General features: G+C 45.3%; 1 protein-coding gene across 3 annotated transcripts; it reads left to right on the top strand.

The window, feature by feature from the left end:
- The first annotated feature begins 29989 nt into the window (after window positions 1–29989).
- LOC120995749 (interferon-induced very large GTPase 1-like) lies at window positions 29990–116395 on the top strand. Of its 3 annotated transcripts, none has more exons than XM_040425148.1 (8): window positions 29990–30080; window positions 67437–69662; window positions 69705–70423; window positions 71387–71649; window positions 94836–94910; window positions 96724–96798; window positions 108801–108875; window positions 111358–116395. In XM_040425148.1, exons 2-8 carry the CDS (start codon window positions 67512–67514, stop codon window positions 115998–116000), a joined length of 8001 nt encoding a protein of 2666 aa, XP_040281082.1. In that variant the 5' UTR covers window positions 29990–30080; window positions 67437–67511; the 3' UTR covers window positions 116001–116395. The 3 variants fall into 3 exon arrangements, with proteins under 3 accessions (XP_040281082.1, XP_040281081.1, XP_040281083.1); XM_040425147.1 differs by lacking the exon at window positions 29990–30080 and adding an exon at window positions 49882–49996; XM_040425149.1 differs by lacking the exons at window positions 29990–30080; window positions 96724–96798 and adding an exon at window positions 49882–49996.
- The last annotated feature ends 21904 nt before the right edge of the window (window positions 116396–138299 follow it).

Genomic DNA, 138299 nt, shown 5'->3' with positions numbered 1-138299 from the left:
GTAGAGCGCCAATTGAATTAAATATACAGACACCTTCTTATACCAGCGTCTGGTTCTGCGGGAAACTAAATACGGAGACAACATCTGGTCATTGAAGTCCACCCCTCCCATGAGCGCATTATAGTCGTGGACACAGAGGGGCTTTTCAATGACACGGGTTGCTCGCTCAATTTGGATTGTCGTGTCTGTGTGAATGGAGGAGAGCATGTAAACGTCACGCTTGTCTCTCCATTTCACCGCGAGCAGTTCTTCGTTACACAAGGCAGCCCTCTGCCCCCTTGCAAGACGGGTGGTTACAAGCCGTTGGGGGAAGCCCACGCGACTAGTTCGCGCGGTGCCACAGGCGCAAATCCGTTCTAGAAACAAATGCCTAAAGAGGGCCACACTTGTGTAGAAATTGTCCACATAAAGATGGTACCCCTTGCCGAATAAGGGTGACACCAAGTCCCAGACTGTCTTCCCACTGCTCCCCAGGTAGTCAGGGCAACCGACCGGCTCCAGGGTCTGATCTTTTCCCTCATAGATCCGAAATTTGTGGGTATAGCCTGTGGCCCTTTCACAGAGCTTATACAATTTGACCCCATACCGGGCACGCTTGCTTGGGATGTATTGTTTGAAGCCAAGGCGCCCGGTAAAATGTATTAGGGACTCATCTACGCAGATGTTTTGCTCAGGGGTATACAAATCTGCAAATTTCAGGTTGAAATGGTCTATGAGGGGCTGAATTTTGTGGAGCCGGTCAAAAGCAGGGTGGCCTCTGGGACGGGAGGTGGTGTTGTCGCTAAAATGCAGAAAACGGAGGATGGTCTCAAATCGTGTCCTGGACATAGCAGCAGAGAACATGGGCATGTGATGAATTGGGTGCGTTGACCAATATGACCGCAATTCATGCTTTTTTGTCAGACCCATGTTGAGGAGAAGGCCCAAAAAAAATTTAAGTTCGGAAACTTGGACTGGTTTCCACCGGAAAGGCTGGGCATAATAGCTTCCCGGGTTAGCGGTTATAAATTGTGTGGCATACTGGTTGGTCTCTGCCACGACTAAGTCCAAGAGCTCCGCAGTCAAGAACAGCTCAAAAAATCCCAGGGCCGAACCGATTTGAGCCGTCTCAACCCGAACTCCAGACTGGGCGGTGAAAGGGGGAACTACTGGTGCGGCTGAAGTTGGTGACTGCCAATCAGGATTTGCCAGCCCCTCAGGGACTCTAGGGGCTCTACGGGCCTGTCTGTGCGGTGGCTGCGACGGGGTAACTATTGCACGTGCCACCGTACCAGCTTCAACTGCCCTTCTGGTGCTCGCTACTTCACCAGGTTGTACGGCAGTGCTGGTACTAGGTCCAGGAAGGGCTGCGCTGCTGGTGTATGCCTCACCACGTGATCCGGCAGCGACAGCCCCACTCTGCTGCTCTTGAAGCGGATCCTGCGTAACCTGTGGTCTAGCGACATGGGGCCGGGTACGCCTGGTGCTGCCAGGGACCTCCACCTCCTCGTCCGAACTTTGGGTCAGAGAGCCACTGCTTTCCACAGGTTCATATTCTGACCCGCTAGATTCGTCAGATGAGGGTTCCCACTCCTCATCCGACTGGGTCAGAATCCTGTAGGCCTCTTCAGAAGAATACCCCCTGTTTGACATTTTGGACTACTAAATTTAGGGGTATTCCCTGAGACTACCCAAGAAAAAAAGCAAACCTGTCTTACAAAGGGGAGGCTAGCGAAGTACCGGAGGCCGCTGCGGTTGATAAAAAATATCAAAACTGATTTTTTTATCGCCGCAGTGCGTGTAAAATGAATGTGCAGTGATCAAAAAATATATATTTTTTGTCACTGCGGTGGGGCGGGCGTGGGTGAACGCACGTGTGGGCGACCGATCAGGCCTGATCGGGCAAACACTGCGTTTTGGGTGGAGGGCGAACTAAAGTGACACTAAAACTATTATAGATCTGACCGTGATCAGTTTTGATCACTTACAGATACTATAAAAGTACAAATGCTGATTAGCGATACGCTAAACAGCGAATAAAAGTGACTGCGGTGCGGTGGGGTGGGCGCTAACTGACGCTAACTACCTAACCAAGGGGCCTAAACTATCCCTAAAACCTAACAGCCAATACCAGTGAAAAAAAAAAAGTGACAGTTTACACTGATCACTTTTTTTCCTTTCACTAGTGATTGACAGGGGCGATCAAAGGGGTGATCAAAGGGTTAATTGGGGTGCAGGTGGGTGATCTGGGGCTAAGGTGTAGTGTTGGTGCTACTCACAGTTCAGTCTGCTCCTGTGCTGGATCCAACCGACGAAAAGGACCAGCACAGGAGCAGACAAGCCATATAACAGATCATATTTACTAATATGATCTGTTATATGACTTTTGATTGGATTTTTTGAAAATCGCCAGCCTGCCAGCCAATGATCGTTGCTGGCAGGCTGGTGACGAACTTGTTCTTTGAATTTTGCCGGCCCGCGATGCGCATGCGCAGGCCGGCTTTGAGCGAAATCTCGCGTCTCGCGAGATGACGCGTATATGCGTGACTCTGCGCAGCGCTGCCACCTCCGGAACGCAATCCTGCGTTAGGCGGTCCGGAGGTGGTTAAAGCAATTCGCCACGAATATATTCAGGTCGAACCAAATTTTTCTTATTAGTATAATAGCCCCCTCTTTATTATTAGTATAATGGCCCCCTCTTTGTTATGAATATAATTGCCCCCTTTTTGTTATTAATGGCCCCCTCTTTGTTATTAGTATAATGGCCCCCTCTTCGCTATTATTAATATAATGGCTCCCTCTTTGTTATTAGTATAGTGGCCACTCTTATTAGTATAATGTCCTCATTCCCCCCCCCCCCCCCCACCCCCATAGTGCCCCCAGTTCCTCCGCAATTAGGGTAGGGTACATACATTAAAAAAAAAAAAAAAAATTACTTACCTCTCTCCTTTGCAGGAGTCATGCATCGCTCTACTGCCTCATAGTCTTCAGGCCTAGTGGCCTAGTGGCCTGGTGGCCTGAAGCCTACGATGCACCACTGCGACATACCTTCTCTCTACAGTATATACTGTCTCTGTATCTAACTTTTCTATAAGTATCTTCTCTCTACATACCTTTTTTTTTTCTTGATGTACTTTCTCTCTAGATGCCTTTTCTCTGTGTACCATGAGAGAGAAAATAATTACAAAAATAATAATTCCAGCAATATATCTGCTGTATGTCAAAATAGAGAACATAAATGTTTTATTTTTTTTTGCAAAGTTATTATTATTTTTTGTATTAAAACACAAGGAAAAACGACACATGTGGTAATGTAATCTTACTGACCTGGAGAATGAAGAACACGCGTTTTAGAACACTGATTTATCACTACTGACCTACTGAACTGGTAGCATTAAAATTTTAATGTTAGGTACCGATTATTCTATATTTCTTATAGATAGTTTTATATATATGCCTGTCTTGTTACTTGAAGACTCAAAAAAATCTACAGAGCCAAACAAAAAAATAAAAAAAACTTAATTGTCACAAACAATTTACGTTTTTGAAATGGTCTTATGGGGCAGATCCATTAATACTCAGGGGATTAACTATAAAAGGCTGGACCCTATAGCAAATTTTTTAATGCCCCCTGATCGAATTCCTGCAACTCCCCTGCCTCCCACAACCAGCCAAGCTTTGCATACAGATCTCCACCAACTCTTAGTGCCCACACACAGTAGTTATGCCCCCTTAGAATTTTAATAAACAGCAAACTATGCTGCAAAAACCAGTGTCAGGCAGCTGCTGCCAAGGCCAAAAAGATAATGGGTTGCATCAAAAGGGGCATAGATGCCCGTGATAAGAACATAGTCCTACCACTTTACAAATCGCTAGTCAGACCACACATGGAGTACTTTGTACAGTTCTGGGTTCCTGTGAACAAGGCAGACATAGCAGAGCTGGAGAGGGTCCAGAGGAATTAAAGTAATAACTGGAATGGGGCAACTACAGTACCCTGAAAGATTATCAAAATTAGGGTTATTCACTTTAGAAAAATGACGACCGAGGGGAGATCTAATTACTATGTATAAATATATCAGGGGTCAGTACAGAGATCTATCCCATCATCTATTTATCCCCAGGACTGTGACTGTGACGAGGGGACATCCTCTGCATTTGGAGGAAAGAAGGTTTGTACACAAACATAGAAAAGGGTTCTTTACGGTAAGAGCAGTGAGACTATGGAACTCTCTGCCTGAGGAGGTGGTGATGGTGAGTACAATAAAGGAATTCAAGAGGGGCCTGGATGTATTTCTGGAGTGTAATAATATTATAGGCTATAGCTACTAGAGAGGGGTCGTTGATCCAGGGAGTTATTCTGATTGCCTGATTGGAGTCAGGAAGGAATTTTTTATTCCCCTAAAGTGGGGGAAATTGGCTTCTACCTCAGTTTTTTTTTTTTTTTTGCCTTCCTCTGGATCAACTTGCAGGATGACAGGCCGAACTGGATGGACAAATGTGTTTTTTTTCGGCCTTATGTACTATGTTACTAGTGCCCCCACACAGTAGTTATGCTCCCTTAGTTCCCCCCTCACTGTCGCTCTCCCCCTTTAAAGGGGTTGTCTGGGTTTAGAGCTGAACCCAGACATATCCACTTTTATATGAGCATTGGAGCATTTTATCCATACTAACACTAGCCCATGTGTGCCACTGGAAGTCCACTCCGGCCCCATTCACTATAATGGGGATGGGCCAGAGGTCCGGCCGCAGCACGGCAAAGAGGCGGTCGGACAAGAACTGCAGCATGCTGTAATTTTTGTCCAGCCGCCTCTCTGCATATTTGCCATTATAGTAAATGGGGCCGGAGTGGACTGCCGGTGGCACATATGGGCTGGTGTACGGATCTGACAGGCTGTTCCCCTGCCAGAACAGCCTGCCAGACCCTGATAGCTCAAGTGTGAAAGTAGCCGAACAGTGTGCTGATTTATTAAGGTGGCTGATGCTGGATGATGAATCTGGTACACCTTTATATTTTCAGATTGGTTTGAAGCCAGTTTTTTTGCAACAAATTTAACGTCACATGCCATTTGTTACATTTCTCACACAATACAAATTTTTATAGCCGGTCTAAACATATGTATTCCCAATTTGTACTTCCCCAGGGGACTGGAGTAACTGATTTGCAACTTTAAAAAAAATAAAAAATGCAATGATAAATCTGGCTAAAAATGTAGCTCCAAGCGCAAAACATCTGGCTGCCCCTTATTAAATGCAAACTGCCACTCACAAATGACTACTTTAAAGGGATTAGCCACTTTCTGGCTACTGTTGACCAATAGGTATGTAACATGGTTATATTGCACTTACTAATATAGACTTTGTCGAAATTCTGCACAGTTTTCTATATTTCGTTAGATATGCCCCCTTGTTTGCCAAGTGTTTAGTGCTGTCTACACCGAGGTCCATAAAATGGCTGCCGATAGAGAGTCATGTGAGCAGGCAAATCGCCTCCATGTTTTGTCTCCTATTCAAACTCACTGTACCTGCCACCTGCACTTGTTCTGTTGGTGCAGTGTATTTGAATGGAGGAGACATCACATGGAGCTGATTTGCCTGGTCACATGACCCTCTATCGGCAGCCATGTTATGGACAGGACCTCTGTGTGGACAGCATAAAAGACTTGGCAAACAAGGGAGAATGCCTTATGAAATGTAGAAAATGGCACCTGATTTCAGCAAAGGCTATAATAGTAAGTGCCTTAGTCATCTTACAAACACATTGGTCAACTGTAACCAGAAAGTGGCCAACCCCTTAACTTTTTTTCACATTTTATGTTGTAGCCAAGTTTTCTCTTCATCATTCTGCACTCAATACCCCATAATGCCAAAATGAAAACAGAATATTCAAAATTTATTGAAAAGGAAAAACTGGGGGCGTGGCCTGGCAGGCATGGCGTGAAGACTCCCGGTGCAATCTTGTTTATCTCCATATTGGAGCACCCTGTAAACAGTTTCATTAGCCAGACAAAAGCACCTCTGGACAACCTCCCTCACATAGGTTGAGTTTTGGTGGCCATTACAGAAGGGACTTACTGCTGCACCTGGGGCTGGCATGGTATGGTCATAGCTGGAGCTAGAGGAGCATAGGAGTGAGGCCTCATGCATACAAATGTATTTTCTGTCCGTGCTTTTTTTGCGGACCGTATACGGAACCATTCATTTTAAATGCGTCCGCAAAAAAAAACTGAAGTTACTCAGTGTGCATTCCGTATGTCCAAATTTTCGTTCCAGAAAAAAAAAAGAATATGTCCTATTATTGTCTGTATTAAGGACAAGGATAGTACTGTTCTATAGGGAATGCACATGGACGTCATCCGTATTTTTTGCATACGGTCGTGTGCATGAGGTTTGAGCACGGTGTTCGCGGGCATCCTGGGGGCTGGCGTAAAACCCACAGACAAAGCAAGGAGATCGAGAGGTGCCTGGGTGAAACCCTCTCCACATCACGTTTTGCCGCTTGACGAAGGTAGAGGGAGGGACCAGAATGAGGCAGAAGAGGTGCGAGTGAGCCAGCGGCCATTTTCCCACCAGCGCCACAAGGCTTTTCTGGCAGCGCATGGGGCAGGGGAAACAAGAGAAAATGACCAACTCCTCTGGCCCGCTGTATTATAAGCTCAGGAGGCGCAATATTGAGCTCTTAACCGCCTCCAGGCCGCCTAACGCAGGATCGCGTTCCGGAGGCGGCAGCTCCAGGCAGAGTCACGCATATACGCGTCATCTCGCGAGACGCGAGATTTCCTGTGAACGCGCGCACAGAGGCGCGCGCGTTCACAGGATCGGAAGGTAAGCGAGTGGATCTCCAGCCTGCCAGCGGCGATCGTTCGCTGGCAGGCTGGAGATGCGATTTTTTTAACCCCTAACAGGTATATTAGACGCTGTTTTGATAACAGCGTCTAATATACCTGCTACCTGGTCCTCTGGTGGTCCCCTTTGCTTGGATCGACCACCAGAGGACACAGGCAGCTCAGTAATAAGTAGCACCAAACACCACTACACTACACCCCCCCTGTCACTTATTAACCCCTTATTAACCCCTGATCACCCCATATAGACTCCCTGATCACCCCCTGTCACTGATCACCCCCCTGTCAGGCTCCATTCAGACGTCCGTATGTGTTTTACGGATCCACGGATACATGGATCAGATCCGCAAAACACATACGGACGTCTGAATGGAGCCTTACAGGGGGGTGATCACCCCATATAGACTCCCTGATCACCCCCCCTGTCATTGATCACCCCCTGTAAGGCTCCATTCAGACGTCCGTATGTGTTTTGCGGATCCGTGGATCCGCAAAACACTGACACTGCGGATCCGCAAAACACATACGGACGTCTGAATGGAGCCTTACAGGGGGGTGATCAATGACGGGGGGGTGATAACCCCATATACACTCCCTGATCATCATCATTTTTCTTTTCTCATATTCCACTATCTTGTGTCAAAAAATAAAATCTCACATGAATTCACCATATCCCTCACGGAATCCAAATGTGTAAAAATTTTTAGACATTTATATTCCAGACTTCTTCTCACGCTTTAGGGCCCCTAAAATGCCAGGGCAGTATAAATACCCCACATGTGACCCCATTTCGGAAAGAAGACACCCCAAGGTATTCTGTGAGGGGCATATTGAGTCCATGAAAGATTGAAATTTTTGTCCCAAGTTAGCGGAAAGGGAGACTTTGTGAGAAAAAACAAAAAATCAATTTCCTTTAACTTGTGCCGAAAAAAATTAATTTCTATGAACTCGCCATGCCCCTCATTGAATACCTTGGGGTGTCTTCTTTCCAAAATGGGGTCACATGTGGGGTATTTATACTGCCCTGGCATTTTAGGGGCCCTAAAGCGTGAGAAGAAGTCTGGGATCCAAATGTCTAAAAATACCCTCCTAAAAGGAATTTGGGCCCCTTTGCGCATCTAGGCTGCAAAAAAGTGTCACACATCTGGTATCGCCGTACTCAGGAGAAGTTGGGCAATGTGTTTTGGGGTGTCATTTTACATATACCCATGCTGGGTGAGATAAATAATGACACCCCAAAACACATTGCCCAACTTCTCCTGAGTACGGCGATACCAGGTGTGACACTTTTTTGCAGCCTAGGTGGGCAAAGGGGCCCACATTCCAAAGAGCACCTTTAGGATTTCACAGGACATTTTTTACACATTTTGATTTCAAACTACTTACCACACATTAGGGCCCCTAGAATGCCAGGGCAGTATAACTACCCCACAATTGACCCCATTTTGGAAAGAAGACACCCCAAGATATTTCGTGATGGGCATAGTGAGTTCATGGAAGTTTTTATTTTTTGTCACAAGTTAGTGGAATATGAGACTTTGTAAGGAAAAAAAATAAAATAAATAAAATCATCATTTTCCGCTAACTTGTGACAAAAAATAAAAACTTCTATGAACTCACTATGCCCATCAGCGAATACCTTAGGGTGTCTACTTTCCGAAATGGGGTCATTTGTGGGGTGTTTGTACTGTCTGGCCATTGTAGAACCTCAGGAAACATGACCGGTGCTCAGAAAGTCAGAGCTGCTTCAAAAAGCGGAAATTCACATTTTTGTACCATAGTTTGTAAACGCTATAACTTTTACCCAAACCATTTTTTTTTTTATCAAAGACATGTAGAACAATAAATTTAGAGAAAAATTTATATCTGGATGTCGTTTTTTTTATTTTTTTATTTTACAACTGAAAGTGAAAAATGTCATTTTTTTGCAAAAATTTCGTTAAATTTCGATTAATAACAAAAAAAGTAAAAATGTCAGCAGCAATGAAATACCACCAAATGAAAGCTCTATTAGTGAGAAGAAAAGGAGGTAAAATTCATTTGGGTGGTAAGTTGCATGACCGAGCAATAAACGGTGAAAGTAGTGTAGTGCAGAATTGTAAAAAGTGGCCTGGTCATTAAGGGTGTTTAAGCTAGGGGGGCTGAGGTGGTTAAAGATACTTGAGGACTGTGGTATGTTTATCAAAGGTCCTGTGTTCTTTTGGGGGAGCCATTATGCCACATATACTACTGCAAGCATCCTTTCTTTTGCCTTTTCTCAATTTCCTGTTTAGTATCGGGCACCGATCGGGTGGGCAAAAGAGTTGTCCTCCCCTTATCAACGGCAGGGGCCCAGCTGCTATTGACAGCCAGGCGCCTGCTGTATCAGCTAGCATTGGTGACAACACCGATGCCGACGGATTAGCCCCTAAATGCTGTGGTCAATCTAAGGCCAGGCACACAAATTAGTTGAATGTGATAAACTCGCAGCGTGTGTCACTGTGAGGTCCTGTTTTGGCCTCGCTCCTCTGACAGGATCGCACAGCATTATAATGATTTATAATACTGTGTAACCTTTAGGCCCCATTCAAATTACTGTATGGCAGCCATGCCAGTGTTGCAGAACGCAAACAATGAGTCCGCAAAACACTGCCATCGGCTGTGAGAACTCTGCATCACGGTGTGGGCCCATTGACTTGAATGAGTCCGCAGTCTGCAACATATGGCAAACGATAGGACATGTCTTATCTTTTGCAGAGTGTTGGAACATGCACAGAAACCCACAAAAGCGCTTCCGTGCCTGTGCCTCCACTCCGCAAAAGATAAGACCTGTCATCTGTTGCCATATGTTGCGGACCCATTCAAGTCAATGGGTCTGTACCTGTAAAGCGGAGTTCACATGGTCGGTGCCAGTGTTTTCAGGACCCGCTGACATGGACAGTCCAGCTGTATGGTCATGTTAATGGGGCCCTAGAGTCCTGAACGCTACTGAATTAGGGTCCATTCACACATCCGTAATTTGGGTCCGCATTCGTTCTGCAATTTTCGGACCTATTCACTTTCAATAGGGCTGGAACGGATGCGAATCTGCATTTTCGGTATCCGCATCTGTTTTTTTTGGATCTGTTTTTTCGGGATCCGCAAATCCGTTCCTGAAAAAATAGAACATGTCCTATTATTGTCCGCAATTGCGGACCAGAAAGGGCATTTTCTATTATAGTGTCTGTGATGTGCGGTCTGCAAATTGCGGATCGCACATTGCAGGTGTCTGTGTTTTGCGGATCCGCAATTTGGCTCCCCGCGATGCAATCTGTGGATGGCAATCTATGGAAGCCTATGAGGCCCAGGCTGAGACTGATAGGTGAACTTCTCTTTCGGTGACATCATCGGCGCAGGAGCACTGAGGGAGTGCTGAGGAGGCGAGCCTCCTTATCTCAGAGCGCCTGCGCCGAATCAACACAGGCGCGCGATTTTTGAAATGCTGACAGGGCTGGCCGGAGGAGGAGATCGCGGCTGGCCCTGTCAATCAACAGAAGGAGGGGGCGGTTTTCTGCGGCTGCTACCAGCAAGTAGCCGCCCTACTTGCTGGTAGACAGGTAATTAGCATATCATAAAAGTATGTTTTTTTGCTAAATCTACTGAACGAAAATTATTAATAACATAATGTATGGCAATATGGCAGGATAGGGATTATAAGTACACAAAAAAAAGAGTTTAGTGGGGTGACCGAAGCCCTTTAAGTAAAAACAAAAAAAAACAAACACCTCTTTTCCCTCATCAAGCCATTTACAAAAAAAATAAAAAAAATCTATATATTAGCAATTGCCACATTCGTAACAATCGGCTCTAGAAAAATATCACATTACTCCATCAGGTGAATGCTTTAAAAAAAATAAAAAAATAAAATCTGTGCCAGAGCAGCCATTTTTTTGGTCATGTCGCCTCAAAAAAAGCGTAATATTGATCAAAAAGTACCATGAGGAAGATGTATCAGAACTTGTGTAAAGGAAAACTAGTTTAGTTGCACATAGCAATCCATCAAATCCCACCTTTCATCTTCCAAAGAAGCTCTGAAAAATGAAAGGTGAAATTTGATTGGTTACTATGGGCAACTAAGCCAGTTTTCCTTTACACTAGTTTTAATAAATCTCCCCCCATGTATCCCAAAACGGTACCAATGAAACAGTCACCTCATCCTGCAAAAAACAAGCCCCCGCATATACATTATTAAAAATTTGGCATTCAGAAATGGCAATTCAAAACTGAACAACAGAATAAGGGCTCTTTTACACGGAAATCACGCTCCGTGAGAGAGAGAAAACGTGCGGTCTGGACTACAGAAGCGCACAGAATTATCATGAATTATAATGCTGTGTGCCTCTGTGTGACCTTTCTGTAACTGAATCATAGTGACCTAAAGCTGTCAGTATGATTCTGTTACGGTAAGGTCACATAGAGGCACACAGCATTATAATTCATCATAATGCTGTGCGCTTCTGTAGTCCAGAACGCACAATCTCTCTGTCACATGGAATGTGATTTCTGCAAGGGACACGATCGTGTGAAAGAGGCCTTAAGGTATCTACCACCATTATAAGTTTAAGTTTAGATGGGGTAAATAAGTCAAGTCACTGTAGAAAAAAAAATAACTCCAGTTAAAAATTAACTTTTAATAGAGACCAGTAAAAACCACAATATAAACCAATATACAGTACAGACCAAAAGTTTGGACACACCTTCTTATTCAAAGAGTTTTCTTTATTTTCATGACTATGAAGGCATCAAAACTATGAATTAACACATGTGGAATTATATAAATAACAAACAAGTGTGAAACAACTGAAAATATGTCATATTCTAGGTTCTTCAAAGTAGCCACCTTTTGCTTTGATTACTGCTTTGCACACTCTTGGCATTCTCTTGATGAGCTTCAAGAGGTAGTCCGCTGAAATGGTCTTCCAACAGTCTTGAAGGAGTTCCCAGAGATGCTTAGCACTTGTTGGCCCTTTTGCCTTCACTCTGCGGTCCAGCTCACCCCAAACAATCTTGATTGAGTTCAGGTCCGGTGACTGTGGAGGCCAGGTCATCTGGCGCAGCACCCCATCACTCTCCTTCATGGTCAAATAGCCCTTACTTTCAAAGTTTTCCCAATTTTTCGGCTGACTGACCTGACCTTTATTTCTTAAAGTAATGATGGCCACTCGTTTTTCTTTACTTAGAATTTGTATTATGGCAAGAAAAAAACAGCTAACAGTCTATTCAGTAGGACTATCAGCTGTGTATCCACCTGACTTCTCCTCAACGCAACTGATGGTCCCAACCCCATTTATAAGGCAAGAAATCCCACTTATTAAACCTGACAGGGCACACCTGTGAAGTGAAAACCATTTCAGGGGACTACCTCTTGAAGCTCATCAAGAGAATGCCAAGAGTGTGCAAAGCAGTAATCAAAGCAAAAGGTGGCTACTTTGAAGAACCTAGAATATGACATATTTTCAGTTGTTTCACACTTGTTTGTTATGTATATAATTCCACATGTGTTAATTCATAGTTTTGATGCCTTCAGTGTGAATCTACAATTTTCATAGTCATGAAAATAAAGAAAACTCTTTGAATGAGAAGGTGTGTCCAAACTTTTGGTCTGTACTGTATATACAAAGCAATAATACTAAAACAATTGTTTGCTCCAAAAATAGTCGCCTCATATGACACAGGTTGGATACTGTAGGGATAACAAGCGTATGCCCAATGGCATCAGAGTACAATTATTATACCGATCCTTCTTAGTCACTGTTTGTTCCCCAAGTGGGGTTCAGCGATGACCATGTTCAGTTGTAATTCTTGATTAGGTGGGGTCGCATTATAATTGCAATGCATTCCAGGTGCCCACTGTGAGGCGGAGGTCAGGGCTGGTGTCGGGAACAACTACCCCTGCCCCTATAATTCCCCTGTACTACCCCTGCCCATGGGCAGAGCAACCGCCCCGAAAGGAGCGACCCCACCTCTTGGTGGCTAAACCCTTACTCACCTCTACAGTAACCCTCCAAATCTTATTTCTCGGTGTCCCAACGTGTTTCCTCGACTTTCACAGGCCGGTTCATTGGGGACCACAGTAACAAAAATAGCAGCAATGTTACAAAGTGTATAAACATTTAAAATGAAGGAGCAAAGCTCAATGGTATCAACTCCTGATAATTCACTAGAAGATGGAAACACCGCACAATGGCTTTCCAGATAACTATGCTAGCATCAGATGTAAGAGCGCGCACCTAACACGTGTGTCAAACTGCACATCCTCAGTGACTAAAGGCTGCCCCTTTTTGAGAGGGAGTCTCCCCCTTATTACAGCGCTGTATTCCACTGTGGAACCCATCGCGGGGCACGCCTCTTGAGTACAGCATGCACTCAATATAGATGGCACTGGCCATCGCTAGGCTGACCAAAATAGAGCACACCTAATTTCGATGTGTTCCACAGTGGAACGTACTTCACATCCACAGATCTCTACAATGACTAAGGGCCGCCCCCTTAAGGAGAGTGAGTCTCCCACTGATTACAGCAATGCGTTCCAAGTGGAATGTGGGGCATGCTTCCTGCCAGTACAGCGGTGTGCTTGGTGCGGAAAGCTCTGCCCATCACTAGACTGACCACAATAGGTATAACCTCTTCTAACCCAGCCATGCGTTCCAAGGAGTAACGCACAGCTGCAGAATAGACAAATTTATAATTCAGGTGAGATACACACCTCATCTAATTGACATAGGAAGTATAAAGGCTGTATTAGGCTGATTTGAGCAAGTTCAATGTGTGTCTGCGAGAGCTCCCGTCCTGACCTACGCAGCACTGATGGGATCGCATAGCATTATAGTGATTTATGATGCTATGTAACCCTTAGAGTTCTGTAATGTATTGTATAACACTGACCTAATGCTGTCAGGCTCTGATTCTGGGATTCCGTGCTCTATTTAAACCCCTTCCTGGCCTTAAACCAGTGCCATTGATAGTCTCCGACTCACAAGCTGTGTTCCTGGTTGCGTATTTTGGATTACAAGTGTTTTCACCTCGGCTTGTCCTTTTGACCACTCTTTGTCTAAGGTATTGGTACTGAGTTTCCCATCTGGTCTTGGCTATTTGACTACTCTGTCTCTCGATTTGGTAAATTGTTGTCCTCCTGGTTCTGACTCATTTCAGTACTACTCTGTCTCTGTGTCCTGTTTTTGTCCCTTGGTGGTTGTCTCACACCTTTTAGTAGGGAACATCGACTAGTTGCAGACTTGCTACTTAGAGCTTGCACTGCAAGGAGGCAGGGATAGCGGGCGGGCTTCTAGTTGGGGCTCACTGTCCGTGTCCATCCCTACCTACTGACATTACAGTTTTACAATGGTATTGCTGGCTTTGTCCACTTGTGTTGTCCCTCCCTACGTGTGTTGCCCGTGCAGCGTGCCAGGGCTCCCTAAGGATTATTTCGGGCATGAGCATACTAGTGAATGGGGTGCCGAGGATAGTAGTACTCACGGTTTAGTTGTCCCTTGGGGCCGGCAGTGCAGTGGATGAGAAGACAGCACAAAATCTTCTGGGGCACTCTCTGTTGCAGGGAACACCAGCCAGATGGAAGTTGAGGTGTCCTTGATGGTGGTGATGTTTAGGGTGCTTGCGGCGGCTGGGCCCCTGTGTCCGTGACGCCAGCACCATTAGATGCAAATGTTGAGAGTAGTGGTAGTAAGAATGAGGAGTCGGTAGTTGTGAACCAGTTGAGCATTTACTGACAATTAATAGTCTCTGGACAGTTGGCACACTCCATCAATGGAAAGCCTTTTGTATAGCATAAGTAACATAGTAACATAGTACATTAGGCCGAAAAAAATACATTTGTCCATCCAGTTCGGCCTGTTATCCTGCAAGTTGATCCAGAGGAAGGCAAAAAAAAAAACCTGTGTGGTAGAAGCCAATAAAAAATTCCTTCCCGACTCCAAGCAGGCAATCAGACTAACTCCCTGGATCAATGACCCCTCTCTAGTAGCTATAGCCTGTAATATTATTACGCTGCAGAAATACATCCAGACCCCTCTTGAATTCCTTTATTGTACTCGCCATCACCACCTCCTCAGGCAGAGAGTTCCATAGTCTCACTGCTCTTACCGTAAAGAATCCTTTTCTATGTTTGTGTACAAACCTTCTTTCCTCCAGACGCAGAGGATGTCCCCTCGTCACAGTCACAGACCTGGGAATAAATAGATGATCGGATAGATCTCTGTACTGACCCCTGATTTATTTATACATATTAATTAGATGTCCCCTCAATCGTCTTTTTTCTAAAGTGAACAACCCTAATTTTGATAATCTTTCAGGATACTGTAGTTGCCCGATTCCAGTTATTACTTTAGTTGCCCTCCTCTGGACCCTCTCCAGCTCTGCTATGTCTGCCTTGTTTACAGGAGCCCAGAACTGTACACAGTACTCCATGTGTGGTCTGACTAGCGATTTGTAAAGTGGTAGGACTATGTTCTTATCACCGGCATCTATGCCCCTTTTGATGCAACCCATTATCTTATTGGCCTTGGCAGCAGCTGCCTGATACTGGTTTTGGCAGCTTAGTTTGCTGTTTATTAGAATTCCTAGATTCTTTTCCATGTCAGTGTTACCGAGTGTTTTACCATTTAGTATGTACGGGTGACTTGCATTATTCCTTCCCATGTGCATAACTTTACATTTGTCAGTGTTAAACCTCATCTGCCACTTATCTGCCCAAGCCTCCAGTCTATCCAGATCGCTCTGTAGTAGTATACTGTCCTCTTCAGTGTTAATTACTTTACACAGAGAATAGGGCCCAATACTGACCCCTGAGGTACCCCACTAGTGACAGTGACCCAATCTGAGTGTGTACCGTTAATAACCACCCTCTGTTTTCTATCATTGAGCCAGTTACTTACCCACATACAGACGTTTTCTCCCAGTCCGAGCGTTCTCATTTTATATACTAACCTTTTATGTGGTACAGTGTCAAATGCTTTGGAGAAGTCCGGATATACGACATCCATTGATTCGCCGCTGTCAAGTCTAGAACTTACCTCCTCATAGAAACTGATTAAATTATTTTGGCATGACCAATCCCTCACTAAGCCATGCTGATATTTGCTTATTTCCGTTGAGACGCTCTAAGATAACATCTCTCAGAAAACCTTCAAACAGTTTACCCACAACAGATGTTAAACTTACCGGCCTATAGTTTCCAGGCTCTGTTTTTGGACCCTTTTTGAATATTTGCACCACATTTGCCATGCACCAATCCTGTGGGACATTACCTGTCAGTATAGAGTCCGCAAATATCAGAAATAAGGGTCTGGCTGTGACATTACTTAATTCCCTTAGGATACGGGGGTGTATGCCATCCGGTCCTGGCGATTTTGTCTATTTTAATCTTTTTAAGTCGCTGATGTACTTCTTCCTGGGTCAGAGGGGACACTTTTAATGGGTAATTTATTTTTACATTCTGCATGTCATCTGACAGTTTATTTTCCTCAGTGAATACATTGGAGAAAAAAATATTTAACAGCTTTGCTTTCTCCTCGTCGCTCTCTGCGACTCCCCCCTCATTACTCTTTAATGGGCCGACACCTTCAGATTTATACTTTTTAACATTTATAGAACTGAAAAACATTTTAGGGTTAGTTTAACTCTCTTTGGCAATTAATCTTTCGGTCTCTAGTTTGGCCGCTTTTATTTTTTACATGTTCTATTTTTTTCCTTATAGTTTTTCAGTGCTTCCGTGCTACCCTCCTGTTTTAGTGATTTATATGCTTTCTTTTTGTCATTTATTGCTTTCTTTACAGTTCTATTTATCCACATTGTTTTTTTTGTTCCTTAACCTTTTATTCCCATATGGTATGTACCTCTCACAATGAGATTTTAGGATGCTTTTAAAGATATCCCATTTTGTGGCTGTATTTTTATTTTTGAGGACTTTGTCCCGGTTAGTTAGGCCTATGGCCTCTCTTAGTTGGCAAAATGTAGCTTTTTTTAAGTTTGGTATTTTTGTTCCTCCGTGTAGAAACGCTCTTTTGAAGGTTATTACTTTATGGTCACTATTTCCCAGGTGTCCCCCAACCTGCACGTCTGTTGTTCTGTCAGGCCTATTGGTTAATACTAAGTCCAGTATGGCCGTCCCTCTAGTCGGGTCCTGAACCAGTTGAGGTAATTGTCTTTGGTTATTGCCAAGAACCTGTTTCCTTTATGAGATATACGAGTTTCAGTTTTCCAGTCTATATCTGGGTAGTTGAAATCCCCCATAATAACCACCTCATTATTATTTGCCGCCTCGTCTATCTCGTTTAGTAGTAGATTTTCTGTGGACTCTGTGGTATATTAGGTGGTTTATAGTAAACACCTATTAGTAATTTATTGTTGTTTTTAGCTCCATGTATCTCTACCCACAGTGACTCCACATGTTTATGTCCCTCACTTATATATTCCCGGAGTGTGGGCTTTAGACAAGACTTTACATAAAGGCAAACCCCTCCCCCTCTCTGGTTTTGACAATCCTTTCTAAATAGACTGTAACCTTGTACATTAACTGCCCAATCATAGCTATCATCCAGCCATGTCTCAGTTATTCCCACTATGTCATAGTTCTCCTCACACATCACTAATTCCAGCTCCCCAGTTTTATTAGTCAGGCTTCTGGCATTAGTATACATACATTTGAGAGGTTTATGTATATTTTTTTACCCTACACCATTCCTTCTGAACTGTTCTAGTCCCTCCTTCCATTCCTCCCCCAGTCCCACTACCTTGCCCCCGGTCTCTATCTGCCCTATCTTCCACTCCTATAATGTAATTTCCATCCCCCCCAGTCCCTAGTTTAAACACTCCTCCAACCTTCTAGCCATCTTTCTCCCCAGCATAGCTGCCCCTTCCTCATTGAGGTGCAGCCCATCTCTACGATAGAGCCGATAGAGAAGTTGGCCAAGTTCTCCAGGAACCCAAACCCCCTCCCTCCTACACCAGTTCTTGAGCCACTTGTTAATCTCCCTAATCTCCCGCTGCCTTTATTGTGTGGCCCGTGGTACAGGCAGTATTTCGGAAAATACTACCTTTTGAGGTCCTTGCCCTAAGCTTTTGACTCTCCACCTACCTCTAACTTTGTCATTGATTCCGATATGGACCAGCTCCTCCCAGTAATCTGTCAACCCGATCCGCGATGTGTCGAACTCTAGCGCCAGGAAGACAGCACACTGTTCGGCGATCACGGTCTTTGTGACAGATTGCCCGATCTGTTCCCCTAATAATGGAGTCTCCCACTACCAGCACCTGTCTGGCCTGCCCTGCTCTCCTGCCTACTGGAGCTGACATTCCCCTGACTGGCAGAGGAAGTGTCCGGCTGCAGCAGTGCTGTCCCTGGACTGACATCCCCCTCATCTGCCAAACGTGCAAACTTGTTGGGGTGTGTCAGATCAGGGCTAGCCTCCCGGGCACTCTTCCCTCTACCCCGCTTTCTAACTGTTACCCAGCTAGCTATATCACTTTCCTCAGCCTCCTCTCTGTCCCCCCCCCCCCCTCATCTACTCCAAAGAGTGCTTGCTCGGTGAGAAGTAATACGTTCACTTGTAATCCTATTATTAGGCAGTGGCAGTTGTCAATGAAGGAGTTGCCCCCTTTTAACCACCTCAGCCCCCAGTGCTTAAACACCCTGAAAGACCAGGCCACTTTTTACACTTCTGCACTACACTACTTTCACGGTTTATTGCTCGGTCATGCAACTTACCACCCAAATTAATTTTACCTCCTTTTCTTCTCACTAATAGAGCTTTCATTTGGTGGTATTTCATTGCTGCTGACATTTTTACTTTTTTTGTTATTAATCGAAATTTACCGAAATTTTTGCAAAGAAATGACATTTTTCACTTTCAGTTGTAAATTTTTTTTTTTTAAAAAACTACATTTCTATATAAAAAAAAATCTAAATTTATTGTTCTACATGTCTTTGAATGCAATAAGTGTATATTTATTGGTTTGGGTAAAAGTTATAGTGTTTACAAACTATGGTACAAAAATGTGAATTTCCGCATTTTGAAGCAGCTCTGACTTTCTGAGCACCTGTCATGTTTCCTGAGGTTCTACAATGCCCAGACAGTAGAAAAAACCCACAAATGACCCCATTTCGGAAAGTAGACACCCTAAGGTATTCGCTGATGGGCATAGTGAGTTCATAGAAGTTTTTATTTTTTTTCACAAGTTAGTAGAAAATGATTTTTTATTTATTTTTTTCTTACAAAGTCTCATATTCCACTAACTTGTGACAAAAAATAAAAATGTCCATAAACTCACTATGCCCATCACGAAATACCTTGGGGTGTCTTCTTTCCAAAATGGGGTCACTTGTGGGGTAGTTATACTGCCCTGGCATTTTAGGGGCCCTAATGCGTGAGAAGTAGTTTGAAATTCAAATGTGTAAAAAAATGTCCTGTGAAATCCGAAAGGTGATCTTTAGAATGTGGGCCCCTTTGCCCACCTAGGCTGCAAAAAAGTGTCACACATGTGGTATCGCCGTACTCAGGAGAAGTTGGGCAATGTGTTTTGGGGTGTCATTTTACATATACCCATGCTGGGTGAGATAAATATCTTGGTCAAATGCCAACTTTGTATAAAAAAATGGGAAAAGTTGTCTTTTGCCAAGATATTTCTCTCACCCAGCATGGGTATATGTAAAATGACACCCCAAAACACATTCCCCAACTTCTCCTGAGTACGGCGATACCAGATGTGTGACACTTTTTTGCAGCCTAAATGCGCAAAGGGGCCCACATTCCTTTTATGAGGGCATTTTTAGACATTTGGATCCCAGACTTCTTCTCACGCTTTAGGGCCCCTAGAATGCCAGGGCAGTATCAATACCCCACATGTGACCCCATTTTGGAAAGAAGACACCCCAAGGTATTCAATGAGGGGCATGGCGAGTTCATAGAAATTTTTTTTTTTTTGGCACAAGTTAGCGGAAATTGATTTTATTTTATTTTTTCTCACAAAGTCTCCCTTTCCGCTAACTTGGGAAAAAAATTTCAATTATTCATGGACTCAATATGCCCCTCACGGAATACCTGGGGGTGTCTTCTTTCCGAAATGGGGTCACATGTGGGGTATTTATACTGCCCTGGCATTCTAGGGGCCCTAAAGCGTGAGAAGAAGTCTGGAATATAAATGTCTAAAAAATTTTACGCATTTGGATTCCGTGAGGGGTATGGTGAGTTCATGTGAGATTTAATTTTTTGACACAAGTTAGTGGAATATGAGACTTTGTAAGAAAAAAAAATAAATTTCCGCTAACTTGGGCCAAAAAAATGTCTGAATGGAGCCTTACAGAGGAGTGATCAATGACAGGGGGGGTGATCAATGACAGGGGGGGTGATCAATGACAGGGGGGTGATCAGGGAGTCTATATGGGGTGATCACCACAGTCATTGATCACGCCCCTGTAAGGCTCCATTCAGACGTCCGTGTGCGTTTTGCGGATCCGATCCATCTATCAGTGGATCCGTAAAAATCATGCGGACATCTGAATGGAGCTTTACCCCCCTGTCATTGATCACCCCCCTGTAAAGCTCCATTCAGATGTCCGCATGATTTTTATGGATCCACTGATAGATGGATCGGATCCGCAAAACGCACATGGACGTCTGAATGGAGCCTTACAGGGGCGTGATCAATGACTGTGGTGATCACCCCATATAGACTCCCTGATCACCCCCCTGTCATTGATCACCCCCCTGTAATCAATGACAGGGGGGTGATCAGGGAGTCTATATGGGGTGATCACCACAGTCATTGATCATGCCCCTGTAAGGCTCCATTCAGACGTCCGTGTGCGTTTTGCGGATCCGATCCATCTATCAGTGGATCCGTAAAAATCATGCGGACATCTGAATGGAGCTTTACAGGGGGGTGATCAATGACAGGGGGGTAATCAATGACAGGGGGGTGATCAGGGAGTCTATATGGGGTGATCACCACAGTCATTGATCATGCCCCTGTAAGGCTCCATTCAGACGTCCGTGTGCGTTTTGCGGATCCGATCCATCTATCAGTGGATCCGTAAAAATCATGCGGACATCTGAATGGAGCTTTACAGGGGGGTGATCAATGACAGGGGGGTAATCAATGACAGGGGGGTGATCAGGGAGTCTATATGGGGTGATCACCACAGTCATTGATCATGCCCCTGTAAGGCTCCATTCAGACGTCCGTGTGCGTTTTGCGGATCCGATCCATCTATCAGTGGATCCGTAAAAATCATGCGGACGTCTGAATGGAGCTTGACAGGGGGGTAATCAATGACAGGGGGGTGATCAGGGAGTCTATATGGGTTGATCAGGGGTGATCAAGGGTGAATAAGGGGTTAATAAGTGACGGGGGGGGGGTGTAGTGTAGTGTGGTGCTTGGTGCAACATATTACTGAGCTACCTGTGTCCTCTGGTGGTCGATCCAAACAAAGGGGATCACCAGAGGACCAGGTAGCAGGTATATTAGAAGCTGTTATCATAACAGCGTCTAATATACCTGTTAGGGGTTAAAAAAATCACATCTCCAGCCTGCCAGCGAACGATCGCCGCTGGCAGGCTGGAGATCCACTTTCTTACCTTCCGTTCCTGTGAGCGCGCGCGCCTGTGTGCGCGCGTTCACAAGAAATCTCGGCCATCGCGAGAGGACGCGCCAGCGCGTCCACTCGGAATAAATCAACCACCTCCAGGACGCGTCTGTGCGTACAGCGGTCCGGAGGTGGTTAAAATGTCAGGTTTCTGTGCTGTAAAAAAAAAAAATGAGACAAAGATAAATAATTTCAGAACTTTTTCAACATTTAATGTAACCTATAAACTGTACAACTCAATTGAAAAACAAACTAAAATCTTTTAGGTAGAGGGAAGAAAAATATAAAAATAAAATAATATGGTTGCATAAGCGTGCACACCCTTAAACTAATACTTTGTTGAAGCACCTTTTGATTTTATTACAGCACTCGGTCTTGGGTATGAGTTTATCAGCATGGCACATTTTGACTCTTCTTTGCAAAAACACTCCAAATCTGTCAGATTGCAAGGGCATTTCCTGTGCACAGCCCTCTTCAGATCACCCAACAGATTTTCAATCGGATTCAGGTCTGGGCTCTGGCTGGGCCATTCCAAAACTTTAATCTTCTTCTGGTGAAGCCATTTCTTTGTTGATTTTGGATGTATGCTTTGGGTCGTTGTAATGCTGAAAGATGAAGTAACTCTTCATGTTCAACTTTCTAGCAGAAGCCTGAAGGTTTCGTTCCAATATTGACTGGTATTTGGAACTGTTCATAATTCCCTCTAGGTTAACTAAGGCCCCAGTTCCAGCGCAAGAAAAACAGCCCCAAAGCATGATGCTGCCACCACCATGCTTCACTGTGGGTGTGGTGTTCTTTTGGTGATGTGCAGTGTTGTTTTTGCGCCAAATATATCTTTTGGAATTATGGCCAAAAAGTTCAACCTTGGTTTCATCAGACCATAACACCTTTTCCCACATGCTTTTGGGAGACTTCAGATGTGTTTTTGAAAAATGTAGCCTGGCTTGGATGTTTTTCTTTGTAAGAAAAGGCTTTAGTCTTGCCACTCTACCCCATAGCCCAGACATACACTGCTCAAAAAAATAAAGGGAACACAAAAATAACACATCCTAGATCTGAATTAATTAAATATTCTTCTGAAATACTTTGTTCTTTGCATAGTTGAATGTGCTGACAACAAAATCACACAAAAATAAAAAAATGGAAATTAAATTTTTCAACCCATGGAGGTCTGGATTTGGAGTCACACTCAAAATTAAAGTGGAAAAACACACTACAGGCTGATCCAACTTTGATGTAATGTCCTTAAAACAAGTCAAAATGAGGTTCAGTAGTGTGTGTGGCCTCCACGTGCCTGTATGACCTCCCTACAACGCCTGTGCATGCTCCTGATGAGGTGGCAGACGGTCTCCTGAGGGATCTCCTCCCAGACCTGGACTAAAGCATCTGCCAACTCCTGGACAGTCTGTGGTGCAACGTGACGTTGGTGGATAGAGCGAGACATGATGTCCCAGATGTGCTCAATTGGATTCAGATCTGGGGAACGGGCGGGCCAGTCCATAGCATCAATGCCTTCGTCTTGCAGGAACTGCTGACACACTCCAGCCACATGAGGTCTAGCATTGTCTTGCATTAGGAGGAACCCAGGGCCAACCGCACCAGCATATGGTCTCACAAGGGGTCTGAGGATCTCATCTCGGTACCTAATGGCAGTCAGGCTACCTCTGGCGAGCACATGGAGGGCTGTGCGGCCCTCCAAAGAAATGCCACCCCACACCATTACTGACCTAATGCCAAACCGGTCATGCTGGAGGATGTTGCAGGCAGCAGAACGTCTCAAGACTCTGTCACGTCTGTCACATGTGCTCAGTGTGAACCTGCTTTCATCTGTGAAGAGCACATGGCGCCAGTGGCGAATTTGCCCTCATATCACCCTCATGGAGTCTGTTTCTGACCGTTTGAGCAGACACATGCACATTTGTGGCCTGCTGAAGGTCATTTTGCAGGGCTCTGGCAGTGCTCCTCCTGTTCCTCCTTGCACAAAGGCGGATGTAGTGGTCCTGCTGCTGGGTTGTTGCCCTCCTACGGCCTCCTCCACGTCTCCTGATGTACTGGCCTGTCTCCTGGTAGCGCCTCCATGCTCTGGACACTACGCTGACAGACACAGCAAACCTTCTTGCCACAGCTCGCATTGATGTGCCATCCTAGATAAGCTGCACTACCTGAGCCACTTGTGTGGGTTGTAGACTCCGTCTCATGCTACCACTAGAGTGAAAGCACCGCCAGCATTCAAAAGTGACCAAAACATCAGCCAGGAAGCATAGGAACTGAGAAATGGTCTGTGGTCACCACCTGCAGAACAACTCCTTTATTGGGGGTGTCTTGCTAATTGCCTATAATTTCCACCTGTTGTCTATCCCATTTGCACAACAGCATGTGAAATTGAATGTCACTCAGTGTTGCTTCCTAAGTGGACAGTTTGATTTCACAGAAGTGTGATTGACTTGAAGTTACATTGTGTTGTTTAAGTGTTCCCTTTATTTTTTTGAGCAGTGTATGAAGAATACGGGAGATTGTTGTCACATGTACCACACAGCCAGTACTTGCCAGATATTCCTGCAGCTCCTTTAATGTTGCTGTAGGCCTCTTGGTAGCCTCCCAGATCAGTTTTCTTCTCGTCTTTTTATCAATTTTGGAGGGACGTCCAGTTCTTGGTAATGTCACTGTTGTGCCATATTTTCTCCACTTGATGATGACTGTCTTCTTCCATGGTATATCTAATGCCTTGGAAATTATTTTGTACCCTTCTCCTGACTGATACCTTTTAACAATGAGATCCCTCTGATGCTTTGGAAGCTCTCTGTGGACCATGGCTTTTGTTGTGGGATGCGACTAAGAAAATTTCAGGAAAGACCAACTAGAGCAGCTGAACTTTATTTGGGGTTAATCAGATGCTCTTTAACCCCTTAGGGACCGGGCTCATTTTCACCTTAAGGACCAGGCCATTTTTTGCAAATCTGACCAGTGTCCCTTTATGTGGTGATAACCTTAAAATGCTTGGACTCATCCAGGCCATTCTGAGATTGTTTTTTCGTCACATATTGTACTTCATGACACTGGTAAAATGGAGTAAAAAAAAAAAATTTTTTATTTATAATTTTTTTTTGTAAATTTCCAAGTTTCAATTTCTCTACTTCTATAATACATAGTAATACCCACAAAAATAGTTATTACTTTACATTTCCCATATGTCTACTTCATGTTAGGGAACTTCATTTTGGGAATGACATTTTATTTTTGAGGGTCGTTACAAGGCTTAGAAGTTTAGAAGCAAATCTTGAAATTTCTCAGAAATTTTCAAAAAAACAACTTTTTAAGGACCAGTTCAGGTCTGAAGTCACTTTGTGAGGCTTACATAATAATAACCACCCAAAAATGACCCCATTCTAGAAACTAAACCCCTCAAGGTATTCAAAACTGATTTTACAAACTTTGTTAACCCTTTAGGTGTTCCACAAGAATTAATGGAAAATAGAGATACAATTTCAAAATTTCACTTTTTTAGCAGATTTTCCATGTAATTTTTTTTTTCCAGTTACAAAGCAAGGGTTAACAGCCAAACAAAACTCAATATTTATGGCCCTGAATCTGTAGTTTATAGAAACACCCCATATGTGGTCGTAAACTGCTGTACGGGTACACGGCAGGGCGCAGAAGGAAAGCAATGCCATACGGTTTTGGAAGGCAGATTTTGCTGGACTGTTTTTTTGACACCATGTCCCATTTGAGGCCCCCCTGATGCACTCCTAGAGTAGAAACTCCAAAAAACTGACCCCATTTTAGAAACTATGGGATAGGGTGCAGTTTTGTTGGTACTAGTTTAGGGTACATATGATTTTTGGTTGCTCTATACTACACTTTGTGAGGCAAGGTAGCAAGAAATAGCTGTTTTGGCACCTTTTTTTTATTTTTTGTTATTTACAACATTCATCTGGCAGGTTAGATTATGTAGTATTTTTATAGACCAGGTTGTCACAGATGCGGCAATACCTAATATGTATACTTTTTTTTAATTTATGTACGTTTTACACAATGATTTCATTTTTAAACAAAAAAAAATCATGTTTTAGTGTTTCCATAGTCTGAGAGCCATAGTTTTTTCAGTTTTTGGGCGATTATCTTAGGTAGGGGCTCATTTTTTGAGGGATGAGGTGACTATTAGATTGGTACTATTTTGGTGGGCATACGCCTTTTTGATCGCTTGCTGTTGTACTTTTTGTGATGTAAGGTAACAAAAAAAATGGTTTATTTAGCACAGTTTTTATTTTTTACGGTGTTCATTTGAGGGGTTAGGTCATGTGATATGTTTATAGAGCCTGTCTATACGGATGCGGCGATGCATAATATGTTTTTTTTTTCCTCATTTTTACCAATTTTTTTTTTAACTTTAATTGGGGGAAAATGACGTTTTTGTTTGTTTTACCTTGAAACTTTTAAATTTTTTTTGGGGGGGGGGAACTTTTTTTCACTTTATTTTTTGCCCCACTTTGGGACTTCAACTTTTGTGGGTCTAATCCCCTTTACAATGCATTCCAATACTTCTGTATTGGAATGCATTAGCTGTATGAGTAATACAGTTTGTATTACCCATACAGGCTCGTCACAGGAAGGCAGCGCCGATGCCTAAGGAAGGCATCGCGCTGCCTTCCATGCCATCGGGTCCCCCCTTCAGCCGCACGGGGACCCGATGGCACCGCCCCCCGCCGCAACCTCTAAAAGCCGCCGCAACCTCTGAATTGACCTGCGGTTTGCGGCGATCGCCGACACGGGGGGGGGGGGGGGGGGGTGGGTACGGGGGGGCCACAGGATGCACATTGTCCCCGGGTGCCTGCTCAATGATTTGAGCAGGCACCTTGTTCCGATCACTGATCGGAACTACACAGGCTATGAGCCGTGCGCTACGATTGGCCAGCGTTGCAGCAAGGGGCAACCCTAATACAAAAACTCCGCCCAGTACAACAGAGGGAGCTGCAGACACCGGAGCCTATACCGGGCGAACGGAGCGGCGCCCAGACATACTAGTAAGTGCAGGGGGACCCCTGGGCGCCGCTCTGCCCACTGATATAGTTAGTTTTTAGTTTTTAAACTAGTGAAAAGTCTTCTTTAAATAGCGGAGATGCAGTTTGTTGGCAGATTCTAATACAGACAGAATAAATCCCCGTTCCGTTTTTTGCGCAAAACGGACAAGAATAGGACATGTTATATTTTTTTTTTGCGGGACCACGGAACGGAGCAACGGATGCGGACAGCACACTGAGTGCTGTCCGCATCTTTTGCGGCCCCATTGAAGTGAATGGGTCTGCATCCGAGCGGCAAAAATGGCGGCTCGGATGCGGACCCAAACAACGGTCGTGTGCATGAGGCCTTAAGATACCGTGTATATATAACAGGATGGCTGAAGTGTAAGATACCTAATGCCAATCCCAGTCACATAGAGAATATATGTACAGTATATAATCACTCTACACTCTGAACACAGAAGAGGAGAATGCAGTGACACAAAAACATTGACTACTGCAAATTATACCACCATAACTTTAATTGAAGAAATTAAATAAATACATTAATCATGTACACAGCTTAGATACACTGAACAAAAATATAAACTCAACACTTTCGGTTTTGCTCCCATTCTGCATGAGCTGAACTCAAAGATCTGAAATATTTTCTACATACACAAAAGACCCATTACTGTCAAATATTGTTCACAAATCTGTCTTAATCTGTGTTAGTGAGCACTTCTCCATTGCCGAGATAATCCATCCCACCTCACAGGTGTGGCATATCAAGGTGCTGATTAGACAGCATGAATATTGCACAGGTGTTAGACTGCCCACAATAAAAGGCCACTCTGAAATGTGCAGTTTGATTAGACAGCACAATGCCACAGATGTCACAACGTTTGAGGGTGCGTGCAATTGGCATGCTGACTGCAGGAATGTCTACCAGAGCTGTTGCCCGTGCAATAAATGTTCATTTCTCTACCATAAGCTGTCTCCAAAGGCGTTTCAGAGAATTTGGTAGTACAGTCAACCGGCCTCACAACCGCAGACCACGTGTAACCACACAAGCCCAGGACCTCCACATCCAGCATGTTCACCTCCATGATCGTCCTCGGACAGCTGCAGCAACAATCGGTTTGCATAACCAAAGAATTTCTGCACAAACTGTCAGAAACCGTCTCAGGGAAGCTCATCTGCTTGCTCGTCATCCTCATCGGGGTCTGGACCTGACTGCAATTCGTCATCGTAACTGACTTGAGTGGGAAAAGGCTCACATTTCATGGCGTCTGGACTGTTGGAGAGTTATTCTGTTCACGGATGAGTCCCTGTTTTCACTGTTCAGAGCAGATGGCAGACAGCATGTGTGGTGTCGTGTGGGTGAGCGGTTTGCTGACATCAACGTTGTGGATCGAGTGGCCCATGGTGGTGGTGGGGTTATGGTATGGGCAGGCGTATGTTATGGACAACGAACACAGGTGCATTTTATTGATGGCATTTTGAATGCACAGAGGTACCGTGACGAGATCCTGAGGCCCATTGTTGTGCCATTCATCCACGACCATCACCTCATGTTGCAGCATGATAATGCACTGCCCCATATTGCAAGGCTCTGTACACAATTCCTGGAAACTGAAAACATCCCAGTTCTTGCATGGCCAGCATACTCACCGGACATGTCACCCATTGAGCATGTTTGGGATGCTCTGGATCGGCGTATACGACAGCGTGTTCCAGTTCCTGCCAATATTCTGCAACTTCGCACAGCTATTGAAGAGGAGTGGACCAACATTCCACAGGCCACAATCAATAACCTGATCAACTCTATGTGACGGAGATGTGTTGCACTGGGTGAGGAAAATGGTGGTCACACCAGATACTGACTGGTGTGGCCACCCCACCCCAGTAAGGCAAAACTGTACACATTTCAGAGTGGGCTTTTATTGTGGGCAGTCTAAGGCACACCTGTGCAATATTCATGCTGTCTAATCAGCACCTTGATATGCCACACCTGTGAGGGGGGATGGATTATCTCGGCAAAGGAGAAGTGCTCACAGATTTAGACGATTTGTGAACAATATTTGAGATTAATGGGTCTTTTGTGTATGTAGAAAATGTTTCAGATCTTTGAGTTCAGCTCATGCAAAATGGTAGCAAAACCGAAAGTATTGCGTTTATATTTTTGGTTCTGTGTATATAGCTACAGATATGGTGTACTATATACACAAAAAGAGCACTAGATGGCGCTCTGATGTCACATTAAATAACAGGAGACTATTATTATATAAAAGAAATATATGCAAAATAGCTCTGGTGCCAAATTAAGAAAACTACCTTTAGGGCAAGCTTACAGGGTAGCTACCCATAGGATGTGCCTAAAGAGAAGGTTTTCTTCTTTCTAGAGGGGATTTACTTTGCATATTTTCTTCCCATGGAGCATTTTCCATAAGTCTTCATACCAGATGGATCTCAGCAAGAAGACTGTGTACCTTCCAAGAGCATATAAATGTCACTAAAGAACCTTTTCAAAGCAAAAAACAAAGTAAGACTAGCACCTCCAAAAATGTAAAATAAAGTACAGGTGCATGCTACCATGGCAGACATGCAAAAGCAAACACTGTATGTAGCAGCAAAAACACATGCAAACACCGGAAACATGGATTATTCCAAATTGCATTAGCACTATACTTACTATGCATGGAAATTAGAAGCTTCTCTGCATATTTTTGACCAAAATTGTGTGGGACCCATCTACCAATGACAAAGCGGCTTCTGCAGATGGGATCTACACTAATAGACTTGCCTATTCTGGGTCTAGGCCTCCAAAAAAAGAGTCTGTATTAACATAAGAGCCCCCAAGGATAATGTACAGTATATGGGTGCAGCGAGAATCGCCCGCTCCTGTGGCTGGAATTAGTTTGCAATGATGTATGAGAGGAGGGGGTATTTGATTCGCTCTCCTCTAGTCTACAATTCGGCAACTGTGATATCTGATAAAACAAAACAAGACAAAGAAGGCTACTTTCACACTTGAGTTTTTGCCTGATCCGGCAGGGATCAGCAAAAGCTCTTCAGTTACTGATAATACAGCCGTCTAGCCAAGACGGATCCATCATGAACACCATTGAAAGTCAATGGGGGACTTGTGTCTGAGGAAACTGATCCGTTTTGCTCCGCATCCCATGACGGAAAGAAAACCGCAGCATGCTGTGGTTTGCTCTCCGGTATGGGAAGGCAACCAAACAGAACGAAATGCATTTTGGTGCACCCCGTTCTGTTCAGTTCAGTTTTGTCCCCATTGACAATGAATGGGGACAAAACAGAAGCGATTTATCCGGTATTGAGATCCTATGATGGATCGTAATACTGAAAAATGTAAACGCAAGTGTGAAAGTAGCCTTCGGAGATTGTTACATTTTGTTGGTTTTTCCTTTTTTTTTTTTGTAGGGGGGGGGGGGGGGGGGGGAGAGAGAAAGATTCTGTTTAGTGTTTCTTTAGGGAGCGGTTTCCTGTAAATGAAAAGAGAAAGTGAAAGTCTCACTAGTTGGAAAACAACCTTGATACTTGTACGGCAAGTAGATAACGTCCTCGTCATATTACAATCATATCTGGAAGCTCAGAGATCTGTGTCTATATCAGGTGGGGTAGGTGTATGAAAGCGAACGACATTATAGATCTTGGGAAGAAGGTAACACTTTACATTCCACCTTGTCTTCTTTTATTTTATTTTCTCTCTGTTTCTCCTCTCCTTTCTTCCCTTTCATGCACTCCCCCTCCTACTTTCTCTTCCACTCTCTCTCTAACTCTCTTTATTTTTCTTCCCTCACTGTCTCTGTAAACCTCTTTATGTCCCCTTCTTTCCTTTTATTCCTCTTATTTATTTGTCCTCTTTTTCTCTCGCCCACATCTCTTTTTCTGTTTCTTTCCCTCTCCCTGTTTCTGACTCCCTACACTCCCCCATCTCTCTCTGCCTAACTCTGTCTACCCCCTATGTGCAACAGACTCCTTTTTGTTTTCGATATATTAATTCATTATAACTTATAAGCATAGCCTATAAATGACTTTTAAACTGCCAACACAGTCCCATCACCATATAACTGGGAATGTTACTAATCATAAAGGGCATCTGTCAGCAGATTTGTACCTATGTAACTGGCTGACCTGTTGAATGTGCGCTTGGCAGCTAAAGGCATCTGTGTTAGTCTCATGTTCATATCTGCCATGGCATGGGGTATTGAGGCGGGCCGTCCACTTCTGTTCTCCCAGAGGTGTGTGTGTCCCCCCCCCCCCCCCCCCGCTCCCGCTCCCGGGCACTGCATCTGCTGCATTTTACACTGGCCAATCAGCATTTAGCAGCGCAAAGATGCTGCTGCTGATTGGCCAGTGTATCGCTGGCAGGCAGCAGGCTCAAGCACACACAGAGCACCCCTCTCAAGTCATCAGCGACAGCCAGTGAGTCCAGCGCAGACCCCGCCCCCCCCCCCCATCCCTCAGACCCATCCCTCGGACCGCTCCGGATCCGGGTCACTGACTTTACACAGAGAACACAGAACCCAGCCAGAATAAACACACTCGGGTAGTGTGCCATGCCACAGTAAGAGCGCCACTTTTAATAAAAAGTAAATATATGGTTCTGGTTGGATGGAAATTGGTATTTTTGATGGGGGGAGGGCAGCAGCAAGCATTTTTATTTTTTTTGGGGGGGGCCTGTAGGCTCATAGAGGACTCAGAAGGACTGTCCTTCTGAGTCCTCTATTAGCCTACAGAGCCCCACCCCCCCCCCCCCCCAAAAAAAAAACAAAAAAAACACTGCTTGCTGCTGCTCTCCCCCCATCAAAAATACCCATATCATATGGGTATTTTTGATAGGGGGAGGGCGGAAGCAAGCAGTGGGTTTTTTTGGGGGGAGGGGGCTTGTAGGCTCATAGAGGACTCATAAGGACAGTGTGCTTTCCTCCTACTCCCCCAAAGCACACTGTACTCCTGAGTCCTCTATGAGCCTACAGCCACCCAGCACATCAGTCACCTGGGGGGGGGAGAATATGATTGGTGACTATGTGCACACTCCGCATCAGCAGCAAAGAGTTAATGCCCCCCAAAATGCCAGGGCACCTTACTTACCTCATACCCCGGCACTCCGCATTGCTCCTGATGCCCGCACAGCCCCCACTGCCTCTCTCCCATCACGCAGATGAAAACATCCGGCGACATGGGGGGCAGTCAGTAGCAGGCCACTATGGGAACGAGCCTCCCAAGCATCGCGGGTGACGCTACGGAGGCTCATTTCTGACGCGGCCTGCTATTGGCTGCACCTCACCACTGGGCATAAGTATTATCTGTATGTGGTGCCTGGGCATTTTGGGGGGCATAATAGGGGTTAGATAGCCCCTTTAACCCTTCTGTATCTTTCTTGACCATAACTTTTTATTTTTCCGTTCACATAGAAGTATGAGGGCTTATTTTTTGCGGGAGAAGTTGTACTTTAATATGGCATACAATGTAGTGGGAAGCGGGCCAAAAAATTCCAAATGGGGTGGTGTTTAAAAAAAACCTGCAATTTCTCCACCGTTTTATGGGTTTTGTTCCTACGGCATTCCCTTTGCGGCAAAACTGACCTGTGCCATTCATTCTCTGGGTCAGTAGCAATACAACGGGGGTGTGGCAGGGTAGGAGCCATGGCAGGTAGTGGGATGGGTAGTGGGCAGAGTTAGGGGGCCCAAATCAGATTCTTGCTATGGGGCCCAATGATTTCTATGTATGCCCCTGGCTACTAGGATTAGGTCTTCCCCTGTCACATCCTTAAAGGAGTTGTCTCATCATAGACAATGGGGGCATATCACTAGGATATGCTCCCATTGTCTTAGAGGTGCAGGTCCCACCGCTGGGACCCAAACCTATATCGAGAACAGAGCCCCGCAAGGTGGTGGCTAGAGGACTCCGGTCCGGCCACCACCAAGCCAGCTCCCCATAGAAGTGAATAGGAGTGCACCGCGCATGACCGGCCACTGCTCCCATTCACTTCTATGGGCTCGATGGAAATAGCCGAGCCAGTGCTCGGTTATTTTCGCCGGCCCCATAGAAAATGAATGGAGGGCGGCTGCGCATGCGCAGTGCACCCTCCTTCACTTTCGGGGCTCCGTTCTCTATATAGGTGCGGGTCCCAGCGGTTGGACCCGCACCTATAAGACAATGGGGGCATATCCTAGCGATATGCCCCCATTGTCTGTCATGAGACAACCCCTTTAAGGCTTATAAAAGAGCTGGATCTTGACATAGAGGCCACTTAATATGGTGGATCTGGTGGTCTCTATAATGGGGACACCCCTTTGCTTTCACTGTGTTGAAGACCCATAACTGGGGCTTCATGGTAATTTTGCAAGCTTACCTGGAGGCTCAGAGATCAATAAATGCTTCTTGGTGTAAATATACAGTACGGCAGTTCTAGAAAAGCAAAAATTAAAATGGAAACTGGAAGGAAAGTAACTAGTGTGCTCAATTAAAAGACACCGCAGTATTTACAGCTCACACTACCCCACTTAGTCTGTATATGCCCCCATTAAAATGGCTGTCCAACCCTTAGCTGTGAAAATGAAAAATTTACTTTTCTTTTGTTTACAAAAGCACCTCAGACCGTACCCATTTTCTCCAGAATCTAGCAACACCCCATGTATGGTCATAAAGTGCTGTATGGGCACACAGCTGGTCTAAGAAGGGAATAAGCACCATGTGCATTTAAAGCCCGGTTTGGTGATTTATACAGCACTGGCCGAAAACTGCAGAGGCTTTGAGGTAAAATAAAAATAAATCCCCCAAAATGACCTCATTTTATAAACCATACCCCTCATAAAATTTACCAATGAGCATTTTGACCCCACAGCTGTTTTGCAAAAATTTACAGCAGATTGTGCAAGGTGAAAACTACAATTTTTACAAAGATATATGCCATTTCAATGCCCAATATGCTGTGTCTAGCATATAACAGTGTGAAAAATCAGCCCTCTTATTATGCTGCACTTCTTGGTTTTATAACTACCATACATGTGGCCCTAATCTTTTGCCTGGACATACAACAGGGATCAGGAATAAAAGAGCACCATGTGCATTTAAGGCCCAATGTGACCTCAGCCGTGTTAGCCACCCCAAATCAAAATTTTTGAACAAAACATATGCAGTTGGTTAGATCTTTGTTAGATCAGGTTAGATCAATTGTTGTTTGCGTTAGATCTCATACAGAAGTAGAGCTATTAACAGTTATTTGCAGGGGGGGCTAACCCGTCATCAGCCCCCCCTTATCAAAAAATTGACCAAACAATTAGCTATTTTGGAAGATATTTGTTAGATCAGGTATGATCAACTAGTTGTTTTGTTAGATCTCACATAATTACGGACTTATTAAGTGATTAATGAGGGGGGGCTAGCCCCCCCACATGCAATTTTCAGGTAAAATGTGATGCAGAGTAATAGGCCTTCGTTAGATCCGGTAAGATCAAGTGGTTTCAACGTTAGATCTCATTTAATTACGGAGATATTATGGATATTTGGTATTACGTCAGGGGGGGCTAGCCCCCCCACATGCAATTTTCAGGTAAAATGTGATGCAGAGTAATAGGCCTTCGTTAGATACGGGAAGATCAAGTGGTTTCAACGTTAGATCTCATTTAATTACGGAGATATTATGGATATTTGGTATTACGTCAGGGGGGGCTAGCCCCCCCACATGCAATTTTCAGGTAAAATGTGATGCAGAGTAATAGGCCTTCGTTAGATCCGGTAAGATCAAGTGGTTTCAACGTTAGATCTCATTTAATTACGGAGATATTATGGATATTTGGTATTACGTCAGGGGGGGCTAGCCCCCCCACATGCAATTTTCTGGTAAAATTTGATGCAGACTAATAGGCCTTCGTTAGATTCGGTAAGATCAAATGGTTTCAACGTTAGATCTCATTTAATTACAGAGATATTTCACATAAAAACACAGATATTAGGTAGTATTAAATAGGGGGGGGCTAGCCCCCCCACATGCAATTTACTGGTAAAATTTGATGCAGACTAATAGGCCTTCGTTAGATCCGGTAAGATCAAGTGGTTTCAACGTTAGATCTCATATAATTACAGAGATATTATGGATATTTGGTATTACGTCAGGGGGGGGCTAGCCCCCCCACATGCAATTTTCAGGTAAAATTTGATGCAGACTAATAGGCCTTCGTTAGATCCGGTAAGATCGAGTGGTTTCAATGTTAGATCTCATATAATTACAGAGATATTTCACATAAAAACACAGATATTAGGTAGTATTATTAAATAGGAGGGCTATCCCCCCCACATGCAATTTTCGGGTAAAATTTGATTAAGACTAATAGGCCTTCGTTAGATCCGGTAAGATCAAGTGGTTTCAACGTTAGATCTCATATAATTACAGAGATATTATAGATATTTGGTATTACATCAGGGGGGCTAGAGCCCCCACATGCAATTTTCTGGTAAAATTTGATTCAGACTAATAGATCTGCATTAGATCCGCTAAGATCAAGTGGTTTCAATGTTAGATCTCATATAATTACAGAGATATTATGGATATTTGGTATTACATCAGGGGGGGCTAGCCCCCCACATGCAATTTTCTGGTAAAATTTGATTCAGACTAATAGATCTGCATTAGATCCGCTAAGATCAAGTGGTTTCAATGTTAGATCTCATATAATTACAGAGATATTATGGATATTTGGTATTACATCAGGGGGGGCTAGCCCCCCACATGCAATTTTCTGGTAAAATTTGATGCAGACCACTTGATCTTACCGGATCTAACGAAGGCCTATTAGTCTTAATCAAATTTTACCCGAAAATTGCATGTGGGGGAACTAGCCCCCCTATTTAATAATACTACCTAATATCTGTTTTTTCATGTGAAATATCTCTGTAATTATATGAGATCTAACATTGAAACCACTTGATCTTACCGGATCTAACGAAGGCCTATTACTCTGCATCAAATTTTACCTGAAAATTGCATGTGGGGGGGGGGGGGGGCTAGCCCCCCCCTCTTTAATCACTTAATAAGTCTGTAATTATGTGACATCTAACAAAACAACTAGTTGATCATACCTGATCTAACAAATATCTTCCAAAATAGCTAATTGTTTGGTCAATTTTTTGATAAGGGGGGGCTGATGACGGGTTAGCCCCCCCTGCAAATAACTGTTAATAGCTCTACTTCTGTATGAGATCTAACGCAAACAACAATTGATCTAACCTGATCTAACAAAGATCTAACCAACTGCATATGTTTTGTTCAAATATTTTGATATGGGGGGACTAACACGGCTGTGGTCCCAATGTGGTGATTTATGCAGTAACTATACTGGGGACCAGCAGATATCCAGCCCCAACCTGGCAAATATGCTGAGAATCGGCAGGACAAATACAGCTGCATGTGGGGGAAAAGATGATGAATTCTGTTCTCCACGTTGGGTTTTAAGAAGCGGGAGAAGAAGATTAACTATAAAGCCGACAGACACTCTGGGTTTCTAGATAGAAGGAAACTCAAATCTGGGCCAGAGAGGTAGATTTCTGTGTCATCAGCATAGAGGAGGTATTGGAGCCATGGGACTCAACGAGCTGTCGAGGCTGAATTTATAAATGGAGAAAAGTAGGACAGAGCCTTGAGGGACACTAACAGAGATAGGTCGAGGTGGTGTATGAATGGGAAACACTGAAAGTTCAGTCAGTGAGGTACGAATATAAGTGGCAATATGGTGGACATGGGGTGTATGGTGGCTGACAGTTGATATATGTATAGAAATGTGGGGTCATTCTGACAGACATTGGGACATAGTGGATGACACATAGGGGAATTGCAGACTGTAATGAAAAAGACATGGATTACACGGCCACATGCTAGGCATTGATCTGTTGCTTCTCCGCATAATTTATAAACATTGTAGGAAGGCGCAAGGGTCTGTCATTGACGGAAGGTACGTGTCACCGAGGTTCCTGGCCTCAGTGAGATAAGAGCCGATCCGGGCCGGTTCTTATTGGGAGCAGCCAAAGAGCAGGGTGGGTGGCTGTTCCCCACGTCCAGGCCAGGTTTTGGGCTGGGGTTTAAAAACCCAGCCAGCAGCTCAGCTGTGTGTGGTATGTTCCTCCAAGTGAAAGTGGAGCTGTGAAGGCTCTGTGTCTCTGGGAGCTGCATGAGAGCCACCAGCTGGAAGCCAGGCGCCCTAAAGCCTGCTGTGGATATCCAGGTGACGTGTTTGTTTTGAGTTCTGTGGACTTTGGCCATGTGAAATAACACAAGGAATTCCTGTGGTGTGAATTAACACCAGGACTCTGCAAAGTGTTTGTGTTATGTTTTTCCTTGGGTGTGAATAAACACTGAACTTTTTGCTTTACTACTGTGTTTGTGCCTCTGTACTGCGTCCGCTTACCCTGCCTACCAGAGCAAATCCCTACAATTGGTGGCTTGGAGCGGGCAAGCGCAGTGAGGCTGGCGTGAACGTCGAAATTTTTTTTTTTTTTCTCTCACGGTTGTATGTCATTTATCAAACCGGCTAGATTCAAACCGGTGTCAAGAGACGAAATGGAGGCTGTTATGAAGGCCCTCGTGGAGGCTAACCTGCAACAACGCGAGGCTAATAAGCAGCAGCAGGAGACCAACCAGTTGCTGCTACAACATGTATTGGCGTTACAGTCAGCAGGAGCAACCCCAAGCGTACACGATGCCCGGAAAGCAGTACGTGCAGCGATCCCTAAAATGACCCCCGCAGACGACATCGAGACCTACCTGGCGATGTATGAAAAAGTGGCCACCAGGGAAAAGCTGCCCCAAGACCAGTGGGCTGAGATCGTCGCTCCTTTTCTGACATCAGAGTCCCAGCGGGTGTTTTTCGACTTGCCTGATGATCAAGCGGCCGACTACCCAAAGGTAAAGGGGGAGATTTTGGCAAGACTGGGGGTGAATGTGCTGGTCCGGGCCCAGCGGGTGCATCAGTGGGGGTTCAACCCGGCGGAGCCCGTGAGACCCCAGTATTATGACCTGCTTAACCTGTTACAAAAGGGGCTACAACCTGACGTGTTGAGCCCCACTGCTATGTTGGACCGGTTATTAGCAGACAGGTTCTGGAGGGCTCTGCCACCCCCTCTCCAGCAATGGATTGGCCAGGTCTCGCCAGGGAATGCGCTGGAGATGGTCGACCTGGTGGAGCGCTATGAGGCTACCCGGAACTTACAGGGGGGTTCTGTTGGGAGGGGGGCAGTCAGATCCCGTAACTCTCCACCCCGGACCCAACAACCGGTGCCCATCAAACCTGCCTGGGATATAACCCCTGTGGACCCCGCTCCAATAATCTGCTGGCGGTGTCGAGAGCCAGGCCATGTTCGAGCGGACTGTCCACGTCAGGGGGAACCCATGGACACGAACTGTGGCTTCCGTCAATCATTATATGCCAGGAAACTGTGTGCAGTGGGTGCTTCGGAGTCTCTGAACCACCTGTGCCATGTTGAGGTGGGAGACACTCCAGCGGAGGCTCTGTTGGACTCAGGAAGTCTGGTGACCCTGGTAAGGGCTTCCCTGGTACGCTCCGCTGAGTACACCGGCCGTAAGGTTGGAGTCATGTGTATCCATGGGGACTTAAAAGACTATCCTACTGCTATGGTGTCTCTGTCTACGGTTTCCGGCAGGTGGATCCACGAGGTGGCTGTTGCAACCCACCTCCACTATGAACTTATAGTAGGGAGAGACTTCCCGGGTTTCACGGCACTGTGGCCGGTTCCGAGAGTGACTGATACGCATGATACAGGTGTAACCCTAGCAGAATGGCCCGGCTCAGGGGGGAGACCAGAACCCTGGGAACCTCAGTCCGAAGGTCCCGCGGTAGGGGTGACCGCCACTTCGGTGGAAGAGGAGGAGACAACCCCGCTGAGTGTAATGGTGGGAGACATGGAGGACTTGCCGCCGGGGCCTGAGCTGGCAGACCTCAATGTCTCCGGGGATAATTTTGGTACCGCGCAACACCGGGATCCAACCTTGTCCCGGGACTGGGAAAATGTGCTAATAATAGATGGTGAACCACAACAACCAGGGGCAGAGTCGGTGTTCCCCCGTTTTGTGGTCCATCAGGAGATGTTGTATCGGGTAACTCAGCTGCGAGGTGAATCCGTTGAACAGTTGGTGGTGCCTCAGGCTTATCGCAAACTCGTGTTAGAGTTAGCACACCAGCATGTTCTCGGGGGTCATCTGGGAATGCAAAAAACACAGGACCTGATACTACAACGGTTTTACTGGCCCAGTGTGTTTAAAGAGGTGGACGAGTTCTGTAAGTCTTGCCCGACCTGCCAGGCAACTAGCCCCCAGCACCTTTTTCGCAGTCCCTTGGTACCCCTGCCGATCATTGATGTACCGTTTGAGCGAATCGCTATGGACCTAGTAGGTCCTGTACCAAAGTCCGCCAGGGGACACCAACACATCTTGGTTGTCCTTGATTACGCTACTCGGTACCCGGAGGCAGTGCCACTGCGACATACTTCTGCGAAACTTATAGCTAAAGAGCTAATGGAGATGTTCTCCCGAGTGGGGCTACCTAAAGAGGTCCTGACTGACCAGGGGACCCCTTTTATGTCCAAGATCATGAGGGAACTCTGCAAGTTGCTGCGTATAAAACAGTTACGGACATCCGTGTACCATCCACAAACTGATGAACTAGTGGAAAGGTTTAATAAAACTCTAAAAACCATGTTAAAAAGGGTGGTGACCAAAGATGGAAAGGATTGGGTCCTTCTTCTGCCCTATCTCATGTTCGCAGTGCGAGAGGTGCCCCAGGCCTCTACTGGGTTCTCGCCCTTCGAATTGCTATATGGCAGACATCCTCGTGGCTTGTTGGACGTAGCCAAAGAGGCATGGGAACAACAACCCACTCCTCATAAAAGCGTCCTGGAATACGTTACCAAGATGCAACAGCGGATAGAGACCGTTTTGCCTCTTGTCAGAGAACATATGGAGGCCGCTCAGCGAGCCCAGAGTCGGATCTATAATCGGCAGGCTCGGGTCCTGAACTTTAACCCGGGTGATCGGGTTTTGGTTCTGGTGCCGACAGTGGACAGTAAGTTCCTAGCCAGGTGGCAGGGGCCCTACGAGGTACGTGAAAAAATAGGAGAGGTAAATTACAAAGTACACCAGCCGGGGAGGCGAAAGCCGGAGCAGGTTTACCATGTTAATTTGCTAAAACCTTGGAGGGATAGGGAAACCTGTACGGAAGACAGTCCACGGCCGGGCTTTCTTGGACAGGAGATTCCGGCTCCTAAGTCTGATGCAAGGGAAGCGGTTGCCACAATAAAAATTGCTGACCGCCTCTCCTCTAAACAGGCTCAGGAAACCAGGGAGTTCGTTAGTCGGAACACAGATGTGTTCTTAGACCTCCCTGGACGCACTTCCGTAATCCAACATGACATTGTCACTGAGCCTCAGGCAAAAATCCGGTTAAAACCATACTGAGTACCCGAGGCTCGGCGAAAAGCCATCTCGGAGGAAGTGCAACTCATGTTGCGGCTGGGTGTCATTGAGGAGTCTAAAAGTGAGTGGGCCAGTCCGATAGTATTAATACCCAAGCCAGACAGGACATTGAGGTTCTGTAATGACTTCCGCAAACTTAATGAGGTGTCCAAATTTGACGCGTATCCTATGCCCCGAGTGGATGAGCTTATAGAAAAGTTGGGCCAAGCCCGGTATTTTTCTGTGTTGGACCTCACCAAAGGGTACTGGCAGGTACCCTTGACAGAGGCTGCCAAAGAAAAAACGGCTTTTGTCAAGCCAGAGGGGCTGTATCAGTACAAGGTATTACCCTTTGGTCTACATGGCGCTCCTGCCACGTTTCAAAGGCTAATGGATATTGTACTCCGTCCACATCGTCGATACGCTTCGGCGTACCTGGACGATATCGTTGTCCATAGCACCGACTGGGAAAGTCACCTACCTAAAGTACAGGCTGTAGTGGACTCCCTTCGAAAGGCGGGACTAACAGCTAACCCAAAGAAATGTGCAATAGGGTTAGAGGAGACTAAATACCTTGGGTATGTCATTGGGCGCGGAGTCATTAAACCCCAAGTGAGCAAAATAGAGGCGATACGGAATTGGCCCCGACCTGCCACCTCTAGACAAGTAAGGTCATTCCTGGGAATGGTCGGCTATTACATGAGGTTTGTTCCCCATTTTGCCACTTTAGCGGCTCCGTTGACAGGGCTTTTAAAGGGACGGAAGTCCGTGATAGTCCGCTGGAATGACCAGGCAGAAGAGGCTTTCTCCGCTTTGAAGTCGGCCCTGTGTGGGTCCCCGGTTTTGGTGACGCCCGACTTCAAGAGGGAATTTGTGGTCCAGACTGATGCCTCCGAAGTGGGCCTCGGTGCGGTACTGTCTCAGGAAGTCAACGGGGAGGAGCATCCCGTTGTCTTCCTCAGCCGTAAGCTCACTCCAGCGGAGACCCGGTACAGTATAGTGGAGAGAGAGTGCCTGGCCATCAAGTGGGCACTCGAGTCTCTCCGCTATTATCTGTTGGGGAGGAAATTCCGTCTGGTGACCGATCACTCCCCTCTCAAGTGACCGATCACTCCCCTCAGGCCAAAGAGAGGAATGCTCGGGTCACTAGGTGGTTCTTATCGCTGCAAAACTTTAAGTTCACAGTAGAACACAGGGCAGGCCGGTTACAGGGAAACGCGGATGCCCTGTCCCGAGTACACTGTCTGGCGTGTGTTCACCCCCTCAGGGTTGAACAAAGGGGGGAGGTATGTAGGAAGGCGCAAGGGTCCGTCATTGACCGAAGGTACGTGTCACCGAGGTTCCTGGCTTCGGTGAGATAAGAACCGGTTATTTTATGTGTCAGCCGCAGCTAGTGCTTGCTGACACTGTTTATTCTTAGTGTGGCTGAAAAGCCGATCCGGGCCGGTTCTTATTGGGGGCAGCCAAAGAGCAGGGTGGGTGGCTGTTCCCCACGTCCAGGCCAGGTTTTGGGCTGGGGTTTAAAAACCCAGCCAGCAGCTCAGCTGGGTGTGGTATGTTCCTCCAAGTGAAAGTGGAGCTGTGAAGGCTCTGTGTCTCTGGGAGCTGCATGAGAGCCACCAGCTGGAAGCCAGGCGCCCTAAAGCCTGCTGTGGATATCCAGGTGACGTGTTTGTTTTGAGTTCTGTGGACTTTGGCCGTGTGAAATAACACGAGGAATTCCTGTGGTGTGAATTAACACCAGGACTCTGCAAAGTGTTTGTGTTATGTTTTTCCTTGGGTGTGAATAAACACTGAACTTTTTGCTTTACTACCGTGTTTGTGCCTCTGTACTGCGTTCGCTTACCCTGCCTACCAGAGCAAATCCCTACAACATGTACATGAGGCATTTAGTATATGTTTTGAGTAAAATGCATTAAATCACTATGTTAAAGTGGCCTCTCGAGTGGATCCCTACTCTATTTTGGCACAGTGCTACATATACAGCGACCGGGCCGCAGAGGCAGCATGTCAGTGTTGGTGGGCCAATGGGGGTAGTAGTTGATTTATTCACGATTAGCAGGGCCTCCCTGGGCCGGAGTTCAGTGATGGGAAGGACAGCACCAGTTCCTTTGAGGCACACTCTGTTGTACAGGGACTCCCCGCAAGATGGTGTTTGAGTTGCCCTGATGTTATGGGTTTTAAGGTGCCTTGGCGGCAGGGTCCTTGGTGTTCGTGACGCCAGCACCGTAAGGTGCAAAGGAAGGTGGTAGAAAGAATGAGGAGTCAATGGTTGAAAGCAAAAAAATCTTTACTTAATCACTTGCCTCAGAGTAGTCAATACAGTTCATCAGTATGGCAAAGATGATCATTTAAATATGGCTTAGCTGTATCCCTTGTAATAGGCTTGGCAATTGTAAGTTGAGGAGTTTTTCTTCTTTTTATATCTGTTTATACTTAGTCCACACACTAGCAATCAGGTACTGAATATAATAACTTCTTAATTAGCAATCCCCAGGGCAGTTTCCCTAACGGCAGGCAAAATCTCTGCTCCATTATTTGGACAGGATGCTTACTGAATCCTGGCCCACCATGTCCATAGAAGCATGTGGTAATAGACAACTTGGCGCCTAGTCGTCCGGTTGTGTCCAGGTACTTTTAAGCTTCCCCCGGTCAATGATGCTATGGAGTCCTTAAGCTAATGCTGCTTCTATCTCCACTAGACTTACTCTATATCCATACATTGACTCTTTGGTCTGTGCTAGGTAACCGTTAGCAACTTGTCCACAGTCCATCGGCTTGATCAGGGCCAAGGGGCTAAAGTGGCAGCTACATCTTGGACTGATGATGTTCTGCTCCTCCATTAACCTCCTTCTTTCCACTAATCTACACACTCACTGTCTTATCAACCTTCTGAACACACCCTAAGGTATATATATATATATATATATATATATATATATATACACTCACCTAAAGAATTATTAGGAACACCTGTTCTATTTCTCATTAATGCAATTATCTAGTCAACCAATCACATGACAGTTGCTTCAATGCATTTAGGGGGGTGGTCCTGGTCAAGACAATCTCCTGAACTCCAAACTGAATGTCAGAATGGGAAAGAAAGGTGATTTAAGCAATTTTGAGCGTGGCATGGTTGTTGGTGCCAGACGGGCCGGTCTGAGTATTTCGCAATCTGCTCAGTTACTGGGATTTTCACGCACAACCATTTCTAGGGTTTACAAAGAATGGTGTGAAAAGGGAAAAACATCCAGTATGCGGCAGTTCTGTGGGCAAAAATGCCTTGTGGATGCTAGAGGTCAGAGGAGAATGGGCCGAATGATTCAAGCTGATAGAAGAGCAACGTTGACTGAAATAACCACTTGTTACAACCGAGGTATGCAGCAAAGCATTTGTGAAGCCACAACACGCACAACCTTGAGGCGGATGGGCTACAACAGCAGAAGACCCCACCGGGTACCACTCATCTCCACTACAAATAGGAAAAAGAGGCTACAATTTGCACGAGCTCACCAAAATTGGACTGTTGAAGACTGGAAAAATGTTGCCTGGTCTGATCAGTCTCGATTTCTGTTGAGGCATTCAAATGGTAGAGTCCGAATTTGGCGTAAACAGAATGAGAACATGTATCCATCCTCTGATGGCTACTTCCAGCAGGATAATGCACCATGTCACAAAGCTCGAATAATTTCCAATTGGTTTCTTGAACATGACAATGAGTTCACTGTACTAAAATGGCCCCCACAGTCACCAGATCTCAACCCAATAGAGCATCTTTGGGATGTGGTGGAACGGGAGCCCTGGATGTGCATCCCTCTAATCTCTATCAACTGCAAGATGCTATCCTATCAATATGGGCCAACATTTGTAAAGAATGCTATCAGCACCTTGTTGAATCAATGCCACGTAGAACAAAGGCAGTTCTGAAGGCAAAAGGGGGTCCAACACTGTATTAGTATGGTGTTCCTAATAATTCTTTAGGTGAGTGTGTGTGTGTATATATATATATATATATATATACACACTGCTCAAAAAAATAAAGGGAACACTTAAACAACACAATGTAACTCCAAGTCAATCACACTTCTGTGAAATCAAACTGTCCACTTAGGAAGCAACACTGAGTGACAATCAATTTCACATGCTGTTGTGCAAATGGGATAGACAACAGGTGGAAATTATAGGCAATTAGCAAGACACCCCCAATAAAGGAGTGGTTCTGCAGGTGGTGACCTGACCACTTCTCAGTTCCTATGCTTCCTGGCTTATGTTTTGGTCACTTTTGAATGCTGCCGGTGCTTTCACTCTAGTGGTAGCATGAGACGGAGTCTACAACCCACACAAGTGGCTCAGGTAGTGCAGCTTATCCAGGATGGCACATCAATGCGAGCTGTGGCAAGAAGGTTTGCTGTGTCTGTCAGCGTAGTGTCCAGAGCATGGAGGCGCTACCAGGAGACAGGCCAGTACATCCGGAGACGTGGAGGAGGCCGTAGGAGGGCAACAACCCAGCAGCAGGACCGCTACCTCCGCCTTTGTGCAAGGAGGAACAGGAGGAGCACTGCCAGAGCCCTGCAAAATGACCTCCAGCAGGCCACAAATGTGCATGTGTCTGCTCAAACGGTCAGAAACAGACTCCATGAGGGTGATATGAGGGCCCAACGTCCACAGGTGGGGGTTGTGCTTACAGCCCAACACCGTGCAGGACGTTTGGCATTTGCCAGAAAACACCAAGATTGGCAAATTTGCCACTGGCGCCATGTGCTCTTCACAGATGAAAGCAGGTTCACACTGAGCACATGTGACAGACGTGACATAGTCTGAAGACGCCGTGAAGAACGTTCTGCTGCCTGCAACATCCTCCAGCATGACCGGTTTGGCATTGGGTCAGTAATGGTGTGGGGTGGCATTTCTTTGGAGGGCCGCACAGCCCTCCATGTGCTCGCCAGAGGTAGCCTGACTGCCATCAGGTACCGAGATGAGATCCTCAGACCCCTTGTGAGACCATATGCTGGTGCGGTTGGCCCTGGGTTCCTCCTAATGCAAGACAATGCTAGACCTCATGTGGCTGGAGTGTATCAGCAGTTCCTGCAAGACGAAGGCATTGATGCTATGGACTGGCCCGCCCGTTCCCCAGACCTGAATCCAATTGAGCACATCTGGGACATCACGTCTCGCTCTATCTACCAACGTCACGTTGCACCACAGACTGTCCAGGAGTTGGCAGATGCTTTAGTCCAGGTCTGGGAGGAGATCCCTCAGGAGACCGTCCGCCACCTCATCAGGAGCATGCACAGGCGTTGTAGGGAGGTCATACAGGCACGTGGAGGCCACACACACTACTGAGCCTCATTTTGACTTGTTTTAAGGACATTACATCAAAGTTGGATCAGCCTGTAGTGTGTTTTTCCACTTTAATTTTGAGGGTGACTCCAAATCCAGACCTCCATGGGTTAAAAAATTAGATTTCCATTTTTTTTTTTTGTGTGATTTTGTTGTCAGCACATTCAACTATGTAAAGAACAAAGTATTTCAGAAGAATATTTAATTAATTCAGATCTAGGATGTGTTATTTGTGTGTTCCCTTTATTTTTTTGAGCAGTGTGTATATATATATATATATATATATATATATATATATATATATATATACTCACCTAAAGAATTATTAGGAACACCATACTAATACGGTGTTGGACCCCCTTTTGCCTTCAGAACTGCCTTAATTCTACGTGGCATTGATTCAACAAGGTGCTGATAGCATTCTTTAGAAATGTTGGCCCATATTGATAGGATAGCATCTTGCAGTTGATGGAGATTTGAGGGATGCACATCCAGGGCACGAAGCTCCCGTTCCACCACATCCCAAAGATGCTCTATTGGGTTGAGATCTGGTGACTGTGGGGGCCATTTTAGTACAGTGAACTCATTGTCATGTTCAAGAAACCAATTTGAAATGATTCGAGCTTTGTGACATGGTGCATTATCCTGCTGGAAGTAGCCATCAGAGGATGGATACATGTTCTCATTCTGTTTACGCCAAATTCGGACTCTACCATTTGAATGTCTCAACAGAAATCGAGACTCATCAGACCAGTCAACATTTTTCCAGTCTTCAACAGTCCAATTTTGGTGAGCTTGTGCAAATTGTAGCCTCTTTTTCCTATTTGTAGTGGAGATGAGTTGTACCCGGTGGGGTCTTCTGCTGTTGTAGCCCATCCACCTCAAGGTTGTGCGTGTTGTGGCTTCACAAATGCTTTGCTGCATACCTCGGTTGTAACGAGTGGTTATTTCAGTCAACGTTGCTCTTCTATCAGCTTGAATCAGTCGGCCCATTCTCCTCTGACCTCTAGCATCCACAAGGCATTTTTGCCCACAGGACTGCCGCATACTGGATGTTTTTCTCTTTTCACACCATTCTTTGTAAACCCTAGAAATGGTTGTGCGTGAAAATCCCAGTAACTGAGCAGATTGTGAAATACTCAGACTGGCCCGTCTGGCACCAACAACCATGCCACGTTCAAAATTGCTTAAATCACCTTTCTTTCCCATTCTGACATTCAGTTTGGAGTTCAGGAGATTGTCTTGACCAGGACCACACCCCTAAATGCATTGAAGCAACTGCCATGTGATTGGTTGACTAGATAATTGCATTAATGAGAAATAGAACAGGTGTTCCTAATAATTCTTTAGGTGAGTGTATATATAAATGTCAAAAATAGGCAGCACTCCAGGAAATAAATGAATAAACAATCACCTTTTATTCACCCATGTGGGCAGTGCAACGTTTCGGCTCTGCACTAGAGCCTTTCTCAAGCTGCCTATTTTTTACATTTTTGTATTGAAAGGACTGCTTATCCTTTGGGCCGTGCACCCTTCCACTGATTGAATCCTCTGTGCTGCCTTACCACCTAGAGGTGAAACGATGTAATGACACACTACCAGCCTGTTATAGGAAACTACAGCTTGATACCACAAAACATTCATAGAAGTTTAAAGTGTCCCCTTTGTAGGGATTTGCTCTGGTAGCCAAGGTGAGGGGACGCAATACAGAGGCAAGACCACGGTTGAAAAGCAAAAGTTCACTCTTTATTCACACAAAAAGGCAGAAAATAAAAACAATACTTTGCAGGGTCCACAGAACAAAACATGTAACCTGGCAGACCACAGCAGGCTTTAGGGTGCCTGACTCCCAGCAGGCGGCTCTCATGCGGCTCTCAGCCTTGCAGCATGGCGGAACTCCTCAACTCCCAAACACAGAACTTCCACAGCTCCACTATCACCTGGAGGATCATTCCACACCTAGCTGAGCTGCTGGCTGTGTTTTTAAATCCCAGCCAAAACCTGGCCTGGAACGTGGGGAAGAGCCACCCACCCTGCTCTTTGGCTGCTCCCAATAAGAACCAGCCCGCATTGGCTTTACAGCCACACTAAGTAAAAACAGTGTCAGCGAGCACTAGTTGCCGCTGACACACAAAATTACCAGTTCCTATCTCACCGAGGCTAGGAACCTCGGTGACACGTACCTTCCGTCAATGACGGACCCTTGCGCCTTCCTACACCTTTTTCACATCTAGTGGGACACTGCACATAGTGTCCACCTCCACAACACAGCACCTGCAGGCAGTGAGACGCAGCAGCCCAACAACACCCCTGCTGTAAAGCTAAGTCCTCATGCACACAACCGTATTTTGGGCTTGTGTATGACGCATAGATATCATCTGTGTGCTGTTTGTACCCGTTCGGCTGTTTCACAAATTACAGCACGTCCTATTCTTGTTCATTTTGTGGATAAGAATAGGCATTTCTATATTGGAGGACCAAGGAAAGTGCAGGATGTACACGGTCGCTATCCGCATTTTGCGGATTTGCGGTTTGCATATCATAAAACGGCAACAGCCCTGTGCATTGGGCCTAATGCCATGGAGGCTTAGCACTATAGTACAGCAACAACAGCTGTCACGCAGCACTGCCCATTAGGTGATCTTAAAAACTCGCTTTTCCATGTGGTCTCAGAAATCAATAGAGATCAAGTAGGTATTAACCCTTAGGGTATGTCCACACAACTAAAATTTGCCATTGATCTCAGCAGTGGAAATCGGGCATTTTTTCGCTGCTTAATCCACATTCATAACTCCATCCAGAAGTTCCCATTGACTTCAATTTAAAGACCTCAATCATGTGCACACCTTGTACAAATGGTTGAGATTTTTTCAGTAGCTGATTTGTAAAAGGGTAAGTTACATGTTACTTCTTAAAAGCAGATTTGTTGATGCCATAGAAGTCAATGGGATTCTGTTTAGTGTTCCTTTAGGGAGCGGTTTCCTGTAAATGAAAAGAGAAAGTGAAAGTCTCACTAATTGGAAAACAACCGTAATACTTGTACAGCAAGTAGATACAGGTCCTTTTAAAAAAAATAGCATATTGTGATAAAGTTCATTATTTTCTGTAATGTACTGATAAACATTAGACTTTCATATATTTTAGATTCATTACACACAACTGAAGTAGTTCAAGCCTTTTCTTGTTTTAATATTAATGAATTTGGCATACAGCTCATGAAAACCCAAAATTCCTATCTAAAAAAATTAGCATATCATGAAAAGGTTCTAAACGAGCTATTAACCTAATCATCTGAATCAACTAATTAACTCTAAACACCTGCAAAAGATTCCTGAGGCTTTTAAAAACTCCCAGCCTGGTTCATTACTCAAAACCGCAATCATGGGTACGACTGCCGACCTGACTGCTGTCCAGAAGGCCATCATTGACACTCTCAAGCAAGAGGGTAAGACACAGAAAGAAATTTCTGAACGAATAGGCTGTTCCCAGAGTGCTGTATCAAGGCACATCAGTGGGAAGTCTGTGGGAAGGAAAAAGTGTGGCAGAAAACGCTGCACAACGAGAAGAGGTGACCGGACCCTGAGGAAGATTGTGGAGAAGGACCGATTCCAGACCTTGGGGGACCTGCGGAAGCAGTGGACTGAGTCTGGAGTAGAAACATCCAGAGCCACCGTGTACAGGCGTGTGCAGGAAATGGGCTACAGGTGCCGCATTCCCCAGGTCAAGCCACTTTTGAACCAGAAACAGCGGCAAAAGCGCCTGACCTGGGCTACAGAGAAGCAGCACTGGACTGTTGCTCGTCATTCGGAAATCAAGGTGCCAGAGTCTGGAGGAAGACTGGGGAGAGGGAAATGCCAAAATGCCTGAAGTCCAGTGTCAAGTACCCACAGTCAGTGATGGTCTGGGGTGCCATGTCAGCTGCTGGTGTTGGTGCACTGTGTTTTATCAAGGGCAGGGTCAATGCAGCTAGCTATCAGGAGATTTTGGAGCACTTCATGCTTCCATCTGCTGAAAAGCTTTATGGAGATGAAGATTTCATTTTTCAGCACGACCTGGCACCTGCTCACAGTGCCAAAACCACTGGTAAATGGTTTACTGACCATGGTATTACTGTGCTCAATTGGCCTGCCAACTCTCCTGACCTGAACCCCATAGAGAATCTGTGGGATATTGGGAAGAGAAAGTTGAGAGACGCAAGACCCAACACTCTGGATGAGCTTAAGGCCACTATCGAAGCATCCTGGGCCTCCATAACACCTCAGCCAGTGCCACAGGCTGATTGCCTCCATGCCACGCCGCATTAAAGCAGTCATTTCTGCAAAAGGATTCCCGACCAAGTATTGAGTGCATAACTGAACTTAATTATTTGAAGGTTGACTTTTTTTGTATTAAAAACACTTTTATTTTATTGGTCGGATGAAATATGCTAATATTTTGAGATAGGAATTTTGGGTTTTCATGAGCTGTATGCCAAAATCATCAATATTAAAACAAGAAAAGGCTTGAACTACTTCAGTTGTGTGTAATGAATCTAAAATATATGAAAGTCTAATGTTTATCAGTACATTACAGAAAATAATGAACTTTATCACAATATGCTAATTTTTTGAAAAGGACCTGTAATGTCATCCCTACAATCATATCTGGAAGCTCAGATATCTGTGTCTATATCAGGTGGGGTAGGTGTATGAAAGCGAACGACATTATGGATCTTGGGAAGAAGGTAACACTTTACTTAATACCTTGTCTTCTTCTTTTATTTTATTTTCTCTTTGTTTCTTCTCTCTTTTTTTCATGCACTCCCCATCTTATTTTCTCTTCCACTCTCTCTCTAACTCTTTATTTTTCTTCCCTCACTGTCTCTGTAAACCTCTTTATGTCCCCTTATTTTTTTGTCCTCTTTTTCTCTCACCCGCATCTCTCTTTCTGTTTCTTTCCCTCTCCCTGTTTCTGACTCCCTACACTCCCCTCTCTCTCTGCCTAACTCTGTCTACCCCCTATGTACAACAGACTCCTTTTTGTTTTAGATATATTTAAGGGATTCGGTCATCAGGATTTTAGTAACAGAACTTTTCAACACATCAGTCTCCTCGATTAGTATTAAAATATACTAGTATTATTGCCATTTGTCTTGTCATTTATGTAAAAAAATCGGTTTTATTCATATGCTAATTACTTCAGTAAGGAGCCCAAGGGGCTGCCCCTCTGGCCGTTGGAGCCAAGCCACACCCATTATCTTGGAGCCCAGCACCGCCCCACTGCTAATTATTCACTCCTCTCATCGCTGACGTAATGTTTGTGGCGCACCATAATCTCACGCATGCACCCTGGATCCACTTGTCATCGCCCGCGTGGTGTCCTGGCAGTGGCCTCACGCGAAATTACGGCGCACCACACACATTACGTCAGCGAGGAGAGGAGTGAATAATTAGTAGTGGGGCGGTGCTGGGCTCATATGTTCATATCTGCTCGCATTGCTGTGAAAAACAATGTTTTAATACATGTGAATGAGCTACTAGGATTAGGTATTTTCCTGTCATATCCTTAAAGGGGTTGTCTCATCATAGACAATGGGGCATATCGCTAGGATATGCTCCCATTTTGTCTTATAGTGGGACCCACACCTATATCTAGAAGGGAGCCCCACAAGGTGGTGGCTAGAGGACTTCGGTCCGGCCACCACCAGGCCGGCTTCCCATAGAAGTGAATAGGAATGCACCGCACATGACCGGACACCATTCCCATTCCCTTCTTTGGGCTCGACGGAAATAGCCGACCCCATAGAAAATAAATTGAGGGGGGCCGGCTGCACATGCGCACTGCGCCCTCCTTCACTTTTGGGGCTCCGTTGTCGATATAGGTGCGGTGGGACCCGCACCTATAAGACAATGGGGGCATATCCTAGTGATATGCCCCCATTGTCTGCCATGAGACAACCCCTTTAAGGCTTATAAAAGAGCTGGATCTTGACATAGAGGTCACTTAATAAGGTGGCTCTGATGAACTTTATAATGAGGACACCCCTTTGCTTTCACTGTGTTGAAGACCCATAACTGGGGCTCCATGGTAATTTTGCAAGCTTACCTGGAGGCTCAGAGATCAATAAATGCTTCTTGGTGTAAATATACAGTACGGCAGTTCTAGAAAAACAAAAATGAAAATGGAAACTGGAAGGAAAGTAACTAGTGTGCTCAATTAAAAGCCCCAGCAGTATTTACAGCTCACACTACCCCACTAAGTCTGTATATGCCCCCATTAAAATGGCTGTCCATCCCTTAGCGATTTTCGCGTCGTTAGCCGGCGCATGCGCAATAGTTACTGTGATGCCATACAAGGAATGGGCATCGCAGTGCGCATGCGCCGGCCAAAGGAATGAGTGCACCGGCGCGGGATATCGGCAGCATAACAAGTTAGTACAAAGGCGGTCAGAGCGAAAGGATGGGCGGGCAGAGGGTAGGAAGGGGCGGGGGGGATGCAATGAGAAGGCTGAGCAAGCAGGGCACCTAAGAGAGTAACGCCGCCCTGGGCACTTGCGAGCCCTCATTTGCATATCGTATAAAGATCATTTTTGAGGGTTCTATAAGTCCAGGATTGATGCCAGAGGTAATGTTTTTATTAACTGTAAGCATGCTAGGGAGCTGTGGGAAGGGTTAAAAAAGTGAAATGCTGGTGACATACTCCCTTTAAATATGGCTTAGCTGTATCCCTTGTAACAGGCTTGACAATTGTAAGTTGAGGAGTTTTTTCCTTCTTTCTATATCTGTTTATACTTAGTCCACACACCAGCAATCAGGTACTGAATATAATAACTTCTTAATTAGCAATCCCCAGGGCAGTTTCCATAACGGCAGGCAAAATCTCTGCTTCATTATTTGGACAGGATGCTTACTGAAAACTGGCCCACCATGTCCATAGAAGCATGTGGTAATAGACAACTTGGTGCCTAGTCGTCCAGGTACTTTTAGGCTTCCCCCGGTCAATGATGCTATGGAGTCCTTAAGCTAAGGCTGCTTCTATCTCCACTAGACTTACTCTATATCCATACATTGACTCTTTGGTCTGTGCTAGGTAACTGTTAGCAACTTGTCCACAGTCAATCGGCTTGATCAGGGCCAAGGGGCTAAAGTGGCAGCTACATCTTGGACTGATGATGTTCTGAGCGGAAACTTAACGGACCCCATTATAGTCTATGGGTTCCTTAGGCTCCGTTTGGCTCAGTTATGTGCCGAATCCGTCCTTTCTGTTCTACTGCTCCTAAACAAAGCAGGAGAATGGAAAGGCTGAACGGTGATGTGAATGAAGCCTTAAAAGCAGATTTGTGGATTCCATAGAAGTCAATGGGGAAGCAATAAACAAACCTTACTCAAAAACTCTCGTAAAAACTTCACTAAAAATAACTCCAAATCACAAACCAGCTACAGATTTTTCTGCTGCAGATTTTAGTCACTGTGAAAATGCCCTTATGCAGTCTCCTGCTAATTAAAAACACTTGGGTGGAACGGAAGGTGTGCCGACACCATGAAAAAAGAGGGGACAGACTACACATAAAATACTAGATTGTAGAGAAAAAGACATACTGTAGATTTCACATACACATGTCATGCTTTGATCTATTGCTTCTAAGCATAAGTTATAAAAATGCACACGAGGCCCAAAGGGGGTATTAATCATCCCCCTTAGGCCTAATACCTGGTTTTATGCCTTTTTAAACACCATTGTGACTACATTTTCATCATAATTAGCATTTTTACTCCGAGTTTCAGTGTAAGTTATGAGGATGAGATGGCGTAGATTTCAGTCTAGCGCATGGACTGCTGGAGATGGCATTTAATTTATGACGAGGCATGCGCCTAAATTATATGTATCCTCTGGTGGTGCAGGGCCGATCAAGAGTGGACTAGCACATGCCGGTCTCGATAAATCAGTGCCTTAGTATAACTCAGCAGGTCAAGGTGGTGTCACGGCTGAGGATGGGGGAAATCCTCAGCTGTGTGTAGCCAGGTGATGGTATGGCTGCTTGACCAAGAAGACAGGATTAGGGAGCAGGTCACCTCCTAAACGCATCCCTAACCTGACCCTGGCTCCTAGCTACATGAGCCAACCTTGATGGTAGGAGGGCTCATGCTCTGGAACCTAGAAGTCCCTGCTAGCCCTCAAGATGGCCCTAAGCTAGGAGCTGAGTAAGACAACCCACTCCTCCTAGTCACGGAGGAGCAGGAGTCTCAACGGCCAAGCTGTTGGGAAAAAGGGGAAACATAAACAGACTAACGGAAATGGCAGGTGAACTCAGTAGCTCAACCAACCTGCCACAGCCTTGCTGACTGGATCCCTGACACAGAGAATCCAGAACCATTAGCTGCACAAACCAACATAGGAAAATCCCAACAGACCATCACCCAGACATCACACATACAGGTGAACATAAACTTAACAAGACATAAAACCTGAACTTAAACCTATGACCACAGTGGTGGCTCTCACAGAGGAATGGAAAGCACAGGAGACTGCTTCAGCTAGCAAGACTGAAGCAACCTACTGAGCCCTGCTAGAGAGAGGGTTTATATAGGCCAAAGTGGCCACACCCAAAGGTAAGACACACCCAGTGACATCACACCCACACTGGGAAGGAAGTTAACCCTTCCAATGCCACAGAAGGGAAACACACATACAAAAGGGAAAGTGCACACAATAACATACAACACAGTGCACACAACACACACACCTAACAAAAAGGTTGCTAGGTGTGACCGCATGCCAGGGCAGCAAGCTGCCTAGCAACGCTCAGGCTGCTCTGCTGCTAAACCCCAACACTGGTTGCCCGCAGCAACCACAAGTGAGGCCACAGACAAGCGGCCCTCACCCGTGGTTGAAGACCCATGCAAAACCGCCGGCAACTGCATGCGGTAAGAAGTCATGGTCATGGGCCTGGCCGTGACACTCCCACCCCTCAAAGCCCCCCCACCAAAAAAAAGGAAACTGGTGAGGGACTCACACAAGGGGATGGGAGAGGGAGACGTCCACTCTCAGGACATGGTTCCCAGGGGGTCACTGTCAGCTGCATCCTCTCCCAGCTCACACTAGCCAGTCCGACGAGGCCTGCAGCCCGCACCAGCTACAAGGGAATGGAACCACAGAGAGTGGACGAGGGGACTCTCCACTAACGTCCCCACTCCAGTCGCTGCCAGCAGACACTCCTAACCAGCACGCAGCCAGACCACTTACGGAGTGCTGCCAGCAGACGACCAGAGATGGGAACATGGAGAGGGACGAGGGATCCCCAACACGGACACGGAAGGTAAGGTGGCGGGGAAAAGCCACCAACCGTGCCGTAAACGGAGATCCCCCCGAAACGCTCTCCCTCCGGAGAACGCGCATGCAGGCCACAAGTAGATGGCACTGCATGCTGCACCCTCTTTCGAAGGCGTGCAAAACGCACACCAAACGCCATAAAAATCAGGGGGGACGCCAAACGAGGCAACGGTGAAGGGATGGCGGGGAAACGCCACTCACCGCGCCGTCAAAGGCAAAACCCCCAGAACGCTCTCCCTCCGGAGAACACGCATGTACCCCTTCCGCAGAGGGCGGTACATGCTTCACCCTCTTTCGAGGGAAGGATACTCCCACCCCTCAAAGCCCCTCCCAACAACAAAAGGGGAAGGTTGGTGAGGCATAGGAAACAATGGGAGGGGGGGGAGGGGAAAGACAAACAAAGGGGACACCAACACGGACAACGGTGAACAGGGAATGGCGGGGAATGCCACTCACCGCGCCGTAAATGGTGAAAGCCCCATAACGCTCTCCCTCCGGAGAACGCGCATGCACCCCATCCGAAGATAGCGGTGCATGCTTTACCCTCTTTCGAGGGAACGCCACGCGAGAAGCCGCTGTGGTCATACTGTCACGGCTGAGGATGGGGGAAATCCTCAGCCGTGTGTAGCCAGGTGATGGTATGGCTGCTTGACCAAGAAGACAGGATTAGGGAGCAGGTCACCTCCTAAACGCATCCCTAACCTGACCCTGGCTCCTAGCTACATGAGCCAACCTTGATGGTAGGAGGGCTCATGCTCTGGAACCTAGAAGTCCCTGCTAGCCCTCAAGATGGCCCTAAGCTAGGAGCTGAGTAAGACAACCCACTCCTCCTAGTCACAGAGGAGCAGGAGTCTCAACGGCCAAGCTGTTGGGAAAAAGGGGAAACAAACAGACTAACGGAAATGGCAGGTGAACTCAGTAGCTCAACCAACCTGCCACAGCCTTGCTGACTGGATCCCTGACACAGAGAATCCAGAACCATTAGCTGCACAAACCAACATAGGAAAATCCCAACAGACCATCACCCAGACATCACACATACAGGTGAACATAAACTTAACAAGACATAAAACCTGAACTAAAACCTACTTAAACCTATGACCACAGTGGTGGCTCTCACAGAGGAATGGAAAGCACAGGAGACTGCTTCAGCTAGCAAGACTGAAGCAACCTACTGAGCCCTGCTAGAGAGAGGGTTTATATAGGCCAAAGTGGCCACACCCAAAGGTAAGACACACCCAGTGACATCACACCCACACTGGGAAGGAAGTTAACCCTTCCAATGCCACAGAAGGGAAACACACATACATAAGGGAAAGTGCACACAATAACATACAACACAGTGCACACAACACACACACCTAACAAAAAGGTTGCTTGGTGTGACCGCATGCCAGGGCAGCAAGCTGCCTAGCAACACTCAGGCTGCTCTGCTGCTAAACCCCAACACTGGTTGCCCGCGGCAACCACAAGTGAGGCCACAGACAAGCGGCCCTCACCCGTGGTTGAAGACCCATGCAAAACCGCCGGCAACTGCATGCGGTAAGAAGTCATGGTCATGGGCCTGGCCGTGACAGGTGGCCTCTTTTAAGTGGATATCTACTCTAATTTTGTGAAGCACCACATGGCAACGGCCACTGCCACAACTGCAGGTGGCAAAACCCAGCAGCCCAACGACACTCCTGCTAAGCCCCCTTGGCACTGGGCCTCACCAACCCACAGATACAACAAAACAGTAACAACAGCCACTATGCAGCACTGCCCGTGTGAAAAGATCTCAGAAGCCCAACTTCCTATAGGGTCTTAGAAATCAGACTTAGACCAAGTAGGTATTAACCCTTATGTAGTCTCCTCAACATGCGATCCATATCTTTATTTTGTTTGCTTTTTTCTACAGCCTGGTAATTTTATTTTATTTTTGTTTTTTAATGGTATCATGACTCCTCTTATTCAACCAGGGGCGTAGCTATAGGGGATGCAGAGGTAGTAGTTGCTGCCAGGCCCAAGAGCCTGAGGGGGCCCAAAGACCCTTGTGCCACATAAGAAGACACCGGTATTATACAGGGTGGGCCATTTATATGGATACACCTTAATAAAATGGGAATGGTTGGTGATATTAGCTTCCCGTTTGTGGCACACTAGTATATGTGAGGGGGGAAACTTTTCAAGATGGGTGGTGACCATGGCGGCCATTTTGAATCCAACTTTTGTTTTTTCAATAGGAAGAGGGTCATTTGACACATCAAACTTATTGGGAATTTCACAAGAAAAACAATGGTGTGCTTGGTTTTAACGTAACTTTATTCTTTCATGAGTTATTTACAAGTTTCTGACCACTTACAAAATGTGTTCAATGTGCTGCCCATTGTGTTGGATTGTCAATGCAACCCTTTTCTCCCACTCTTCACACACTGATAGCAACACCGCAGGAGAAATGGTAGCACAGGCTTCCAGTATCCGAAATTTCAGGTGCTGCACATCTCGTATCATCTGAAGGCAATCGTCTATGCTGTGAAGATACGAGATTTGCAGCACCTGAAACTACGGATACTGGAAGCCTGTGCTAGCATTTCTCCTGCGGTGTTGCTATCAGTGTGTGAAGAGTGGGAGAAGAGGGTTGCATTGACAATCCAACACAATGGGCAGCTGTCACGGCTGAGGATGGGGAATACCCTCAGCCGTGCGGTATCAGCAGATACGACCATGACAACAGGATTAGGGAGCAGGTGACCTCCTAATCGCATCCCTAACCTGACCCTGACTCCTAGCTACATGAGCCGACCTTGATGGTAGGAGGGCTCATGCTCCGGAACCTTGAAGTCCTTGCTAGCCCTCAAGATGGCCCTAAACTAGGAGCTGGGTAGACAGCCCGTTCCTCCTGGACACGGAGGAACAGGAGTCTAAAGTGACCAAGCAACACAGACAGGGGAACATAAACAGACATATGGCAGTGACAGGTAAGTGAGCCTAGTACCACACCTACCTGCCACAGACACACAACCTGGAACCCAAGTGCTGCTGTCCACAAACACCAAAGACAGAGCACACCACACACATCACAGGAAACCAGGAAACCATATGCTGCAATAAGAAACGACCAAACAAACATCTACCACACACCATACATGAAGTAAACACACATCTTCATAAACATAGTGAATAACAATTTATGACCACAAGGGTGGCCCTCACTGGTAGATGGAAATGTGACCAGGAGAGTTCCTCCAGCTTACAACAAGGCTGGAGTACCCCTCAGACATCAGGTCTAAACTGAGGCTTTATAGCCCATGCAGCCACACCCACAAACAGACACACCCAGTGCACACACACACTAGGAAGGAAGTTAACCCTTCCAAGCCAGGGAAGGGAAAACACACACTAAAAGGAGAAGTGTCCAAAACACGAGACACACTGTGGCTGTTGCCGCAAGCAACGACATGGGTGGCACTCATGTCCTGGGAGTCAGCCCGAAGGCCGAGACACTGCCACCACATGTACACAACGACTAAACGTTGCCACGGACAACCACAGTGAGGGGAAGATGTCAGTGCACACCAAACATAAGACAGAGTGCACACAGACATAAATAAGTGCATACATACAGACACACAAACTCCAAAGGGACCGCACACATACCTGTTGTCCGCGGCAACCGCACTTGAGGCAAACTACATCAAGCCCCAAGCTGCGGTTGAAACAACAACCCAAACCGAGGTCAACTGTATGCGGCTCCCAAGGAGTCACGGCCAGAACCGTGGCCGTGACAGCAGCACATTGAACACATTTTGTAAGTGGTCAGAAACTTGTAAATAACTCATGAAAGAATAAAGTTACGTTATAACCAAGCACACCATTGTTTTTCTTGTGAAATTCCCAATAAGTTATCACGGTCGGCGTGGCTATCACATACGTGACACAGAGGGAGGGAACGAGGAAGGCCCTGCCCAAGTGAGAGGGAAGATGGTGACCCCTGACTCACCTGGCGGCTGGCACCTGGCTGCCCTGACGTCCCTAGACGGGTTCCTCACCCGTACGCCGATCACGTGCCTAAAGCCCTGGCTTTCCCTGAGTTGAGCCCTAGGTAGTGAACAGGGCGATGGGAACACTAGTCCGCACCACTGACTCTAAGGGAAAACACCAAGGGGAGGACAGACAACACAGACTCAACATATATTCCCAGGTGGGTGACAACAGGAGACAACAATAAGCCCAACAGGGATCCGGAGGGTAGCACTCAGGAACGACAACCAGGATTAACCACTCCAGTGGGTCAGTATAGATGTCCAGGCAGGAAGCTCTATAACTGGCAACTAGAGAAGTGTGAGGGGAGAATATAAGGAGGTAGGGAGTGGCAGACAAGAAACAGCTGAGGAGGAGAAGCTACGGATCCCTGAGAGAGACAAAAAGGATAGCAAGGCAAACACAGAAAACAATCACTGAGAAACAACGTGATCTTTAGATATAGAGTGCGCAGCCACCCGCTGCGACTTCCTGACCCCGGGTATAACGGAGTCAGACGTGGCTCTTGATACCCTCGTGACAGTACCCCCCCTTTTACGAGGGGCCTCCGGACACTCAGGACCAGGTCTCTCTGGATGAGAGGCATGGAAAGTCTGAATTAACCTGTTGGAGTTTACCTCTGACGCTGGAACCCACATTCTTTCCTCGGGACCGTAACCCCTCCAATGCACCAGATACTGAAGAGAGCGGCGGACCTGACGAGAATCAACAATTCTGGCTATTTGAAACTCCAGATTACCAGCCACAATGACAGGAGGAGGTGGCAGCGGCGATGGTTCTAGAGGTGGAACATACTTCTTGAGTAACGATTTATGGAAGACGTTATGGATCTTAAAAGTCTGAGGTAGCTCCAGGCGAAAAGCCACAGGGTTAATGACGGCTACTATTTTATAGGGACCAATGAACCTAGGACCCAGTTTCCAAGAAGGAACCTTCAACTTAATATTCCTAGTAGACAACCACACATAGTCATTCACTCCTAGGTCCGGACCTGGCGACCGTTTCTTATCGGCCATGCATTTATATTTACCACTCATCTTTTTCAAGTTAACTTGCACCTTCTGCCATACCGATGAAAGAGATGAAGAAAACCTTTCCTCTTCGGGAACCCCAGAAGACCCCCCCTCTTTGAAAGTACAAAATTGGGGATGAAAACCGTATGCACCAAGGAATGGTGACTTGCCAGTGGACTCCTGATAATGATTATTTATGGCAAACTCAGCTAACGGTAAATATGATGACCACAACTCTTGGTTTTCAGACACAAAACATCTTAAATATGTTTCTAGATTTTGGTTGGTACGCTCAGTCTGTCCATTCGACTGAGGATGGAAAGCTGAGGAAAAGGACAAGTGAACCCCCAAACGGGAACAAAAAGCTTTCCAAAACTTAGAAATAAACTGGGTTCCCCGATCCGAAACCACATCGGAAGGGACCCCGTGAAGCTTCACGATTTCACTGATAAACACCTGAGCGAGAGTTTTAGCATTAGGAAGTGCGGGTAGCGCAATAAAGTGTACCATTTTGCTAAACCTGTCTACTACTACCAAAATAACAGTTTTACCCGCCGACAACGGTAAGTCAGTGATGAAATCCATTGACAGATGTGTCCATGGCCTATTGGGGATGAAAAGTGGCAATAAAGACCCTGCTGGACGTGTATGAGAGACTTTCGCGCGTGCACAAGTAGAACAAGTAGACACGAAATCCATTACATCCTGACGCAACCTTGGCCACCAAAAACGACGAGATAAAAGCTCCAAGGTTGCTTTACTACCCGGGTGTCCAACAAGTGCCGAATTATGATGTTCTTTTAATAATTCAAGACGCAGGTTTAACGGTACAAACAATTTCTCTGAGGGGCAAGAGGCCGGGGCGTCCCCCTGGGCCTCTAACACCTTCCCCTCCAGAACAGAGTGTACAGCAGAGACAACCACTCCTTTTTGTAAAATAGGTACCGGATCACAAACATTACCCCCTCCAGGGAAACTACGAGATAATGCGTCTGCCTTGGTATTTTTTGCCCCAGGACGATAGGTGATTACAAAGTTAAATCTGGTAAAGAATAGCGACCACCTAGCTTGTCTAGGGGTGAGACGCTTAGCCGATTCTAGGTACAGAAGGTTCTTGTGATCCGTAATCACCGTGACGGGGTGGATTGCTCCCTCTAAGAAGTGACGCCACTCTTCAAGCGCCAGTTTAATCGCCAACAGTTCCCTATTTCCAATATCATAATTCTTCTCCGCAGAAGATAATTTTTTGGAAAAGAAAGCGCAAGGACGCCATTTGCCAGGAGACGGACCCTGAGACAATACAGCTCCCACTCCCACCTCTGACGCATCTACCTCGACAATAAAAGGCTGGGAGACATCAGGTTGAATTAGAACAGGTGCCGAGGTAAACCTCTCCTTTAGAGAGGAAAATGCATCTTTAGCGGCGTCAGACCATTTGGAAAAATCCGTCCCCTTCCTAGTCATGTCGGTAAGGGGTTTAACGATCACTGAATAATTTTTAATGAACTTTCTATAGAAATTAGCGAAACCCAAAAACCGTTGTAGGGCTTTAAGGTTCTCAGGAAGATCCCAATCTAAAATTGCCTGGACCTTCCCAGGATCCATGCGGAAACCTGAAGCAGATAATAGATATCCCAGGAACTGTAATTCCTGAACAGCGAAGACACATTTTTCAATTTTCGCATATAATTTATTCGTCCGTAGGACCTGCAGTACTTGCCTGACATGCACCTCATGTGTTTTCAGATCAGCCGAATAAATTAAGATATCATCTAGGTATATGACTACAAACCTGCCGATGAGATGACTAAAAATATCATTAACGAAATGTTGGAAGACAGCAGGGGCATTGGTCAGACCGAAAGGCATAACTAGATTTTCATAATGCCCCTCAGGGGTGTTAAAAGCTGTCTTCCACTCATCCCCTTCCCTGATACGAATCAGATTGTAGGCCCCCCTAAGATCAAGTTTGGAGAACCACTTAGCACCCGCAATCTGATTAAAAAGGTCAGGAATGAGAGGAAGAGGGTATGGGTCACGGATGGTTATCTGGTTTAACTCACGGAAATCTAAGCAAGGACGCAGGCCCCCATCTTTCTTTTTAACAAAGAAAAACCCTGCAGCCACGGGTGAAGAAGAGGGTCTGATGTGTCCCTTAGCCAGACTCTCGGAGATATAATCTTTCATGGCTTGTCTCTCGGGACCCGAAAGATTATACAACCTGGACTTGGGTAATTTTGCCCCGGGAATCAGGTTAACCGGGCAATCATAAGGACGATGAGGTGGTAGTTTCTGACAACCCTTTTCAGAAAAAACGTCCTCAAAGTCCGAAATAAATGTAGGTAGGGAAGCTATGGAGGCGATTAAGCAATTGTTATTTAAGCAATTCTCTGCAATGCTCACTCCACTCCAATATCTCCCTGGCCTGCCAATCCACCACTGGATTGTGCGCTACCAACCAGGGAAGACCCAATACCACCGGAGATGGAAGGCCCTCCAGAACGTAACATGAAAGACACTCATTATGGTGGTCCCCTACCCGAAGGTGTAAATTACGAACAATGTGGGTGAGGTTTCTCTGAGACAGAGGAGCAGAATCTATAGCGAATACGGGAATAGGTCTCTGCAGCGTACAGAGAGACAAACCCATAGTGCGGGCAAAATGGGCATCAATCAAGTTTACCCCTGCTCCACTGTCTAGAAAAACAGAAATAGACTCCGTCTTAACACCAAAAACAATGACCGCTGGTAACACAAATTGAGATGTTCGTATGGAGGAAACGTATACCCCCCGGCTGACATCCTTCGCACAGCCCGGGGTTAGTAGTTTTCCGACGGTCTTTTGTTTTAGAGAAAGGAGGGACAGACATTAACGAAATGACCCCTCCCCCCACAGAAAAAACAAGCCCCCCCCCTACGGCGAACCTCGGGAGGGCGGACCTGACGGGAAGTTCCGCCTAGCTGCATAGGCTCATCTAAGTCAGTACAGGCTGACTGTTGCTTGGGAGAGGTAACCAATTGCTCCGGAATTTTCGATCTCTCCCTAAGACGTCTATCTATTCTGATAGAGAGGGACATAACAGCATCAAGGAAAAGGGGGGTCTCATACAGCGCCAGTGCATCCTTAACCCTTTCAGATAACCCAGAGCAGAACTGACTCCTGAGAGCCGGGTCGTTCCACTGAGTATCCGTAGCCCACCTACGGAACTCTGAGCAATATTCCTCTGCTGACCGATCTCCCTGTAGGAGTCTCCGTAACTTCGACTCAGCCAGGGCGACTCGGTCAGGGTCATCATATATGAGACCCAAAGCCCCAAAAAATCCCTCCACTGACCGAAGAGCCTGAGAACCAGGGGGTAACGAGAACGCCCAGGATTGCGGATCCCCCTGAAGCAGGGAAATGACAATCCCTACCCGCTGTTCTTCATGACCTGAGGAGTAAGGGCGCAACTTAAAATATAATTTGCAGGCCTCACGGAACGTCGCAAATTTGTCCCTTCCCCCAGAAAATCTGTCGGGAAGAGCAACCTTGGGTTCAGTGACAACCTGGTTACCCATAGCAACCGCTGGGGGTGCGGTCTGCTGCATTTGCTGCTGTTGTTGGAGAACAGACGCCTTCAATCCTGCCACCTCCAAAGACAGGCTTTGAAGCTGTTCTGCCAAGGCATCAATAGGATCCATATTGGATTCTAAGTAGAGAGAGAAAAAAAAAAAAAAAAAACAACAAACAAAAAATTATATAAATTTTTTTTATTTATTTTTTTCTCAAAAAGTAAGGGCCAGTTATAATATCACGGTCGGCGTGGCTATCACATACGTGACACAGAGGGAGGGAACGAGGAAGGCCCTACCCAAGTGAGAGGGAAGATGGTGACCCCTGACTCACCTGGCGGCTGGCACCTGGCTGCCCTGACGTCCCTAGACGGGTTCCTCACCCGTACGCCGATCACGTGCCTAAAGCCCTGGCTTTCCCTGAGTTGAGCCCTAGGTAGTGAACAGGGCGATGGGAACACTAGTCCGCACCACTGACTCTAAGGGAAAACACCAAGGGGAGGACAGACAACACAGACTCAACATATATTCCCAGGTGGGTGACAACAGGAGACAACAATAAGCCCAACAGGGATCCGGAGGGTAGCACTCAGGAACGACAACCAGGATTAACCACTCCAGTGGGTCAGTATAGATGTCCAGGCAGGAAGCTCTATAACTGGCAACAGTGAGGGGAGAATATAAGGAGGTAGGGAGTGGCAGACAAGAAACAGCTGAGGAGGAGAAGCTACGGATCCCTGAGAGAGACAAAAAGGATAGCAAGGCAAACACAGAAAACAATCACTGAGAAACAACGTGATCTTTAGATATAGAGCGCGCAGCCACCCGCTGCGACTTCCTGACCCCGGGTATAATGGAGTCAGACGTGGCTCTTGATACCCTCGTGACATAAGTTTGATGTGTCAAATGACCCTCTTCCTATTGAAAAAACAAAAGTTGGATTCAAAATGGCCGACTTCAAAATAGCCGCCATGGTCACCACCCATCTTGAAAAGTTTCCCCCCTCACATATACTAATGTGCCACAAACAGGAAGTTAATATCACCAACCATTCCCATTTTATTAAGGTGTATCCATATAAATGGCCCACCCTGTAGAAAGTGCATACTGGTCAAGTTACATCTCTGGCTGGAAGGAAAGGGTTAGGTCAAGAATTCGGTATGGCGGGCGGGGGTATTGTCTCAGGCAGCACAAAGGCTTTTTGCTTCTCTGTCCCCTGGCCACAAAGCACTGAGGGAAGGGGGGCCCAAGCTGAACTCTTGCACAAGGGCCCCGGAGCCTTAAGCTACGCTCCTGCATTCAAAACAGATATTTTTAATTAGGAGACTGCACAAGGGTTAATACTTACTTGGTCTCAGTTTTGTTTTTGAGATGTGTTCACATGAGGCAGTGCTGCTTGGTTGCTGTTGTGCTGTGCCTACTGGGTCTCACCACTTGCAGATGCTGTGTTTCAGCAGTGGTTGCTCTCCTTGACGTCTTCAACATAGTTGGCAGCCATTATTTCTGCTCAGCGTGAATCGGCTTTGATCAGTGAACAACACTGAGGCCCACTGGTTCCTCTTCCAGCATAGATGATCCCTGGTCCATGCAAGATGATGACGCCTTTGCCTAGTGATGTGGTCAGATAGCACACAGACCACGCTGAGGTAAACAGTTTTGAATGGTCTGACGTAACACTTGGGTGCCTCTCACCTCACTTAAATGTGCCTGGAGTTGGGTGGCATTTTTCATCCAGTTCCGCAGGGCATTCTTCACAATGAAGCTGTCATCAGTGTGGGGTGTGGCCAAAGGACGTCCACTTCTGTGTTTTTCTGTGACTCTTCCAGTCTCTCTGTGTCTATAAGCTCAGTAGCCACTTCCTTCTGAGAACATCCAGCTTGAAGCCTCGCAATGACGAGGTACTGTTGATCAATTGTTAGGTGTTGTCTTGGTCTCATGATGTGAAAATGTGAACAGCATGATGAGGAGGACTGTTTAAATACCATCAAATTGAACCAGGAAATTTATTGAGCACTTCATGGATCAATGGACCTGTTGTGAATTTTGCCGTTAAGTTCCTTGTTACAGAACAGCAAGTTGTGCAAAAAGTACTGAAACATTGAACAGTGGGACATGTGCATTCAAAAATTTAGAGAAGATCACATTAAGTTCACCTGTAAAGGTTAGAGTGTATTTTAGGTTCATCCTGAAATTTCACCCACAAGCCAAATATCCCTAACTTTTTTTGTTTGTAGTGTATATTGGGGGCAGATTTACTAATAAAAATGGGCCAATATTTTGGTGCAATTTGCACTCTAAAAAACTGGTGTACATGCTTTGACTCACATTTACTAACCATCTTAACACACTTTTCTAAACATTTTATGCCTCATCTGATAAGGGGGCGTGGCTTCAATAGAAAGAGGGCATTAGAGATGAGCAAATTTTTGGTTATGAAATTCGTTTGCGATTCGTTTACTGGTAAAAGGTGAATTGCGTTATGGATTCCATTACCATGGACCATAACGCAATTCTATGACGGAATGCATAATGGAATGCCTTTAGAGGCATTCCGTTATTCATTCCGTCATAATAGAAGTCTATGGGCTGCATAATGGATCCGTCCCGTTTCCGTTATGCAGGAGAAGACTCCCCTGCATAACGGAAATGGGACAGATCCGTTATGCAGCCCATAGACTTCTATTATTACGGAATGAATAACGGAATGCCTCTAAAGGCATTCCGTTATGCATTCCGTCATAGAATTGCGTTATGGTCCATGGTAATGGAATCCATAACACAATTCACCTTTTACCAGTAAACAAAGCATGAACAAATTTCAAAATATTTTGTTGCATTTTTGGAATAAAACTATGCCAATTTATGTGGTAGTAGACAGTTTTTGGGCAAAACAGACAAAATTCTAGCATAAATTTGGTGCAGGATTTTTGACACTCCAAATTTACGAAGGTCCATGCACCAGAATAGTAAATTTGTCTAACATTAATTTGTATACTTAGACAGTGTAAAGTATAACACTATTTGTAAATCTATTAACTATGTTGTATTGTTTACAGGTAGGGTAGGGAGTTCCTAACCATAGACAAACAGCAAGGAGGTATAGGAACAACCGTACAGTCTTTATATAGAGATTTAAGCCTCATTCACACATCAGTGTTTTGGTCAGTGCTTTCCATCAGTGATTGTGAGACAAAATCAGGAGTGGTGCCTACACATACACAGGCTATATGGGAAATATCTGTACCTGTTCTGTGTTTAGAGCCACACCTAATTTTGGGTCACAATCACTGATGGAAATCACTGACCAAACACTGATCTGTGAATGAGGTGTTATAGATTGCCTTCATGGTGTGGATTTTGTTGCAGAAATTTCCTCAACTGAAAAACAGTTAAATTGACCTGAATGGGGCTTGCAGAAATCCATGTGCTTGCTGCCACATTCAAATCATTTTCACATGCTGTCGTTGCAGAATGGCACATGACTCTTGTGCAGCTTCTGCTCTGCTTGAAGCTCCTGAACATGAAAGCAACTTTCACAGAACAATCTGATGAGCCTGCTATCTTGTAACCAGTGGAGCAGCAGGCAGAAGTCCCTCATGCCCTCTCCGCTGCAAAGACCATGGAGGACTTTTGCATTTAAAGGGGTTGTCCGGGTTTAGAGCTGAACCCGGACATACCCATAATTTCACCAAGGCAGCCCCCCTGACAAGAGCATTTCATGCTCCGATGGATCGTGCAGGGCAAGGGCTCTTTTATTTACAATAACACACTGCCGGGCGGAGGCTTCGGTCCAGCAGTGTGTTCAGTGACGTCACCATCTCTGATGGACGGGCTGTAGCATTGCCCTAGCCGTTTTACAGGGTAGCGCAGTGCTAAAGCCTGTCCATCAGTGCCGGTGACGTCACCGGGCTCACTGGCAGCCCTATGGAGAGCCTGGTTCGTCACCGGAACTCCAAGAAAATGCCTTTAGCGCAGGGCAAAGGAGAGCATCGGAGCATAAACTGCTCCGATGCTCTTGTCAGGGGGGCTGCCTGGGTGAATATGGGGATATGTCCGGGTTCAGCTCTGAGGATTTCAGGTCATTAATAAAAAGAATTGAACAAAAGGCAAATACATCACATCACTCTGAGGAAGCCAAACTGTGCAAAGTTTTTAATTACATTTTACAAAAATGTTTCATATCCCTAAACACACATAGGTTAACAATATATATTTTAAAATTATTTTCTATTGACTTACATTTCATATGGACATTTTTTTCTTCTACAGTTTACAACATATTGAAGAGCAATTAATGCTACTCGTGATCTATGTCGAATTACATTTATTTACAACAACAACAAAATGGTGGATAGCAAAGTAAAAGTGGCTGTGAGGCTGCGGCCAATGAATCAGAGAGAAATTGATTCACAGGCAGAATGTGTGGTATACATGGAAGGAAGACAAACAGTGTTGAAATCCACATGCACAGCACAAAAAGAGTTTCTCTTTGATTACTGTTTTTGGTCTGTAAGAGATGAAGACCCTGCCAAGTATACAAGCCAGGAGGATATTTTTAAGGTGCTTGGGAAAGACATTGTTGACAGTTCTTTTGAAGGATTCAACTCCTGCATTTTTGCTTATGGTCAAACAGGATCAGGAAAAACATTTTCTATGATGGGGACAGATGACAAACCTGGTCTAGTGCCAAGAATATGTTCTGCCTTATTTAGCAGAGAAATAAATAATTTAAAAAGCCTTCAAGTTGAAGCTGCATACTTAGAAATATACAACGAAAAAGTACGAGATCTTTTATATCCCACAGGTGACTTTAAGGCACTAAGAGTTCGAGAACACAGATCTTTTGGCCCTTATGTGGAAGGTTTGTCTCATCATGCTGTCAGTAATACTGAAGACATAAAATCACTGATACTAGAAGGGAACAAATGCCGGAAAATTGCCAGTACAAAAATGAATGAACACAGCAGTCGGTCACATGCAATATTTACTCTTACAGTCACACAGACTCTTCATAATGAACATGGTGTTCTGAAAGAGCTTCTCAGCAAGGTTAGTTTGGTGGATTTGGCAGGAAGTGAAAGACCTTCCATCTCTGGAGTTACTGGGGATCAACTGAAAGAAAGCACTAACATTAATAAGTCGCTCACATTTCTTGGTCTGGTTATAAATTCATTGGCTGAACAATCTGAAGGTAAAAGGAAGAGTAGTTTTATCAATTACAGAGATTCAGTACTCACCTGGTTGTTAAAGAACAATCTTGGAGGAAACAGTAAGACTGTAATGTTGGCAACAATAAGCCCAGCATCTGTTAACTATCAGGAGACACTCTCTACTTTGAAATATGCTGACCGTGCCAAATGTATAGTGAACAAAGCAATGGTAAATGAAGATATCAAATCTAAGGCTATAATAGAGCTGAAAGAAGAAGTGAAAGTAATGAGAGAACAACTTCAACAGGTTGAAGCAAAATACAAACAGGAACTAGAGGCAAAGTTAAAGGAATCAGAAAAGCTTCTAAGAGATTTAAAAGTCTCTTGGGAAGAAAAGCTCAAAAAGACGGAAATGTCGGCCATGGAACGACAAAAACAGCTCCAGCGACTTGGAATCACCGTAGAACATACTGGCATTAAAGTTGACGAAGATAAATGTTACCTCATAAACTTATCTATTAGTATGAATAATCAGAATGAACTCCTTCTGTATCATTTAGGCGATAAAACAAAAATTGGTGCTGGTGAGTCTCAAGACATCCAGGTCACTGCACCTGGCATTGAGTTGGAGCATTGTATTATTGACATATCACAAGATGGAGAAATATTTCTCAACCCCAACAAACATGCTGAGACCTTTGTAAATGGTATAAAAGTTCATGCAGTTGTAAATTTGAGTCATGAAGATAAAATAAAGCTTGGAAACAAAACTTCTTTCATGCTGCATAAGCCAAACTCTAAATATAACACTTTTCAGGATGGTGCTGATGCTGTTCACAATGTTATTTCAAATGAAACTGAAGAAGTAAATACACAAGAAAAGGAATCCACCCCTGAAGAAAGTGACATAAGTATCGGCTCACACAATATCCAACATTCTCATGGAGAAAACACAGACTCTGTATACATGTGTACATTTTCTAATGACTCTAGAACCATGGTTTCTTCTGGTCGAAACATCGACATTCCTCAAGATAGGATTGTATCTCCAAAAATCATAAACACTAAATATTTAGAACAGGATTCTAGTGAAAGCAAAATTACAACTACAGAGACACTAGTATCTACAAAGAGACACAGGGAGGATGACAGAAACATTAAATTAAAGTTAATTAGTAAAAACAAAAAATCAGATGAAAACAATGCTGTTGATGATTATGATAGAATGGAGATCTCCATCACATCTCGAACTGAAACTGAACAGGATCTGAGTAACAATAAACATATATCACAGGAAGATAGTGATAAAACTGATATCCCCACAAATCCGACATTTCATGCTGAAATGGTACAAAATGTAAGTAGCGAGAACCAGATTTTTAAAGAAGCTAATGACGAAATGGAAATCTCCATCACGTCAACATCTCAGACTGAAACTGAACAGGATCTAAGTAACAAAAAACAGATATCAAAGAAAGATAATGATGATAAAACGAATATTCCCAAGAATCCAACATTTCAGGCTAAAATGGAACAGAATGTATGTAGTGAGAACCAGATTTCTAAAGACGTTAGTGACAAAATGGAAATCTCCGTCACTTCAATATCTCAGACTGAAACTGATAAAACTGATATCCCCACAAATCCAACATTTCAAGCTGAAATGGAACAAAATTTAAGTTGTGAAAACCAGATTTCTAAAGAAGCTAATGACGAAATGGAAATCTCCATCCCTTCAACATCTCAGACTGAAACTGAACAGGATCTAAATAACAAAAAACAGATATCAAAGGAAGATGATGATAAAACTAATACCCCCATGAATTTAACATTTCAGGCTGAAATAGAAGAAAATGTAAGTTGTGAAAATCAGATTACTAAAGAAGTTAATGACGGAATGGAAATCTCCATCACTTCAACATCTCAGACTGAAATTGAACACAATTTAAGCAGCAAGAACCAGATATCTGAGGAATATAATAATAATGAAACTGATGTGTGCATCGCCTCAACATCTCCATCAGTTGAACTTTCGATTCAATACAACCTTATTACTAAGTCTCAAAACAAGCCAGAAAAATATGATACAAGTGAAAGGCATGAAAGGTAATCTTAAAATCTCACCTCTTATCAATATACTCCTTTACTCCATATTACATTATATATACAGTATATGCAGTCTCCTTACTCCTTACTTATGTCATGTTTAAATGATTGCCTAACCTTGACTTAACACTATTTTTAAACTATTTAGGGCCTGTTTCACACTGTTTGTAGTTCTAGCGGTCGGTTCTGGTAGAGTAGTACAGCCTGCTGGAACCCTCTGGATCTGGCATTGTTACCAGAATGCCCGCCGTCCCCGTTGACTATAATGGGGTCTGGTAGAGACCCGGCCACTAGACCTTCAGCATGCACAGGGGAAACTGCTATAAAATGCCAGATACAAGTATTTCAGTGGCCAGAAGTGTTCTTCCTTATGTACACACACTCTGTATTTTTGTTTAGTGTAAAGTTTGTTGAAAGGTTAGGTATGTTTTAAAGATTCTGGGGGGAATTTATTAAGTCCTGCACTCCAGAATTCTGTGTTCAAAAAGTTGCAATGTAAGGCTTTTGCGGCTTCTTGCATTTAGTGTGGTTAGCTATGTTAATGAGCGTCACTCGAGATTTATAACTGAGACTTTTTTTTTTAAATATTGCAAAGAAGTCCAAAAGTCACTGCAGTGGGGGGCAGAGTGTAGAAACCTGGATGGAGTAGCATTTCTAGACAAAACTGACTTCAAATATTACCCTCATGATAAATTCCACCAATTGTTTTTCTGATACAGAGCTCCAGATCTCTTACATAGATGAGGGTCCTAGAGGGGTCTTACGGAATACAACATTGTCACAATGGGAATGGTATCTTTTGGTGTTTCCCCCTTCTGTTTGTTATTGACATGTTCTTTTTAGGGTTAGGGCTACTTCTCTAACTGGAAAAGTGCAGTTCACCATGGCATTATGCATCTCAGCCTAAACAGTAGGGCAGTAAATGAAAATATCCATTAATATGTTTTTCAACTTCATTTCAAGAGCTTCAGCCATGGCAGCAATTTCAGAGCATACAACTAATTACATTCGAAGAGCAAGGAAAGAGATCACAGCAGCTCTACAGAAGGATTTTAATGAATTTCTGGATGAATTTGATTCAAAAAACCTGATCACTCAGGAAGAATATTTTACAGTTGAAAATATGAGTAACATGAAAGAAAAAGCAAGAGCCTTAGTGAATATAATTCTTCAGAAAGATGAGTCAACTTGTAGTTTATTCCTCCAATGCATGCAACTAAACCAGGGTAAGAGCAGAAAAATCCTTAATGCATTCTCTCGTTCTCTCCATTCCTTTCTTCAAGCTTCAGAGGTGTCCCAAATAGCTCTCTACTGCATCTTCACCAATCAGATATCCTTGTCTTATCTGTTTTGGTGCCCCTTATTAGTTTGTGTCCCCTTTAGTTTCACTCTTTGCTGCAGTTTGTCAATTGGTGCTCAGAAAAGAAGTGTATGTGAATATACAGTATTTGTGGCTGTGTAGGTTTTTGTGTCTGTTTGTATATGTATATACAAGGTCAACAGGATATATAGTATCCTGTTGACCTTACAAACAGGCATTGTGCTGTTATTGATGATGTACTGTATTAGCATGTTACCATTACTTCCTAGTTATTACAGATTATCTAGGACTTATTTTCAATAGAGCAAAGCCCCATGACCAGAAGTTCAGATAATATACCGGTAAGTGACAGAGGTGGCCATGCTGCCCTGGGATCCTTGGATAGTGCAGTTGTGTCAGCTATACAGTAGTGCCATACAGCACTATCTCTAATCATTGTGGCACAAAAGGTTAGCCATAGAAGTTTTTATACAGAGGTGACATCCATGTTAATTTCCCTGAACCCCCATAACATTGCTAGCTTGATTACAGAATGGTACATAAATACATATTGTGGTGATGTCTATATAATAGTGCTATTTATAAGTGACACATAGTATTGCTGACAATGTAATGTCAGACGTTTATGTCTGTATGCAAAACAATCATAATCAGGAAGGTGTCAATTTTATTCTGACCAGGGTAAAATCTACATGTAATCTGTATTTATTCCTTTTATTTTATCTATCTTCAGCTCTCTGAAAACAAGCAGATAGGGTTTACTGGGACATTTATATTGATAGTCTATTCTGTATTCTTAGGATAGGTCACCAATATCAGATTGGTGGGGGTCTAAGTCTTTATAACCCGGATGTTTTTTGCTTTGGCACTGGAACAACACAGCTCCATCCATGGCGTAGTGGCCAGAAATGGTTACTGCTGTGTGTCACGATCTTGCCCAATTCCCCAGGTCGCAGTACCTGATCAGACTGGGATCAGGTACCAGCGGTCAATCGGGACAAGTACTGACACTACACACACTATCGAATTTGATCACCCTGCTTCCTACCATCTACCAGATTGCACAGGAGATCAAATTGTTGCCAGTTCCTTCTAACAACTACTAAACTTTTGAGATTCGCATTTTAAAGCAAACCGGTAGCTGAAAATTAGGAACTCTAACTGCCTTAAAAAATATTGCCCGTGCTAGGTTAATTAATTGGTTTTAATAAAAATTGAAAGATGTAAAAACACAGAAGCATACAAATATACACAGAACAGTTTTTCTAATAAAAAGTATGAAATAAAACTGACACCTACTTTACTCACACAGAGACTTGCAGCTATCAGGTCCTGAGGCAAGATAGAAAGACACAGATCCTCATTCAATCAGATTGGCCTCAAAATGGGGAACCCGGTACAATCTGCTTTGTCCAATTTATAAGAATTGGTCCAGGCAGTCTGTAAACCCAACTTTAGGGCGTGACATATGGGTTGGCTGTGACTTTAATGACCGGTCAGTCACGCTGAAATCTGGTCTAAAATGGATTTCTGCCATAATTCTACCCAGGAGAATGCCCCCCCCCGATAATTGTGGGCTCATTTTTCAGCTCTCAGTATTGGGGTCACAGGGGTACTATCATGTTACACTTGCATGGTTTGCCCTTTTATTATGTGTGTCCCTTCTCTCTTCCCCTAGCTTCTGCTCTCTCTCGTCTCCTCCCCTCTTCTTCATTCTGGCTTCACCCCTCATCTCAGCATGTTTTTTTTTTTTATCATTCAAAACGTTTATTGTTTTGCAGAAAAAGTATTGACAAGGTTACAAAGTAGATACAAGATCCTTACTGGTGAGTGTAGAATACATAAGGCAACAATAGTTTTTCAATACAATTGGGAGCCTATCCCAATAACAGTAATAACCGCAAAAGAGGAATAGTACCAAAAAGAGAAAAAAATAAAATATATATATAAAAATTCAACAATTACAAGGGACGAAAAAACAATACACGGACAAGAGAGAGAGAGAAACGACAAGGGAGAAAGGAGGGGAGGAAAGGCGGGAACCCTATACGAACACTTGCTACAGACACGCTTCCCGGAATTCGTCAGAACAGCTCCCAGGGGCTCCATACTTTAGTAAAACGAGCAACATCTGGAGGGGCAACACAGATCAGGTCCTCCATTCTTTGGTGGAGAGCAATTTCCTCAAACCACTCCTTGAGTACAGGGGGGGAAGATGACTTCCAATGACGAGGGATGACCGTTCTAGCGGCTTGAAGCATATATTTCAGGAGGGAGGCTTTGTAGGCTGGGATAGTCAAGTCAAATATGGACAGTAAGAGGGATTCAGGCGTATTGGGAATAGGGATCCCTGTCACGCTCCGCGTGATTTTATGCACTGAGTCCCAAAAATGTCGCAGGAGGGGGCATTGCCACCAGACACGAAGCATGGTGCCTTCTTCCGACAAACATCTCCAACAGTTATTGGAAACAGTCGGGAACCATTTATGTAGGAGAGCAGGGACTCTGTACCATCTAGACAGGACCTTATAATTTGTTTCCTGCGCCTTTGTGGGAATCAGCGCCTTGTGAGTCAGGAGGAAGGCTCTCCTCCACTGAGAAGGGGTGAGCTGCACATCCAAGTCACGTTCCCAGGCTGAGCAGAAAGGGGGGAGTTGGGTAGAGTGTTGGAGGGTGAGCAGGTTGTAGATGGTGGAAATATCCCTGAACACTGCCGAAGGGGCCAGACACATTTGTTCAAATGACGTTAGGGATCTAGACAGAGCGTGGGTTTTGCGCATGGACGAGTAAAAGTGTTGGAGCTGGAGATATTGAAAAGTGTGACCGGGGCGAGTAGTGGAGGGCTCTATCAGCTGATTAAGAGGTTTCAACGAGGACCCATGTAGGACATGACAGAATCGGAGAGGGCGCAAGCTCGTGCCTGTCAGGAAGGGACGGGCGGAGCTGCCAGGTGGAAAATTAGGATGATCTGTAATTGGGGTTAAAGGGCCCTTGACGTCAATAAGAGAAAGGCTGCTGTGTATGGAGGCAAGTGTTGCAAGGGTATGGGTAGTCGTGAAGGAGGGGCTAGGGGCAGAGACACTAGATGACCCAATAACCCAAGGGAGAACCAAGAGCGAGGTAGGGGAAGAACCCCGCGCCATATGCACCCATTGCTTTGCTGAATCCACTCTTAGCAAGTCCAGAAGTCTGGCGTACGCCGTTGAGTAATAGTATAATCTACAATCCGGCAGGCCTACTCCCCCTGACTCCTTGGGCTGAGTCAGAATATCATACTTCGTCCGCGGCTTGCCCGGGGCCCACACGAACCGCGTAAAGCAGCATCTCAACTGTATCCAGAAGGGTGCCGGTATTCGGATAGGGATGGTGTCACAACCAGACAGTTGAGAAGCTCTGACAGGAGCTTTCCAGATCCTCCTCCTTGAGTTTCTTTGTTTTGGTTAAGTTCCTCATCTCGTTAGTCTATCTCAGCTGTCATGCAGTTGGACTGATTGCTGCCCTTTAAGTTCCTCCCCAGAATGCAGTAGTGTGCGGCTTATACAACTTCCTGGAGTGTGTGTGCATGCTGTTCCTAGTTCTCAGTCCACAGTCCCCAGTCGTCTGCAAGATAAGTTCTGTTTATGTATTTATGATTTTCTGTTTTCTGGATCCAGGTGACCCTGACTCCCTCCGTGTCTGTGTAGGGAGCCGGTGGTCGTGTCCCCTCACTATTGTAGGGTCATCAGGTGTAAGATAGTCGAGGTACGTGGATATGCGCCCATCCACCTTTGGGGTGGTCGCATAGGCTGAGCAATAAGGGAGAGCGGCAGGTCTCTTGCAGGGGTCTCCCTTTTGTTCCTTAGTTGTGGATCCAGTGAGTCATTGTTCATATTGTATTGTCTTGTTTCCTGTACACCATCCGTGACATTATAAGCCGCCAAAACCGTCTCAAGCATGGATCCGGTTTCACTTTTGGCTGAGCGCTTCCAGGGTCTTTCATTGGAGGTAGCTGATCTCCGTAAGACTTTTTCTCAGTTTCAAGTGACCGGTTCAGCTTGCGTTCATGGAGTTTGTTCTGAGCCTAAGATCTCGCTCCCGGATACGTTCTCTGGGGGTAGTGAGTATTTTGTGCGTTTTAGAGAGGCTTGCAAACTCCATTTTCGCCTTCTTCCCGATTCCTCTGGTGATGAAGAACGGAGGGTGGGGATCATTATATCGCTGCTCAGGGGTAACGCTCAATCCTGGGCCTTTTCGCTGCCGGAGGGGGCACGGCCCCTCCGTTCAGTGGATGAATTCTTTTTAGCCCTGGGTCAGATATATGATGATCCGGATCGTATTGCTCTGGCTGAGTCTAGACTACGTCTGTTATGCCAGGGTAAACAATCCGCAGAGATATACTGCTCAGAATTTCGGAGATGGGCAGCTGATACTGGTTGGAATGATGCTGCACTCCGAAGTCAATTTTGCCATGGTCTTTCAGAGAGATTGAAAGATGCATTTGCCTTTCATGAGAGACCTACCTCCTTGGATTCTGCTATGTCTCAGGCCGTTCGTATTGACAGGCGTCTTAGAGAGAGAGGAGAGATCTCTCCTTCCTGTCATACTCAGTCCCGGGACAGTGCAGCGGTCTCTTTCTGTGCGCAGGGGTCTCAGTCGCTGTCAGTCCCTTCTGAGCAGGAGCCCATGCAGCTGGGGTTGATTGCCTCTGACAATAGAAGATTCAGCCCGCATGGGAGAGTTTGTTTTTGTTGTGGAGGTATAAATCATTTGGCAAATGTTTGTCCCTCTAAGAGATTCAGGCAGTTTTCTGGGAGTAATAAAGAAACAAAAAGGAAAAAATCTTTTAAAAATGTTCCGTCTGTTACTATTGGCAGGGTTGAGGCGGAAATTGAAGGTTTTCCGTTTGCTTGTAGTTCCCGTTTTGTCCTGCCTGCTAGGGTGGCGCTAGAGAGCAAAAGCATTTTTTGAGAGATTTTTGTGGATAGTGGAGCAGCTGTCAATCTCATTGATAATCAATTTGCAATAACTCATGGTTTCCAGGTATGCACTTTGGGAAAGGATATTCCTGTTGTTGCTATTGATTCCGCTCCACTTTCTCAGAAATCATTAAAGGGCATAGTTCACAATATCCGTTTAATTGTGAGTGATGCTCATGTTGAGGATGTGTCATGTTTCGTCCTTAGCGGTTTGCCTACTCCTCTAGTGTTGGGGCTACCCTGGCTCACTAAACATAACCCCACCATTGATTGGCAAGCGAGGCAAATAAATGGTTGGAGTGACTTTTGCAGAGAGAATTGCCTCATGACATCTGTTTCTGAGGTTTCTACTAAGACTGTACCACCATTCCTCTCTGAATTTTCGGATGTCTTCTCTGAGAGTGGAGTTCAGGATTTGCCCCCGCACAGGGAGTACGATTGCCCTATTAATCTCATCCCAGGCGCCAAGCTGCCTAAATCTCGTTTATACAATCTTTCCCAACCTGAGAGGGTCGCTATGCGTGCTTACATCTCTGAGAGTCTGAGAAAAGGACACATACGACCCTCGAAGTCACCTGTTGCCGCTGGTTTTTTCTTTGTTAAGAAAAAAGATGGTTCTTTAAGACCTTGTCTGGATTTCAGGGAGCTGAACAGTATCACTATTCGTGACCCTTATCCGCTTCCTCTGATCCCGGACCTGTTTAACCAGGTTGTTGGGGCTAAAGTCTTTTCCAAATTAGACCTAAGAGGGGCATACAACCTGGTCAGGGTCAGAGAAGGAGACGAATGGAAGACGGCTTTCAATACCCCTGAGGGTCATTTTGAGAATTTGGTTATGCCTTTTGGTTTGATGAATGCCCCAGCCGTTTTTCAGCATTTCGTGAACAGCATTTTTTATCATTTAATGGGAAAATTTGTATTAGTGTATTTGGATGACATTTTGATTTTTTCTCCTGATTTCAAGACTCATAAGGAACATTTACGTCAGGTCTTGCTCATTCTGCGGGAGAATAAATTATACGCGAAACTGGAAAAATGTGTGTTTGCGGTTCCAGAAATTCAATTTCTGGGGTTTCTTCTCTCCGCTTCTGGTTTTCGCATGGACCCCGAGAAGGTCCGCGCTGTGCTTGAGTGGGAGCTTCCTGAGAATCAGAAGGCGCTGATGTGTTTTTTGGGCTTTGCCAATTATTACAGAAAATTTATTTTGAATTATTCCTCTGTTGTTAAACCACTCACTGATATGACCAGAAAGGGGGTAGATTTTTCTTCCTGGTCGGTAGAGGCGCGTAAGGCCTTTTCTAATATCAAGGAGAGTTTTGCTTCCGCTCTAATCCTGGTACAACCTGATATTTCGTTACCCTTCATAGTTGAGGTTGATGCTTCTGAGGTAGGGGTGGGTGCGGTCTTGTCTCAGGGTTCCTCTCCTGCCAAATGGCAACCGTGTGCCTTTTTCTCAAAGAAACTCTCCTCCGCAGAGAGAAATTATGATGTGGGAGATAGGGAATTGTTGGCCATCAAGTTGGCTTTTGAAGAATGGCGCCATTGGCTAGAGGGAGCCAGACACCCTATTACTGTGTTTACTGACCATAAAAATCTGGCCTACTTGGAGTAAGCCAAGCGTCTGAACCCGAGACAGGCCAGATGGTCTTTGTTCTTTTCAAGGTTTAATTTTGTTGTCACGTTCCGACCTGGGGTTAAGAATGTGAAGGCAGATGCCCTGTCACGTTGTTTTCCGGGAGGTGGGAATTTTGAAGACCCGGGTCCCATTTTGGCTGAAGGTGTGGTGGTCTCTGCTCTTTTTCCTGAATTGGAGGCAGAGGTGCAGGCAGCCCAGTCAGAGGCTCCTGATCTTTGTCCTCCTGGGAGGTTGTTTGTGCCTCTCGCTTTGAGACACAAGATTTTTAAGGAACACCACGATACGGTCCTTGCTGGGCACCTGGGGGCAAGAGCCACACTGGATCTCATCGCTCGGAGATTCTGGTGGCCTGCGCTTCGTAAGTCGGTTGAGGGTTTTGTGGCAGCTTGCGAGACTTGCGCTCGTGCCAAAGTCCCTCATTCACGGCCATCAGGTCCTCTCCTTCCCTTACCCATTCCTTCCCGTCCTTGGACACATCTGTCCATGGACTTCATAACGGACTTGCCTCGTTCCTCGGGGAAGACTGTGATTCTGGTGGTGGTGGACCGTTTTAGCAAAATGGTGCATTTCATCCCTTTTCCTGGTTTGCCCAATGCTAAGACGCTGGCGCAGGCATTTATTGACCACATTGTCAAATTGCATGGTATTCCTTCAGACATAGTCTCTGATAGGGGCACGCAGTTTGTTTCCAGATTCTGGAAGGCTTTCTGTTCTCGCTTGGGGGTTCGGTTGTCATTCTCTTCTGCTTTCCACCCGCAGTCGAATGGCCAGACAGAGCGCGTCAATCAGAATCTGGAGACATATCTGCGCTGTTTTGTGGCGGAGAATCAGGAGGATTGGTGTTCTTTTTTGTCCCTTGCTGAGTTTGCTTTAAATAACCGTCGTCAGGAGTCCTCTGATAAGTCACCATTTTTTGGTGCATATGGGTTTCATCCGCAGTTTGGGACTTTCTCGGGAGAGGGGTCTTCTGGTTTACCTGATGAGGACAGATTCTCCTCGTCTTTGTCATCTATTTGGCAAAAGATTCAGGATAATTTAAAGAGCATGAGTGAGAGATATAAGCGTGTGGCAGATAAGAGACGTGTGCCTGGTCCGGACCTGAATGTTGGTGATCTGGTGTGGTTGTCTACCAAGAATATCAAATTGAAGGTTCCCCCCTGGAAGTTGGGTCCTAGGTTTATTGGGCCTTACAAGATCCTGTCTGTCATCAATCCTGTTGCCTACCGTCTTGATCTTCCTCAGACTTGGAAGATCCATAATGTTTTTCATAAGTCCTTATTGAAACCTTATGTTCAACCTATTGTACCCTCGCCTTTGCCTCCTCCTCCGATTATGGTTGATGGAAATCTTGAATTTCAGGTCTCTAGGATTGTGGATTCTCGTCTTGTCCGCGGTTCCCTCCAGTACCTCGTTCATTAGGAGGGTTATGGTCCTGAGGAGAGGATGTGGGTCCCAGTGACGGACATTAAGGCCACTCGTCTCATCAGGGCTTTCCATAGGTCCCATCCTGAGAAGGTGGGCCCTGAGTGTCCGGAGTCCACTCGTAGAGGGAGGGGTACTGTCACAACCAGACAGTTGAGAAGCTCTGACAGGAGCTTTCCAGATCATCCTCCTTGAGTTTCTTTGTTTTGGTTAAGTTCCTCATCTCGTTAGTCTATCTCAGCTGTCATGCAGTTGGACTGATTGCTGCCCTTTAAGTTCCTCCCCAGAATGCAGTAGTGTGCGGCTTATACAACTTCCTGGAGTGTGTGTGCATGCTGTTCCTAGTTCTCAGTCCACAGTCCCTAGTCGTCTGCAAGATAAGGTCTGTTTATGTATTTATGATTTTCTGTTTTCTGGATCCAGGTGACCCTGACTCCCTCCGTGTCTGTGTAGGGAGCCGGTGGTCGTGTCCCCTCACTATTGTAGGGTCATCAGGTGTAAGATAGTCGAGGTACGTGGATATGCGCCCATCCACCTTTGGGGTGGTCGCATAGGCTGAGCAATAAGGGAGAGCGGCAGGTCTCTTGCAGGGGTCTCCCTTTTGTTCCTTAGTTGTGGATCCAGTGAGTCATTGTTCATATTGTATTGTCTTGTTTCCTGTACACCATCCGTGACAGATGGTCTGCAGGAGGTAGAGTAATTTAGGCAGCAAGTTCATTTTCAATATATTGACCCTGCCAAACCAAGAGAAATCTCGGCGATGCCAGGATTCCAGGTCCGCCTGGAACCGCCGAAGAAGCGGAGAAAAGTTTATCTGAAAGAGCTGAGAGAGGTCCGCCGATAATTTTATGCCCAAATATTTTATACCGGTAGATGGCCAAGCGAAAGAGAACGAGGATTTAAGGGAGGAGACTAGGTCCTGAGGTAAGGAGACATTAAGGGCTTCGGACTTGGACGCGTTAATTTTAAAGTTCGACCATTCACCGAATGTAGCAAGTTCGCGGAGCAAGGACGGGAGTGAAATACGCGGATTGGTTATGTATAACAAAAGGTCATCCGCAAAGGCCGCGCATTTATGCTCTACGTCACCTATCCGTACCCCAGTAATATCCGGATTGGCACGGATAGAGGCAAGGAGATGCTCCATAACCAATACATAAAGGAGGGGGGATAGCGGACAGCCTTGACGCGTGCCATTGCGGATGAGTAAGGAAGGGGAACACATGCCGTTAATTTTAACACGAGCAGAGGGTTGCTGGTAAAGGCTAAGAATTTTCCCCAAGAAGGCCTGGCCTATCCCTACTCCTACCAGGGCAGTTCGAATCGCCTGCCATGAAACCCGATCGAAGGCTTTCTCCGCATCTAAGGATAACAGCATAAGGGGGGTATTGGTCGATTTCGCATAATGAATAATATCTAACGTCCTGAGAGTGTTATCACGTGCTTCCCTCCCAGGAGTGAAGCCCACCTGGTCAAGGTGTATCAAGGAAGGCAGGAACGCATTTAACCTATTGGCCAGCAATTTGGCAAACATCTTGAGGTCCACATTCAGTAACGAAATAGGGCGGTAGCTAGCACAAAGATGTGGGTCCTTATCGGATTTGGGGATGACTGCAATGTGTGCCATGGTAGATTGAGATGGAAAAGGGCAGCCAGAGGAGACAGCATTGAAGACCCGCACCAGGAAGGGAGCAAGCGGAGTCGAAAGGGACTTGTAAAAATTAGCGGTGAACCCATCAGGACCAGGGCTCTTACCCCCCGGGAGGGATTTAATCACGTCCCGCAGCTCCAGTTCCGTGAACGGGGTCTCCAAGCTGGCGCTCTGTTCGGGAGTTAACGTTGAGCTACCAGGAGGCAGGATAGGCTCTTCAGCTTGGGGGTTAGGGAGATTATATAAGCGGGAGTAAAATGAGTGGAAGGAGGAGGCAATCTCCTCAGTGGTATGTACCATACGACCAGATGGAGTCTTGACAGCAGGGACGTGGGAAGCAGCAATATGGTCTCTAAGAGCCCTCGCAAGCATGTGCCCGCACTTATTACCATATTCATAAAATTTACTACGACAGGTTTGGATCATCCGTTTATAGGACGTTTCCAAAAGATGTCGTGCATCCATGCGTGCATTCTGAAGATCAGAAAGGACAGAGTGAGAGAGAGAGCGCTTGTGAAGAAGTTCCAGGGATGCAACCTTCTGCAGAGCAGTCTTCAAAGCAAAAGCTCTTTCTTTTTTAAGGCGGGCGCCATGCTTATTGAGGACTCCCCGGAGAACACAGTTCATGGCCTCCCATTGCATGGGGAGGGGAGTTGGGTCTATGGCATGGTCAGAGAGGAAATTGGTTACAGTGGTGTGGAGAACCGCAGCACACACTACGTCTAGAAGAAGGGACTCATTTAACCGCCAGGTCCATTCAGTCCTTGCTAAGGAAGGGAGCAGAATACCGGTGCATGGTCGGACCAGAGAATGTTACCAATAGATGTGGAAACGAGCCAAGAGAGGGCGGAGTGCTGAACCAGAACGTAATCTATTCTACTGTATGAGGAATGGGGGGCGGAAAAGAAAGTGTAGTCCCTATCCGCGGGGTGGTGGATGCGCCACGGGTCACATAGTTGTACCTGGAGGAAAGCTTTTTTCACCCTTTTAATAGCAGCATAAGAAAGGGAGGCCCTGCCTGAAGAATTATCAAGCGTGGGGTCGAGGGTGAGATTAAGGTCACCGCAGAGCACTAGCGTTCCACGAATCAGGGGCAAAACCCTATCCATTAAATCTGCAATAAAAGGGACCTGATGGCAATTAGGAGCATAGACATTGAGGATAGTGAATTCCCGTCCACCAATAGTAAGTGTCAGGATCAAGTATCGCGCCCCAGGGTCAGCAACACATCCCAGAACCCGGTGAGCCAGAGATTTGTGGATCGCTATGGCGACACCTTTAGATTTGCTCTCAGCATTATTCGCAAGGTGCCAGGATGTGTAGTGCCTGTGGCAGATAGCAGGGGCTTTACCTTCCTTGGAAACATACTATCTGTGCCCTCTGACGGTGAAAGTGATGGAGGACCTGGGATCGCTTCTCAGGAGTGTTGAGGCCTTTAGCGTTAAATGACGCAATCTTGAGCGGAGTCATATCTGTAGCAAAACAAGGGGGAAAAAAAACACAAGGAACAAAGGGAAATACAGACGAACAAGGGAAGAGAAAGAAAGCGAGGAGTAGTAGAAAATAAAAAAAATATATAAAAAAAGACAATAGACACAATCTAACCGGATCAAATAGATCCAAAGAGACAGTCGCTAGGGATCAACTGACCCCCAGAGGGTGTCTCAAACTATACCGGGGATGTGACAACCAGAAAAAAGCGAGCCAGCTGCAAACCCTGGCTTGCAACAAGAATAATAATAACCAAGTCTGCCACCAGGAGGGCATGTGAGGGCTAATTGCGCAATGGCGCCTCACAAGTAATAGAACCGTTGATTTCTAAGTCACACCATCCATCTCAGGAGCCCACATCCACAGGGAACGTAGATCCACCATCATGGGTTGGGGAGCGACGCTGTCCCCGTGTAGGAGGGGCCGACTGGGCCGTCCACGGTGACCCGGTACGACCAGAGTGTGGCGGGCGGACACGGCTCCGTTGTGGAGGTACAGGTTGGAGGATAGAAGGCCAAGGTCCCAGAGAAACCTCCGGGAGGTCCAGGAGGCGAAGAAGCTCTGGAAGGTCTGCGTAGTATCACAGCACGTCCTTTGGGTCCCGCGTGGAGAGCAAAGGGATAGCCCCACCTGTAAGGGATACTACGCTCCCTGAGAAGATCCAATAGGGGTCGCAGGGCAGCTCTCTGGGCTAAAGTATAGCGAGAAAGGTCCTGTAAAAGTTGAAGAGCAGAGCCATCAAATGATAAGGGCGAAGACCGTCGGGCCCTGTTCAGGATTTGTTCCTTGATTATATAGAAATGGATCCGGCAGATGACATCCCTCGGATTAGAACCATCCGGGTTGGGGGGTCTAAGGGCCATGTGCGCTCTATCAATTTCAATGTGGGAGCCCGGCGGGCGACCTAGGATTTTGTTAAACAGTCCAGTTATGGTGCAGAGAAGTTCAGGGCCCAACACCGACTTCGGAAGGCCCCGGATCCGAATATTGTTGCGACGATTGCGATTCTCAATATCGTCCAGGTGTTGATGTAAAGCATTAAGCTGGGCCTCGTGAGACTGGACCGTGTCCTGCAGGGCTGAGACAGCAGCCGTGAACGATGCTTGGTCTTGAACTACAGAGTCAATCCTGGAGTCAATCACAGCCATCTCAGAGCGGACTTGAGAGAATTCACGTTTGCACTCCTGCAGTATGTTAGTAGCAAAATCAGATAAATCCATTTTAGTGGGCAGAGAGCAAATAAGAGTGCGCAAGTCCGCCATCGTGGGTGGCCTGGTGTCGTCATCAAACAGGACAACTGAGGGAGTCCCTGCGATGGGAGAAGCAGATGTTCGGACCGGTTTCACAGGGGACACCCCAGATGGGGTCTGGTGGGGTCCACCCCAGGAAGAACCTGAGGACCAGCGCGGTGAGGCCGCCAACGAAGGCCCAGGTGAGAGAGAGGGAGGATGGGAATAGTCCTGCACAATAGCAGCTCCCCCAGGTTGGGGGGCCCCCCCTAGGGAACGCCGTGTGTCCGCAGGGCTGAGTGCGGGGTCCCCATGGATGGAGGGATCATCTATATTAGCCAACGGCCTATCAGGCCAGAAAGGAAGGGCATGAGGCTGCAGGGCTGAAGTATGGGCGACAGTGGGGTCCCCAGTCCCTGAACCTGTAGCTGAAGAGCTCTGCGGGGTGCCTCCATAACTAACCTGCAGGCCAGCCACCGCTGGGGAGATCACTGCTGGAGCGGTACATGTCGGCCGGGCCTGAGCATTAGCAGACGCCAGAGGAGAAGAGAGCAGCGGTGAGCGCTGTTCTGAGGCAGCCGGAGGGATCTTGTCCCAGACTTGCGGATCCATCGCCGCTGCTGGGGTGGAGGATCGGGGAGGCAGAGAGGACGATCTGTGCCGGATAGTCGGCACTTCAGCACAGCCAGAGGCATCAGCAGGGATCGGAGGCGGGCGCGTGTGTCCAGCACCGGCGCCATCTTGGGGAGCCGCATGGGGACCCGACGAACCGGAGCCTGGGGAAGACAGCTGCCGGGCGAAAAGCCGGGGTAAGTGGCCTTGTGAGGGCGTCAGGGGAGCTGGTGTTCGGGCTCTACCCTTCCTTGTCGTTTTGCCCATCGTGGATGGCAGGATGAAGCTGGATAGTGCCAGGGCCGCAGAGGAGCTCAGGGAGAGCACGTCCTCACTCTTCCATGGCTGGCCACGCCCCCTCAGCATGATTTTTTGACCTATCCATTTGTTCATCGGTGTATGATCTGCACAGTTTGGAATAAACTTCTTCACGATCTACAAGGTGTCGTTTGGATCGAGTCACTGTCAGCCAATTCACCTAAGATTGATGGTTACTGCTATCTCAGCACAACTGTAAGTTACAGAGATCACACTTTCAATGCTTAGATTGGAGAGGCAGAACAGGTACCAAACACGGGGTGTCCACGTAACCCCAATCAGAAGAACTGATTTTCTGAGCCAGGATTTAACATAAGTTTTTGGTATGCGTGGCACCGTCACCTCCTGACCGTTAAAATGGCGTACCTCAATAATCTTTATTGAGCTGTATTTTCGAGTTATGGCCGGAGTAAGATTTTTGGATTTTCCCGGTGACAGCGAGGTGTGGAGAGCAGCTTGCCCCCACCCTCCGGAACTCAACTTCGCGTGCCCCCATCATAAAGTAATAAACCCCTTTGAAGCTGTCCACTATAAAGGCATGTTTAAATCAAGTGTCGTGGATGCCAGTGATTGTTGTCACCTCTGGGTCAGGGGCCAGGGACTAAAAAGTTTATGGAGATGGTTTGGTTTTGGATGTGGGGGAAGAGGGAGAGAAGAGACAGTTATTTGTTTGAATAAAGGGGAGCTCCGAGTTCCCAGAACACAGGTCAAGCACTCATGCTCGGTGTACCAGACCTCCCCCTTTTAGAAGGTGCCTGGGGAGGATGACTCACAGGTCATTCTCCATGTCACCTGTCACTGTTGGTTCAGCAGCCCTAGACAGTCCATCCGCATTCCCATGGTCGCTCCCCTTCTTGTGCTGGATGGTGAAATTGTACTGCTGCAGAGCAAAACTCCATCGCAGCAGTTTTCCGTTGTCGCCGGCTACACGGTTCAGCCAGCTCAAGGGGTTATGGTCAGTGATCACCGTAAAGTTGCGCCCATAGAGGTATGGCTCTAATTGCCTAAGAGACCAAACTATGGCAAGTCACTCCTTCTCAATGGTGGCATATGCCACCTCCCGGGGCAGCAACTTCCGGCTAAGGTACAGAACCAGGTGTTCCTCCCCAGCCAGGTCCACCTGGCTGAGGACAGCTCCTAGGCCATAGGTAGAGGCATCCGTTTGTACCACAAACCTGCGGGTGAAATCAGGGGCCTGAAGAACGGGAGAGTGGGATAGAGCATATTTCAAGGCATTGAAAGACGCCTCGCAGTCAGGGGTCCAAGTGATCAGCTTGGGGAGTTTTTTCTTAGTGAGGTCTGTCAGGGGCTTTGCCAAGGCACTGTAATTCGGCACAAATTTTCGACAATATCCACAAGTACCCAGATAAGACATTACTTACTTTGGTCTGCTGGGTGGGCCAGGTAGTAATGGCTTCCACCTTGCCAGTATCAGGGTTAATGGTGCCTCCACCTACCAGGTGTCCCAGGTAGCGGACTTCAGTCATGCCCACCTGGCACTTTTCAGGTTTGATATTCAGCCCTGTGAAGCGGATTTTCTCGAGAACCTGTGTCAGGTGGGTGAGATGCTCCTCCCACGAGTTGCTGAAGACAGCGATGTCATCGAGATAAACCACAACGCAATGTTCCAACCCCCCCAGCAAGTCATTCACCATTCGGTGAAAGGTGGCTGGGGCATTTTTCATGCCAAAGGGCATCACTAGAAACTCAAAAAGCCCAAATGGGTGATGAAGGCCGACCTCTCACGAGCTTCCGGGGTCAGGGGTATCTGCCAGTACCCTCGACTCAGATCTATGACTGTTATAAACTGGGCTGCTGCCAGTTTGTCTAACAGTTCATAAATCCTGGGCATTGGATAGGCATCAAAGACCGTCACGGCATTTAACTTCCGGTAATCTACACAGAATCGGGTTGTCCAAGCACCTCCCCTACCTCTTGCTTCATATTCTCTAGGACTTCCCGGGTAATCTGGTTGGCCGACTGCCGAATTGGGCGGTGACTGCTGGTACCTTACATGGTGCTCTGCCAAGTGTGTCCTACCTGCTTTCCCAGTAAAAAGATCCTGCTGCACAGAAAGGACTGCTGCACTTTGTTGCTCCCCAGTAAGCTAGGGGTTGATTTGTAAAGCTTGCATAGATCCGCAGCCCTTGCTGGCTGCCAGAAGATCAATCAGGAGATCCTCTTCTCCATTCTCAGGTAGGCTAAACACTGGCAGGGCCCATGTAGCCCTGTCCTGGTGGGCTTTAAGCATATTCACATAGAAGGTTCTTTCACTCTTTCCCCCGTCATCCAAAGCCACTACATATGCCACTTCAATGGCCCTTCCCAGGCTGCCTGGAGTTTATTCTGGAACATGGGAATCAGGGCCCACACCTTCTGCCCAATTTCATAAGCTCATTCTTGGGCATGCCGGTCATACCATCTTGGCCTGGGTCTTGGTAAGATTCTCCTGGACCTGACCAACCAGAGTCTCCATTTTCTCACGGAGGGTTAACACGTAATCCACTAAGGATCCTGCAGTCTTTCCCTGCCTGGCCTCACGAATGTGATCCAGGGGACCATGGACCCGTCTCCCATACAGAAGCTCAAAGGGGGAGAAGTCTGTGGATGCCTGGGGTACCTCCCGGTATGCAAACAACAGGTAACAGAGATAGTGTTCCCAGTCCCGGCCTTGGGTCTCCACAAACATCTTAGGCATCTGCTTTAGGGTTCCGTTAAAGCGTTCACAGAGACCGTTTGTTTGCGGATGGTAGGGGCTGGCAACTATATGCTCCAACTGCATTTTCTTGCACAAGCACTGCATCAAGTTAGACATGAATTGTCCCCCATGATCAGTGAGCATCTCCTGTGGGAACCCTATGCGAGAAAATATACCTAACAGAGCATCTGCCACTTTGTGCGGGTGGAAGACAAAGCAACAGCCTCTGGGTATTGGGAGGCATAGTCTACCACAGTGAGTATAAACCTTTTGCCAGAAGAGCTGGGAATGGCCAAGGGTCCGATGATATCCACTGCCACCCTCTGGAAGGGCTCATCAATGATGGGCAGAGGGATCAGCGGAGCCTTACTTACATCCCCATGTTTTCCGACTCGTTGGCAAGTAACACAGGAACGACAATAGTTGGCAATGTCCGTTCCCATGTTAGGCCAATAGAACCGGCAGGCCAGCCTGGCTTTAGTTTTCTGTACCCCCAAATGCCCAGACCAGAGGACTTCATGAGCTTCTCTGAGTTGCTGAGCCCGATACTTTTGGGGTACAATCAACACCCTCTCAGCAACCTGTGATTGTCACAGCCACTTCTGTGAGAAGGTCTGACAGACGTCCTTTTCTACCTCTTGCATGATGTTCTTTGTTTTGGTTTCACTTTGTCATCTCCTTCTCCCAGGTGTCACCTATTTAGACTAATCCTCTTTCCTTTATATTCCCTCCCATACTGCCTCACTTTGCGGTTTATACTACTTCCTGGATTGAAGTGTTCACTGCTGGAGACTTCTGTTGCAGCTTGTTCAGATAAGTCCTTTCATGTATTGTTTTTCCTTGCTGGCTTGATTCTAGGTGACCCTGACTTCCTCTGTATTAAGGGCAGGTGGTCGTGTCCCCTCACTATTATAGGGTTTTCAGGTGTCACACAGTCTAGGTACGAGGGCATGCAATCGTTTACCTCTGAGACCCTTGTATGTGCTTAGCAGTCAGGGTGAGCTCTTAGGGTTTTATAGGGGTCACTTTTATGCTCCTTAGTTTGGGATCAAGCCAGTCGGATGTTTATCCATAACTTCCAGCTATCTGCAACATCATCCGTGACAGTGATTGGCTGGGGTCAGGGAAAACCGTCTCTCAATATAATTTCCCCTGTTCCCAGTAAACCTTTACCTTGTCAGACTCTCCAGGGGGCCTGGTGGCAGAGGCCCTTAGATCTTTCAAAGTGGCATCTGTAGACAGGGCCTCCTCGAACTCCAAGTACATGGCGGGTGCCTGCCGCACTGCCCAGATAATTTCAGAGAGAGGTTGTGGGGGAGCTGTATCCCCCAGATGCTCCCCCTGGGCAATCGAGTTACCCGCATCCTCCTCAGCAGCATTCTGGGCACTCTTCTGTTGAGTCACAACTGCTATGGAGGGTACGGGGGCGCCCCGGTAAATGGTACCTTTTAACTCAAGTACATCACTATCATCATTCATCTGGGAAGGCCGGCAGGTGTCTGTCCGGTGTTCCCCTCTGTGGAAAAAACATGGTTAGGCAAAACACAATGGTTCACCCCCAGTCCTTGCCCAAAGTCCTCTTCCAAGGGTCCCTGGTCCACTGGAAGGGGGCGTGAGGCACGGTTGTTGGGGGTAGAAGCAGGTTCATACTGGAAAGTCATGCGGCCCAAGTCAGTGCCCAGCAGCACGTTAGCAGGGATGAAGTCTGACAACCCCACTTCTCTCAGGCCGCACCCTGCACCCCAGTCTAGGTACACACAAGCCATGGGGACAGTAGGGCTAACTCACCCAATCCCTGTGATCGGGGGTCCACCAGCTCGGGATGCAGAAGAGTCAGCTGTGCGCTGGTATCCCGCAGCCCCACTGTAACCTTTTCTCAGATTTTAACAGGTTTCAAGTTATCAGCATGGGGATTTGGCTGGGTGGCCACACAATACATGGCAGGGGGTGAACTGGAGGGTTTCCCCAGTGACCCAGATTTCTTCTTGTCCGGGCAGGTGAGGCTGATATGGCAGGTCTTGTTGCACATATAGCAGCGCTGGACATCTGCGTTGCGGGTTTCCCGTCAGAGGGGTGGGTGTTTGCCCCAGCGGCCATTCGGTTTGTGGCAGACAGGGGAGAAAGCTGGACTTGGGGCTCCTCCAGCTAGGACTCAGCTTGCGGTGGTCGGGGACCCTGCTTGTCACATACAGGTCAGCAAGCTCGGCGGTTTCCTCTGCTGTATTGGGCTGTCGCGTTAGGACAAATTGCTTGACCTCAGGGGGGCAGATGGGAAGTAGCTGGTACTGGATGGTGAGGTCAGAAAGACCCTCAAAGGTGGTAATGTCCAGGCCCTTGACCCACTGGTTAAGGGCAGATCTCAGGCCACCCAGGACATCAGTGTAGCTGTCAGTGGGGCCACGCTGCAGAGTCCTGAACATTTTCCGTTACATGTCAGGGGTGAGGTTGTAGCTTTTGATTGTGGCCACTTTGATTTTTGGCATAGTCCCCATCACAGTCCATAGGCAAGTCAGAAAAAACATCCAGTGCCTTCCCTCTCAGCCCTGGAGTGAGATATTTTGCCCACTGGGTGTCGGGGAGCTGATACTGGCGACACACCTTTTCAAAGCTCCTGAAGAATCCATCAACCCCTGACCTCTCATCCATCACGGGGAACTTGTCAAAAGATGGCATTGGTTGATGTACCTCTCTGGTTTCTGTGGGGGCTGGTGATGCAAGACCCTGGTCGAACCGCGCTAATTCCAGCTTCAGTTGGCGCTCAGCTTGGCGCTCTGCAGCTTCCCTCTCAGCTTTGCGCTCGGCAGCTTTCTGGTACTCTAGGATGAGTTGCAAATGAAGTTCAGCATCCGAGTCACCTAGGCAGGCCAGCGCAGCCTGTATGGATGAGGGCAGTCTTTCTGAGGTGGTACTCTGCTAAGAGTTCTCACCGGCAGAAGAGGCAGGCCTTGGGTTTATCTCACAGACCAGCTGGGGAGGACTGCCATCTGGCTCGGTTGTCATGCCTGTCCTCCCTTGATCATCCGCCTGCAGCGCACGTACAAGGAAGTCCTTTGTCCTGTCCGCGCCATCAATCCCTCTGAGCTGACAGAGATTGACTAGCGCTTCCTTCGTCATCCTCTGGTATGAAGTGGCACTTCTCCCAAATAAAAGATAGAAAAGAAAAACAAGAGGGGGTAGGGGAAACTGTCCTGGATGTATATGTTCTGCTTCAAAAACTAAATAAATAACTTCAGCACGGTCAGCTCACCTGTACACTGGCACCGTACTGCCAGCTGTTAGTGGAAGGTTTAATTGCTTAAACCCGGTACTAATGCTTTAAATTAAATCCCACCGGCTGCCACCAATCTGTCACGATCTTGACCGATTCCCCAGGTCGCAGTACCTGATCAGACCTGGATCAGGTACCAGCGGTCAATCGGGACAAGTACTGACACTACACACACTTTCGAATTTGATCACCCTGCTTCCTACAATCTACCAGATTGCACAGGAGATCAAATTGTTGCCGGTTCCTTCTAACAACTACTAAACTTCTGAGATTCGCCTTTTAAAGCAAACAGGTAGCTGAAAATGAGGAACTGTAATTGCCTTAAAAAATATTGCCCGTGCTAGGTTAAATAATTGGTTTTTAATAAAAATTTTAAGATGTAAAAAAACAGAAGCATACAAATATACACAGAACAGTTTTTAAAATAAAAAGGATGAAATAAAACTGACACCTACTTTACTCACACAGAGACTTGCAGCTATCAGGTCCTGAGGCAAGACAGAAAGACACGGATCTTCATTCAATCAGATTGGCCTCAAAATGGGGAACCCGGTACACTCTGCTTTGTCCAATTTATAAGAATTGGTCCAGGCAGTCTGTAAACCCGCCTTTAGGGCGTGACATATAGGTTGGCTGTGACTTTTATGACCGGTCAGTCACGCTGAAATCTGGTCTAAAATGGATTTCTGCCCATAACTCTACACAGGAGAATGCCCACCCGATAACTGTGGGCTCATTTTCCAGCTCTCAGTATTGGGGTCATAGGGGTACCAAACACAGGGTGTCCACATGACCCCAATCAGAAGAACTGATTTTGTGAGCCAGGATTTAACCTAAGTGGGTGGTTTTTGGTATGTGTGGCACCGTCACCTCCTGACCGTTAAAATGGCATACCTCAATAATCTCTACGGTATTGAGCTGTATTTTCGAGTTATGGCCAGAGTAAGATTTTTGGATTTTCCCGGTGACAGCGAGGTGTGGAGAGCAGCTTGCCCCCACCCTCCGGAATGCAACTTAGCGTGCCCCCATCATAAAGTAATAAACCCCTTTGAAGCTGTCCACTATAAAGGCATGTTTATATAAAGTGTTGTGGATGCCAGTGATCGTTGTCACCTCTGGGTCAGGGGCTAAGAAGTTTATGGCGGTGGTCTGGTTTTGGATGTGGGGGAAGAGGGAGAGAAGGGACAGTTATTTGTTTGAATAAAGGGGAGCTCCGAGTCCCCAGAACACAGGTCAAGCACTCATGCTCGGTGTGCCACACTGTGATGCTCAAATTGTGGCTATTACTGCACAATCCAGCCCTGTCTACTACACAATGGATGAAGCTGTGAAGTTCCAATTTCTGGAGCTTCTGCATACAGCTGACTAGCAGGGGTACCAGGACCCCCCCACAGATCTGATATTGATGACCTACCCCAGTGGTGGGCAAACTTTTTTGTCAACTGAGCCAAATATCGCCAAAACCACGATTGAAATTTCTTTCGAGAGCCACATTTTTAAAACCTAAAATATTGCGTCAACATTAACAGTGAGGACTATTAGGGCTCATGCACACGACTGTGTGCCCGCCGTTGCCATATTGCAGGCCGCATACGTCGGGTCCGCAATACACGGGCACTGGCTGTGTGCAGCCCGCATCAAGGACCCATTAACTTCAATGGGTCCAGGATCCGGGATATGAGTGCTACAGAGGTGCTTCTGGCTGTGCCTCCGCACCGCAAAAAAGTAGAGCATGCACTACTTTTTTGCGGTGCGGAGGCACAGCCAGAAGCACCACGGAAGCACACTGTAGCACTCATATCCCGGATCCTGGACCCATTGAAGTGAATGGGTCCATGATGCGGGCTGCACACGGCCGTGTGCAGCCCCCATCATGGACCCATTCACTTCAGCATGCGCTACTTTTTTGCGGTGCGGGCAGTCGGATGCGGATCGCGAACCCCATTCAAGTGAATGGGTCCGCGATCCTCATGCAGCTGCCCCATGGTCTGTGTCCGTGCATTGCGGACCACTATTTGCGGTCCGCAGCACAGGCACGGCGCCCTTACATTCGTGGGTATGAGCCCAGAATGTGTTTTTACATACTTTTATATGTACTTTCTTTTATTTGGATGTTGATTATTATTTCATTTTATCTTTATAATTTTTTACTTTTATTAAACTTGTCTGCAGATGTGGATGTAATGTGGATGACGCACTTATGAGGGATATCTGTGGATGACGCACTTATGGGGGATATCTGTGGATGACGCACTTATGGGGGATATCTGTGGATGACGCACTTATGGGGGATATCTGTGGATGACGCACTTATGGGGGATATCTGTGGATGACACATATATAGCATAAGATGCTATATATGTGTCATCCACAGATATCCCCCATAAGTGCCCTCCACAGATATCCCCCATAAGTGCCCTCCACAGATATCCCCCATAAGTGCCCTCCACAGATATCCCCCATAAGTGCCCTCCACAGATATCCCCCATAAGTGCGTCATCCACAGATATCCCCATAAGTGCGTCATCCACAGATATCCCCCATAAGTGCGTCATCCACAGATATCCCCCATAAGTGCCCTCCACAGATATCCCCCATAAGTGCCCTCCACAGATATCCACCATAAGTGCCCTCCACAGATATCCCCCATAAGTGCCTTCCAGTAAGTAAAGTAATGTATTAGTGGGGGGAAGGGAGGATCAGGGACACTTGCGGCGAGGCCGGTGCAGTGCCCGGTGCTGTGCACACCATGGGGGCAGCTCCTACCTTTCTGCTGCAGGACATTTCGCTCCTCCTGAGTGGCGGCCTCTTCACCATTCGTCACATGCCCGGCAGTGGGCAGCCGAACTAGAGCGCCGCTGCCCGCCCTTCTGCTGCTGTGCGCAGCGTGACATCTCTCCCTCCGTCATGCGCCTCCTGCCCCGCCTGCCTACTTTATTCATAAAGTGGAAGGAGCAGATGGGGCAGGAGGCGCATGACGGACATTTTGCAAGCAGCTTGAGCGGCGCGATATGGCTGCGCGGCCGCCCACCCGCCAGCCCGCACCGAAGAGCCGCATTGAAGGATCTAAAGAGCCGCTTGTGGCTCGCGAGCCGCACTTTGCCGACCACTGACCTACCCTAAGGATAGGCCATCCAATATAAATGTCCCAAAAAATGCCTTTAAAGCTGATATCCCATGACATATTTTATAACCCATCAATTAGAATTCATGTAAAAGGGAGTCTAGATGAAGGGTCCTTTTTGTTTTCACCATTTCCAGTTGAGGAGGGAGAGCACGTGCTTGTCCTGTTCTTCAGCTGAGAATGGGGAGAAAAGGACCCCTAACTATCAGTAGGTGTAGTAGAGGTTGTACACCCACTTGACTTTCATAATTATAACCTGATGGGTTAGGGGTTGTCATATAAAATTATAGCACTGAATAAAGCTCTAAGTAGGGATAGTCATTGATGTGAATATACTTAAATATAAATAATATTAGTAACCAAAAGGTAGTGGAGAGATCTAAGAAAGAAAATGAAACCTGATTAAATCGATGGTCTAATAGCAGTGAATTATTTAGCATAATTCCTTCACCTCTTTCCAGTAGAAGCCCCCTAACCAGTTACCCCATCAAAAGGTAAGTAAAAGATATATACATATTCAACAGTATGTGCACACTATATGGTCACAAATCTCATATGATAGGAAAAGAAGGTCTATAAACCCAGTAATCTGGACTTTTTATTTATGGTTTTGACCTTCTTTCTTGAGCTCTATTTTGTTTTTTGTGTTTTTTATAATATACAGATTCATATGTTTCTTGTTTTCAGAGGAGAAAAATGTCCCTGAGCAAGAGGTGCAGAAAAGTCACATTGAGGATCCAAAGAAAGGAAATGCTGACAAAGGTAAGTTATCACTTAATGTACAGAGGAGCATGTAATGCACCTTCATATGATCACATACTTGCCTGTCCATACTGCCTCACTGAGCGCACTCTCTGATCTGCAGTGTCACCAGCATTTGGTTACCAGGACAACCAGGCCGAGCTGCAGGGCGGTCTGGTCTAATGATCTGCAGGGATGTCAGGCCAATCAGGATAAACTCTGGCGTCCTGTGCGCACTGGCGTCACCTTTGGGTGGCACATCTGACCAATCAGCATCCAGGCTGACATCCAATGTTTGTTTAAACAGGCAAGCTGCTGGTCAGTTACCTGTGATTAGTCTATACCCCTCACTAGCATTTTCTGTATTTTGTGGATTTCTGGACCTTACACCTGGTTTTTGTCTCTGACTATGCCTTTGCCTGCCGATAAGTGTTTTGACGTGATATCCTGGTATTGATCCTGCAAGGTATTGACTCTGTGTTTCTGGTACTGACATTACTCTCTGCATTTTTTCTGCATTGCTGTGTGTTGGTTTTTATCTGCACGGGATTAAATAAAGCCTCAAGTATTTTTCAGTGAAGCTGGACCGTCTTTCTTCTTATTGGAATCTGCTGTGCGCCTAAGGTTCAGGGCGAGGTCCGGGCTCCTGGCTTCCTGTGGATGAGCGCGACATCTTCCAGTGTTGCTCCTGACATTACTCTCTGGTCTGGATTATGGCTGGTTATTGGTTCACTTTTAGATACTGACTCTATTCCTGTTTCCTATTCTGGTTTTTGGCCTGCCTTACTTTTCTTTGTTCATTATTCTGCCCCATGCACTTAGCAGTGGAGGGAACGCTCCTCAGTTGGGGGCCACTGCTTGGGGGACAGTGGTGGGTTGGAGACTAGAGGATGCACTGATCCTTAACTGGATGTGACACATATACATTAAGCATAAAAAGTAATACAGATAAGAAGATCCTTAAAGGGCATATACAAAATAATTTCGGACCGCTCCTGCTGTAGCTTAACATTAAAAGTCGTCATATACTATCCCTTCCTCTGGCACCATTCTCTGTGGTGCTCCTCCAGTACTCCTTACTGTTTGTTTACAAAGAGCAGCGATGACATGCGAGCATACTGTACATGACCGCTGCAACCAGCAACTGTCCTCAGACTTCTACAGCTGAGGAGAGTGATTGGCTGCAGCAGTCAGGTGCTGCCTCCCTGTACATCACTGTGCACTTCAGTGTTGATGAGTACATAGCGATCTGCAGAGATGCGGCACCTGAACTAAACAAACTGTGGCAAGGAGTACTGGAGTAGCTCTTCAGAGTATGGTACTGTAGTAATGGTTGAGTATAGGACATTTTAATTTTAATTTTAGGCTGATGTAAAAGTTGTCCAAGATTTTTAATGATCTCAGAAAACCTCTTTAAGAACTTTCTACAACACACATCTTTTATATGAAAAATCACCATAAAAGGAGATGTGCTGCTGACAATATGAAACTGTATGGGGATGAAAGATCATACAAATTATTGCTTTAGACCAAAAAAGCTCAGATCAGCATTTTATATTGTTGGTGCTTGTTAAGGTGAAGACTTCTGCTAGCGATAATAGGCCCATAAACGTCCGCACAAGTTAAAAAATGTATTACAACTTAGGTTACAACTTATTATAGGATGTTATGGACTCCTCCCTCAGGCAGTTACATACAGGTGGAGCCAAATCCATGACTGGCATTTAATCCTTTTATTAAAACTGAAGATTTCAGCAAAAATTATTGCGGTATTACTGGATCCTTTTAATGTGTTATAATCTTAACACTTTTCTACCTTTCGTTGCAAACTTAGATGATGTGACCACTTCTAGTCATGAAGAAATACATTTACCAGAAGAAAATGTCAAGAAAAAATCCACTGAAAAAGGTATAACATAGTAACATAATAACATAGTTTGTAAGGCTGAAAAAAGCCTTACAACCTGTTATCCTGCAAGTTGATCCAGAGGAAGGCAATAAAGCCAATTTTCCTCATTTAAGGGGACTCCAATCAGGCAATCAGAATAAGTCCCTGGATCAACGACCTATCCAGAAATCTAATAACTATAACCTGTCATATTACTACTTGTGGTCATGGCTACGGCCAAGAGGTATCCGAAGAACCCGAGGGAGAGAAACAACGGGAACAACCTGACCCAGCTAGGCGTGTCTTAGCTGACCTGACTAAATGGCTTGTTGTGTGCCCTAAGCCATGATCGTGGGTAGGCCTATAAGTGGGCATACCCTGTGGAAATGAGAAGATAAGGGAGGGAGGGTGGGGCACCTGAAAAAACACGCCTGGAAGTGAGGGTGTGGCTCGTATATGAAGGGCCTCCACCCCTCCCACAAATGCAGGCTGACTAATCAGCCTTACCAACTTGTGGTCATGGCTACGGCCAAGAGGTATCCGAAGAACCCGAGGGAGAGAAACAACGGGAACAACCTGACCCAGCTAGGCGTGTCTTAGCTGACCTGACTAAATGGCTTGTTGTGTGCCCTAAGCCATGATCGTGGGTAGGCCTATAAGTGGGCAAAAACCAAGCCAAGTAGGGTAGAAAAGGAATTCGAATGGCATGTGCAAACTAATCCCCAAGCCAACTGCAAGGCGTCAGGGATCTCGAGCGAAAATTCGGGGTATTTGAGGCAAGACCAGTAGGAGACCTACAACCCATCTTGTGGATGACAAGGCCAGAGACATGACGCTCAATATTGCGGATACTGCTCCAAAGCGGAATGGAGGACCGGGAATACGTTGTGAAATGGATCATAAAAACCAACTGAAACTAGTAAAGTTTGGTTCTAGTGAGAGTACTGGCAATGCCCTAGCCTCAGATCGTGGGACCGCAACCTAACTGCCTAGACTATGCAGGAATGAGGGCCAAAAAGAACCATGTAGATAGGAAGAGAGTCCTTGAATAGTTCCCCAGACAACAGCTAACTGCTAGCCGTGGTCCGCGCGTTGTTCTGTGAGCCCCTGAGAATTGTTTTAACGCTTGAGACGTGAAGACCGACCTACTATCTGAATCTTCTACCGTGAGGAAATGCTGGACTTTGTCCAAAATCCCATTCAACGTGGTTGTAGGGAGTCTGAGGTTAGTGCGGCAAGAAGCTACGAAGCCATAATATACAAGATTCTGTCTATGCCCTCCCATGAGTGAGGGAATGCAATGCAATGAAGTTACCGGCGAAAATGAATTCCTGGTCGTGGTAAAAAGGCAAAGACTTTGCGCAGGGACCTGGTTGACAAGATATGATCGACTACGATCAGAGACTGAAATGTTAGAGGGAATTGCCCTACTTGTCCTTCCTCTGGCAGGACCTGAACGAAAGCATGAACAATTAAAGAAAGATGAAATATCTGCGCAAGACATGACAATGATGCTGTAGGGAGAACCGGACCAGTTTGCGGTCAAAACATAAAGTGAGCAATCAACATGGATTATTAGGAAATTAGGGAAGCAGGTATGTATGCGATACATAGGGGCCAAATCAGCCCAGATGCACAGATGGACAACCAACCAGGCAATCAGCCCAGCAGGACTGAAAACAGTCATCGGGCCCCCGAAGCCATGGGGCCAAAGCTGTCATCGGGCCCCCGAAGCCATGGGGCCGAAGCTGTCATCGGGCCCCCGAAGCCATGGGGCCGAAGCTGTCATCGGGCCCCCGAAGCCATGGGGCCGAAGCGGTCATCGGGCCCCCGAAGCCATGGGGCCGAAGCGGTCATCGGGCCCCCGAAGCCATGGGGCCGAAGCGGTCATCGGGCCCCCGAAGCCATGGGGCCGAAGCGGTCATCGGGCCCCCGAAGCCATGGGGCCGAAGCTGTCATCGGGCCCCCGAAGCCATGGGGCCGAAGCGGTCATCGGGCCCCCGAAGCCATGGGGCCGAAGCAGTCATCAGGCCCCCGAAGCCATGGGGCCGAAGCGGTCATCGGGCCCCTGAAGCCATGGGGCCGAAGCGGTCATCGGGCCCCCGAAGCCATGGGGCCGAAGCGGTCATCGGGCCCGCGAAGCCATGGGGCCGAAGCGGTCATCGGGCCCCCGAAGCCATGGGGCCGAAGCGGTCATCGGGCCCCTGAAGCCATGGGGCCGAAGCGATCATCGGGCCCCCGAAGCCATGGGGCCGAAGCGGTCATCGGGCCCCCGAAGCCATGGGGCCGAAGCGGTCATCGGGCCCCCGAAGCCATGGGGCCGAGTTATTATTAATATATATTTTTTTTTTATAATTATGACTATAAAAACTGACCTGAATAAGGTGCAGGTGAAATTAAACCATGAGCCTGACCGATGTGGCAGGCGATACCTAAGATAAACTACGTGGCCTGAATAACATGCAAGGCGAAATATCGTTAGGAACAAGACCTGACCGACGTGGAAGGTGACCCCAATAGGAGTTCAACTGCATGACCTGAAAAGACGAAGGGAAACGTGACAGAAAATGGAGATAACGGGCATAAACTAAAATTAAACCTGAATAACATAAGCTGGCAAGCAGGTAAAGATATGAGTCATTCAAAAGCATAGCTTCACAGGTGGACAGACAACCATTGGTCGGACCCCTGAAGCCATGGGGCCGAAGCAACCACCAGGGGCCCATGGGGCCGGGCAGCCGGCTGGGGAAAAGATTGGGGCTTAACCCAATGGGTTTAGTAATCAACCGGGACTCGATAACCTAGAAAGACAAAGACATGGGGTAAAGCTTCTTAATGAAATGAGGCTGAAATGAACCGCAAGTACTAATCTGTAAAATATAAATGAACAAAAGAAAACTTCTGAAAGGTGTGCCATGGAAAATAGTATCAGATGGCCGTATGACCTACCAATGTCGATGACAATTGTGAAATCCTCTAAGCCAAGAGCCATGCGTGAGAGACCCTTATGGCGGGAGCCTTATGGAGGGAGCCATGCGTGAGAGACCCTTATGGCGGGAGCCATGCGCGAGAGACCCTTATGGCGGGAGCCATGCGCGAGAGACCCTTATGGCGGCAGCCATGCGCGAGAGACCCTTATGGCGGCAGCCATGCGTGAGAGACCCTTATGGCGGGAGCCATGCGTGAGAGACCCTTATGGCGGGAGCCATGCGTGAGAGACCCTTATGGCGGGATCCATGCGTGAGAGACCCTTATGGCGGGAGCCATGCGTGAGAGACCCTTATGGCGGGAGCCATGCGTGAGAGACCCTTATGGCGGGAGCCATGCGTGAGAGACCCTTATGGCGGGAGCCATGCGTGAGAGACCCTTATGGCGGGAGCCATGCGTGAGAGCCTCTTATGGCGGGAGCCATGCGTGAGAGCCTCTTATGGCGGGAGCCATGCGTGAGAGCCTCTTATAGCGGAACAAGTATCAGATGACCGTGCACTACAAATGACGATGCCAGTCGTGAGGTCCTATAAGCAAAGAGCCACTCGTGCGAGCCTCTTATGATAATTTTATTTTATTTTTTATTATTTTTTTTTAATAAACCACTTATGCAGCACCAGAATGCCTTGGGGACTCGCATAACCATGACCCCCTCCAACAGAAAACCTGGAACACAAACCAGCCTACAACCATGTCGTACCCCTAACAAAAAAAGCGGTCATGGGGCCCCCGGAGCCATGAGGCCGGTTCAGTCATAGGGCCCCCGAAGACAGAGGGATGACGTTGCGGTGACGATAAGTAATTAAAACGTAAGCCGGACCTGATGGCATAGAAGCGACTTGAATGATTGGATTGGCTAGAAGGTGGCCTAAGGAAGATGACTGCCAACAGGCGTTAAAAATATAGACATTAGATTGACTTCCTGCTACATTTCCCAATCCCTAATTATATGTAACCCTACTACATTGTACCCAAGAGATGTTTTATTTTCATGTGATAACTTCTTTTGATTTTTCTATCATTATTGTCATGGTGTTTTCTTTTTATATGCAAAACTCAATAAATACCTTTTGAAACATAAAAATATAGACATTAGTAATCCGAAGCACGTGCATACATAAAACACTAACCACCGCGAACCATAAACGTAAACATGAAATTGAAACAGAGATGGGAGAAAAAACAAGAGCCTGAGGCATTGCAAGTTCGCTAAGAGAAGTCTCTTATCGTGACAAACAAATAAACAGCTGTGAAAACATAGCAGGAAACTTACTGGCCCACTGACCTCTGCTGAGGAGCTGTTTGGTGAACTGGGGCAGGAGACCAATCTGAGTGAATACGAACCAAAAGTAAAAGGAGACTGCCCCGGTGAGATTGAGCAAAACCATGACGTAGCAATGAACAGGAGAATGTAGCTTTGAGTGGGAGCAGAGTACAACACATGATGTAACAATAAATGGGTGAATGCAGCTTTGGATGTGAGTGGTACCTAAAAAACATGGTATGGGCGCAGCTCTGAGTATGGGTAGCGCATGAAAAGCATGGCAGACGTATAAATGCAACCTGAAAGTGAGCAGAGTATTGACGTGATGCGAAACCAGACACGTGGACGCAGCTCTAGTAGTGAAAGGAGTATAGGACAAGATGTGAAAGCAGACATGCGGACGCAGCTTTGGATGTGAACAGAATATTAACTTGATGTGACAGCAGACATGGAAAGCGGCTTTGGTGAGTGGGGTATACGACCTGGTGTAGCAGTAGAAGTGTGAACACAACATTGGGTATAAGCAAAGCATGAAATTTGGTATAAACGCAGCTCTGGTTGTGAGTGGAGCAAGGTGGGAACACCAGGGTGGTGCATCCAGAGCATGAAAACGGAGTAACAGTAGCAGCTATGGCTGTGAGCCGAGTATACAACATGTGATAACAGGCGTGTAATACGGATCCGGCTGTCGGCTGGGGACGGAATGAGATGTAACAGCCAACAGGTGACCGCAGCTTGAATGTGAGACCAATCTGAGTGAATACGAACCCAGAGTAGAAAAGTGCAGGACAGTAAGGACGTGCGGATGCAGCATAAGACATGAAATAAAAGCCGAAAGTGTAAATGCCGCTCAGGATAACAGCAGAGCATGAAAGTGCGGCAGGGTTTTTAAGTACATGGAGCAGTGAAATACATGAAGTCTAAAGATGGTGGTAGCGGGGCAGACACATGGCAAGGAACAGCTACAGCTACAGCAAGAGGCCTAAACAATAAACGCTGCGTCCGATTTCCAAACATGACGTCACGTGCAGCCCGGGTAACTATTTCTTTACAGCAAACCGGCTGAAGTAACTTTTCATACGAGACGAACGAAGCAAAGTGAATCTTGTAAGATTTATAGGAACTAACTCCTATTACCAACAAACAAAGTTGAAAAGAAAATAGAAGTATTTAGGCCCAACGAACAAACCTGAGGTAGCAGATTCTGAGGCAAAGCCTCCCGTTCGCTAGCAAAATCGGTTCTGACCGGCCAGGAGAGACGGCCCCGGCCCAACCTACTTACATTGTATGGCGCTTGCATACTACGGTAGCAGAGAGCAAAACAACAAGCTCTATTCTGGCTCCATGCTGCAAAGAAAGACTCCTACCACCAGAGAAGCTAGTTTGCTAATGACACCCAGCGGCAGCTGTGCACCTGAAAACACACGCCTGGAAGTGAGGGTGTGGCTCGTATATGAAGGGCCTCCGCCCCTCCCACAAATGCAGGCTGACTAATCAGCCTTACCAACTTGTGATGAGCGAATCGACTTCGGATACAACATCCGAAGTCGATTTGCATAAAACTTCATTCTTATACTGTACGGAGCAGGAGCTCCGTACAGTATTAAAATGTATTGGCTCCGATGAGCCAAAGTTATTGCTTCGCGAAGTCTCGCGAGACTTCGCAATAACTTCATAAATTAATTTGTACTGTAAAAAAACATTTCCCGAACTCTAGAAGTGGTACCTTGGAACCGAATCAGAGTTTGGGAAATGTTTTTTTACAATACAAATTTAATTTATGAAGTTATTGCGTGATGTCTCGCAAGACTTCGCAAAGCTATAACTTCGGCTCATCAGAGCCAATACATTTTAATACTGTACAGAGTTTTATGCGAATCGACTTCGGATCTTTCATCCGAAGTCGATTCGCTCATCCCTAATTATTACACTCTCGAAATACATCCAGGCCTCTCTTGAACTCTTTTAGTCAATTCACCATCACCACCTCCTCAGGCCTTTTGATGGAACCCATTATCTTATTGGCCTTGGCAGCACTAGTTTCTACAGTTTAGTTTGCTGTCCACTTAAACTCCTAAGTCTTTTTCCATGTCAGTGTTACTCAGTATTTTACCATTTAGTATGTACTCTTGACTTGCATTATTCCTTCCCATGTGCATAACCTTACATTTGTCAGCATTAAACCTCATCTGCCACTTCTCTGCCCAAGTCTCCATTCTATCCAGATCCATCTGCAGCAGTATACTGTCCACTTTTGTATTAATTACTTTAAACAGTTTAGTGTCATAATGTAAAACAGAAATTTATTAAATATATTGAAGACAATAGTTCCCAATACTGACCCCTGTGGTACCCCACTGGTGACGATGACCCAATCTGAGTGTGTACCGTTAATAACCACATTCTGTTTTCTATTACTGAGCCAGTTACATACCCACATACAGACATTTTATCCCAGTCCAAGCATTCTCATTTTATATACTAACCTTTTATGTGGTACAGCATCAAATGCTTTGGAGAAGTCAAGATATATGACATCCATTGATTAGCTGCCGTCAAGTCTAGAACTTACCTCCTCATAGAAACTGATTAAATTAGTTAGACATGACTGATCCCTTGTGAAACCATGCTAATACAGTGTTATACGCTTATTTTTATTGAGATACTCCAGAATAGCATCACTTAGAAAACCATCAAACAGTTTATCCATGACAGATGTTAAACTTACCGGCCTATAGTTTCCGGGATCTGTTTTTGGACCCTTTTTGAATATTAGCACCACATTTGCTATGCGTCAATCTTGTGGAACACTCCCTGTCAGTATAGAGTCCTTAAATATCAGAAATAAGGTTCTGGCTATGACATTACTTAATTCTCTTAGGATACGGTGGTGTATGCCATCTGGTCCCAGCAATTTGTCTATTTTAATCTTTTTAAGACGCCGCTGCACTTCTTCCTGGGTCAGACAGGGTGCTTTTAATGGGGAGTTTTTACTTTGACATTCTGCATTTCATCTGACGGTTTATTTTCTAAAGTGAATATAGTGGAGAAAAAAGGATTTAAAAGATTTTTGCCTTCTCATATATACTGGTTCTATATTACTTTAGCAATGAATTACCATATTTTTTCTGACTATTAGATTTAGACAACAAAAAATGAAAAAAAAAACACCTTTCCTGGTGGTTTAATTAAGTGGAGGGGTCAAGATCACTAACTTTGAGGTCTAGCGTAGAGGGAGTTATTAGTTTTGGTCAGCTCCCCTGAACTTTAGTGTGTCATCTGCTGACCATTGTAACAAACAGCATTGTGGTCATGTCATTAAATGTGCCTATCCAAGAGAATGTCTTCTGTAGTTCCTCAGAGGTGCTTGTTCTGCTAGATTTTTTTTATTTTTGTGGGTTTTTTTCTTATTCTCCATGGGCATGACATTATACAAAAACGCACACAGCTCTACATCATGCACATTGTACACACACAGAACTGAATTACGCTCATTATACTCACTGACAGCAGTGCAATACGCACATTGGGGAAATTTATCAACACCGGCATATTGTACGCCAGCCTTGATTCCCCACACATGCTGCTAGAAAAGATAGGCTAAATATATGCAGATGCCCTCGCCTCTCATATATTTATTTGGCCAGATTCCGGCTGTCCGACACACTTAAAACTACGGCAGCCTCCTAGCTGCAGTAGATAATACACTCAGCAGTGCAGTAGGCACATTATACACACACAGCTCTGTCGCACACACTAACAAATTTAAGGGCATCGGTCAGCAGATTTCTACCTATGAAACTGGCTGACTTGTTCAATATGCACTTGGCAGCTGAAGGCATCTGTGTTGGTCTTATGTTCATATGTGCCTGCATTACTGAGAAAATGATGCTTTAATATATGCAAAAGACAAATGAGCCTAAGGAAGCAACAGGGGGCCATTAGACCTCATGCACACAACCGTATGTAATTTGCGGTCCGCAAAAACGGATCCGCAAAAAATACAGATGACGTCCATGTGCATTCCATATTTTACGGAACAGCTGGCCCCTAATAGAACAGTCCTATCCTTGTCCATAATGCGGACAATAATAGGACATGTTCTATTTTTTTGCAGAAAGGAAATACGGAAACGGATTGCACACAGAGTAACTTCCGTTTTTTTTTGCGGACCCATTGAAATGAATAGTTCCACATTCAGTCTGCAAAAAAAAAAACGGAACGGACACGGAAAGAAAATACACTGCGTGCAGAATTATTAGGCAAATGAGTATTTTGACCACATCATCCTCTTTATGCATGTTGTCTTACTCCAAGCTGTATAGGCTCGAAAGCCTACTACCAATTAAGCATATTAGGTGATGTGCATCTCTGTAATGAGAAGGGGTGTGGTCTAATGACATCAACACCCTATATTAGGTGTGCATAATTATTAGGCAACTTCCTTTCCTTTGGCAAAATGGGTCAAAAAAAGGACTTGACAGGCTCAGAAAAGTCAAAAATAGTGAGATATCTTGCAGAGGGATGCAGCACTCTTAAAATTGCAAAGCTTCTGAAGCGTGATCATCGAACAATCAAGCGTTTCATTCAAAATAGTCAACAGGGTCGCAAGAAGCGTGTGGAAAAACCAAGGCGCAAAATAACTGCCCATGAACTGAGAAAAGTCAAGCGTGCAGCTGCCAAGATGCCACTTGCCACCAGTTTGGCCATATTTCAGAGCTGCAACATCACTGGAGTGCCCAAAAGCACAAGGTGTGCAATACTCAGAGACATGGCCAAGGTAAGAAAGGCTGAAAGACGACCACCACTGAACAAGACACACAAGCTGAAACGTCAAGACTGGCCCAAGAAATATCTCAAGACTGATTTTTCTAAGGTTTTATGGACTGATGAAATGAGAGCGAGTCTTGATGGGCCAGATGGATGGGCCCGTGGCTGGATTGGTAAAGGGCAGAGAGCTCCAGTCCGACTCAGACGCCAGCAAGGTGGAGGTGGAGTACTGGTTTGGGCTGGTATCATCAAAGATAAGCTTGTGGGGCCTTTTCAGGTTGAGGATGGAGTCAAGCTCAACTCCCAGTCCTACTGCCAGTTTCTGGAAGACACCTTCTTCAAGCAGTGGTACAGGAAGAAATCTGCATCCTTCAAGAAAAACATGATTTTCATGCAGGACAATGCTCCATCACACGCGTCCAAGTACTCCACAGCGTGGCTGGCAAGAAAGGGTATAAAAGAAGAAAATCTAATGACATGGCCTCCTTGTTCACCTGATCTGAACCCCATTGAGAACCTGTGGTCTATCATCAAATGTGAGATTTACAAGGAGGGAAAACAGTACACCTCTCTGAACAGTGTCTGGGAGGCTGTGGTTGCTGCTGCACGCAATGTTGATGGTGAACAGATCAAAACACTGACAGAATCCATGGATGGCAGGCTTTTGAGTGTCCTTGCAAAGAAAGGTGGCTATATTGGTCACTGATTTGTTTTTGTTTTGTTTTTGAATGTCAGAAATGTATATTTGTGAATGTTGAGATGTTATATTGGTTTCACTGGTAAAAATAAATAATTGAAATGGGTATATATTTGTTTTTTGTTAAGTTGCCTAATAATTATGCACAGTAATAGTCACCTGCACACACAGATATCCCCCTAAAATAGCTAAAACTAAAAACTACTTCCAAAAATATTCAGCTTTGATATTAATGAGTTTTTTGGGTTCATTGAGAACATGGTTGTTGTTCAATAATAAAATTAATCCTCAAAAATACAACTTGCCTAATAATTCTGCACTCCCTGTACACTCACCTAAAGAATTATTAGGAACACCGGTTCTATTTATCATTAATGCAATTATCTAGTCAACCAGTCACATGGCAGTTGCTTCAATGCATTTAGGGGTGTGGTCCTGGTTAAGACAATCTCCTGAACTCCAAACTGAATGTCAGAATGGGAAAGAGAGGTGATTTAAGCTATTTTGAGCGTGGCATGGTTGTTGGTGCCAGACGGGCCGGTCTGAGTATTTCACAATCTGCTCAGTTACTGGGATTTTCACGCACAACCATTTCTAGCGTTTACAAAGAATAGTGTGAAAAGGGAAAAACATCCAGTATGCGGCAGTCCTGTGGGCAAAAATGCCTTGTGGATGCTAGAGGTCAGAGGAGAATGGGCCGACTGATTCAAGCTGATAGAAGAGAAACGTTGACTGAAATAACCACTCGTTACAACCGAGCATTTGTGAAGCCACAACACGCACAACCTTGAGGCGGATGGGCTACAACAGCAGAAGACCCCACCGGGTACCACTCATCTCCACTACAAATAGGAAAAAGAGGCTACAATTTGCACGAGATCACCAAAATTGGACTGTTGAAGACTGGAAAAATGTTGCCTGGTCTGATGAGTCTCGATTTCTGTTGAGACATTCAAATAGTAGAGTCCGAATTTGGCGTAAACAGAATGAGAACATGTATCCATCCTCTGATGGCTACTTCCAGCAGGATAATGCACTATGTCACAAAGCTCGAATCATTTCAAATTGGTTTCTTGAACATGACAATGAGTTCACTGTACTAAAATGACCCCCACAGTCACCAGACCTCAACCCAATAGAGCATCTTTGGGATGTGGTGGAACGGGAGCTTCGTGCCCTGGATGTGCATCCCTCAAATCTCCATCAACTGCAAGATGCTATCCTATCAATATGGGCCAACATTTCTAAAGAATGCTATCAGCACCTTGTTGAATCAATGCCACGTAGAATTAAGGCAGTTCTGAAGGCAAAAGGGGGTCCAACACCGTATTAGTATGGTGTTCCTAATAATTCTTTAGGTGAGTGTACGTTCGTGTGCATGAGCCCTTACGCCTACAGGCTCTGATCTCTCTGCAACTACCACGCCCTCTTCACTTTTATTGACAGGGTTAGGCGTGATGATATTTTCACTGCCTGGTCCTGTGAAGCAAAGTGGAGATGGTATGGTAGTTGCAAAGAGCAGAGACTCTCCCAGTACATGTATGGCACAGCACGAAGGGGTTATCTTCAGTGTAAAGAAGAACAATGGAGTCCTATAAGTGATGATGTGGCCCCACAATGCCCTGATTAAACAGGGTAAGTGCTGCTGAAAATATGCAAACTGTATGGGAACGATTCATCATGCCAATGATTTCTTCATTCAAATGGACTACCCAAGCCCAGATCAACATTTTATATCGTTGGTGCTTGTTTAGAGGAAGATTATCTGCTCACGTAACCTTCCTAGATTTATCGCAAGGTACAAAACTCATTAAAAGGGTTGTCTGCTTATCCTACATTGATGACCTATCCAAAGGATAGGTTATCAATATCAGATCAATGGGTTCCAACTGCCAACACCCCTGCCGATCAGCTGCATGAAGACAATGCAGCACTCATGCGAGCACTGTGTTCTCACTATTTACCTGCTTGCTGTCGACATTTCAGCGGGACGGCTCAAACAGGTAACCAGTGAGGAGAGCACAGCGGTTGCATAAGCGATGTGTTCTCTTCATACAGCTGATGAGTGAAGGGGCTAGCAGTCGGGCCCCCCGCCAATCTGATATTCATGATCTATCCTGAGGATGGGTCATTAATGTAGGATAAAGGATGTTATGGACTCAAGCAGTCACATACAGGTGGAGCTAAATCCATGAAGGACATCTTATCTTTTTATCAAACTGAAGATTTTATGTTATATGTGAATATTATTGCTTATTTCCTTGAAATGTGGAATAATTGTAACACTTTCTGTCGCACAATTAGATGGCCTGACCACTTCTAAATATGAGGACATCCATTTACCAGAAGAAAATGTAAAGAAAGAATCCAAGGAAAAAGGTGTGATACCAGTTATATGTTAGTTTAGCAATTAATTAAAAGGTAAAGTATACACTCACCTAAAGAATTATTAGGAACACCTGTTCTATTTCTCATTAATGCAATTATCTAGTCAACCAATCACATGGCAGTTGCTTCAATGCATTTAGGGGGGTGGTCCTGGTCAAGACAATCTCCTGAACTCCAAACTGAATGTCAGAATGGGAAAGAAAGGTGATTTAAGCAATTTTGAGCGTGGCATGGTTGTTGGTGCCAGACGGGCCGGTCTGAGTATTTCACAATCTGCTCAGTTACTGGGATTTTCACGCACAACCATTTCTAGGGTTTACAAAGAATGGTGTGAAAAGGGAAAAACATCCAGTATGCGGCAGTCCTGTGGGCAAAAATTCCTTGTGGATGCTAGAGGTCAGAGGAGAATGGGCCGACTGATTCAAGCTGATAGAAGAGCAACGTTGACTGAAATAACCACTCGTTACAACCGAGGTATGCAGCAAAGCATTTGTGAAGCCACAACACGCACAACCTTGAGGCGGATGGGCTACAACAGCAGAAGACCCCACCGGGTACCACTCAACTCCACTACAAATAGGAAAAAGAGGCTACAATTTGCACGAGCTCACCAAAATTGGACTGTTGAAGACTGGAAAAATGTTGCCTGGTCTGATGAGTCTCGATTTCTGTTGAGACATTCAAATGGTAGAGTCCGAATTTGGCGTAAACAGAATGAGAACATGTATCCATCCTCTGATGGCTACTTCCAGCAGGATAATGCACCATGTCACAAAGCTCAAATCATTTCAAATTGGTTTCTTGAACATGACAATGAGTTCACTGTAATAAAATGGCCCCCACAGTCACCAGATCTCAACCCAATAGAGCATCTTTGGGATGTGGTGGAACGTGAGCTTCGTGCCCTGGATGTGCATCCCTCAAATCTCCATCAACTGCAAGATGCTATCCTATCAATATGGGCCAACATTTCTAAAGAATGCTATCAGCACCTTGTTGAATCAATGCCACGTAGAATTAAGGCAGTTCTGAAGGCAAAAGGGGGTCCAACACCGTATTAGTATGGTGTTCCTAATAATTCTTTAGGTGAGTGTATACCATGAAGTCTGTACCTCATTGTTAATATCAAGACAAAAAATATTTAAGATTTAACAGAGTTTACATACATTTGGGAAATTCCTTTCACTATAGAAATGGTAGTCTAACTTGGGAATTTCAGTGCCCGGAAGTCTAAAAACTTCAACTCTTAATTGATATTTGATAAATTCACATGTACTCTCTGCTGATTCTACATTTCCCTTTTTCCACTTCATGTGGTGACCTCAGAGATTTGGTCTGTAGGAAGCCATATTTTACAGCTACAAATCATAAATGGTGAAGGAACTGCCAATAAAACTTAACTTTTAATAAGTATATAAAATTGATAGACCATCAAAAACAATAGAACACAAGACAAAATTGGAAGCCTCAAAATAGTGTCACCTGATCAGATGTAGTCCGAGATGACACCAGATAGTAAGCAACAAACAATTATACAGTGTTGTAATATTAAAAATGCACGGCGGCATCCAGATGGTAGGGCACCTCTGGACCACATGCTTTGACCATCTCTGGAGATACAGTAGGATGTTTCCTGCTTTCATCCGAATGTCGCCCCTAGAGCCTGGGAAAAGGACATTCAGTAGGCATGCCCTAATATATACCTGTGTTGCCATACCAGGTTGCCACTCTGTCCATGATACCTACCACAGAGTGCTCCTCCTGATAAGGGCGACCCTGTCCGGAACCTGCCCCTTACCTACACAGCCTGTAAATCCCGACATGCCATGTTTCACCAAAAAGTCTCATCAGGGGACCAAACAATACAGCAGGCAGTTGTGGTGTAAGTGAGCTAGTTAGATAGATAACTGCTCCTAAAAAGGAGTGCGAGCTGATATTACAGCATAACAGCCGGTTGCTGAGACTGTGCTGCAGTGGCAGACCCGGCCAGCAATCACTTTCTGCGTTGAGCACCATAGTTATCAGATGCCTAGGAACGGAGGTAATGTTACCTGCATATGGTGATCTGTCATTGGTGTGCTGAAAGAAATGGGCATTTCTAGCAATGAGCTATTGACAAAGGAGGACAACAGATTATATAGTGCAAGGATCAACTGATGATATTGATACTTATTTGTTAAAAGGATTAAGGAGATAAAGTTACATAAATTGGATCATGGCACTAGTGGGGAGTAAGCCAACATGTGACTTATGTTTGTTATGGTGTAAGGTGGTGACAAAAAAGGTGGGGCCGTGTACTCACGCTTTGAAGGGGGGTTGTGTTTATGGGATTTTATGAAGATTGGGGTTAGGATATACTTTTTCATAGAAAACATCCATAGTTTAATTTTAAAGCACATGTACTGTATACACTATAGAAGCACATACACTTCAGTCTCTGACACTGATCATTTTATTTCCAATTATTTTACAGACAAAAAAACCTGCTTCCATGATCTTCTCAAAAAGATTGAATTTCAGAGTTACCAGACATCCAAGCTTACACTAAATGATGTTCTTGACATTGGTGCTGAATGCTTGATACCAGGAGTTTCTCCTAAGGAAAATGTGGCTTGGTATTTTATAAGAAAATTGATGTCATTGCATGAGGAGGCAAGGAATATCAGTACAATAGGGACCAGAGAAGAAATGAGCAGGGATCACATGTTAATGCTGGATATGGACAGTGACCTGTCAGATGGTATCCACCCATTAGACCTACAATGTGTTATCTTACATTGCTCAGATCATTTCCTTCAGCAGGAGATGATATCAAAAATGTCCATGTGTCAGTTTTCTGTCCCTCTGCTACTGCCAGCCAATGATGGTCCAGACTACACCTTTATGTTGTGGGCAATGAGGGGAATTGTGAAGAAATGGAGACCCCAATACCTGGCACATAGCAAAGGATTTCAGGAGGAAAACTTGGTGAAAATTTCCATGCCAACATTTTCATTTGTGAGATTAGGAAAGTGCAGACTTTCTAAGTCAAAAATCCTAAATCAGATTTTAAGTTCAACACAACATTGTCAAGACATCTTTGTCCATCGAGACATGGAAGGTGGAAACGTGGAAAGGACTATATCATTGGGGCTAGTGGAGATATCCTGGTATTTTCCTGCTGGTAAAGGCATCTTTACCAAGCCTGTTGCTATTACAAACCTTCGTGGGGAGTTGGAGAGCAACTTGAAGCCATTCAACTTCTTGGCAGATATATCTTCAGTTGTTGTCATCTTTGTTGAAACTATCAGCAAGACTCAATATGAATTATTAATGAAATATAAACCCTCCACATATCTCTTCATTATTACTCCTGAAGAGCAAGTGAGCAGAAAAGAAAGTGAAGAGATGATAGAATCTGTGATGTCCATGACTGACCTAAAGAAGGACAATGTTTTAGTGATCTCAAAATCCACAAATGAAGCAACAGCTGTTAAAATGATTCGCTCAGCTCTGCTGAAGTTGGAGAAGGAATATGCTAATTACCTCAGTGTAGAAGACATGGCTCGTATAGCAGTAATACAAAAGATCTATGTAGATGAAAATACAGTGGAATGTCAAGCTGCGGAAAAACACGCCAGAGCTATAACTGAGGAGATCTGCGATGTTGTCAAGTATAAAGGAAAAACAATGAAACTGCAAATGCAACTTCTGAAAGACCTGTCAACCCTAGAAAAGGAACTTTGTCAGATGAAAAAACAACAAAATAGAAATGGGGAAAACTACAAATCTGAACTGAGAAGAAAATGTAATGAGATAAGGAGAAAACAGTGGGAATGTGATATGCCAAAAGGAATTAGCCGTTTTATAGAAGGGATCAAAACAAAAAATCGATTAGAAAAGTTTTATTTTTTAAGTTGGTTAAAATATTATTTGGACTTAGCAGCAAGGGAAATGCTCACATCTTTACAAGAGAAATACAAAGAGAAATATTCTCAGGCCAGTGACTCCAAGGAGCTGATGGAGATCGATCAAAAGATATCAGACAGTTCATTGGGCATAGAGCATTTCCTGAGAGAGGTATCTCAGTTTTATGAGGTACGGCATGTCATGGGGGAAAAAAACAATGCACCTATAGAATATAACCATCTCCCTGAAATAGCATGTGATCTTCTGCTTGATGGCTACCCACTGGAATTGATTGATGGAGATGCATCCAGGATTCCTGTGCGGTGGGTAACAGATGTTCTCAATAAAGTGCACTCCAAGACAGGCGGCAGAAGCAAAATAAAGGTAATAACCGTGCTGGGGGTTCAAAGTACGGGGAAGTCCACTCTTCTGAACACCATGTTTGGTCTACAGTTTCCAGTGGCCAGTGGACGATGCACACGAGGAGCTTTCATGACTCTTATTAAAGTGAAGGAGAACTTCCAGGGGGAGCTCGGATGTGAATTTCTTCTAGTGATTGACACTGAAGGGTTAAAAGCTCCCGAGTTGGATTCTCTGGAGGGCAGTTATGAACACGACAATGAGTTGGCCACTCTAGTGGTTGGGTTAAGTGACATCACTGTAATCAATATGGCCATGGAAAATATAACAGAAATGAAAGATATTTTACAGATTGTGGTCCATGCATTTCTCAGAATGAAAGAAATTGGGAAGAAGCCCAATTGCCAGTTTGTTCATCAAAATGTGAGTGACGTGTCTGCTCCTGTAATGAACATGAGAGACAGAAACAAACTGCTGGAACAACTAAATGAAATGACCAAAACTGTGGCAACCATAGAGAAGAAGCCTCAGTATGAGGTGTTTTCTGATGTTATGGAATATGATTCCGAGCAACACCATTGGTACATCCCTAGTCTTTGGCAGGGTATACCGCCAATGGCTCCTGTCAGCGCTGGCTACAGCGAACATATTACTGAATTGAAGCAAAATTTACTAAAATTTATTAAACAAAACCAAAATGGGGCACATAACCTACAGGAATTTGCTAAGTGGATGGGAGACTTATGGAATGCAGTCAAACATGAGAACTTTATATTCAGCTTTAGAAATAGCTTGGTAGCAAGTGCTTACAATAAACTGTCTATGAAATATTCTGAATTAGAGTGGAAATTCAGCAAATTGATCCATGAATGGTTCACTAATACTGAAACCATTATCAAGAACCAATCTGAAGAAACTTTGGAAGAAAAAGGTAAAGAATGTTGTATAAGGCTACAAAACATCATTGCAACAGAGCAGCAAAAAATGATAACATGGCTGGAGGATTATTTCAAACAAGAGAAAGAATGTGTTCACTTAATAAAATACAAAGGAGACTTTATAATCAGTGTAAAGATGCTTGGAGAAAACCTTGGAAGGTCCTCTCATGACAAGTACAACATAGCGATTCAAATTCAAAAACAGCAACATAAGATAAAAAGAGCATGTAAGCAGTATATTACGGCGATTGAACACAAAGTTTCCAGCCTTATGGAAGAATGCAGGAAGAAACAACATAAACTGGACAATGCTATGTTAGAAGTGGAGTTTGAGACTATGTGGCAAGAAACGGTCCAGGAGTTAGGGGTGAAATCGCTCATAAAACGTAATATTGAGAAAGACATGCTGCTTCAGCTCACAAAGACCATGAGAGACAAGGGATCAGCAGTTAATGAAAAACTAAATCAAATACAGCACTTGCCAAGACCTAACACAGAGAATACTGACAGAAAAAGAGCAGGAATTTTGACATTATTCAAAAGTGCATACACATGGTGGAAAAGAAAAGCACCAAATTCACACAAGTATGAGCATACCTTTCAATATATACATGACAAATGCTGTAAATATTCTGAAGAGCAAGCCCAGAGAGATGCTGATTATGATGACACCTACTGTAAACAACTGCTAAACATGATTGATGACATTCTAATTAAGGAAGGGAATATCCCAGCTGAACTTGAGCTAGAAATAAAATTGAACATTTTAGGACATGCTGCTGCTGATTTCCAGGTGATGCATAATAACTTCATCAGAAAGAATGACCCTCATTCACAGCTGGGAACATTGAAATCTGAATACTTTAGCACATTTATGAATGTTTTCAAAGAGAAGAATGAAAATCAGGATCTCGCCAAACGCATATGTGACACATGTCTACAGCCAGCAATAATTGACCACATCATTCGAAATCTAGGCATTGAACTCGTAGACGACATCATGAGGTCTGAAGGATCTGAAACATACACCTCCCGGACATTTTTCCAGTACACTGTTCTCTTAAATCTTCTGGAAGAAAATGTTTTTGGACAATATGTAGAATACTCAAAAAACTATGAAGAATTTGTGAAAAAATTGATATTGAAATACATTAAAATGAAATATAAAAACCTCAGCACAATAGGAATCAAGATCTTGTCAGGAATCTCAGAAAAGATCAGAGATCTCTTCAACAATCCTACCACGTGGAATAATTCACAGAATGTGGAAGAGTTCCTTACTACTTTCAAAAAGAAATTAAACAGTGATCTGGTATTACCACAGGAAAAGATGATGGCAATCATTTTCAAAAACTCTGCAAATATAAAAGAATTTATTAGAAATCTGAACAATTTCTTGACTGACACAATAGAAGATATCAAATCAGAAATTGAATCTCTGAGTGTGGAAGTCATTCTTTCCAGAGTAACAGTGAAACCTCAAGACGAACTATTCAAGAAGGTGTTTGGATGTGGAAAGCAGTGTCCATTCTGCAAGGTCCCTTGTGAAGCTGGAGGTGACGACCACAAACACCATTTTGCCTCTGTCCATCGACCTCAAGGATTAGGAACGTACAGATGGATAAACACATCTATTCTTGACCATGACATTTGCACTACTTGTGTCAGTGGAAATAAAAGATTTCGGAATAGTGATACAAATGAAATACCTCATCCCTATAAGCAATATAAAGAAGTGTATCCTGACTGGAATATTCAGCCTGATCCCAGCATTGAAGCCTCTGATTACTGGAAATTTGTTCTTAAAGAGTTCAATGAACAATTTGCAAGAGAGTATGATGCCAAACCTGCCGATTATCCGAAGGAATGGAACAGTCTGACCAAGAATATGGCAAAGGAAAGTCTCAAGAAAACCTTCAATATGCAGTAATGAATGAACAGGAATATGTGATAAGTGCTGAATCCACTTCTGTGAAGGTTATGTCTTGCATTTAAAGGGGTTGTCCGGGTTCAGAGCTGAACCCGGACATATCCCCATTTTCACCCAGGCAGACTTGAGCATTGGAGCAGTTCATACTCCAATGCTCTCCTTTGCCCTGCGCTAAATCGTGCAGGGCAAGGGCATGTTTTGGAGATCCGGTGACGTACCGGGGCTCTCCATGGGGCTGCCAGGAAGCCCGGTGATGTCACCGGCACTGATGGGCAAGATTTAGCGCTACCCTAGCCAGTAAAGCTCGGCCATCAGAGCCGGTGACGTCACCGAACACACTGCCGGGCGGAAGTTTCCCCCCGGCAGTGTGTTATTGTAAACAAAAGAGCCTTTGCCCTGTGCGATTTAGCTCAGGGCAAGGGAGTGAATCGGAGCATGAGATGCTCCGATGCTAGCCTCAGGGGTCTGCCTGGGTGAAAATAAGGGTATGTCCGGGTTCAGCTCTGAACCCGGACAACCTCTTTAATAAGGCTCCGACCTCATGCTGGCTTTGTATAGTATGCAACAGGTCAGAAGTGCCCTTAACCAAATGTTTCACTATAACAATAAGTTCAGATATGTAACCACACTGCTTTATCCTGTATCAGCTACACACATCCACATCTTATATACTACATGGAGTATTATGGAAAAGAAAAAGGTTTTATGTTAAAATAAACTGTAGCAAATAAAGTGTAGTAAAATAGAAATAGTGATGTCTAACTGATAGTACCATTTTTCTGTCTTCTTAAGCAATGATAATAATACAAGATCACTTTTTTTTTTAAATGTAAGAATAAAGTTCCTTTCACACCTAACTTTTCTGTATATTTGCAGAACACATTGGGAATGCTCTGAACGTGCATTTCAAATGTGTCCGTAGCCCATAAGACTAACGTATGATTTTGGTATGCATATGTATGGTATGTATCACATTACCTTGTTCATCCTTGTATTGAAAAGTACATTTGACTTTGCTTTTTGATACAAGAGGATCGCACAAACAAAATAAATAAGTAAATAAATAAATAATGTGTGGTATATAAACTAGCAGTATGCGTCAGGAGTAGAGATGAGTGAACCCGTGGAAGTTCGGGTTCGCCGGGTTCGGCCGAACTTCAGGTCAAAGTTCCCGAACTTCAATGGGGACCCGAACTTCACTTTATTATTTTCCGTTATAACATGTTTATAATGGAAAATAATAGCATTCTTAGGACAGAATGCTAAATAAAATGGCCATGGAGGGGTTAAAAATAATAAAAAAAACCTCACTTCATCCACTTAATCGCGCAGCCTTGATTCTATCTTCATTCAGCAGTACCTGCGGCGATGTTACCGCGCTCACAACATGGTGAGCGTTTTGACATCATTGAAGGTGCTTTTGCAGGTCCTGAAGAAAGAAGACCTGCACGATCAAGTGGATGAGGTGAGTTTTTTTTATTATTTTTAACCCCTCCATGGACATTTTATTTAGCATTCTGTCTTAAGAATGCTATTATTTTCCGTTATAAACATGTTATAACGGAAAATAATAAAATCACCCGAACACTGAACCCGAACTTCAGTGAAAAAGTCCAGGTTCGGGTCTGGGTACCCGAACTCGCAAAGTTCGGTATGAACCCAAATTTTGCAGTTCAGGTTCGCTCAACCCTAGTCAGGAGCATTTCAGGAAACAAAACAATAACCTGTATGCGCAGAATGCTGGTGAAAACGAGATTCAGACAGAGCCAAATAATGTTTCTTTTTAGAATACTTTATTTTTATGTACCTTTTTTCTATGTGCTTTCTTTCTACATACCTTCTCCATACATATCTTCTCTCTACATTGCTTCACTTTACATACCATCTCTCTGTATAGCTTCTCTATATACCTTACCTCTAAGCAGGGCCAGCTCCAGGTTCATGTGGGCCCTTGGGCGATAAATTCCAGTGGGCCCTCTTGAGGCATTTTTTTGCATTTACATGTCCCCCTGTGGCTCCCACACCGTATAATGACCCCCATACAGTATAATGACCACTAGTGGCCCTTCACACAGTATAATGACCCCCCAATGCTCCCCCCCACACAGTATAATGACGCCACAGTGGCCCTCCATTCAGAATAATGACCCCCAGTCGCCCCCCATTCAGAATAATGACCCCCAGTGGCCCCCACACTGGGGTTATACTATATGGAGGGTGCACTGGGGATCATTATACTGAATGGAGGGTCATTGGGGATCATTATACTAAATGGGGGGCACTGGGGGTCATTATACTGTGTAAGGGGCCCTCACAGTGTAATGACCCCCCCAGTGGCCTCCCTTACATTCCTATCATTGCTGGAGCGCAGGGGAGCTGGCTGTCCTGTCATTCACTAACTGCAGCTCATCTCCCTTCGCTCCTTATCTCTTCAGGCCCGCTGCAGCAGTGAGACACATGTGATGATGTCACCGCTGGGCCAGGCCTGGAGGAGAGAAGGAGCTGTGCAGTGATGTAGCTAGAATTGACTGGGCCCCACAGCAAATTTTAGTACACCCCCTGCCTGTATTAAGCGTATTTCTGACACATATTGTGGCGCAAAGGTCCTTAGCACCGCAATCTGCAACTTTTCCCCATTCATGCCAGGTCTAAATAAGGATGGCGTGGAAATGGAAAGGGATACAGTTATGGCCATCCAGTTATTGGATACAACCGCCATACAGTCACTGGATAACACCTCTATACAGTGACCGGATAACACCACCATACAGTCACTGGATAGCACCACCATACAGTGACCATATAAAAGGGTATAAGAGGGCACAGTAGAGGGAATGACTAGGGGAACTGTACAGGGTATGGTAAGAGGGCACAATGCAGGGTATAAGGGGGCACAGTAAGCTGTGGGGGGCCCTGAGACGTTAGAAAGTCCTTATGGTGACTGCGGTTTAGACACCACCATAATGAGAGGCAGAGCAGTGAGACAGGGTCCCGGGGCCCTGTATTAACAAAAGTGGTGGACACAGCAAGTAGGTGGAAGGGGCTCTGAGGGGAATTCATACAAGAAGTAGTGGCAGCAGGTCTGTGCAGGGCAGCAATAAGAGATAGGAGGGGTGCAACAGGAGCTCTGGATACATGAGGGATTAAAGGAGACAGCAAGGCCTCCATGAGGATGAGATAGGACATGATATGGGGGGCAATGGCAGGTGTCATGGAGGCAAACTGCTTAATGAGGCAGTAAAACAACTAAATAGCATTGAAGCTGCTGGTCTACAGCATCCAGCAGCAGCTTGAAGAGTTCCCTGACCTCCCCCTCCTGATCCACAGAGAAGAGACAGCCACAGTGCAGCAGACTCACTCACAGACTGTCTTCACACTTCTGCTCTGCTGGGGGTCTCTCTCCTCCTCAGGCAGCAAGTCCTGTGTAGAGGGGGCGTGTCTAAAGCTGGTAATGCAAAATGTTTTCTCTGCTGGAGTAAAGAGGGGGCGTGTCTGAAGCTTTGCCGGACAGGAACTTGTAAGCTACTTTCACACTGGCATTTTGGTTTCCGTTTGTGAGATCCGTTCAGGGCTCTTACAAGCGGTCCAAAACGGATCAGTTTTGCCCAAATGCATTCAGAATGGAAAAGGATCCGTTCAGAATGCAACAGATTGCCTCCGTTCCGCCTCCATTCCGCTTTGGAGGTGGACACCAAAACGCTTCCTGCAGCGTTTTGGTGTCCGCCTGATGATGCGGAGGCAAACGGATCCGTCCTGGCACACAATGTAAGTCAATGGGGATAATACAAAAGGATCCGTTCTGAACGGATGCATGCGGTTCTATTATCTGAACGGAAGCGTTTGTGCAGATCCATGATGGATCCGCACCAAACGCGAGTGTGAAAGTAGCCTAATGAGGACAGCAGCAGCTGGCCTCATGTGACTATCAGAGGGCCCACCAGAGGATGCCCCATTGCTCCAGTCTGAAGCTGCGTAAGTGAAAGGACTGCAGCTCCCTGCGCTCATAGCAGCGCAGTAGGCCCCGGTATGCCGGGTGCTGACACCGGCCCTGCCTCTAAGTACTTTCTCTTTGTGTACCTTCTGTTTACATGCCACCTCTTTATGTACTTTTTCTCTACATACAGTACTTTTTCTCTACATATCTTCCCTTTACCATATTTTTAGTTACCTTCTCTTTATGTACCTTTTCTCTAAATATCTTGTCCCTTCATACCATCTCTCTAAATACCTTCTTTCCATGCACCTTAACATTACATATCATCACGACATACCAGTGGCGTAGCGTGGGTTGCCAGCACCCAGAGCAGGCCAAAAATTGTGCCCCCCCCAGCCTGTGGGCATGCCCCTTTTAACAGATAATGTTGTAGATGTCACCTGCAGTCCTATGTAATGCCACAGATAACACAGTGATAACTCTATGGGCCAGATTTATCATTACTCTGACAGCTCACTCCACTTTTACATATGGCTAAAGTCAGTTTTAGCCAAGTCAGATTTATGATCGTCCCTTTAAGACTGTAATAAATGTGGTTTGACGATAGTAGTTTATCCGTCAGTAAGCCGCTTTACAAAAGTTGCACATCTTTACGAAAAAGTCGCACGTCTTTACAAAAAAGTTGCATGTTCTTTTAAAAAAGTCTCATAAAATAAGCATGGTCCTCACTGGAGTGAAATTGCGTATTTTTTTGCGACTTTTTAAATAGTCGCAATAGTAAATCTGTCTAGAGATTATGTACTGATGTTCAGCGGCTCACCCCACCCTCTCCCCAAGGAACCGGTGCTCACTCCACGGATTCACCAAAATCCGAATCATAAATTGTAAAGTAAATAAATTGTTGGAGGGCACTCAATTACCTGGAAACATCCAATATAGGGTGTCAATAACCTAATTTAATACACATAAAATGCTCACATAAAAATATACATACATAAAAAAGTGCAGGCGGCACCCAATGGACCCTAAAACAATGTTTTGTACAAAAACACAAAAAAACAGCAAATCCAGGCTGTGGACCCAATCCCGATATGGGCATTTCGAGTCCAGCTGCAGTGTTATATCAAGATGTGCGATCCTATCTGGCCGAATATAGGACCGCACTCAATCGCCGTATCTGGCGTATAAACGTGATGTAGATCACATATGTTGGTATATCAATATAGCCCCATGGGGCAAAGTACGTTACCCCTCTTGTGTCACTGGAGGGAGATCGATGTATATCCTTAGTCAGTCACTTAAACTCACATCGGCGTCCCGTGTGGTCAAGGTCTCCAACGCGGCGTCCCACGTGACCTGGCTGAGCCGCTGAGGATCCGCTGAGGAAGGGGCTTGTACCCCGAAACGCGTCCGGTATACGACAGCAAAGTTTTTCGTTGAAGTCCTGAGGTGCCGATATTGAAAGGCAGCCCCCCGGTCCCCCGCTGAATGAACCTTTGTGCGAATACAAGCACACAGTCCGGACTCTAGAACCCAACTCACTTACCAGCTTTCCAAGGAGCCGGTTGGATCACGTGGGGCGCAGCCAGGTCACGTGGGACGCCGCGTTGGAGACCTTAACCACACGGGACGCCGATGTGAGTCTAAGTGGCTGACTAAGGATATACATCGATCTCCCTCCAGTGACACAAGAGGGGTAACGTACTTTGCCCCATGGGGCTATATTGATATACCAACATATGTGATCTACATCACGTTTATACGCCACATACGGCAATTAAGTACGGTCCTATATTCGGCCAGATAGGATCGCACATCTTGATATAACACTGCAGCTGGACTCGGACTGCCCATATCGGGATCGGGTCCACAGCCTGGATTTGCTGTTTTTTTGTGTTTTTGTACAAAACATTGTTTTAGGGTCCATTGGGTGCCACCTGCACTTTTTTATGTATGTATATTTTTATGTGAGCATTTTATGTGTATTAAATTTAGTTATTGACACCCTATATTGGATGTTTCCAGGTAATTGAGTGCCCTCCAACAATTTATTTACTTTACACTGTCTAGAGATTAATTTACATAAGAAAACACACCCGACTTCCGGTTCCGGCGCGCGCATGGATAGACGCTAATAACTGGAGCTCCGCTCTACCGGCCTGAAATTCATAGAGCCGCCGTACATCGGGACTGTAAAGTGCCTAAACATACCCCTTAAGGTGTCAGGGGTGACCCATGGAAAAAAATTTGGTCACAGGCGGCTCTCAGAACGAGTTCCCAACGTTACTCCGGCCAGGAGAGGAATCGAGAAGCCGAGGCAAGATGGCGCCGACGCAAGATAAGCACCAGAGGCTTACCAGATCGACTTCCCAGCCAACACAGAAGAGCGCGGAAGCCTCCTGTTCAGATGAGGAGGAAGTGGAATGTGACACAGGGCCGAATGAGGAGTTAACTTCTTCATGCAAAAAGATGGCTATAGAAGTGGCCAAACTCCTGGCACCAGATATTAAGGCCTCACTAGAGGCCACAGTGTCGTTGGCCTTAAAGCAGCTACAGGCTGAAGTGACCCAGCACACCTCCCAGATCGCCGAAGTACAACAGAGGGTGATGGTAACCGAAGAAGAGCTGGAAAAAGCACATAACAGTATCAGCGAACTCGTACGCAGTAACCAGTATTTAAAAGAGAAGGTTGATGACCTGGAGAATCGCTCCCGGAGGAGCAACCTAAGAATAGTTGGACTACCGGAGTCGGTTCCTCCAAACCAGTTGGCAGATATTTGTGAGGTGGAAATCCCGCAAGCGCTGGGGCTGAGAGGCTCGTGCATAGTGGAAAGGGCGCATCGCCTAGGACCGCTGATGTCGGCGGGAGGGCGCTCAGATAACACACGGCCCACAGCGGTAATCGTGAAGTATTTAAACTACGCTGCCAAAGAGGCCATACTGTCGAAATTCAGGCGACACACGCCACCCCTACTGGTTCAGGGAAAGAAGGTTCTTTTATTCAGTGACTATTCGGCTGAAGTAGCTAAGAGAAGGAGGGAGTTCACGCACATTTGTTCCTCTCTGGCTCAGCATAAAGTCAAATTTGCCCTAATGTACCCAGCGACGCTAAGAATCTTTCGTCAAGATGGCACAATTGACACCTTCCACTCACCAGGAGAGGCGATGGAGGCTTTGGAGTCTGACCCGTTATTCTCGGACATGATTCCCCCACCTTCCCAGAGATCAACAGCATCGATCAGAGGAAGAGGACCTAGACAGAAATGAGGTCACCTGAAGCTTGTGTCTGTGGGATCGGAAGCAGTGCTGCAAAGCGCCTTTGAAAGAACACGTGAGATGGCAAAAGACTCATAGTTCATTAATGTTCTGATATGCCAATAACTGTTATGTCATAAATTAAGGGCTGGAGGGCTAGGAGAATTTATGTAATTGTCCTCGAGACAGTTAGTTCTGGTTTTACTGTAGTAACGACAGCTACACGAAAAAATGCGCGAAAAAAGTGAAGTTAACAGAAATGATGTTAATGTTGTGGGGTTAGGAGTTGGGAAGGGGGGAGGGAGGGGGGAGGGAAACACTACTCTGGGACTGGTCGAGACCAAGATGATCAAAAAATGCTATGTGAGGTACCGTTGCTATCTGTTCTGGGTTGACTCTCCTGCAGAGATCTATAATATCAAATCTTTATGAGAGTGGCCACATGGAACGTTAAGGGTCTCAGATCCCCCTCAAAGCGCATGGCGGTGCTACGCCATCTTAAAAAACTTAAGATTGATATTGCATTTTTGCAGGAGACGCATCTGGAAGAAGCGGACTTTTGGAGGATGCAGAGACTGTGGGTTGGACAGGTGGTAGGTTCGTCCTCTATTGGTAAAAAGGCGGGTGTCGTTATTCTATTACACAAACGCTTACAATATGTTATCAAGTCCACGCTGACGGACGACCAAGGGAGATGGATGCGCATATGTTTAGATTCACCCGTAGGTCAGATGGTCATCCACAACATGCCCCCAATGCGTCCCAGACGGAGTTTTATAAACGATTGGAGGTGGAGATCTTGAAAGAGGATTCCCAAATGATAATGGTAACAGGAGATTTTAATAGGGTGCACAATGAGCCAGAGGATAGGAGGCGAGAGACCCCTGGGGCTATTAGCAACCAAAATCGTGCTCAGACCTTACTCCCGTTATTACAGAATACGGGGCTACTAGATGCATGGCGTCATTATCACCCAATGGACCGAGAGTTCACCCATTTTTCTCATGCGCAGGGGTCATGGTCAAGGATTGACTATTTTTTTACATCATCGAGACTACTGTCAAGAGTCAAGATGGTCGAGATTTCTGACTTACTAATCTCTGATCATGCCCCAGTGATCATGGAAATTATGGACACCGTCCCTAGGGGACAGGAATATATTTGGAGGCTGCCTCAACACTTGTCCAATGACAAAGAGTTTATAAATAAAGTTAGAGGTTGGTGGTGGGAATACTCACAGGATAATGCGGAACATGCATCTACTCGAGCTCTCTTTTGGGACGCAGCTAAAGCTGTGTTACGGGGTCGCATAATGTCCCATACGATAGGGAAAAAGAAGAAGGCAAGGATTAAATATGAGGAAGCCGTCATACAGGTACGAGAGGCATACACAAACTTCTTGCAGACCCCCACAGAGGTCAATAAGTTATTATGGGTAACAGCCAAACATAACTTTGACTATTGTACCGAAAGACAAGAAAAATGGTATGGGGATTACCAAAGAGCGAAATTCTTTCGCCATGGCAATAAGTCAGGAAGGCTATTGGCAAACTTAACTCGTCCATTTGCCAAACAGCCTCCAATGCATCCGTTAAAGGATAAATTGGGAAAAATATGTACCCAACCAAGAGATATAATGGAGACATTAGGGGACTTTTTTCAATCATTGTACACCAAGGATCCTTTTGACGCCCAGGGAGCTAGTGACCTACTGGCTAAGGTGGAACTGCCAAAACTTTCAAGGGAAGTACTGGAGGCGCTGAACCGTGAGGTAAGCGAGGAGGAAGTAAGAACAACTATTAAATCCCTGGCTAATTGCAAGGCTCCGGGCCCTGATGGATATCCAGCCGAATTTTATAAAGCAATTAGCCAGGAATTATCCCCGACCTTGACTAGCCTATTCAATGACATTTTGAAGGGGGGAAGCTTGCCAGACACGGGTAAATTAGCCTATATAAAAGTGCTTCCAAAACCAGGTAGAGATCTAACTCAACCAGGCTCATATAGACCGATATCGTTAATAAACCAAGATGTCAAGATCCTATCTAAAATCTTAGCAAACAGGTTAGCCATTAGTATAATTGAATTGATAGGTCCTCACCAAGTGGGGTTTATGAAGGGTAGATCAGCGGTGACCAACATCTGGAAAGTTTTGGCAGTTCTAGGTGAGAGTAAGAGGGGTTTGAGAGACTATAAACCGGCACTGCTAGCGATCGATGCCGAGAAGGCGTTTGACAACGTGAGCTGGCAGTGGTTGGATATGGTACTAGATAAGGTCAACATAAAGGGCAGCTTTAGGAACTACCTAAGAGCAATATACGAGAATCCCCTAGCGAAAGTGTATGTACCGGGCTTTCTGTCAAAGACCATCAAGCTAGGTAAGGGCACACTGCAGGGATGCCCATTGTCTCCCTTGCTTTTTAATCTAGCAATGGAGCCCCTAGCTAGACTAATTATACAATCTGATACGTTTGAGGGGATTAAAGTGGGTACTCAGGAACTGAAAGTGAGCTGCTTCGCGGATGACATCCTGATATATCTAGGAGCACCGGAACATCAACTAGATCAGGTGATGGAGTATTTAATTACATATGGGAGAGTAATGGGTTATAAGATTAACGTTGACAAGAGCCAAATATTATTTTTAGGACGGGAGACTAACCAAAAAGACCGGATACAATCTAAAGTACAAATCAGAAAAGATTATATTACTTACTTAGGCATCAAAATAGGGCGTACCCCGGAATCGATATATACATTGAATTATCCCCCTTTATTTCTAAAGATTGAAGGTGAGTTGGAGAAATGGAAAGAATTACCCCTATCCTTATGTGGCAGAGCACACTTGATTAAAATGGTGAGCTTCCCGAAATTACTTTACCCATTACAGACAATTCCGCTATTAATAAAACACACTGACGTCCAAAGGATTCAGAGAGCTTTCAACCGCTTCTTGTGGAAAGCCAAAAGACCACGCATCTCTTATGCTAAATTGACAATGTTGAAATGGGAGGGAGGGCTACAAATGCCGAACATCCGCCATTATATCCTCGCAGCCTTATTCCGACATGTCAGGGATTGGGTATGGGAGACTGGGTATTATTCGGCAATCAAGATAGAACAAGGATTAGTCGGTTCGTGGAATTTAGTTGCCCTACTACATACAAAGCTAAAAGATCTCCCAATATCGATCAGGCAATCCATTCTTTTGAAAGACACCATAGTGGCATGGAAGTCAATCAGGAAAATCTATAGTCTTCCCTATTATGTCTCATCTAAGATGCCATTATGGTCACTGCCGGCATTCCCACAGGGTAGGGAGAATATGCTGTTCCAAGAGTGGAGGATAAAAAACATCATGAAACTTGGCGATCTACTAGAAAGTACTGGCCGCCAATTGCTATCCTGGGAACAGGTGAAGGGACAATATGACCTATCGAATGCTAACTACCTCCCTTTTCTGCAAATTCAGAGTTACTGCAAGGCACAGGCAATTTCACTGGGCGAGCCGGATAGGCTTATTTGGTTCGCAGCGTTACTGGGCAAAGATGGGTCGCATATGTCCCTCTCAGAATTATATCAAAGGTTACATAGCATACAGATGATAGGAGTGGTAAAGGAGGCCTTCAAACCTTGGGTCAGGGAATTAAATGACCCGAACATAACAAGAAAAATGAGGGATGGTCTAGAATTAGTGCGAAAGGCAGTTTGCAACGAACAATGGAGGGAAACACAATTGCGGATTTTACATAGGGCAACATATGCCTTTAACCTGTCGTATCAAGATGCTCCTACCCATTATTTGCGACATTGCCCCAAATGTATCCTCCCGAAAGCTGGGCTTCTACATGCTTTGTGGGAGTGCCCAAAGGTGCAACCATTGTGGCAAAAAGCGATAGGTGCAATAAAGGAAATTTGGGGGGAAGTAGTAGGCCTAAAACCGCAACAATGCATTTTTCATTATATACCAATAAATCAAGAAGAAGATGTAGGAGCCGTGGTAACTAAAGGGGGAGTTCACATAATGCTGATGGCAGTAAAAAAGGCTCTTCTGAGGCATTGGTTGGTAGAAGGAGTCCCGTCATGGGCAGAAGTGTTAGGGATTATGAAAAATGTTCTGTACCTTGAAAGGTTAGAAGTGGAGCGGGATAAGGAGGGATTAATAGGAAAATTTATCAAAAAATGGAGAGATTTTATAGAAAAGCGACTTTCAAACTGCGAAATCCAAGAACTCATGACCCCTTTCAAAATGACCAAATGGTACTTAGAAGCGCAATTAGCTAATAAACTAGGGAAGCTAGAGGCCTAGAAGGCTTTTATCAAAACCAATATAAGAAAGGATCAAAGAGGATATATCGACATGGTCCCAGACGAGTGTAAAGGGGTTGGGAGACATAAGGGAGGGTAGGGGGAGGGGTGGGAAATGGGTTTTGGAGCAAGGTAATGGGCGAAAAATGGGAAAAATGTTGTTTGATTTGAGAATTAATGTACAGAAACCTACTGTTTTATACATCACTAGTCTGTAAATGAACAGTTATATATGATTTATTGACTACATGTATTACCTGTAATGACTCTCATTTCAATAAAGAGATTTTTTTTTTTATAAATCTCTTTATTGAAATGAGAGTCATTACAGGTAATACATGTAGTCAATAAATCATATATAACTGTTCATTTACAGACTAGTGATGTATAAAACAGTAGGTTTCTGTACATTAATTCTCAAATCAAACAACACCCACTTTCAGAAAACTGGCGAGCATAGTGCAGAGCAGAGAAAAGTTGCAAATTTTTGCGCAGTTTAAGCGATTGCGCAAAAATTTGCGACTTTTTCACTCCATTATTCTGACTTTAGCTAATGATAAATCTGGCCCTATGTGTACAGATAGTGTAGTAGATTAGTGTGAGGACCCAGATTTCAGAACACACACAGTGTGACCTGAAGTCTGGGGCTGGTCTGCGGTAGTGTGGGCCAAATTCTCATTCTCCTCCCCCCAACCCTACCATGAAACAGATATTTGGATGGACATTACATACATCTCTATTAAAGGGTTTCTACCACCAGAAATACTGTTATATAGCTGACTGACATTAGCGATTCGCTAATGTCAGCACTACATAACAGTATGTTTCTAACATTAGTCCCTGCAGCCGTTTTTGTTAAAAAAGCACTTTTATAGATATGCTAATGAGCCTCTAGGTGCTATGTGGGGGTCATTAGCACCTAGAGGGCTCTGTCCACTAACCATTTCAGCCGCCCATCGCATCCCTCCAGCCCGCCCCGCTCCTGTTGATTGACGTGAAACTTCTCAGTATCTCGTACCAATTCCCGCGCCTGCGCCGTGGGCTTCTGTATTCGGCGCAGGCGCAGTGAGTGAATGCCGCACTCCTGGTGCCGGCTTTCTCATTGTAACATAGTTAGCGCAGGCGCAGTGAGGAAGCCGGCGCCGGGAGAATACAGAAGCGCACGGTGCAGGCGCGGGAATTGGTACGAGATACTGAGAAGTTTCACGTCAATCAACAGGAGCGGGGCGGGCTGGAGGGACACGATGGGCGGCTGAAATGGTTAGTGGACGGAGCCCTCTAGGTGCTAATGACGCCCACATAGCACCTAGAGGCTCATTAGCATATCTATAAAAGTGCTTTTTTAACAAAAACGGCTGCAGGGACTAATGTTAGAAACATACTGTTATGTAGTGCTGACATTAGCGCATCGCTAATGTCAGTCAGCTATATAACAGTATTTCTGGTGGTAGAAACCCTTTAAATATACAGTAGAATACAGCACCATACCTGTTACATCCAGTGACGTCTCCTGGGATGTACAGTCGTGGCAAAAAGTTTTGAGAATGACACAAATTTTGCTGATAAACTGCTTTTAGATCTTTGTTTCAGTTGTTTCTGTGATGTAGTGAAATATAATTACACGCACTTCATACGTTTCAAAGGCTTTTATCGACAATTACATGACATTTATGCAAAGAGTCAGTATTTGCAGTGTTGGCCCTTCTTTTTCAGGACCTCTGCAATTCGACTGGGCATGCTCTCAATCAACTTCTGGGCCAATTCCTGACTGATAGCAACCCATTCTTTCATAATCACTTCTTAGAGTTTGTCAGAATTAGTGGGTTTTTGTTTGTCCACCCGCCTCTTGAGGATTGACCACAAGTTCTCAATGGGATTAAGATCTGGGGAGTTTCCAGGCCATGGACCCAAAATGTCAACGTTTTGGTCCCCGAGCCACTTAGTTATCACTTTTTCCTTATGGCACGGTGCTCCATCGTGCTGGAAAATGCATTGTTCTTCACCAAACTGTTGTTGGATTGTTGGAAGAAGTTGCTGTTGGAGGGTGTTTTGGTACCATTCTTTATTCATGGCTGTGTTTTTGGGCAAAATTGTGAGTGAGCCCACTCTCTTGGATGAGAAGCAACCCCACACATGAATGGTCTCAAGATGCTTTACTGTTGGCATGACACAGGACTGATGGTAGCGCTCACCTTTTCTTCTCCGGACAAGCCTTTTTCCAGATGCCCCAAACAATTGGAAAGAGGCTTCATCGGAGAATATGACTTTGCCCCAGTCCTCAGCAGTCCATTCACCATACTTTCTGCAGAAGATCAATCTGTCCCTGATGTTTTTTTTGGAGAGAAGTGGCTTCTTTGCTGCCCTTCTTGACACCAGGCCATCTTCCAAAAGTCTTCCCCTCACTGTGCATGCAGATGCGCTCACACCTGCCTGCTGCCATTCCTGAGCAAGCTCTGCACTGGCGGCACTTCGATCCCACAGCTGAATCCTCTTTAGGAGACGATCCTGGCGCTTGCTGGACTTTCTTGGACGCCCTGAAGCCTTCTTAACAAGAATTGAACCTCTTTCCTTGAAGTTCTTGATGATCCTATAAATTGTTGATTGAGGTGCAATCTTAGTAGCCACAATATCCTTGCCTGTGAAGCCATTTTTATGCAACGCAATGATGGCTGCACGCGTTTCTTTGCAGGTCACCATGGTTAACAATGGAAGAACAATGATTTCAAGCATCATTCTCCTTTTAACATGTCAAGTCTGCCATTTTAACCCAATCAGCCTGACATAATGATCTCCAGCCTTGTGCTCGTCAACATTCTCACCTGAGTTAACAAGACGATTACTGAAATGATCTCAGCAGGTCCTTTAATGACAGCAATGAAATGCAGTGGAAAGTTTTTTTGGGGATTAAGTTAATTTTCATGGCAAAGAAGGACTATGCAATTCATCTGATCACTCTTCATAACATTCTGAAGTATATGCAAATTGCTATTATAAAAACTTAAGCTGCAACTTTTCCAATTTCCAATATTTATGTAATTCTCAAAACTTTTGCCCACGACTGTAGACTCTTTTCTCAACGTCTTTATTCGGAGATAAGACCTTGTTTCAGCCGCTTTTCGTCTCGGCAGAGTTTCACAGAATTTTTTTTAGATTCCTCACTTTACTATCATCCTCTCCTTCCTGGTCCCTCAACACTGTCATCCTGCTGCCCCCAATACTGTGCTAGAGCCATACAGATAGTCCCATAATATTATTCCCCCTGTATATTATAATGACCGCCTCCGTATTATTATTATTATTATTATTATTATTAATAATAATAATGGCCCCCTCAGTATTATTATTATAATGGCCCCTCTGTATTATTAGAATAATGGATCCCTCTGTATTATTAGTATAATGGCCCCTCTTTGTTATGAATATAATGCCCACTCTTTGTTATGAATATAATGGCCCTCTCTTCGTTATGAATATAATGTCCCCCTCTTTGTTATGAATATAATGGCCCTCTCTTTGTTATGAATATAATGGCCCTCTCTTCGCTATGAATATAATGGCCCCCTCTATATTATTAATGGCCCCCTCTTCGTTATTAGTATAATGGCCCCCTCTTCGTTATTAGTATAATGGCCCCCTCTTTATTATTAATATAATGTCCCCCTCTTTGTTATTAGTATAATGTTCCCCTCTTTATTACTAATATAATGGCCCCCTCTTTGTTATTAGTATAATGTTCCCCTCTTTATTACTAATATAATGGCTCCCTCTTTGTTATTAGTATAATGGCCCCCTCTTTGTTATTAGTATAGTGGCCACTCTTATTAGTATAATGTCCTCATTCCTCCTCTCTCTGCTCCTCCCCCTTCCCCCATAGTGCCCCCAGTGCCTCCGCAATTAGGGTAGGGTACATACTTTAAAAAATAAAATACTTACATCTCTCCATCACAGCTTGTGGCGGTCACAAACGCCTCACTGTGCCTTTCAGCGTTGAGTCCTCACATCATCTCGAGAGACCCGACGCAGGAGGTCACTGTGAGGTAATCGTGACCGAGTCCTGCGTCTCTCTACTGCCTCATAGGCTTCAGGCCTAGTGGCCTGAAGCCTATGAGGCATAACGGAGGGGACGGGAGCCATAGGTTCCCGTGACCCTCATTGAAATGCCTGCTGCCTGGCGCCCCCTGCAATTTGGCGCCCGGGGCAACCGCCCCCTTACGCTACGCCACATACCTTCTCCCTACAGTATATACTGTCTCTATATATATTTTTTCTGTATGTATCGTCTCTCTACATACCTTTTCTTTCTCGATGTACTTTCTCTCTAGATGCCTTTTCTCTATGTACCAAGAAAGAGAAAATAATTACAATAATAATAATAATTCCAGGAATATACAGTGAATATAGAAAGTCTACACACCCCTGTTAAAATGTCAGGTTTCTGTGATGTAAAAAAATTAGACAAAGATAAATCATTTCAGAACTTTTTCCACCTTTAATGTGACCTATAAACTGTACAACTCAATTTAAAAACAAACTGAAATCTTTTAGGTAGAGGGAAGAATTTTTTTTTAAAAAAAATAATATGGTTGCATAAGTGTGCACACCCTTAACCTAATACTTTGTTTAAGCACCTTTTTATTTTATTACAGCACTCAGTCTTTTTGGGTATGAGTCTATCAGCATGGCACATTTTTACTTGGCAAGATTTGCCCACTCTTCTTTGCAAAAACACTCCAAATCTGTCAGATTGCGAGGGCATCTACTGTGCACAAAGTGATAATGGGTTGTGGTGGCTCACTCGTTAATAGTTATGGTATGGTGCTACAAGCTCATATGGAGGGAATCACCCTACCCTCTAGTGAAAAGTGAATGTAAAATCGAAAAATGAGCGGGCACTCATACACCTGGCAACCAAGTTGAGATATGCAGAAAATATTTATTATTTCCCCATTTCTTCTTTAACGATCTAGTTTTGCCATCTATCCTAGATCAAACTATAAAACTTGATGAATATCAACATAACTGAAACTTATTGTATACAGAACTAACTATGATACATGTAAAAAATGTTACTTATAGATATTGTAGACAATGCAACTTACTTGTTTTTATTGTTCTAGTATACATATATGCAAGATATGTTTTCTTTATCAATGATGAAAACACCAATAAAAATGATTTTGATCTAAAAATCAAATAATAAAAATATGATAAAACAATGCAATAAAATAATAGATATTAAAAACAATCACATATACTAAATAATCAGTATAATCGATAATATGAATCGCACCGGAAATCTTCAAGTTATATACCCAGACTTTCTATGTAGTTATTCCACAGAAAGAGGTATTTCTTTTTGTGTCTCTATCCCAGATTGGGACGGTGAATGTCACTTGAGATGTAGATACATTTACTATGAGTACGCAATATGTTCATACAGCGTCCAAAGGGATCCAATAGTACTAGGTTTAAAGTCTCTTATAACATTTCCTTTATAGATGGAGGTAAACTTTTGATCAATGTTCGGCTTACCATTTAGTGTCTGCTGTCTCCCGGTTGCTTGAACGGAGCTTTCAATGTTTGCCGGCTTGTTTAATCGCTCCTTGAGGCAAGCTGGTTTGAATCCCGCGGGAGTTCCAAAGATCGTGGGAGTTCACACTCTATTCCGCGATTTCCTTTGGTACAGCGTTCAACGACAAAGGTCTTTAGTCCTTTCCTGTAAGAGTTTTTCTGTATGGCCATACAGTTGTATTTGAGGATTTTCAATGCAGGTACATCACTTGTTTCACCAATTTTCAATGCAGGTACATCACTTGTTTCACCAATTGGTGAAACAAGTGATGTACCTGCATTGAAAATCCTCCGATACAACTGTATGGCCATACAGAAAAACTCTTACAGGAAAGGACTAAAGACCTTTATCGTTGAACGCTGTACCAAAGGAAATCGCGGAATAGAGTTTGAACACCCGCGATCTTTGGAACTCCCGCGGGATTCAAACCAGCTTGCCTCAAGGAGCGATTAAACAAGCCAGCAAACATTGAAAGCTCCATTCAAGCAACTGGGAGACAGCAGACACTAGATGGTAAGCCGAACATTGATCAAAAGTTTACCTCCATCTATAAAGGAAATGTTATAAGAGACTTTAAACCTAGTACTATTGGATTCCTTTGGACGCTGTATGAACATATTGCGTTCTCATAGTAAATGTATCTACAACATCTCAAGTGACATTCACCGTCCCAATCTGGGATAGAGACACAAAAAGAAATACCTCTTTCTGTGGAATAACTACATAGAAAGTCTGGGTATATAACTTGAAGATCTCTGGTGCAATTCATATTATCGATTATACTGATTATTTAGTATATGTGATTGTTTTTAATATCTATTATTTTATTGCATTGTTTTATCATATTTTTATTATTTGATTTTATGGGGATATAATAAATATTTTCTGCATATCTCAATTTGGTTGCCAGGTGTATGAGTGCCCGCTCATTTTTCGATTTTACATCTACTGTGCACAGCCCTCTTCAGATCACCCCACAGATTTTCAATCGGATTCAGGTCTGGGCTCTGGTTGGGCCATTCCAAAACTTTAATCTTCTTCTTGTGAAGCCATTCCTTTGTTGATTTGGATGCATGCTTTGGGTCGTTGTCATGCTAAAAGATGAAGTTTCTCTTCATGTTCAGCTTTCTAGCAGAAGCCTGAAGGTTTTGTGCCAATATTGACTGGTATTTGGAACTGTTCATAATTCCCTCTAGCTTAACTAAGGCCCCAGTTCCAGCTGAAGAAAAACAGCCCCAAAGCACGATGCTGCCATCACCATGCTTCACTGTGGGTATGGTGTTCTTTTGGTGATGTGCAGTTTTTGCGCCAAACATATCTTTTGGAATTATGGCCAAAAAGTTCAACCTTGGTTTCATCAGACCATAACACCTTTTCCCACATGCTTTTGGGTGCGGGTGCGTTGCGGGAACATGCGCGATTTTTCTGAGCAAGTGCAAAACATTGTAATGCGTTTTGCACTCGCGTGAGAAAAATCGAGCATGTTTGGTACCCAAATCAGAACTTCTTCACAGAAGTTCGGTCTTGGGATCGGTGTTCTGTAGATTGTATTATTTTCTCTTAGAACATGGTTATAAGGGAAAATAATAGCATTCTGAATACAGAATGCATAGTAAAATAGGGCTGGAAGGGTTAAAAAAAATAAATAAATAATTAAACTCACCTTAATCCACCTGCTCGCGCAGCCGGCATCTCTTCTGTCTCCTTCTTTGCTGATTGCAGGAAAAGGACCTGTGGTGACGTCACTCCGGTCATCACATGGTCATCACATGATCCATCACCATGGTAAAAGATCATGTGACGGACCATGTGATGACCGGAGTGACGTCACCACAGGTCCTTTTCCTGCAATCAGCAAAGAAGGAGACAGAAGAGAAGCCGGGATGCGCGAGAAAGTGGATTAAGGTGAGTTTAATTTTATTTTATTTTTTTAACCCCTCCAGCCCTATTGTACTATGCATTCTGTATTCAGAATGCTATTATTTTCCCTTATAACCATGTTATAAGGGAAAATAATAATGATCGGGTCCCCATCCCGATCGTCTCCTAGCAACCGTGCGTGAAAATCGCACCGCATCCGCACTTGCTTGCAGATGCTTGCGATTGTCACGCAACCCCATTCATTTCTATGGGGCCTGCGTTGCGTGAAAAACGCAGAATATAGAGCATGCTGCGATTTTCACGCAACGCACAAGTGATGCGTGAAAATCACCGCTCATGTGAAGAGCACCATAGAAATGAATGGGTCGGTATTCAGTGAGGGTGCAATGCGTTCAACTCACGCATCGCATCCGCGCGGAATACTCGCCCGTGTGAAAGGGGCCTTAAAACTGTGGCGGAATTGCAGTTTTGTTTTTTCAATTCCACCCCATTTGGAATTTCTTTCCAGCTTCCCACTACATCCTATGCAATATTAAATGGTGCCATTACAAAATACAACTTATCCCACAAAAAAAAACAAGACCTCATCTGGCCATGTGAATGAAAAAATATAAAATCTATGTCTCCAAGAAGGTAGAGAGTAATAAAAGAAAAGGCAAATATGGAAAATCACCCAGGGTAGAATGGGTTAAGATTGCTTAGTATTAAAAAGATTAACACTTGGCCTGATTGATCACTACTGACCTACTGAACTCGTAGCATTAAAATTTCAATGTTAGGGACCGATTATTCTATATTTCTTATAGATAGTTTTATGTATACCTGTCTTGTTACTTGAAAACTCAAAAAAATCTATAAATTTAAAGTTTTTGAAATGGTCTTATCGTGCAGATTCATTAATACTCAGGGGATTAACTAGAAAAGGCTGGACCCCATAGCAAATTGTTTAATGCCCCCTGATCGACTTCCTGCAACTCCCTTGCCTCCCACAACCAGCCAAGCTTTCCATACAGATCTCCACCTACTCTTAGTGCCCCCACACAGTGGTTATGGCCCCTTAGTGCCCCCACACAGTATTTATGCCCCCTTAGTTCCCCCCTCCCTGTCGTTCTCCCCCTTAAAGGGTTTGTCTGGGTTTAGAGCTGAACCCGGACATATCCCCTTTTATATGAGCATCGGAGCATTTCATCCATACTAACACTAGCCCATGTGTGCCGCTGGAAGTCCACTCCGGCCCCATTCACTATAATGGGAAGGCCGCAGCACGGCAAACATGCAAAGAGGCGGCCAGACAAGAACTGCAGCATGCTGTAATTCCGGCGGCACATATGGGCTGGTGTTTGTACGGATCTGACAGGCTGTTCCCCTGCCAGAACAGCCTGCCAGACCCTGCTAGCTCAAGTGTGAAAGTAGCCGAACAGTGTGCCGATTTATTAAGGTGGCTGATGCTGGATGATGAATCTGGTACACCTTTATATTTTCAGATTGGTTTGAAGCTAGTTTTTTGCAACACATTTAACATCACATGCCGTTTGTTACATTTCTCACACAATACCAATTTATAGCCTGTCTAAACATATGTATTCCCAATTTGTACTTCCCCAGGGGACTGGAGTAACTTATTTGCAACTTAAAAAAAATTAAAAAATGCAATGATAAATCGGGCTAAAAATGTAGCTCCAAGCGCAAAACATCTGGCTGCCCCTTATTAAATGCAAACTGCCACTCTAAAAATGGTGCAAATATATCACAAATGCCTACTCCACTGACAAAATAGGCACAATCACACAATTTAAAGGAAATGTGTCATCAGAAAATTACAGAAAAATACAGTTTTCTATACAGCTGGAAATTCATTTTTAAATGCTGTTCCGTAAACAAACTGAAGATGGCACTACCGACATATAAATGAAGGGTAATAATAGGCTCTTTTTCATACTAATTGCTAAACAATATCCGTGTTTCCTACTCTGTACAGATACACTGTGACATGATGGCTCCATAATGCTGGTGTTTAAGGGTACTTTCACACTAGCGTTATTCTTTTCCGGCATAGAGTTCCGTCCTAGGGGCTCAATACCGGAAAAGAACTGATCAGTTTTATCCCCATGCATTCTGAATGGAGAGCAATCCGTTCAGGATGCATCAGGATGTCTTCAGTTCAGTCTTTTTGACTGATCAGGCAAAAGATAAAACCGCAGCATGCTACGGTTTTATCTCTGGCCAAAAAAACTGAAGACTTGCCTGAACGCCGGATCCGGCATTTTTTTCCATAGGAATGTATTAGTGCCGGAGAAAAAAAGTTGAAAAAAATAAATGCCGGATCCATTTTTCCGGATGACACCGGAAAGACGAATCCGGCATTTCGATACATTTTCCAGACTGATCCGGATCCTGATCAGTCTAAGGCTACTTTCACACTAGCGTTCGGGGCTCCGCTTGTGAGTTCCGTTTGAAGGGGCTCACAAGCGGCCCCGAACGCATCCGTCCAGCCCTAATGCATTCTGAGTGGACGCGGATCCGCTCAGAATGCATCAGTCTGGCGCCGTTCAGCCTCCGCTCCGCTCAGCAGGCGGACATCTGAACGCTGCTTGCAGCGTTCGGGTGTCCGCCTGGCCGTGCGGAGGGAAGCGGATCCGTCCAGACTTACAATGTAAGTCAATGGGGACAGATCCGTTTGAAGATGACACTATATGGCTCAATTTTCAAATGGATCCGTCCCCATTGACTTTCAATGTAAAGTCTGGACGGATCCGTTCAGGCTACTTTCACACTTAGGCCCCTTTCACACAAGCGAGTATTCCGCGCGGATGCGATGCGGGAGGTGAACGCATTGCACCCGCACTGAATACTGACCCATTCATTTCTATGGGGCTGTGCACACGAGCGGTGATTTTCACGCATCACTTTTGCGTTGCGTGAAAATCGCAGCATGCTCCTCTTTGTGCGTTTTTCATGTAACGCAGGCCCCATAGAAATGAATGGGGTTGCGTGAAAATCGCAAGCATCCGCAAGCAAGTGCGGATGCGGTGCGATTTTCACGCACGGTTGCTAGGAGACGATCGGGATGGAGACCCGAACCTTATTATTTTCCCTTATAACATGGTTATAAGGGAAAATAATAGCATTCTGAATACAGAATGCATAGTAAAACAGGGCTGGAGGGGTTAAAAAAAAATAAAAAGTCATTTAACTCACCTTTATCCACTTGCTCGCGTAGCCGGCATCTCCGTCTGACTCTTTTACTGTATAGGACCTGTGGAGAGCATTAACTATAGTTTAAGGACCTGGGATGACGTCACTCCGGTCATCACATGGTATGTCACATGATCTTTTACCATGGTGATTC

The sequence above is a fragment of the Bufo bufo genome, chromosome 3 (genome assembly GCF_905171765.1).
Source record: "Bufo bufo chromosome 3, aBufBuf1.1, whole genome shotgun sequence".
Lineage (NCBI taxonomy): Eukaryota > Metazoa > Chordata > Amphibia > Anura > Bufonidae > Bufo > Bufo bufo.
The sequence above is the reverse complement of the archived record's forward strand: the minus strand, read 5'-3'. Positions and strand labels throughout refer to the sequence as shown.

What these genes read in the sequence shown, in the direction of transcription:
- LOC120995749 (XM_040425148.1), top strand. Translation starts at nt 67,512, where the DNA reads ATGGTGGATAGCAAAGTAAAAGTGGCTGTGAGGCTGCGGCCAATGAAT. An exon ending in ATCCGACATTTCATGCTGAA is followed by an intron (nt 69,663 to 69,704) that starts ATGGTACAAAAT and finishes ATTTTTAAAGAA; the next exon opens with GCTAATGACGAAATGGAAAT. An exon ending in GAAAAAATCCACTGAAAAAG is followed by an intron (nt 96,799 to 108,800) that starts GTATAACATAGT and finishes TCGCACAATTAG; the next exon opens with ATGGCCTGACCACTTCTAAA.